This window comes from Thamnophis elegans, chromosome 1, assembly GCF_009769535.1.
Source record: "Thamnophis elegans isolate rThaEle1 chromosome 1, rThaEle1.pri, whole genome shotgun sequence".
In the NCBI taxonomy this organism is placed as follows: domain Eukaryota; kingdom Metazoa; phylum Chordata; class Lepidosauria; order Squamata; family Colubridae; genus Thamnophis; species Thamnophis elegans.
In genome coordinates, this window is record NC_045541.1 from 84565645 (window position 1) to 84709823 (window position 144179).

Consider the following 144179-nt stretch of genomic DNA (forward strand, 5'->3'; position numbering starts at 1 on the left):
ATACTACTAATGCAGCTGGGAAGGAAGGAATCACTGGAGAAGAGCCTAATGCTGGGAAGGATTGAGGGAAAAAGAAGAATGGGACGACAAAGAGTGAGGTGGCTGGATGGAGTCACTGAAGCAGTAGGCATGAGCTTAAATGGACTCCAGAAGATGGTAGAGGACATGAAGGCCTGGAGGAACATTGTCCATGGGTTAGCAATGGGTCAGACACAACTTTGCAACTAACAACAACAGCAAACCTATTTTATTTCTGGAATTTGAAAATAAATAAATTATTTATTTATTATTTATTTGCCATCTATCTCAATAAGGCTATTCTAGATGGTTTACAACAGTAAAAACAGAGGAATGAAAAGAAGTGTAAACATGAAGTAGCAAAATTATGAAACAATAACATAAACAATGAAAATATATGAGATTAAAAGATGGGTAGGGGAAGCAAAAATGCAGGGAGAGTGACATGGAATCTTCCCTCAACCCAGGCAGATCTCACCCTGGGGATAAGATATTCGAGAAGGTAGGTGCTGCAGCAGAAAAGGCTCTTCTGGATCCTAATACATGGAGTTCTCTTACTGATGGGATCCATTGCTAGCACAATGAGGGCAGGCCTGATCTAGGGATGAGAAGATTCATTAGCTAGGCTGGAGCCATGCCATTAAGGGCTTTAAAGATCATAACCAACATCTTGAACAGCATTCAGAAGCAGACCAGCAGCCAGTGAAATTTGAAGAGCAGAGGTGTAATATGGGGGCCATTTTAGGGCCTCCAAAGACTGCCTGCACTGCCACACTTTATACCAGCTGAGGCTTCCAAATGGCTTTCAGGGATAGCCCCATGTAGAGAGCATTGTAGTAGTCTAGAAGAAAGATGACTAGGGCTTGAGTGACTGAGCACAGAGTCCAAATCAAGGAAATTCACAGTTGGTGCACAAACTGAAACTGTGCATAGGTCCACCACTTACTCTTTGAGCAGAAGTCATGAGTCTCGGAAAATGCTCAAGTTGCAAACTGGATGTGGACAGAGTAGTGCAACCCCATCCAGAACTAAGGGTGACAAAAAGTTGGATCTTGAGGTTCCTTGCATCTAAAGCCACTGTCCCTGTTTTTAATATTTAATGAGATTATAGAAATATTAACTATACTATTTATTTATTTATTTACACCTTCCAGACTACTTTCTTTAAAATAAACACATCAACTTTCCTCACATCTATGAAACATCACTTTCAATGCATAAAGTGTTAATCGATGAATTTACTCGGCCATTAATGTTGGCCATGAAATTTAGATTAACAGAGGCATAAAGCCCATTATACACACGTATTTTAGAACTGACATCAGCTTTGCCAGAGAGACTGAGTGACTCCCTGAAAACACAATTATATAGTAAAAGAAGTCTGATTGTATTTGCTATTTCTAGGAAATTACCATGGGCCTAATAGGGTTTGTTGCCTCCTTATTTCACATTTCATTTTGTAAACGTTATTAAAGTAAGCTGGCTAAATGATTAGAAAAGCAGACAGATTTCATTTTTGCTGAGAGCTCAGATTTCTCTAAGTACCTAACAGACAGTGAATGTCAGGTCCCTTCAACAACCCACCTGCAAAAAAGTGAACTCTGTGTCTGTGGAGGACATTCCACCTCCCTCTTAATTTAATTCATTTCTCATAATTTTTATTTGTTTCTTTGCTTCTTATATTTTAAAAAAGTGGTTATAAGAAATGGCTTGAGGTAGTTTGCATAAAAAACATAGCAACAATAAAATCACTAAATACTTTCCCAAGAAATAAAATAAATAGAAATAAATAAATAACCTAAACAACACCTCCACCAATTGATAGTATCTCAGTCAAAACCCTTGTGAAAAAGTATTTAATGACTATAATTGATTCACTAAGCGTCTTTGTCGCTAAGCAACCCGCATTAGAGAAAGAGAGAGAGAGATGCTGCAAAAATCATTGGTTGCTGCCATCGTAATAAATTTCCTTCTGGGTACTGTACTGGACTCATTCTGCCTCCATTTTTTGCCTCCTCACAGGGACAGAGATTATTTAATCAAGCTAACTCTTCCTGAGCTACTTTTCTCTGCAACACATGAATCTTTATTACTGTTTATTAGCCTGATAAGTGCAATTGCTAAACAAGGATTTTCTGTGTTCCTGACAACAGCAAGTCTGTTGATTTAGATCTATGGGAGGAGGCTAAGGAAATGGGACAACTTGCCAAAACCAACTTGCTGCGGCAAACTCACTGCGGCCAACTTGCCCACAGCCAACTCTTCCACAGCCAGCTCACCACAGCCAACTTGCAATGGAAGAACTCACCACCATTGCTGCAAGAAAACTTGTTGAGGAACAATTTAACAATTCTGTTTAATTATTTAAAATAAATAAACATTATTTTCATTTCTGCCATTCACATTTCATTCTGTCCCTCCTTTTGCATCATTTCTTTAATGATTCTATTTCAACATTTCTTCGTGTAACTCAGGGGTAGTCAACCTTTTTATACCTACCGCCCACTTTTGTATCTCTGTTAGTAGTAAAAATTTCTAACCGCCCACTGGTTCCACAGTAATGGTGATGTATACAGTAGGGAAGTAACTTTACTTTATAAAATTTATAAAGCAGAGTTACAGCAAACCCCTACCGCCCACCATGAAAGCTGGAACGCCCACTAGTGGGCGGTAGGGACCAGGTTGACTACCACTGGTGTACCATAGTGAGTTGTCCTGTGGCAAGATGGCCATGGTGACTTGGCTCTGGCAGGTTAGCCATGGTGAACTGACTCCGGTGAATTATCATAGACCCGGAGGCTTTTTCAAAGGGTTGACACCATAATAAATGAAAAGGTCTGCTTCTAAGTCCCGTCTCTCTTGGAGAGAAAGATACTCAGAGCATCTTCTCCTGTGTTGAGCATATAAAGTGAGTAGATTCAATTTGCCAAATGTGGTCTTGAAAATAGCTGAGTGCCCAGATATGTAGTCATGACCATTGTCATGCAGCATGGAATTTTGAACATTATCTTCTTGTATATAGCTATGATAGTCTAAAATAGCTCATGTGGTAAGACGCTGAGCTTGCACTCTGCTGAGGTTGACAGCTCGGCGGCTTGATTCCTGGGAGAAACTAAATCAGGGACAGGAAAGGAACCTCCTCCGATTGCCTACCAGCATTCATGCATCCCATGGGCAAGTTAACACCACCCCAAAAAAAATCCTTTCACAGAGGCAGCCAGCCACTTTGGTGATCCCTGGCTAACATGTGCCATACAAACACAAAAATGCCCTAAAATAATAAAAATGTAACAACTTTGAGAATTGCATGATCCATTTCATGGTACTATGGGAGAATGTACTTGTTGTAAGTGAGCCTTTCCCTTCCCATATTTCTGGATTTTTAGAAGAAGGATAAGTTTGAAGTATTTTAATATAGTATTTCAATATTTCCATATTGATGTTTGCCTCAAAGGAAATGTGTATATGATAGTTTGTGCCTGTGTGTGTGTGTGTATTCTTATTAGTTAATTGTATTTTTAATAACCCCAGAGTAACAGTTCTTTGTCTAGATTATAAAGCTACAAAGAAAATAATATTGTAAAATATTAAGAAAAGTTACATAGTAAAGCAATGAACACTTGTTGACTTTCATAGAATACATTGAAAGGTAAACAATTACGACAAATGAAAATCCCACTGGAATATCATGCTATGTAAGATTAGGTTGGCCCAGACTTTGCAGAAAATATCAAAGATGTTGCTGTGTTTCCAGACATGGATGAATGGAGAATATTTTCCCAATTTTACTGAGTTTTTATAACAAATAAAGAATAAAATATAAAAAAAAATTAGGAAGGGACGAATCAGGGAAGAAGATAAGCAAAACAGTTACTAACATAAAATATATTAACTTCTTGCTCTAAAATTCACAACAGTATACAATATTTGTACAATATAGAAATACAGTTCAATACAGTACAGAAAAGTATAGTACAGTCCTAATCGTCAAATCCCAAAATTAAAGTTTCATTTCTTTTGGTTTCCAACTAAAAGTCCAAAAGTGGTTTCCACATACAAACAAAGCTAGACAAAGTTTTTTCTTTAATTAGGTTGTCAATTTCACCACATCAGCTAACTCCATTAGTTTCCCCATCCTGTCATATATAGAAGCAGAATATGATTTTTTTCAGCATGTTGAGCCATTAAACCTAAAGAAAAGCCTCTAGTTTCAACTGTACCTTTGTTTTAAGAATTATCTGAATTAAAATACATAACCGGTCCCAATATTTTTTTAGCTTTCTTAGATTTCCACCAGAGACGATAAATACCTTAGCATACCCTTATACATCTTTGGCAATTTAGTATATGTTAAATATCAATTATATTTCATCTTATAAAAACATCTCTTTCAAATTGTAATTCATTATGAATTTCAATTTCCTTCACATATTCCCATTGGTCAAGCATTATATTATATCCATTTTTTCCATTTAATCATGAAATCTTGAACACCTTCCATAATTATTGTATAAGTTTATACATCTTAGCAATAACATGCCAAGTTATTTCATAATAAGTAAGTAAGTAAATAAGTAAGTAAATAAGTAAATAAATAAGTAAGTAAATAAAGAAATAAATAAATGCAAACCATTGACAAGTATGACTCTTCTCCAATTCTTATCTTGTTTTAAATTTAGGATGACCTCCAAAATGAGTCAATAAGTCAGCATAGATCAGTCAAGTGTGTGCAACTATCATTTCCCTTCTCAAAATGCTTCTTGAGGTGATAACCAAAGAGAAATTTGGGCAGTCATTCTTGCTTTATAATTGTTCAGATTCTCAATATGGCATACCTAACAAAACATTTTGAAAATCTATATTAATCTTAACTTTGTCATGCCATAAGTAGCTATGCCATCCAAATCTCAAATCATGCTCTTCCAACTCCAATAATCTCTTATTTCTCACAATCACCTACTCTATACAAGACATTTATAACCTTTTTTTTTTCAACTGTTCATTATTTTTTCCTGGAACTTCCTGTCTCTTGTTCACATTTCAGTAGAAGTATTTCTGGATCCAATCAGTTTCACATTATCTGTTAAAATAGTGTCACATTCCTAAAATATTTACAATCATTTTCTTTTCTTTTTCTCAGTTTACACACCAACCATTTTCCTGGTTTATTTGCAAATTCAGAATTTTTCTGTTCCATATATTTTGATCTATTTCTCTCAAAGTTAACATAGATCACATTGTTCATGCAAAATTTTGAGATAAAAGAGTCTGATAGTGCTTCCTGTAAATCTTCCTCTTTTCCTTTAAGTTCCTCTAATATACTCACCATTTTCTTTTCTCTTTTTTAAACTAACACTACCAAATTCTCATATGAAAACATTGGCAATTGATCCATAATTTGTTTTTTTTTTATTGTCTTTGTCATGTGTGGCACATAAAATCTGGGGCCAGGAGAGAATCTAAGCCCATACTGTGGTAAAAGCTAACTTTGGGAGCCACTTTATCTTTTAATTGATTGTGAAATGTACTTTTACTGTATTTACTGTATTTACACTGTATATTTAAGTTGCATTTGTGAGATGGATAGCCATTTTAAATATAATTATTAGATTTCAGATTTAGAGTTTTTTTATCCTGGTATTAATTTTTACCTTTATTAATAACTCAAGGTGATAGATGTTAAATTCCCTAAAAGAATGAGGCTGGAGGCGTCTGGTGTGAGTTAAACACAACCAACTTTATTAATAGGCATTCGCAAGCTATGTACGTAGACCGGCACCCCCACCCTGCTTGACAGCTATTTATACAGAGCTGTCAAGCAGGGAGACCAATAGCTGCGCTTGACAGCCCGGCAACTGCAGGTCGCGCCTGATTGGTTCCGGTGCGCCTGGCTGTTGCCGAGCTGTCATTCGTAAGTCCAAGGACTTAACAATACACAAAACTAATAGTCCTGGAGGCCAACGTTGATGGTCGACTTGTAGTCGGCGCATATCCTGATGGACCCGTCGGCCTTCACGGGGACCACTATGGGGTCTCCCAGCGGGAATGGTCGACAGGTTCCAGGATCCCCTGCACCAACAACTTATCCAGTTCGGCATCAACCTTAGGCCTCAAGGCAAAAGGCACCCTGCGGGCCTTCAGCCGGACGGGGGCAACCTGGGGGTCTAGGTTGAGGGAAATAGGGGTCCCCTTATACCTTCCCAGCTCGCCATTAAAGACATCGGCATAGTCCGCCAGGATGGCCGCGATGTCAGGGGGCGTGTCCGCCACAGAATTCACCCCAGAAAGGGATAAGCCCAGGGGGGTGAACTAATCCAGGCCCAAGAGAGCCGACAGAGGCTTCTGCACCACCAAAACCTGTAGGAAACAGCATTTTCCCCCGTACTGCACCTGCACCCCATAGCAGCCCAGGGTAGGAATATACCGCTTGAAGCGGATGTCCTTCACCCCACAGACAAATTGTTCAACCAGGTTGTCCTCCAGATCGGGGAATTCACATTGAATGGTGGCGACCCGTAGCGACTGGAGGAACTGGCTAATCGATTCGGATTCTTTTTGGACACACCGGTGAAAAGCGTACCGGCATGTGATCTTAGAGGGAGTTGGGGCATAGTGATTCTTTAGCCCCTCCATGAGCTCGTCCCAGCTCAGTTCGTAGATGGGGCATGGGGCCGCGAAGGAGCGGGCCGTCCCGAACATCTCTGAGGAAGAAGCTGCACTTCCAAGCCTGCGAATACCCCTGACGGTTATTAGCGATAAGGAAGCATTCAAAACGCTCCAGGAAGGTGGCCCATGACTTGCCGGTCATCCCGAACGGAGCGAACGGAGGCATTGCAGCTATAGTTAGATGCCATTTAAACGGTAGCGAAACGCGGCGAGAATTGTCCGGCAGTTCGGAGCGCCTAACAACTATGCTTGCTTGCCTTTGTAGGTTGTAGCTCAAGCCAAGATCCCCACCAGTTCGTCGCCAGTGTTAAATTCCCTAGAAGGACGAGTCTGAGGTGAGTTAAACACAACCAACTTTATTAACAGGCATTCACAAGCTATGTACAAGTAGACCGGCACCTCCTCCCTGCCTGACAGCTATTTATACAGAGCTTTCAAGCAGGGAGACCAATAGCTGCACATTTGACAGCCCGGCAACTGCAGGTCGTGCCTGATTGGTTCCTGGCTGTTGCCGAGGTGTCATTCGTAAGTCCGAGGACTTAACAATACACAAAACTAATAGTCCTTCCTTCTCTTATTTTCTCCCCAACAACCACCTTGTGAGGAGAATTGGGCTGATACAGAGTGACTTGTCCAAAGTCAACTAGGCCAGCCTTCATGTTGAAGATGAGCATTCAGACTCCCATATTCTAACCTTAACCACTAGACCAAGTGGCTCTCTATAATTATTATTATATTATAATTTAATAAATAAAATATATTAATATATAAACATCACCATCCATGTATGTTAGGTAACATGCATGGATGGTGATGTATATAATAAATGTATGTTGTAACACATACATTAAGAGTAAGTTATGACATGTCTAACATATATAGAAAAAAATGAATACCCTCCCTTGCTACCAAAGTAGAAAACAACTAAACAATGGCTTTGCTTCAGGGCAACCTTTCATAAATGAAGCTAAGGAAAAAGAGGTGATACTGACTGTCATTTGCATAAGAAGGATAGCGTCTCCCAGTGATTTCACATACATATGTCAGGGTTCCAAATAGCATCCAAAAGTAAATCAGAGTCCAAGGCAAAGTATTGCTCAAAGTTCCAATTTATTAAGAGAGTCAGGTTGGCACATCTGAGAAAACCCAAATCTGAAAGCTTCCCAGTTTTCCCCACCCAGCTGAAAATTCAAGATCTTGCCCGCAAACCCACAAGTCCATCACATGGTCCAATCTTCCACTGCCATGCTGGCAGTTCCGCCCATCCAGTTCCAGTCAGGTGCAGAGGTGCAACGACAAAGGATGACTTTGGTTTTCTAGAAAGAATTTTCTTATGGCTACATAGCATCTAACTCCATACAATCCCTCCTTCCATTTTCCCACAATAGAAAATGCATAGTAGAATAATAGAAAGTTTGGCAGACCAAAGATCCAAAAGAAAAGATAGTTAAACTGAATGAGGGTTAAAAGTGAACTTTGAACAACCCATAGTAAAATTGGCACATATTGTTAGCAGGAATTAAGTTCAGTTCAAAGGAGTCTTTGTCTTTTTAGAACCATAATTCTCCAGCTCTTCCTTTTGGAAATGACCAGCCAAATAGGAATGAAAGTGCAGCAAAACTACCCCAATTCCCCAAAAGACTGCCAGTTGGGGGGAAAAACCCATGGCTGATTATACAGAAAGTCCAATAAAAACAATGTTTTGCTCTCTTGTTCTTTCTTATTACAGAAGTAGTTTTTGTCCAAAAAAGCATCCAAGCCAAAATTTGACTTAAAGCAGACTGAATTGAATCTAAGAAATTAATTTCATCAAACTGTTTCAGGGATTAGTCTTTCCTTTTTCCTTCATGAACACTGAAAACCCATAAATATGGGTTTCCCAAAAAGGCGGCACTTTGTCCTTTGCATTTTAATGGACTTTTGGGCCTTAAACACAATAATGATCTATTCACTCATGTATGCTCTCCTAACTGAAATGCAGCAACTGAACTGGGAGATTCCAACCAGAGTGATCTTGAAATGGTTCTTATTAGAGCCTGTTTAAACATTCACCCAAACCCAAGGAAGCTTCAAATTATGTAGAGAATTGCTCCACCCCTTTTCCATCCTCCTTCAGTGAGCAAAGCTGAAACTGTTTGCTTGAGTGTGATTCTGGGTGAGAATTATAGTGGTGTGTGAGTATGCAAGTATTAATTTCCTTCAGAACCCGGAGAAAAACTATAGGTCTATGTACGCAACCTGTTGTCTAGTTTAACACCGTCTATGAGTGAACATTTTAAAAAGACTACTGCCACTAGGCTTGATTGTGAAATTTCCACTGATCCCAATAGATCTCCATTCTGATGATCTACACATCTCCTATCCAGATGTTTGGGAGAATATCTGTAGGTACTAATCTACAAAGCTTCTTACTTCTTTGGTCTTAGCAAACGCTCTCATATGCTTAGTTGATAAGCTAGTTATACCATTTTCATTTCCACTGTTTGCAGAACAAATTGCCTATACCCAGAGGAGCAACGTATCAGGCCTAGAAGCCATTTTTGCAGTGGGGCCTTCTGGCCTGCCACATTCAATGCGGGGGAAAATGGGACAGGAAATTATATGGAGGATGGGAGATATAATAGTCAGAATAACCTTCCTTTCTCAGAGAGTCAAGGACATCTTGTCCTGCACCTGGAGGATATGACTGGGGATGGTGCCTCATTGGGCCATATGATGGAAATGTGGGTGCTGGGCAGAGACTTGGACTTTCATTTGGGTGGGAAAAACCTGGAAGCTTTCAGATCCAGGTTTTCTCAGATGTGCCAATATGACAATAATAAAATAAATACAATTTAGTTTAATAATAAAATTAAGGTGACCAGGCATCCTGATTTTGGCAGGACAGTCACGATTTTACACAATTTGTCCCGCGTCCCACGACGTTCTTAAAAAGTCCTGATTTTTTTTAAAAAAAAATTATCTTTACCAATGTAAAGAGGCTGCAAGGCCGTGGCAGATACGGGCCACCAGCGAGTCTTACTGACTCTGCAGGTTCATTTTTGATTTTGACAGCTGAGGTGCAGTTCACTCAACATCATTTCCACAACTCTTTGATTATCCTTTTACGGGGGTGGGGTGGGGGTGTGAGAATGCTTTCTTTTCGTGGCACCTCAGTGCAGCTCAGAAAGCATCAAGGATCCCATCCCCCATCTCCTCTTTCTCCCTCTCTTTCTCTTTTTGGGGGGAAGGAGGAGAAAGGACAAAAAAGAGAAAGAAGGATAGTGGGATATTAAAAATTGTCCCAAAGCAACTGACAATTTCCATACTACTGCTAAGAAAATTACGACACATCAATAAAATTATAGGAGCTGAGTTAACTCAAGAGAAACTTTTCTAAAGGTAGACAGTTATATACAATTCCACATTCTGAAAGAACAAGCTTGTTCTATATGAATTTAATGCTACAGCAGAATGAAGTAACACTGAAGATAAGTGCAGGTAGTCCTCAATGCACGACCACAATTGAGCCCAAATGTATGTTGTTAAGTGAAAATTTATTGAATTTTGCCCCATTTTACAATTTTTTCCTGCCACATTTGTTAAGTGGGAAAAAAAATTAAGCAACCCCCCCCACCCACCCCCGTCAATGGGTCCCACTTTACCAATGTTAAAATCTGGTCACCTTAAATAAAATGGAACCTGAAGAACTTCATGCCTCGGAGTCTTCTTTCGTTAGGGTGTTACTTGGAACCCTGACATTAGATTTATAAAATATATCTATAAAGTTCCACCTGAAAAGATTCAATTAAGTTCAAAGCAAGGTCTGTGAAGTAGAAATTCTCTGCAGGTCAGCAAGAAATCAGACATTAGATATTGAAATTTCTTGTGACATGAACAATCTGTGTTAGCTAAGAAAGTAAGTTATATGGGTTGGTGGATAGAAACAAATAGGAAACTGAAGGCACTCAAGGCACACAGTTTATCTGGATTCTATATAGTATGTATGTATCTTCCTTAATTTGAACTAGTTGTCTCTAAACTGATATTGATGCAGTTAGCATACGCAATAGGGGCAAAATGATACGCAGAACAAGGCATAGGAAGCCATTTCTAGCAAGTACCTGTTTGGCCATCAGATTGAGTCTAGATGTAATTCAAAAAGATTTATAGCCAATTGATTTGTACATGTAAAGTGAAATATTTTAAATATCCAGCAGATGTCACCACTTCTCTACTGGTAAAGTAGCTCTATATAATTTAAAGGAAAGAAAGAAAGAAAGCAGTCCTTCCAAATTATATTGTAAGGAGTTTTTAATATATATTTTTAAAAGGTCAGGAAAAGAAAAACATGTTTCTTTGATACACAGATGATCTCTAACTGAAAGCACCATGGAAATAGGCAAGGTGAGGCCATTAAACTGAGACTGAATCCTTATTACTAGAGTACTGTGAATTGAATACTACCATGAGTATAATTGCTCTTCTCTGAAGTTGTTGAAGCACAGAGTTTTTCCTAGATTCATCTTTGAAACTTGAAGATAATTATGAGATAGACTTCTGGAAATTGTTAATTATGCCAAGTAGAAGTAAGCAAATCTAAATCTGACATGTCAACCCTTTTCCACAATTAGTTTCCATTTCAAAAGAGCCTTTATTTGTCATTTTTATTTCTTCTAATATAAGCAACTTGGCAGGCAGTTCTACCAGCTTAACATTTTATATATTGGGCAAAATACATTTTGTCTTAATAAACGCCAACAATCTGGGATCCTGATGGACAATTTGGTGTTATCCTGGCCAAAAGCAATAGGCAAAGAAATGGAGGTCTTGGATTTTTATTAACCCAACTTTACACATTCTATGGAAGCCTGCAATAGTAATGTTGTAATATTGAGTCAACAGATTAAAGATGTTGACATCTAATTATACCTGGCATCCCTTCTCAAGGCCAGCTCATTCACTTTCTTTAAACTCACTATATACTTCAATCAAATTAAAATCATTAAATATAGGAGACCATTTTCATTAGCTTGTTTGGTGTCCTTCTTATTTATGTCCTAGCAGAGAGATACAGTACAAAACTTTCTCATCTGGACTACAGTTTTTCCCATAGGACAAAGAAGTTATCAAAATGTTAAACATGTTTTATTATATTCCCTGTTTTTATGCTGGTGTGTATGATCCGAGTCAATAACTGCAGACTTTAGCAAATTCCTGATCATTCTGGCTAATTTTCCTTACGAAATTTACTTTCAGATATTATCAACTAATTAGTCTATTACTCTAACAGTAGCTATATTCTGCTATCTACTATGTAAAATGTGCAGCTAGTGAACCAATTGAACATAATATATTTATTAATAAATTTAATTTTCTTAAACTAATAGGATTGGTTCTTTCTTGAATATATGTAGCCTAGTTATACGTATTGATTTTATTATATACCATTCAGGGATGGCAGGTTTGTTCCTTCATACAATAAAAAAGTAGGGAGAAAGAAGAAATGCCCTGAATTAACTCCTCCCCATCCTGAAGAAAACTCCTCTTGGTTAGTTCTTGTGAAACAGCAATGACTTTTCCCAGAGTGAATTTTCAGAGCCTTTGAATTAAGATTATTTTCAAAGCCAGGTACAAATGAAAGTTGTCTTCCTCTTGATCTCTCCAAGCAGTTTATTAAAGAAGGATGGTACTGCAAGAAAACAATGCAAGCAATGTAGAGAAAATGAGCTAATTATACCTCAGAGCTTCCAGAAATATGCATGCAATATTGTTTTTTTAATGAAACCCAACAGCAGAAGGAAGACGAAGCAAATGGGAAGGTTTTGTCTAGTAGAAGTTATTTTTTCCTGGATTAATTGTTATATATATATATATATATATATATATATTTTAAAAATATATATATATATATTTAAAAATATATATATAGATATTTTAAAAAACCAAGAACCGTCTATCATGAATAAACTGAAAGCAAAGAGATGCCTCTTACAAAGGTTGAGGACAACAATGGCTCTCAAATGGGCTAGGACAGTAAACCGTGGTGAGGAGCAGCGGTATGCTGAGAAGGTCAAAGTTCTCCAGAAGGCTATGCTCGCAGCTGCCTTGAAGTGGACCAAGAAAAAGCAACCCTTCTCAAGTTCAAGGAGAAAGTTCAGAGGTCTACAGGGCACCTTAGTGAAGACTGTCCAAGAATCCATATGAAAAAAAAATTGCCTACCAAAATAATTCACTTCTCATTAGGTGATATTGTTTGCTCTGGGATTTATATTCACTCCTGAGATCTTGGCTTCTGGAAGACTTTAATTCTGATACTTTAAGTACAGAAAAGTAGGCTGTATTTTGCAAACAACAGCTTTGAGATATGATAAGCTTTGAATCTGGTAAGTTTTGTCTTGAAAATTCATCTCTGATGACGATTAAAGCATCCAGAAAAAGCTAATACTTAGAACTGCAATTTAAAGATTGGTCTGGATTGTATATTTTGTGCAGAATAAATAAAAAGGGCACATCAAGGAAGGTTTTGGAGACTTGATACAGTTCAAGTCACAAATAATACTTAAAACAAAAGAAGAAATGCTGAAAACTACATTAACATTTTACCTTTTTTCCTATAAGAGATATTTGGTCTTCCCAGCAAGCCACAAGACTAGAAGCAATAAATTTACAGCTTGTGGTCATTCAGAAGAAAAATATTGGAATTTCATATGTATAAATATTGACTAGAATAAAAGGAGACAAAGTATACTAACTGCAAGAAAATTGAGCTCTCTCAGTATAAAACCGTGTGAATTTCACTTCATAATTCTTTTGGGTGCAGAGCAAGTTCATTCTAAGTGGATGTGCATGCATATGATATCTGCCAGCCACTTCAGAACAATAGTTTGAATATTGCACTGAAAAAAAAGAGGAGCTGAGGAAGAAAATAAAAATCTAAGCAACAACCCCAACTGCTTGGGTAGTGTATAACAAAGGAGAAGTTTCCGGCTTTTTGCTTGTTAATGTCAGAAAATCAGAACACAACATCTAGCAGAAAAGTGCCTTCTTACTGGTTATACCACTGGAGTGATAGTGATATTGTAAAACTTTCCCCACCTTTCAATGTAGGTGTAGGCTAATGCTCTAAACCTTTTAATTGTAAATAGATTCTTTACCTTCATTCTTTTTGGTAACGGATATTTGTGCCTGAGAAAATTGACAAACTGTGTGAAAGTAAAAGGATTGATTCAGTTCCACAGCACACCTTGACAAAACAAATTTGCAGCACTCCTTTGTGTTACTAAGGATAATTTATTGAAATCTGTTTCCATGCTTTTTTCAAATATTAAGATAAATATGGACAACTTATGTTATTGTTCTTTAATAACATGTTTTGTTTCAATGACATCCCAGAAAGCAATTCTAGTTAAATATCCATAATTTTCAATCTTGAAAATAGCATTTCCGTATTGGTTTAATTGTGATCATTTGTTGCTGGTGGCCAGGCCCATGGCAATTAGTTGGCTGAATCCAAGTTAATTACTTATAAATATCTCATATTTCAGAACAAACTCACCATTTGTTCATTCATTTTATTATTTCATTTTTACATGCAGTCAGTTTTTGTTCTAATAGTTTTCTCATCAATACAACCAAATGCTTTTCCTCTCAAATATTTGCAGCATGATAATTAATTATAGTAGAATTTGAAGAAGTATTTTGATACTCTAAGCCAAATCCAGAGTTAGGAAGACTCGGTGTACTCTGGAAGAGATAACGGAATGCAACATGCAGCACAATTTACCTCCAATTGTGAAAACATTATTCAAAAATCTCAGACTTTAAAAGGTGTCTGGTGCACCAATTCATCTACAAAATATACAGGGATAGGTAGTGAGCAACAAAGAAAATTTCCCTCAATAGTAGCTTCTATGTACATTATTGTGTCCCAAAAAATTCACCTGGCTAATATGACATTAATTCAAAGCAAAGGAAGCTTAATTTTCTTTTCATATACTTGTGTGTTTTCCTCAAAGAATCAGTAAGGGTAGTAGACAAATATTTAAAATAAACAGAGAAGGAGAGGGAGGGATTAATTCACACAAAATGCGGAGATTAGCAATATGTGCAGCCTCTTACATAGAGGAAAATCAGGGCAAATTAGACTTTTGTAGGGAAATTGTGCATAAAAGGAGAAAAATGACCAAACAAATCAATATTGTTATATATTTCAAGTGAAATACATTACACATAATTGGTTATTTATGTTCTATACATTGGGAATTCTGATCACTCCTTGGAAGAATTGGCCACTGGATTGCTCTGAGGATTTTAACCTTTGTTGTGGATATCTTACACCTTTCATAAATCTAAATATTAGCTTTTCCTTCTGTAGCTTGCTTTTTGTAGACTTTGTGACCTGGTTTGACATTTTATTTATTTATTTTGTTTGTTTGTCAAACCATATAAAGATAAACAGGTATAAGTATAAAAATAAAAATGAACACAATAAAAGGGGTGTGATAAATGGAGACAGTAGGAGAGGGAAATTAGGCCATGCTGGTGCGCTTATGCATGCCCCTTACAGACCTCTTAGGATTGGGGTGAGGTCAACAGTAGATAGTCTTAGGTTAAGTTAAAGGGGGTTTGAGGCTGTAACAACCGAGTTCAGGTAGAGCATTCCAGGCATTGACCACTCTGTTGCTGAATTTGTATTTTTGCAATCGAGTTTGGAGAGGTTTACCTTGAGTTTGTATCTTTTGTGTGCACTCAAGTTATTGTGGTTGAAGCTGAAGTAGTGATTGACAGGTAGGATGTTTTAGCAGATAATTTGTGTACTACACTTAGTTAGACATAGCTGGCATAGTTCTAGGTTCTCCAAGGCCAAAATTTCAAGCCTGTGGCATGGGGTATTCTGTTGTGAGTAGAGGAGTTCTTCAGAATTCTAGAACCCTGAGCTATACTCATTTTGACAGGTTAATGCAGAAGTAACAACAGCATCTAAGAAAGTTAACAAATGATCCTATCATTTGGATGGTTTTAAATTATCTTATGTATATAAGGGGATAGCTCTTGTGTAATTCATGCACTGGTTGAAATAGTATTACATTTGTTCTATATGCAACATTTGGCCTTATATATCAAAGTTATATAAATTTCAAAAAATGATGGAATACTTCTTGATATATAGGAATATATGATGCTTATATAAAAAATCAAGCTGACTTAGAAATGGTTCAAATTGCTAATTCCACAAACAAAATTTTCAACTGAAATGCCAAATGATTTGACATATTCACTTGAATCAAGGGCCTTCATAATGAGTGGAAACTTTGGTGTGCTTTTGGTATGTAACTATATATACAAAGACATTTTTATCAACTTGAATATATACTCAAATAAAATCTGCTTGATTTGACAATTGATGAAGTGAATTAGCTCCTTGACTCAGAACTGAATCACAAATTTGAATAGAATTAATTGACTCTGAAATGCAAATGGAAGTAAATCCAGAGGTTTCTTGCAGACATCAGAAAGTGATGCATCAGGAAATGACAAACCACTTAGGTTATCAGCTTTCACTACTGTCTTTTTGGAGTGGGACAATCAAGTTATTGAGTGATTTATGTGGTTATTTGAATATATCTAGGATTCAGTGCAGTTTCTCATAAAGAAGAGAATATAAAAGAATACCCAGAGGACAACTGATGTCTTAACTATCACATCAGCTCTTCTGGCAAGAACTGTACAATCCATTAAAAAGTTGAAGATGTATTTCATAAATGTATTTACCGTATATACTCGAGTATAGGCCGACCCGAATATAAGCCGAGGCACCTAATTTTACCACAAAAAACTGGAAAAGTTATTGACTCGAGTATAAGCCTAGGGTGGGAAATGCAGCAGCTACCGGTAAATTTCAAAAATAAAAATAGATACCAATAATGTTTTTGAATATTTATTTCAAAGAAAAACAGTAAACTAGCGGTGTATTCAATGAAATACTTCACTCACCTCATGATGCTGATGTCCCGCTGTGATGATGATGTCCCGCCTCCTATGACACACGGCACAGTGATTCCTATCATTGGATCACTGTACCAGAGGAGGTGGGACATCGCTATGTGGCTGCTTGCCATAACAAGGAGGAGGTGGGACCATCGTTGCAGAGGCGGCAGGAGGGGGAGGAAGGGGAATCGTAAGACAGCCCTGCATTACATTAGAAGGTGAGGAGGGGGGATGGTGCGGTGCGCGCTGCGCGGCAAACTGACACAGAGGAGGGGGAAACTCACAGGGGCACTGGGCCATTCACGAGTGTCACCCAGTGGCATGGCCCCGCCCCTTTTTCTCCTCCATTTCGGGCAAATTTTTCACTGACTCGAGTATAAGCCGAGGCGGCTTTTTCAGCCCAAAAGTGGGCTGAAAAACTAGGCTTATACTCGAGTATATACAGTATATTTTTTTTAAAAAATGTTGCAAGTGATATGTGATGATAACTGCCATAAATCTTAGAAAATGAGGGCCTTTGGTTTTGAGGTTGTAGTGGTCGACAAAGGTAAATAAGACATTGTCATTCTCCCCATCTCATGAAGAGAATATATCTATAATCAAAATTCTCAACCTTGGCAACTTTAAGATCTGTGGATTTCCAATATGGCTGGCTGGGGAATTCTGGGAGTTGAAGTCCATTAAAGTTATTTAAGTTGCTATGGTTGAAAAACACTTATGTATCTATATGCTTACTAAGAGTTGATGGCATATAATCAATTTATCAATCTCACATCAGCTTATACTATAATGTTAGCCAATATAGAAACTACACTGGGAATCTTAGACCAGTAGTTACAAATAGCAAGGGTTAATGATAAAATCCCTTTTTCATTTTTTTTTTAAAATTAGAAATCATAAAAGTATCTAAGTTTCGTATAAGGGAGACATTGACTTGAAAATTTTTCAAAATGTTTCATGATAATTAGAGACAATTCTGTCATATCCATTATGTTTGTTGCCTTTGCTCTCTGTAGGCAAGTTACTGATAATTAGACCTCTCATTTTTTTCACTACTATCAGTACATGATACATAATCCTGGTTCAGGCTATTCATAAACAAAAGTGAAGCCTTAATTTGGCAAACTTTTATAGAACAAATTTCGATTGCAAGAGACAAAAAAATCCTTTTTTATTCCATATTAGTAATACCACATTTACAGTCAAAAAGCCAGCAATGAATTATAGTTTCAGATTTATGGGCATAAGGTATATGCATAGATATCTCTTTTTGACATCGTACTAAATTCCCCCAAAACAAATGGCTTTCAACAGTTGAAAAGTGCTTTAATGTGGATCAACATTTTTAATGAGAACTTATTCAGTTTTCATTTACAATTCCAGTAGCATACCATTGCCTTGGGATGGGGGGGGCATTATGATGATGTTCATTCTTTCTCATCATCTTTCAAGGCAAATTAAAATTTGGACTGATCCCAGCAGCAGCCTATCTGAGGTATGATCTGCTGACACTAGTTTCCAAGCAGGAGATGTTACAAATGCTTCATGCTTTAATGGAAGCCTTCTCCTAGATACATTGGTTAATAAATAGACCTAACAGCCACATACCTCAAAGTTCTTCCAAGAAAAAGTCTGATTAAATGAGGAGGATAAATGCTATACTGAATGTGTGGTATTAAGATCTTAAATTTGGATCCATTTGAATGATACTCCAGTATCAATTTGACAATATAATTTGCACTGCGGATAGTTTGTGCCTGTAATTCCTGCTTCTAGTTATGTCTGTTAAGAATATCAGCAGCATGTTTCTTTTTTGAGGTAATGAATATGGCAAAGACAGGAAAAAATAAGGAGAAAGTGAATTTATTATCGGGATGTGTTTATTATTGAAATATGGGCACAGTGTAGTTCTTCCCTCTTGATATAGATTATTCATGTTCCATTGTGGACAGAATTTTTAAGCATAAACGGAATAGCATACAATGGGCATTTTTGTTATACTGGCCATTGAATGTTATATAGTACAATATGTTATTGCACACTGAGATAAAATTATATTAAAAAATAATAATGAAACATCTCGTGGCAACTTAAAAAATTGAAAAATGGTCCTGGCATGAGATTTGTATGTGTTTTCTTCTAAATCACACAATTGAAATTCCTTGGCTGATGGGATCTGTAGTAGGTCCCTTTTGCCAGAACAAGCCGGGTAGATTAGTATAAGTATAATTATAACTATATTATTACGTGTCTAAAAGGCATGTTCTTTGTGAATTTATCTAGTTCCAAATATAGTCTTAACTACAGATCTCCACTGTAATTGCAGGACATATTATGAATTCAGTTGGAAGAATTAATGGCTTTCTTCTGATTTCTCTGGCTGCCTCAGGAGCTAAACCTGTATTTCCAGTCCTAGAATACCAATCCCTAAAGCCTTATATTCGGATCTAAGAGTCAAAATTGGAGATTGGGAGAAGTCCTTTTCCATGCTGCAGATCACTTAAAACAATATTAAACCATGGATTTTCAATGCAATGCAATTAATGCAAATTGATTCATGCAATTAATAATACTGGAGACATGGCCAAATATAAATAATACACATAAATCTAAGACAACCCCCCCCCCCCAAAAAAAGGTTTAGTTTTTAACCTTACAATGTGGTGTTTAAATGTTTCCAGGCTTGTTCCACGATTAAATATATATCTAACATGATTCTGATAACCTGACAGGAAATCAGAGATGCAGGACTATTTCTGGCAAAGATGTGCCTCAGAAAACAAGTCAACTAGGAGTTGCCTGGCAATTTGCCACAAGCCTTTGAATCACTGACCTTGAAATGACACTCCTTTTCATGCTTCAGTTCCACTCATCCTCAATGGTGCTGATTATATGAGCACTGGGTTGGCTTTGAGGCCTTTCATTAAAGTTGCCTGGCAATTCCACCAAAGTCAACAAGTCCAGAGGAGATCTTGGAAGAAACTTTGACTTTCATCATGTGCTCCATCATCTTCTGGAAAACTATCGCTTCTGCACATACATAGCTTGGCTTTTCTTTTTTAGATCAACCTTTGCATTTGCAACTATAAAATTAAACTCTGAATATTAAAAACAGTCCAATGATAACCATTAAAGGTTGCCACTGGCTTAAGTAAATGCTGAATTTTGCCCATACAATTTTGGTTTCTCATGGAGATTAAAATACTTGGATAAGCCAACTTGCAATACAATTATATTAAGCTGTTCTTTTCAAAAGCATAAAACATTCTATATTTATATTTTTCTTAAATGTATTAATTTGCTTTAGTTCAACTATCAAATCATGTATAAATACCAAATATGCTGCGATGTGATTGTTTGAAATCAAGCTACAAATAAAAAGCCATTTATATAAATTCATTTTTTTAAAAAAAAAATAAAGGAATCTTATAATGCTGTGGCTCAGAGACTAAGATGCTGAGCTTGTCAATCAGAAAGGTCAGCAGTTCAGCGGTTCGAATCCCTTCTGCCAACCTAGTTAGAAACCATGTAAAAACGCAAATAGAAAAATAGGGACCACCTTGGTGGGAAGGTAACAGCGCTCTATGCACCTTCGGTGTTTAGTCATGCCAGCCACATGACCACAAAAACATCTTTGGATAGTGCTGGCTCTTCGGCTTTGAAACGCAAATAAGCACCGCTCCCTAGAGTCGGGAACAACTAGCACATATATGCTAGACTTTTATCTTTACCTTATAATGCTGAACTCTGTGCCAAGGAATAACATATATGTGTATGTATATAGATACGTATTCTTCTAAAACTTTGTCTACTCCAAATTTCTTTCTTTCAATACATTTGATACTTTCAGGACTATATGCACACGTATCAAATTTCATTAAAGGAAAAGCACCTATGAAGTACCATTATTTTTTGGAGTATAAGAGGCACCTTTTTCTCCCCAAAAAGAGGGTGAAAATCTGGGGGCATCTTATACACTGAATACAGCATTTTTGGCCTACCAAAGCCCCACAACCTTTGCAAAACTGGACATGCAGAAGTTTGAAGTTTGAAGTTTTATTTTATTTATATGCCGCCCTATTCCCTAAAAGGGACTCAGGGCGGAGAACAACTCCAACGGGAAGGGGAACATGTAAATACAAAATAGACATTTAAAATAACCAACAACCACACCTGTCGAGAGGGGAAGGGAGCTCATCAACCCCAGGCCTGCTGGCATAGCCAGGTCTTAACAGCTTTTCGGAAAGCCAGGAGAGAGGTGAGGGTCCGAATCTCCGCGGGGAGTTCGTTCCAAAGGGCTGGAGCTGCGATAGAGAAGGCCCTCCCCCGGGTCGTAGCCAGATGGCATTGGCTAGTAGATGGAACCCGGAGGAGGCCGACCCTGTGCGATCTAATGGGTCTTTGGGAGGTAATTGGCAGCAGGCGGTCTCTCAAGTACCCAGGTCCAATACCATGAAGGGCTTTATAAGTAATAACTAGCACCTTGAAGCATATCGGAGACCGATTGGAAGCCAGTGCAGCTCGCGGAGGATAGGTGTAACGTGGGTGTATCGAGGTACACCCACAATTGCTCGCGCGGCTGCATTCTGGACAAGTTGAAGTCGCCGAATGCTCTTCAAGGGCTGCCCTATGTAGAGTGCATTGCAGTAGTCCAGTCTTGAGGTCACGAGGGCATGAGTGACTGTTGCGAGTGCCTCCCGGTTCAGGTAGGGACGCAACTGGTGCACCAGGCAAACCTGAGCAAATGCCCCCCTGGTCACAGCCGACAAATGGTGTTCTAAAGTCAGCTGTGGGTCCAGGAGGACTCCCAAGTTGCGAGTCCTGTCTGAGGGGCGTAGAATTTCACCCCCCAGCCTGAGTGATGGAATACTAACCAAATTTTTGGGAGGGAAACACAACAGCCACTCAGTCTTGTCTGGATTGAGCACAAGCTTGTTAACCCCCATCCAGACCCTGACAGCCTCCAGGCACTGGCATATCATGTCAACCGCTTCACTGAGTTGGCATGGGGCAGACAGATACAACTGAGTATCGTCCGCATATTGATGGTATTTTATCCCGTGCCGTCGAATGATCTCCCCCAGTGGCTTCATGTAGATGTTAAACAGGAGGGGGGACAGGACCGAACCCTGAGGAATCCCATATTTCAGGGGCCTAGGGGTCGACCTCTGCCCCCTGACCAACACCGACTGCGACCTGTCCGAGAGGTAGGAGGAGAACCACCGAAAAACGGTGCCTCCCACCCCCACCTCTCGCAACCGTCGCAGAAGGATACCATGGTCGATGGTATCGAAGGCTGCTGAGAGGTCAAGGAGCACTAGGATGGAGGGGCGACCTCCATCCCTGGCTCTCCAGAGATCATCGGTCAGCCCGACCAAAGCAGTTTCCGTGCTGTAGCCAGGCCTGAATCCAGACTGAAAGGAGTCCAGATAATCGGCTTCATCCAAGGACCGTCGGAGTTGAGAGGCCACCACTTTCTCGACCACCTTCCCAACAAAGGGGAGGTTGGAGACTGGACAATAGTTGTTCAAAATGGCTGGATCCAGCGATGGCTTCTTCAGGAGGGGTCTCACCACCGCAATCTTCAATGCCGGTGGGAAGAAGCCCTCCCGAAGAGAGGCATTCACCATCGTCTGGATCCAGCTCTGTGTCACCTCCCTGCTGTTCGTGACCAGCCAGGAGGGGCACGGGTCCAGTATACATGTGGCAGCACTCACCGCTCCCATGGCCTTGTCCACTTTATCAGGGGCAACAGGTTGAAAGTCAGTCCAGAGATGATATTCAAGACCTTCCCCCGGTACCCCGGCTGGCTCTGCGCAATTGGAGAAGGTTTGAGAGGCTTGCAAAGTGCTCCTGGGAGCTGGGTATTGCAAAAATGAGCAAAAAACGGTCCAGTTTTGCTTGCTTCCCCCCCCCCCAGCTCCCAGGAGCACTACAAAGTCTCCCAAAGCCTCTGCATGCCCCCTCTGTTTTTGCAAAAAATGGCCTGTTTTTGTAAAAATCAAGCCATTTTTTGCTAGTTTTTGGTTCCACCCTCCCCCCAGGAGCACTCTACAAGCCACCCAAAGCTCTGCATGTCTTTTTCTTTTGCAAAAAAGGCCCATGTTTGCAAAAAAAGGGCCATTGTTTGCTTGTTTTTGTGTGTCCCCCCCCCCCCAGCCTCCAGGATCACTCTATAAGCCTCCCAAAGCTCTGTATACACTTTTTTTTTTTTTGGCAAAAAATGTGACGTGCAGAGGGTTTGGGAGGCATGCAGAGTGCAAAAACTTTTTTTTAAATTTAACTCTTCAAAATAATGGTGCTTCTTATACTCCAGTGTGTCTTATAGTCCAAAAAATACAGTAGTTCAACAGAATATAATTCTCCATTTTTTTGCCCTCATCACTGCCACAAAAGCTTTTGGCCATTCTAGGAGATAGTATGCTGGACTGAATATTTTAGAGTTGTTTTGTCCTATGTGGCAGTTTCTCTACTATTGTATAAAGTGATAGATTTTAGCAAATCTATCCAAATAATTTCAATTATTTTTTCATATCTTCATCTACTAGTTGATTTGGTGCATGACCTAGTTAATTCAACAAAAAAGTAATAATAGTTCCATATGCAATTCTGTACTTTTCCTGATTGTGCATTTTTCTTTATTACAATGTAATTATTATCTAGTATATTATTGATGGGTGCAGAGTGTTCAAGAAGTCAACAGATGCATTTTATATAGATTTTCATAGCTATAAGCCAAATTACAAAATTCTAAAAAATATAGATGTTGGTGCACATGTATATCGGAGGAGTAGAAGAAGTAAGCAACCTGATGTTGTCCACCCTATCAGTCCCAACAGGTATGGCTAATGGCACAAAACTGGGAATTGTACCTTGAAATCCAAAAGCATCTGCCTCGTCAGCTAGTTAAAATGTTGAAAAATCAAATATGTACATAGAAAATCCCTTACATTCATACTTGCCTCCTCCATTTGCTGCAAGCATGTAGCTTGTGGGGTTTGAGTTTGGAGTTCATAATAGAAGCTTTGTTATTCATCCCCCTCTCCCCTCCAAATGTTGTTTACCTCTCTATCAGGCCTGTGTAAAATGTGTTATGTCCCAAAAATGCTTTTTCAAGAGGCAACTCGACTTTCTTGTTTTTTCTTTGAAGACATTGCACTTCTCATCAGAAGCTTCTTTAGCTCTGACTAGATTGTGGGAAATTAATTCACCATCCAGTCAGAGCTGAAGAGGCCTCTTGAATGAGAAGCAAAATGTCTTCAAAGAAGTTCAGTTGCCTCTTGAAAAAGCACCTTTGGGACAACCATGACCTGGATGACTGAAATTCTCCATCGGCAAATGTTGTGGGACTACCTTAAATCTGATTGAAGGAACAGTGTTTCAGCTTGAAAAAGAAAGTGTCTCCACAAGCTCCTATCAAACTATAACTATAACTATTCTTTGGTTTATCAAGACTGGTAATATAAAATCATGGAAAAACCATGGCAAGTTCTGGCCGCATTGCTTCGGTATGGCTTGGGCATGATAAAGCTTTGGTATATACCCGAGGCTACTCAGGTTTATGTAGCAACCTGAAAGGGCATTTTGATTAGCTTTTCATTATCCTAATGTGTCCCCTGCAATCAATTAGCCATTAATTCTAAGAAAATATTCTACTTGAAGAAATTCAAATGAATTCATGGTATAAAATGCCACTTGCACCCTGCTTTGGAAACTACCCTTGTTTATATATTAGTTTTCTATTTCTCTAAAAAGTATTCCACCGATTTTCCACAGTTGTCAAGGTCCCAAAATATATATAAAAAAGAAGTATGAATCTGCTTATAGCCCCACACAGCATGGGTTACCAATCCCTGCCCCTGCTTGCCTTCCATCTCTTAATCCCACTGCTGTTTCCATCCCGAAAGTAAGTCACTGATGCTGACATCAAATCATGAGTGGGGAATGACTGTAGAGTGGACCTGTCTCATTCTGTACAATTATTTATTTATTTAAATATTATATTTATAATGTGCAAACCTAGAAGAGGTAGAGACACATTTTTCAAAGGGATCAGAAATGTGAAGTTGGCATTTTTTTTTCCTGTTAGCTCTTATAGAAATTAATCATAAGCAGTCAAATCAGTTACCCAATCATGAATAACATTAATAATAAAGTTGCATGGGTTTAAACAAAGCTTTCTTCCATATTGTACAAAGCAGAGAAGGAATCCACGAGCCTGGCTTCACCAACTGCGGAAATCTGATCTGAAGACCATCAGGGCTCATCACAGCTAACCGCCGTACAAGCAGCCTACGAGAACAATGTGATGACACTTTAAAATTGTTAATGTTAATTAGAACAATGCTTAGACAATGCTACATAAATCTAATTGAGAACTGACTCTTATTCTGAAGTTCAGTGAAAGTTCCTTGTGCGTTTACCTCCCAGTGAAGGCTAAACTTAGTGCTATGCATATAGTTAGCTCGGTCAGTTGGTTCACTTGCATGAATTAGAACTGGCAGCAATTGTTTACAAGAATACAGAAGGCAGGCAGGAAGAGGCTTATCTCTGAGTTCCTCAACTCTGCCCCACACTGAATGCTGCCCTTCCCTAACAGCATTTGTTTGTTTGTTTTAAATGTCCGTGTGTAATTGCTAATACAAATGTTATTTTCAGGTCTCATGGCTCAAAGTTGATTCAGCCTTCCATCCTTCCAAGTTGGGTAAAATGAGACCCAGATTGTTGAGGCAATATGCTGACTCTGTAAAACCTCTTAGAGAGAGTTGTAATACACTGTGAAGTGGTATATAAGTCTGAGTGCTATTGCTATTTTATTAAATAAATTAAAAGGATTATTTTTTTTCACAAAGAGAACTTTTCAAATCACTTGGGTCATGTGGCTCATAACTTTATACCGTTATTATACTACTAGACTCCATGTATCTAGATCAGAGGTGAAATTCAATTTTTTTACTACCGTTGTCTGTGGGCGTTGGCTTGGTGGCGTGGCAGGGGAATGATACTGCAAAATCTCCCATTCCCAATATGGGCCAGCCAGAGGGTGCATTTGCTCGGTTCTCTAATTACTCAAATTCCACTACCGGTTCTCTGGAACCTATCAGATACCTGCTGGATTTCACCCTGATATAGATCATGTTGAGACCCTCTCTTCATAGAGTTTGAGAGGTAGGATTGATCCAGGATGTCTTTTTTGGTGCACTTAGGCAAGGAAAAGATCCGCAATTACCATAACCAATTACCAAACTTCCAGGTACATCTTACTTCCAAATTAGTAATTTTTCAGCATTTTCCAGTAACTGAGGCTATCAAGCACCTTAATTCAATAGCAATAGCGGTAGCAATGCAATTAGACTTATATACTGCTTCATAGGGCTTTCAGCCTCTCTAAGATGGTTTACAGAGTCAGCATATTGCCCCCATACAACAATCCGGGTCCTCATTTTACCCCACCTCGGAAGGATGGAAGGCCTGAGTCAACCCTGAGCCGGTGAGATTTGAACAGCTGAACTGCAGAACTGCAGTTAGCTGAAGTAGCCTGCAGTGCTGCATTTACCACTGCGCCACTCGGTTCAGACAGGAAGTCAAATGGTGGCATAGTCAAGAGCATTAGTGACCCAGTGGTTAGAATGCAGTATTGCAGGCTAACTCTGTCCACAGCTTGGAGTTTGATCCTGATGGGCTTTAAGGTTGATTCAGCCTTCCATCCTTCCGAGGTCGTTAAAATGGGAACCCAGATTGTGGGGGCAATATGCTGATGTTGTAACTCCTCAGAGAGTGCTGTAAAGCAGTGTAGAGTGGTATTTAAGTCTAAGTACTATTGCTATTGCTATAAATGGTACATTAAGGTTGATCTTCCAGCATTTCCTGACATCCCTACATATTCAGGTGAGGCAACTGTCCAATAGAAGAGCCAGATCTGACAGGCGGACATGCTACTTCGTTTGATTCCTATTCATAATCTCTTTCCCTTTTTTATGCTACTTCCTACAAGGAAGTTAATGAAGGATAGATTTGTATTGGAGCAGGCCAACATAATGCTCAGAATCTGCCTGCTTTCCCTTCTGAACTAAAGTCATCATTGCACCTCCATTCTTTTTACAGCCAATATATTAAGAACACCATTAAGTAACTTCCTTCACTTGGGTTGCATTGATTATGTCCCAGCATTGTCTACAGCAACAATTCTATACTTCAAACTACTTGGCTTAATGATGGAATGGAAAATGGCTTCTTCTCAGTAAACAAACAAGGAAACAAACTGAATCCTTTTAAGAAAGAAATATAATTTCAAAATTTAAACCATTTTATATAAGGTGTTCCATGTCCAAACTCCCAATGCACTTTCTAGTAGAAGGCAGTTTTGTTTCTAGAGACTTTGTGCCAATGAAGGATTCTGAAGTGAATCATGGATTTATAATGCAACTTTAGGCAAGCCTAAAATTTAAGATAAGAAATATTTGTGTGCAATTATTAACATATCACTGCTTCTATTTTGGTGGATTGTCTGCAAAGTTTATGACATTACAAATAATAAATCATCTGATTTCCAGCCATGTGGAGACAAAAAAATTGAATGCAAATCTCTTTTGCAGAAACAAATATTGCTTACTAATCTTCATTAAAATTAAGGCAGCTGTTTACAGAAATTAATTTTACCATATTGAGATAGGAAGTTGCAGAAGGCTAGATATCTCTTGTAGCAATTGATAAAATATATTTTCATTGAAAATAAAATGATCTTAGATACTAAGTTTTAAGATTTTAACTTTGAAAACCTCCATTGCTGATAATCTCCTGAAGACATATTGTCTAAAGTGGATCAGCTTTAAGGACAGAAAAGAAGAACCAGGATCATATGTAAACTTGCAGATCCAACTTATTAATACATAGGATGTCAAATGTGCTCCAAAGGTTAGTACTGATATTATGAAATACCATATTTTCGGAGTATAAGACGTACATTTTTTCCCTCAAAAAAGAGGCTGGGTGCATCTCATACATGAATACAGCATTTTTCTGCTTCCTGAAACCCCGCCCCTTCACCAATAATGGCTGTGAATAGCTTGTAGGAGACTTTCAGAGAGCTTCTGGGGGCTGGGGAGGGCAGAAATAGAGCAAACTATGGGCCATTTTTTGCTCAATTCTGCCCTCCCCAGCCCCCAGGAGCATTCTCTCAGCTTCTAATGCTCCCCCTTTTTTAAAAAAGGGCCTTTTTTGTGAAAAATGGGCCGTTTTGGGAGGTTTGCAGAGTGCAAAAACTTTTTTTTTAATTTGCCTCTTAAAACCTTGGTGCCTCTTATACTTCAGTGCATCTTATACTCTGAAAAATACGATATATGTTTGCTTTATTGGTAACCACAATAAAATGTATTTTCTCTTTTTTTAAATATATATGCCCCTGTGGAACATAACTGAAGAGAAGGGGATCAATAGACAGAGGAATATCTTTTACTGGCAAATACTCTTGCAACAGCTGACAATATGGAATTCTGTCTGTTGAAGATCTGACCTGGATGGCTGAAGGAATCTTCTCAATAGTGAGGGATGTCAATCAGAAAGCTGAAATCTGGCAACATTAGCTCTCCTACACGCCCCGGCAAAAGGGATTTTTGATCATGGATGTCTCACCAGCAGAATAAAATGAAAGAAAAGAGGAAACAAATAGATGTACTTACCAGACAAGCAACAAGAACAGAATCACTGTTATTTCTTTCACCTGGGGACCTGCAAAGTTGTATGAGACGTGGAATACCTAAAAATGATTTGAAAAGAATATTGATCCACAATTTATTCTGTGTGGCATATTTTCTAGATCCATTTCAGTCAAAATGTTGTAATGCCATAAAAAGTGTTGCTTAAAAAAAGCAAGCAAGAAAGAAAAAACATTTATTTTTACATAGCACAAATTATAAACACTAAGAGAATTCATAGTTCTCTTTGCAAAGCCGGTAGATCTTTATCCAGGCATATCATACTTAGTTTATACAATGATGAATGCCATTTTAAGAGATTTATTTTACCTTTATTTAGAAGATCCCATTCACACCTTTGAAACTAGTACTGAGTTTTCTGTGAACAACATTGTATCATTTTGTTGGGCATCTGGGTTGACATGCACATGAGCAACCAAAAAGGTCCATATAGGTCTCCCAACGGCCAGTAAGATCGCACAGATTGGGCCTCCTTCGGACGCCGTCAGCCAGTCAGTGTTGGCTGGCGGAAAGCCTTCTCTGTGGCTGCTCCGACCCTTTGCAATCATCTACCCCCAGAGGTCCGGACCTTGCCCACTCTCATGGCCTTCAGGAAAGCTGTTAAAACCTGGCTATTCTGGCAGGCCTGGGGCTGTTGACCTTATTATCAAGGTCCAGTCCCGAATAGAATGAATGTGTGTTGTGAATTTTAAACTATCCTTTTCTTGCTCTCCTTTTCTTTCTCTTTCCTTTTTTGTAAGCCGCCTGGAGTCCTTCGGGATCGGGCGGCATATAAATTCAATAAATTCAATTCAATTCAATATAAGTAGTCCTCAAAATTACAAGGATCTCCCCAGGACTGTTTACAATGGCTGCCAATATCCCTAACTGTTGTTTTTTTTAAAAAAAAATGGGATTCATTTTCTACAAAATCAGTTCATGGCAAACAATTTGTTCACTTAATGACCATCACAAAAAAGGTTGTAAAATTGGGTTGGTCACAGGACCACTTTATTACTCTTACAACTTACAACCATAATGGGCAAGCTCCATTACAGTCATAAATCAAAGATATATTATTAAGCTGCCAGTTGGGGCAATCATCGGTTGATTCATAAAACAGAAATCTTTTTAAAAATGAATGATCATTACTGGAAAGTGGACTGGTTCTTAGTTGACATGCAATGGAGAAAAGTAGCATTCAGCCAACAAGGGGTAAATAATGTCTCTTTGATGTATCAAATCACTTAAATACGTACAGTTGAGTTTTATGGCTGAATTAGCTACTTCAGGATCACGGCTAAGCCGGGCAAGTGTCACTGCAGCTTTTTGTTGAACTTGTTCACAAGCAGCCGTTTCGGGTGAATTCCCAAATGGTGATTTTTCAGACAGCATTTCCATTAAAATTTGAATACCTACAAAAGTGTAAAATATTGCTGTCAATTATCCAAGAACACGTTAAAAAGAATTGTTGGTTCAAAAGTTATAGTTGAAGATGAAGCAACACATAAACCAAGCCAGCACAATTGTAGGGGATAAAGTTAAATCCCAAATATCCTCAATACTGCTCTTTCAAATTCTGCCTAAAGGTATAATCTCCCATCGTTATTCCAAATATAGAAAGGAGAAGTGGTAACTTTAAGAAAGTAACTTACTTAAGCAGCAGATATTTAGCTGCTTCTATTGCCAATCCTCTGCTATGGGATGGGAGTGGCATCCTCATGTCCCATTTAGGAAAGGATGACTTCCACCACTAATGCCACAAGCCAGAGGTGAGAAACATCCATCAATAGCATGGATGACAATTCTGATAATGGCTAGAATTTCAGTGTAAATATTTGTCAGAAGTCATCCCTTCCTTCACCTGTCACATCTCCTAGACACTAGATCATCTCTTCTAGACTAGTAGAAAAGGCAAGCAAAGGGGAGATACAGTTCTTTCCTGGAGTTGACCCCTGGTTTGGAAACCTGGATAAATCCAACTTGCTGACTGTCCAACAACAGCAAGCTGTTTCTGTCTGTCATTTCATCATGCATCAATTATATAGAGATGGTCAGTTGTCAGAGCAACCTTTGGGTGTAAGAGAGCACTTAAACTTCCAGAAGAATGCCAAGTTATACTCAAAAGCAGCTTGAATGACAGCATATGAGGAATTCTACAGTGAAGCAGTAGAGAGAGATGGCTCCCTCTCTATTTCTTCCCTGGCATATTTCCCAAAATAGGGAGGTATAACAATATCATCATTCCATATCTGAAATAGAAAAAAGCCATGATTTTGAAATAACCTGCAGGTATTTCAGAAAGAAAATGACATAAACTTGAATGCTTAAATTTTTTTGGTCAGTATTCCAAGATTTGGAGAGGTGAAAATGCCCAATTTTGTCTCAAAAACATATACATTTAGAGCTTTAGTAAAGCTGGTGTATAGCGTTGCATTAAATGCTATTTAGCTGAAGGATGCTATTTCATTTTTGTTTTAACATGCATAAATCCTTTGTGTTTTTGTCAAAACATACATACCATTGTGTTGGATTATTTCTGAAGGACACTGGTCCAGCACAGACAGGTTTGCTAATACTGTTACAACCTAAATTAAAAAGAGGCAACGGTTTGAAAATTGACATTATACAATTGAATAACAGTTATAATGACTTATAAATCATTGATCGGCTACTTGGGAAATGACTCCTCCACTTAGACCCATTGTTCTTATTGCCATCGCATGAAAGCTCCTATTTTTATTGTGATTTTCCCATGACCTGTAATTGTCCAAGTATGATGGGCCTCTGTTGGACACATATTCAGGAAATCACTGTGTGAAAACATTTCATGAAGTTACATAATATTTTATTTTAAAGACTGTAGGCAGGGATAGACAACCAGAATCCTGTGCAGTAGTCTTCTCTTCAGGCCCATGTTTTCCCCAGCATTTCACTGAGAAATTTGCAAGCAAAAAAAAATATGGTTGAATCTTAACAAAATCTCGAGCTGGGAAATGTGATGGGCCAATTTTGTGTAAAGACACTTTTAAAAGGACGACAAAATCTATGTTACTTACTGTAACTGTATCATTGCTATACTTTCTGCAGCTCTCAAAGACCAAAAATATTAATAACAGCAGAACAATTGTAAAAATAGTGGCTTTGGCTCCCAAAAATATTCCAATTCTATTTTGGAAGTTGATTTTTGTTTTGTTTTCCTCTCCTTAAATTTTTGTAATACACACACCAGAGATTTCTGCAGGAGAGGTAGGGATATGTCAACATGCCAGTTGCAATTATGCAATCTTCATTTAATATTGCTTATCCCATGCAGGTTACTCCTGGTTCATATAATCCTTTTAGCATGAGCAACATATAAATATGTATCTACCCAACTGAAGAAATCATTGTATTTTAATTTGTTTTGTTTTAGTAGTTGGACAAGAATTCCTGTTGCCTAAGATAGAAGACATTCTTATCAGAAATCTTTATGAATAGAAGGGAAGATATCGTCTTTTGCTGATTTCTCTTCAACTTCTCCCACTTCCCCCTAAACTAGCTTCCTCTTCAGGAGTCTCATAAGGAGACCTTACTTGAAAAACTTTCCAGGAATAGAAGAATACTAACCCAAGAACCAGAGGATGTGGAGTTCTGGATTCTATTTCAATGCCCTCTGCATTGACACATTAAATGAATGAGGAATAGAGTTACAAAGGCATGATTTATACATTCAAAATGGTAAGACCTTATAAATAATCAAATGGAGATAAATACAGATATGCTGCTGTAGGAAAACTGTTCACAAGATGTCTATGGAGATTCTTATACTCATCCAGGTCATGGTTGTTCCAAAATTGCTTTTTCAAGAGGCAACTGGACTTTCTTGTTTTTCTTTGAGACTGTTTTGCTTCTCATCCAAGAATTTCCTTCAGGTCTCACTGGATAGTGGGGAATGGTAGGATTTATATTTATATTACTTTCAGTCGGAGCTGAAGAAGCTTCTTGGATGAGAAGCAAAATGTCTTCAAAGAAAAACAAGAAAGTCCAATTGCCTCTGGAAAAAGCACCTTTGGGATGTTCACAAGATGGAAACACTTGTATAAAGTCAGACTCTATTTTTTTTAGTTCAACCAAACCAACCTAAATAATAAGTACAATACACCAAAGACAAGTTATCTTCCCTTTGCTTACACACACACACACACACACACACACACACACACATATTTCACCAGTGTAACTTGAGATACATGGCAGACCATTGCTCTTATTTTCTTTAGAACAAAAACTGTGTAAGGTAGGTTAGGTAATGAGAAAAGGATTTTCCAAAGTAATCCTGTAATGCCTGAGGATGGACCTGAATACCCGCATTTTTGGAGTATAAAACGCACCTTTTTCCCCTCAAAAAAGAGGCTGAAAATGTGGGTGCGTCTTATACACTGAATACAGCATTTTTCGCCTCCAGAAGCCCCACCCCCTTCACCAAAATGGCTGTGCATAGCCTTTTGGAGGCTTTCAGAGAGCTCCTAGGGGTTGGGAAGGGCAGAAATAAGCAAAAACCGGCCCATTTTTTGCTCACTTTCCCTCTTCCCCACAGCCCCCAGGAGTATACTATAAGCTTCCTAAAGGCTATCATATCCATTTATTTTACGAAAAATGGTCCTGTTTTCATGAAAAACAGGCCATTTTTTGCTTGTTTTTGCCCCCCCCCAAGAGCACTTTGCAAGCCCCCTAAAAGCTATTCATGCCGTTTTGGTGGGGAAATGGGCCCGTTTTCGTGAAAAATGGGCCATTTTGGGGAGGTTTGCAGAGTGCAAAAACTTTATTTTTTTATTTGCCTCTTCAAAACTTTGCTGAGTCTTATACTCCGGTGTGTCTTATACTCCAAAAATACGGTATATGTGGCCCTGGTCCTACTTTAACATGACCATGCTACTTGTCCCAAATTTTCCTTCTTCAGTCTGTGTAAACCTTTGGGGTCAGTTTTTAATGCCTACTATTACCTGGACGGTGTTATCATTCACAAAAAATATTTTTAGGTTCCGTTTTTGCCTGTGATGCCTCCTGCAGCGCTCTGCCAGTGAAAATGGAGCTTGGAAAATGGAGTCCAGGTAATCAGCAACCCTCTCAAGCTTTGTTTTGGCTGACAGAGGCACCACTGGCCAGTCCTTCATAATTTCTGGAGCCAGTCCGCGGACCTTGAGTTTGACACCCCTGGTCTAAGTCTTTCTTTGATTGAAACTATCAACATGAGATATGATAGTCTCCAGTGTCCAACTATTCCCATAATAAATTACTCGGCAATCCTAGACTTGCCTATTGTTCCAATTTCAAAATACCTCAATCTAGGAATCCATTTTACCCTCAATTAATTCCTGAGAATTTATTTTTATCATTTTGTTGGAATGTTTCAGCAGCATTCATTGTGGTTAAGGATCATTGGGGAGGGGGGGGAGGTTTCATCAGTCACAGTACATTGAAAAGCCTCTGATTAATCTACTTTTTGCACTCTGGAAATGTTCTGTTTCATTTGGGGTTGGGCTTTTCTGAGAAACAAATAAGCAATGACAATACAATAGGTCTACAAGAATAATTTTAGTGAACGATAAGCAGAAGTCTAAGCTTTTAGTAACCAGGTCTCTGAGCAACCATATTATAAGTTTTAATGCCCAGAATAAAAGAAAAACACGTGTCTTTAGCAGCAAGAAGACAGAGGCTTGCATTGAGTTTCTTTTGTTTTTAGCTGATACTGCATATACAAAGATTATTTTTCAAAGGGTTTGCAAAGAGAGAAGGAAGCAGCTATGGGAGAAAATTAAGAAAAAGAGCAGAAATAGAGGAGGGATATTAGAAGTACAAGAAAGGGAAGAGATATCAGAAAAGCATTTGAAAATGAGAAAAAATTGCTTTTTTTTTTTCCAAAGAAGCACACCTGCAGAAAACTGAAGAAAAAGACTTAAATGTGGGAAATAACAACTGAGCAGAATTGAAAATAATTATATTTAGGGTCTCTTTGTGACAGATAAATGAGAAAAGCAGAAGACAATTGAGAAAAGCATTTGAAAATTGAAAAAGTAATGGAATTTTTTGTTATCATTACAATCTCATTTTTTAAAGAGCTATCCTAGTTTTCTGGTTGTCAGCAATTTACACTGCAAAGTATTATGTTAATTAATTAATATTCATAAGAAAATAGTTTTTGTGCACTTTTATTATGATTGCTGACATGATTAGAAAAAAAATCAATTCTAAAACAAAGATTATAGCATCATTTCATTAGGTGGCAAAGTACATAAACATGAAAGTGCCAATATTCATTCATGATGATCTAGATATGCTATGAAATACATTCTTTTTTTTCTTTTCTTTTTTTGCTGCGATGTCTTTTATTCCATTTTATGGTAGAGTTTTGCATTGTTGTGGCTTGGTTACCAAAGACTATGAGGTATCATTATTTGCAGCTAGAAATAGCTGAACTTTGCTGCCATAGTTCCATTAGAGAGGGAGGCATTCAATTAACTGCTTTTATCGATGCAATGGATTCTGTCAACAAAGCAGAGAGAGGGGAATTCCCCCTTCCTCTACTGCTCCTCTTGAACTTTGCAAATGCTGTGTGAGTGGTAGAAATTAAGAGAAGGGAAATTCGTACACGACAAAGGCAAAACCTGTCCTGGCATTAGATTTATCTGAAAAAGACAAAGCTTCCTTTTTAAGGATCTTTCCCCACAGCAACTAAAGATAGGGAAAACATGACTTCAGTAAAGATTGTTGTTGTGAAATCATGTCCAACTCTTTGCAACCCCATGGACCATAGCACACTAGACTCCCCTGTCCTCCCTTGTCTCTGAGTCTGCCCAAACTCATGCCCACTGCTTCAATGACCCTATCTAACCACCTCATCCTTTGCCAGCCCCTTCTACTTTTGCCTCCATCTTTCTCAACATCAGGGATTTTTCCAGTCTTTTCTTTTCTCATTTGATGGTTTCTCATTTGAGTTTCAGCTTCAGCATTGGTCCTTCCAAAGAACAGTCATGGTTGATCCAGGAGTGGGCTGCTACAGGTTCGCCCAGGTTTGGGAGAACCTGTAGCTAACATTATGGCTGTTTTGGAGAACCTTCAAATCCCACCCCTGGCTATCCCCGCCTGCCCTGCCCCACCCCTTCCAGGAGTCTACACGCAATCCATTTTAGAGGCGAATAAAGTGCAGGGCCCACATGGAGGCTCAGGGAGAGGGAAAAATGAGCCTCCTGGAAGTTCTGTAAGGCTGGAAGTGGGCCCATTTCCGGCTTCCGGGGGATCTCCGAAACCTGGGAGAAGCAGTTTTCACCCTCCCAGAGGCTCGAGGAAAGCCTCTGGAGCTTGGGGAAGGCGAAGACACCACACACACACACACACACACACACACACACACACACACCATAGTGCAGGAGGTCAACTAGTCCACACCCACCATGGCCACGCCAGCCAGGCAACCTGGCAAAGAACCCATTGCTGAAATTTTTGAAGCCCACCCCTGGGTTGATCTCCTTTATGATTGACTGATTTTTTTATCTCCTTGCAGTCCACGGGACTGTCAATAGTCTTCTCCAAGATCACTAAAGATACCTAAGGGTAAAACAATCAGACTCTACTTAATTATTCCTGGAAGAGTCCTCTGGGAAACTGCATATATGCATTCATGTAAATGAAAATGTGAACAAAGGAAGAACCCATTCTTATGTCTGGAAGCATCTTATGTGTTTGTAAACAAAACAATTGATTGTATATAAAGATACAAACAAGGGACCAATTGATATACCACACTAATTAGGATAAAAAGGTTGATTCTACATTGCTAGGGTTAGTAAAAGCCAAGCTTCCAAACTCTTTCCTGCATTTATTTTTATATCCATTATGAACTAGTGTACCACTTTTTAATTTCTTAAGTATTTTTGAGAAATTTAATTACACAATTCATCATCTTCAGCTTTGTTAACAGAGACAAACTGATTACCTCATTTCTTACTCTGCTTCTGAATTTGTTCTTTAAATGTAAGGCCAGTCACTTTGTAAATGACTGTCACACATGCCAGGATATATTATTATGCAAAGCATTCAAGAGAAATAACAAAAAAAAGAACTTCAGCCATGCAGTGACGTTTGCAAAACTAAACAAAACAAAAAAAGAGTATTATTTCTGGACACAATTCAAGCTCTTAAGTCTCAAATGCCATATATTGATTAAGAGCTGAGATAAATAAGGGATTGTTAATAAAGATGCTGACTCTTATATGAATAAAGATGTTTATGGAGGTTGTACCTCTAAGGCATTCCAATACAGGGAAAGCCCAGAACCATATTCTTTCCTTCAATCTCTCCCTCCCTCTCTCTTCCACTCCCTCCCTCCCTCTCTCTTCCCCCCCCTCTCTCTCTCACACACACCATTATCCAGGAATTCACAACATGATTTAGCATATGAAATAGAAAGTATTTGTTTCCAACCCTACTGCAATTCAACTGACTGAGCAGAGGTGATACTATCCATATTACCAAGTAGAAGAAGCAATATGAAGAAGCAACATGATTGTGACCCAGCACTTCAGCTTATATTAAAGTTTCCATAAAAAAGAAAGGGTTTCCTAATATAGTTCTCTTGGGTAATGGATTGGTTATAAGAGGTGGGGGAAAAAATGCCAGAAAAGGAGTGTTGTTACTTATTTTTACTAGAAATAGGAGGTACACCTTGCTTGAAGAAGAAGCTTGAAAGAATGACTTCATTCACAGCATTGTCCTAATTTCAGGTCTGTATAAGAAGGACCCATAGAAATAAGTTGACTTGACTTCATCCAAGGTTGGGGAACCTGCAAACTTCAGATGTCTTTGAACAATAACTCATCACTATCAAGTTGACTGATATCAAAGGACCTCCATCCTTGTCCTAATCGGTACTTGGATGAAAAATTAAATTAAAGGGTATGTAATGATTCTTTTATACGACCAGAATCAGAAATAGAAAGTTTGTAGCTCAAGTTGTAGGTTTGTTCCCCGAGCTTGCTGCTTGGTTTCCAGATGTTTCATTGTGCCAAACTAGAAAATATCTTCAGTAGGGTTTGGGGGGGGGTGAAGTGTCTTGTTTGTTTATATAGGTCCTGGGTGATTGGTTGGACTGGTCTATTGAATCACATGACTGATTCACAAGACTGGTTGATTTATAAGACTAACTTACAACCAGTGTAAGAACTAATAAGGAAACAGACCATCAGAACGCCCAATTGATGAACAGGCCACACCAGCTGAATTTCACACCTCACAGCAACCAGTCAGAACTCGCAAGACCACAACCAGTCTTGTGAATTAACCAGCTTTGTGATTCAGTCAGTCTTGTGATTTAATCAGCCCTGTGATTCAACCAGTCACGAAACCAACTGGCCACCCAGGACTTATATAAAGAAACAAATCCCTTCACCCCCAAACCCTCCTGCTGAAGATGTAATCTAATTTTGTAATGAAACATCTGGGTGCCAAGCAGCAAGCTTGGAGGACAAACCTCTGCCTATATAGAAAGAGTTTGCTAAGTAAATCTGATCAATAAAAAGACAGGTATATGAAATAGCACTTCTAGGGAACTTTTGTTATAATGGATTTTTTTTCTTTTCTTTAACAGATCAAACATTAGCAGTTTCCCAGAAGTTTAGTAGGTTTTCCTTCTGACTGGCATTTAGAATTATCCTTTATAGAATTGTGACAGAAAGTAAGATTCTTATACAGAATGCTTGAGTTTTAATACCTTGAAGTTTTAATCACTATCATAAATGGGTAAATGAGAGGGTCAGCAGTTTAGAAAGAAAAAGCAAAGAAATATAAGTAAAATTAATTTAAATCCAAACATTTTTTGCTTGTGGATTAAAATGAGAATTTAAATCACCTATCTGATTTAACCATTATAAAGTGCTGCCTGAAATGAAAATGATTTTTTGAATATTTTAACACAGCCAGTGATGATGCAACAAAAGGAGCAAAACCAAAATAGTATATTTTCTTTTAGAAAAATGAATTTATTTAAATTTATCATCTTTGGAGGAGCAGCACTATTTTTAAGAAATACTGAATAACTTCCAATCTCAATTAAATTATTGCCTCTTCCATTTTTGGTATGATGACTCATTGGATAAAAATGTCATTTCTATCTACTTGCTCTTTTAATCATTCCTAATTTACAGTATTTTTGGAGTTTGGCATAGCCAGTCCATCCATTTTACTGAATGGGGCGATTTGGTCAATCAAAGAGAACACTTTCCATTTAAAAATATTTTTTGCAATAAAAGCTATCAGAAATCCTATATACACTCCACTTTCTCATAGAACAGAAGGATACATATATTATATTCTATGTTGTACCACTGTGGACAGGGTTTACATGAGTTTCCACAAAGGGAAATTAGAAGAAAGAGACATTTCTTTATTTTTGTACAGCATATATTCCGTGCTGTATTTTTGGTTACACTGACCACAGATAGGCCCCATGTTATCAGTTTGATCCCTACTGGGAATTGCTACCCATATTTGATGATTCCCAATAAGAATTAAAACTGATATTATTTTAATTATTCTTCAGTTGATTTATTTTCTTTCCTAGGCCATAACCTTTCAAACTAATAGCATCATGGCATTATATAAAGGTGCTTACTTCTAAATAGATTTCCAGAATGGCTACTAAAGCTATTACATCATCATAAGCAAAGTTATGTTACCCCACAAGCTTGCTTCACATGAGAACATCTTAAATAAATGCTACAATAAGAAGAAAAAGCCACGAAAAAGAATTCAAAAACTCTGAGGATATCAGCACTAAACTTATCTTAATCGTTAGTTAATGAACAGGGCAGCAAAATGAAGCTGTTATTTCACATTTTGGGGCCATATTTTGTTCAGAAGATTTTGTCCATTAACTCCAAAGTTGGCTACACCAAGATCAGGGGTATTCTGGACTATTTCTTACATCCATATTTTTTTTTTCTTCTACTATAACAGCCATTCATGTTAAGTTCTCTGGACATACATTAAATATGCTTACCTGATCTCGAGAATAGGGACTATCCACTTTCTGTTTGTCAGAACAAGCTGCAATAAGAATCTTCATCGCATCCAGTTGAAGCAACATCTCACAGGCCTTTGAGTCCAAAAATGTAATATTGGCAAGTGCAGCTGAAGCCAATAGGAAAACTTCCCCAGAGGCAGCCTCTTGGCACAGTTCTAGGCATTAGAAAACCCAATTAAAATATTAAATTAAAACCAGTCCATTTATTTAACAGAATAACAGTCAAAGTTAAAAGGAATCTTGGCGGCAGAGGTGGGTTGTTCCCGGGTCACCCCAGATCGGGTGAACCAGTAATAGTGGCAGCGGGAGGCTCGGCCCACCCACCAGGATGCTTCTGCACATGTGCAGAAGCAGCGCACGCACATGCGCCTGCAAGCACGTGCCCAAACCGGTAGTAGAAAAATTGGCAACCCACCTCTGCTTGGAGGTCTTCTAGTCCAAACCCTGCTCAAACAGGAAATCCTGTACCATTTCAGAAAAATGGTTGTCCGTTCTCTTCCCAAAAGCCTCCAGTGACCCACAATTTCTGGAGGCCAGTCATTCCATTGATTAATTGTTCTGTCAGGACATTTCTCCTTAATCTAGGTTGGTTCTCTCCTTGATTAGTTTCCTTACATATTTTGTTTGTTTGCATGTTTTAGAACATTTTATAGATGGGAGGGAAGATCCTTGAATATCTGTTTATTTCAAATAAAAATGCATGATACAAATGAGGTTGTAGCATAGAGTCTGGTTGTAGATATAGATTTGGTTGCTAGATAAAATGTAACAGTATGCATATATAAATAAAACTAATTTTGTATGCAATTTTACAGAGTATCTTGCTATCATTACAGCTATATATTTAATATAAGGCTGTGCTATACAACTTTTCCCTTCCTGATGAAGACCTCTTAAAATGCTGCAGACAGGGCTGTTATTATAACCTTCTAAGTGTCTTTTAATTTCTGTACATATTTATTTTAACTAAGATCTGACTCATCCAGAAATTTAATTTCTCTGTGATTCTGGGATTAAATAAATAAGTACAGTAATTTAATTACTTAACTATAAATATTATAGAGAAATCAGAGATTTATTAGAGGAAAGATACCCTATTACAGTCTTTTCTGTCTAAATATCCATAGGTATAGCTGGACCTGAATGTCAAAAGTAGACGCTTTAATGCTAACAACAGATAACTCTCTACTTCTTAATCATAATTCTAATAGCAGAACTTCATATTCCAATGTGATAGTAAGTCAGGTGTTTAAACTATGACTGTTTTCCTAGTATGAAATATAAAGACAGATGAACACTTGGGATGCATTGTGGAACTTCTTAAACAACTTCAACACTATTTTCTTCCCTGATTATTTCTATATTTCTGAAGAGTTTTTTCCCCCTCAGGTAATACATATGGAATACATATTGGGGTATGTGAAACTGGAAGGAAGGAAGGAAGGAAGGAAGGAAGGAAGGAAGGAAGGAAGGAAGGAAGGGGCATCATATCACTTTTGTTTTGAATCCAATATCTCTAAGAAAGAGGTATCACAGCAAAAAACACACTGTGTATGTATAGTCTAGTGAAAAGAAGGATTAGGAGCAACATAATAGCAGTGTTCCAATATTTGAGGGGCTGCCACAAAGAAGAGGGGGTCAATCTACTTTCCAAAGCACAAGAAGGCAAGGTAAGAAACAATGGACAGAAACAAATCAAGGAGAGAAACAACCTTGAACTAAGGAGAAATTTCCTAATGGTGAGAACAATTAACCAGTGGAGGGGCTTGCCTTCACTGGACAGCCACTTGTCTGGAATGGTATAAGGTCTCCTGCTGGAGCAGGGAGTTGGACCAGAAGACCTCCAAGGTTATTCTGTTAAGATAGAAGTTAAGGAACAGTGAAATAACGCCTTTGATTAAAAACAGTTCTTCATCCCTTGTTCTGACCGAGGCTTCCCAAGAGCATGAAACAAATTCCTTGTCCCGGCAAAAAAAAAACCTTTTATTAAATTACAGTGAATTCTGCTCATTCACACCTAGCAAAGTCTTTCAAAGGAGGATTTATGGTCACACATCTTATCTGGCTTGGAGAGCTGTCAGGCCGATATCTGCAGAACTTGGCAAGGAGTCTCGGAAAGTCACTAACCAATTAGCAAACAAATTGTCTCCTGCAAACTCCTCCTCCTTTATTTCCTCTGGGAGGGGGCATTCATTGTCTGGCCTTACTCCCAAGTTGACCCCGGCTCTTTAGTTGTTCCCTTCATCTAGCAACTCTACTCACACGCACACTGGGAACAGGCTCCAGCTGTTTGTCTGCCTCACTGATGTCTGACTCTGAAGGCAGCCTGACAGCTGGAATATGGCTCTGGCTCCCTCGCTGCCTCCAACACAGAGCCCTCATCCGAGCCTTTCCCAGACTCCAGTCCTGGCTCATGTTCCTCCCCAACCTCCTCATTGTCTGAATCTGCTGCCAGCTCTGCTGGCCGCTGGCGAGCCACAACACCCCTTTCCTAAGCAATCTGAGATTAGGATATTTGAAAATTTTCCTAATCAGTAAAAATGTTCTTGCCAGGAGTCTGCATGTCAATTGAGACAGGCTCTCTAAAACAAAAATATAGAAAACTAACAGCAGAAAAAGACACTTTGAAGTTTGTTTTTTCTTGTTGCTGTTTTCTTTTCAATTTATTATTTTTAACTTTTTATTTCTATCAGATGATAGACATCTCAAGCATGTTTAAACTCAATTACAGATGTTTGGCTGACCCCGAATAGGAAGGTGAAAAAATGAAAAAGCAAAGAAAAACGACGCGAGTTGAAAGAAAGATTGCACAATTTACATATCTCACACACAGCATGTGGTAATTAGTCTAAATATTCCCAAAGCCTTCTGCACCTTAACAACATTCAAACATGAACTTTTCATGGATATACATACTGAGAAGCGCGGTGACAATTTCTTCCATGTTCTCCAGAAAGCTGTTGAGATGCTGAGTGAAAGTGAGCTGAGGGGATGTGATTTGAGCTATCACTGCAGCTGCTTCAGCATGGGTAGCTTGGGAATGTATTCCATCTGTAAGAATGTCAGCCAAACATAATATTCCATCAACCTAAGGAGAGAAGGTGGAGCGGGGGTTAGGAAATGATGGAGAATATTTTGACAAAGCAACCTTGAGATGACAAATGTTATAAAGAATAATCTATGAGTTGAAGGTAGCAGTCCTATTTCAAAGCTAGTCAAATAACAATGTATAAAGCCCCTAATTTTTATCTATCCCTGTGTAAGATGTACAGAGAATGGAACTGTACAGCCAAACCCCTTTGTTATAGCAGTGGATACATAAGTGTTGTGGCCCAGCAGGAGCTGTTGGAGCTGCCACCAGACTCCGACAGGGATGGGCCCTATGAGTCGGCTCTGGAGGATGTGGAGGACCCTGGACAGGGTTCCGACTCCGAGCAGGGCACAGAGAGGCTGGTTGGCCACCAGGAGGCACCTGACCCTTGGACCAGTGGGGAGGGGACAAGGGAGTGTGAGCCTGAGGTCAGCAGTGAGTTGTTCCTGGATGCTCAGCACCAAAGAGCTAATAGGCGTCAGGAATAGCTACGCAAGTACAGGAGGTAATTGCACTCAGCTGCTGGTCACTAGGCTCCTCTCCAGACTATAAAAAGACTGCTTGTGCACACGCCCCTCTTGCAGAAGTCAACGCAGGAACGAATGTTGGAGAACATTTTTGTGAGCTTGGCAGGCTGGATTGCTGCCAGGGCTTATCTGTGCTGGATTGCTGCCCAAGCTTGTCTGTGCCGGTTTGCTGCCAAGGACCTCTCTGTCTGTTAATAAATTGCGTAAAGTATCTTTGGCTCGGAGTGTGTGTTGGTGTGGAACGAGGGGGGTCAGAATACATAAGTAACAACATTCATGGTATTTTATTCAGAGTTTTTTTCTCAGTGGTAATGAAATTTTGTGAGTGGCAGTAATACATGCTTATTCTATTAACTTTAGCACTATGGGACAAACAGCATGGATTGCCTTTTTGAATGATTTCCATTAGGAGAGAGACAAGGGTAGTACATCTGTCCTTTCTCTTCTGTACTTCTCAGCAGCTTTTGATCTCATCAGCCATGAATGGGCTCAGTAAGTGGGCAGCACTGATTCACTTTCTTTTTATGGGGCCAATATCAGCCGGTGTTGATTGGGAGCCTTCAGCCCTACTATGTGGGCTTCTGCAGGGTTCAATACTATCTGTGTAACATCTATATGGAGTTTCTGGATGAGATCATCCATCAGCATGGAGTGATGTCCGATCAGTGTACTGATGATACCCAGTTATACATCTCTGCCCTTGGCAAATTATTATATCTGGTCATAGTATCTACAAACTATGATGGTCTGGATGAGGAACAGTAGGCTTCAGCTAAATCCTGACAAGACAGAGTAGCCCTGGGTTTTAGGGCCTTCTGGATCTGGAGTTTTAAACATCTTTGACACTACATAGAGTTGCATTTCCCTAGATAGACTGTCCAGAGTTTGCCCCATCCACCCACCCAAATTCATAACTCCTACTTGAGGAGCAGCAAGTAGTGGCTAGGAGGACCTTTGAAGTGCTTCATTTTGTGTGCCCACTGCATCCTTCTTGGACCATGAGGATCTACTCACTGTCAGTCATGCCCTGGTCATCTCCAGATTGTATTTACTGTAGTGCACTCCATAGGTGGCTACTCCTAAAGAGCCTCCAGAAGCTTCAGTGGTGAGAATGCAACTGTACAGACAATTATATGTTTCCTAGAATAGCACACATTACTCAAACTGCATTGGCTGACAGTTCGATTCTGGGTGCAATTCAAGGCACTGGTTTTAAGTTTAAAATCTTACGTGGCTTGGGACTAGATTATTTAAGGGATTGCCTTTTCTCAATTTCATCTCCCCATCCCATTAGGTCAAGTAGAAGGGTTATGCTTTAAATCCTGCCTCTTAAGCAGTACAATCTGATGGGATCCAGGACATGAACTTTTTCTTCTATCCCCCCAACCTCTGGGACATCATTCCCCACTGAGGTGGGGATTAGCCCCATACCTGCTACCCCTACAGAAAACCCTGAAAATGTGGCTTTTCTATCAACCTTGAGCCTGCGAGGATCATTTGTATGAAGTTAAGGGACTATTCTTCTTCTATTATGGGAAAAACATGGGGATTTTCATGCCTCTCATATCTTTATTTTTTATTTCTGCTTTTATTTTTGCTTGATGTGTCCTGAATTGTTATATAGTTTATAAGGAATAAAAATCACATTTTGTGAGATGAGACACTGTATAAATTTGCTAAATAGATAAAATATCCAAGAAGTCAGTATTCTCCCTAAGATTAAATTACAGAGAGCAGTTTTCCTTCCGAGGGTAGCAAAAAAGTATTACCTAATACCTAATATCTATTATCACAATTTTCTATTATCACATTTTTGTTATCAAATGTATTGGGTTGTTCATCATAGAGTATTCAGTTCAAGTGTTCAAATGTCTTCACTTCTTGTTAATACTTAATGCTGATGCCTTAAGTGATCTATTTAAAGCTTTTCTGGCTCTCACTTTTATTATTCATTAATAAGCTATGCCAAATTACTTACCTATCCCTATCTGGATATAAATTAATATATTTGATTTTCTGTTATCCGTAACAGCATTTTATGAAAAGTGCTATCAAGTTTACAAAGATAAATGTTATTATTTTAGAAATAATTATGATTATAGCAAGGATAAATATAACACAGGCCTATTTATTTTATAGAACACAATGTTTGGCGTGTACTATTCGGAAATGAAAGTTATGTTCCCAATCTCCATTTTTTGGGACAAGATGTCATCATCGATCTATATTTCTCTAATCATAAGAAAAGTAACTGTAGGCTGAGCCCGAGGGAAGGGTCAAACACTTCATAAGTCATGAGTCTCTGTGCACTCACAAGAGATCTAAGCCCACCTTCAATTCCATTGACTCTTATCTACTGCCAATTTGCTTTGACTGTTAGTAGCTCAGATTCTTGTAGAGCAAGAGTGTCAAAGTCAATTTTATTGAGGGCCGCATCAGAGTTGTGTCTGACCTCGGGGGGCTGCAGTGGGCATGGCCAGGGTGAGCAGGGCCAGGTTGACATCACTCATGGCGGGGACGCCTGTGGTGACCCAAGTGCTCTACCAGTGAAAATGGGTTCCCAAGCTCCGATTTTTGCTGCCACTGTGTCTACAAACCTCTGCCAGCGAAAAGGAGCTCGAAAGGGTCACCCATGGCTCTCCCAAGCTCCGTTTTTTGCTGGCAGAGGCACTGCAGGTAAGCCCTGTGCTGTTTCCAGGGTGGCCCTCTGGGCCAGATCTAAGCACTCTGCAGGCTGGATCTGGCCCCCAGACCTTGAGTTTAACACTCCTGTTGTAGAGAGTTTAAGCCTGCAATAAATTTTTATACTCATTTGAACTGCTGAAAACTCCTGATTTCCTTGGCACGTGACATTTGCATAACTCACTTTAGTACAGGGAATATATTTCTGCTTGAGCAATAGGATTACAAGTCAATATAAATATTTATATTTAAAGCAGTATTTCAATTTGTATTTTCTGGAAAAAAAACATTCACTATCAAAATACAAGATTTTAAAATATTTTAACATTTTTCTTTTGAAGCTAAACACTGTAGAAATACTTAGGGTGTGAACAAGGCCGCAAATACAAAGTTCAAACTTCATATTAGTTTGATCAACATGGTTGATATCAGAACTTGCTAAGACAGAATTTCTCTAGTGGCTTGCAAACTGCATTTAGTTTGAATGTTTAGCTTGAACAGGTTGACATCTTCATACTTACACTGTGGTTTTGCCCAGTTTTGACTGAACTTACTTTGCTTGTCAGAAGGTTGCAAAAGTTGATCACATGACCCAGGGACACTGCAACCATCATAAATATAAGCCAGTTGACAGGTGTCTGAATTTTGATCGTGTGACTATATGGATGTTCCAATGGTCAAAAGTGTGAAAAATGGTCATAAGTAACTTTTTTCATTGTCGTAATTTCAAATAAATAAATGGTTCTAAGTCAAGGACTACCTGTAATAGGGTCCCTCTTAAATTCCAGAACAGCAATATTGGTATTTTTTATTGAACCAGTTGTCTAAATTGCAGATTGCATGTATTCATAAAGTATTAGCAATGAACCAAAACTCAATAGCAAGAGAAAAGTCCGGAATTCAGCACACAAACCCAAATCAACAAATATTGTGTTCTGTTTATGACCGCAGCTTTGCTGTGAAGCATTCTCATATTCTTAGTTAAGGAAAAAGGAGAAATGGATGCCAAATGATACATAATGGAGTGTCACTGTTAGGGAGATATTGCAAAGGTTGGGCAAGACTTAGTATTGTGAGATAAAGAATGGGGGGGGGGGCATAGAATAGAGTGTCCATGTTTATAAAGTGGGAAAGGCCTGAGTTCTTAGCCAGAATTCCCTCAGATTGAAAAAGTTCTTGAAACTGGTTGAGGAAACAGAAGTAGACCGGTAGAAAAGACACAGTTTTACACTGAAGCAGCCAATTCAATGTATTTGAACTTGAATACAATTCAATGTATTTTGAACCTTTGAACTATGGTGCTGGAGAAGATTCCTGCGGCTCCCTTGGACTGCAAGGCGATCAAACAGGTCAGTCCTAGAGGAAATCAACCCTGACTGCTCTCTAGAAGGCCAGATCCTGAAGAGAAAACTCAAATACTTTGGTCACCTAATGAGAAGGAAGGACTCACTGGAGAAGAGCCTAATGCTGAGAAAGATTGAGGGCAAAAGAAGATGGGGACAACAGAGAATGAGGTGTCTGGATGGAGTCACTAATGCAGTAGGAGCGAGTTTAAATGGACTCCAGAAGATGGTAGAGGACAGGAAGGCCTGGAGGAACATTGTCATGGGGCCGCAATGGGTCAGACATGACTTTGCAACTAACAACAACAAGCCAATTTAGAGCCAAAGCTTAGGATCTGTCTTCAGGGACTTATAATTATTACTACTACAATCATGTGGTGCTGAAGCACTTTCAGGTTGAAAGGATTAAACGGTGACATTACCATCACTCAGGGGACACCCAGTAGGAGGCTTGTTTCATGACCCCGTTAAATAGCCACTGAAGTGGTACCCATTTATCTACTCACGGTCACCTGCTGTCAAACTGCTGGGTTGCCGGAAGCTAGAGCATGTGGTGGGAGCTCACTGCATCCTGCAGCAGCAACTGGATCTCAAATGCGAGCCTGCCGATCATCAGCCCAGAATACTAACCTTGTGATTCCCAAGCTCCTGCTATGATGCAGATCATTTTAGGATTAACAACAAAACAGCCTAGTGGGTTTAACTCTTCTCACGCAAAGATAAGTCATGTCTATGAAGATTGTCAATCATCCAGGTCATGGTTGTCCCAAATGTGTTTTTTTTTTTAAACGCAACTTTCTTTTTTTTCTCTGCAAACATTTCACTTTTTATCCAAGAAGCTTCTTCAGTTCTAATCGAAGAAGTTAGAACTGAACTGAACAGTTAGAACAGAAGAAGCTTCTTGGATGAGAAGTGAAACGTTTTCAAAGAAAAAACTAAGACAGTCCAGTTGCCTTTTGAAAAAAGCACCTTTGGGCCAAAAATTAACCATATCTCCTCTGATCATCTTCAATCTATGTCTTTTATTGTCTTACTGCTTCACAATATAAAACTGGAATATTGTTTACTCTCAGATCTTTTTTACAGTGAATTGCTGCCCTTGATTATGAGTTATTAGAAATAGAAGAATGAAATGAAGGCAAAAGATTTGCTGATACCTTGGATTGGGAGGATAGGATTGAATTTTGAGAATGAAACTACATGAATTTACATGGTTTGTCCAGAAACAAAACACTGCAAGTTTTGGAAGTGGCACAGTGGTTAGAGTTCAGTACAGCAGGCTACTTCTGTTGACTGCTGATTGCCAGGAGTTTGGCAGTTCAAATCCCACCGGCTCAATGTTGACTCAGCCTCCCATCCTTCCAAGGTCGATAAAATGAGGACCCAGCCATGAGTCAGCCATGCTGACTCTGTAAACTGCTTAGAGACGGCTGTAAAAACACTGTGAAGCGGTATATAAGTCTAAGTGTTATGCTATACTACACTAAGGCAAGACCCCTACTCCTCTCACAAACAATTTTCTCTCTCCCTTATCACTGAGGTGCAATAAACCCAGGTGTACTTTACACTTTTTGGGCCTGATGCGGAAGTATGTGCAAGTGTGTGGGTGGGGAAATAAAACATACCAGGTTACACCATTTATAAGTGTCCCATAATAAATTTTAAAAGGACAGGGGAACAATCTAATAAAAGCACTTTAACATCCCAAAAGAAATTGCTGTTCCAAGCATTTATATAATTAGCTTTCACACTGAAAGGAACTTTGGAATGTTGCCCTGCTTTCTGCTTAATTCTGGAGAAGTAATCAGCTAAAATGTCAAACATGCTCAATATCTTGGCAATATAAGAGAATGGGTCAGCTAGATAATACAAACAAAAGAATTCTATGAATACAGCATAATACAAGAGAGATTTTGCATTTGAGGAATATTTGAGTGGTGAAATCATAACTGTAAAGTTTAAGATTTTCCAGTTAAGGAAAATGCTTGATAAAATTTGTAAAGTACAGCCAATTGGAGGACAATCTTCTTAGGCATCAATGCAATTCAATTTTCTAAGCAGTCTCTTGCAGTCTTAGTCCTTTTATCTGAAAAAAAGTACTTGTCATACATTATATTTCATATATGCACAATGCCACACTGGTGATGCTGCACCCACAAAAGGTTCATTTGACTTAATAGTTTCATATTTAATAGGGAGAGGCTTTTGCCCATTGGACTGGCAGATTTGAAATTAGGAGTTTTGAGACTATGTCACATTTCTCATGATAAGGGCATTGAATTGCAAAATTCCTATCCAGAAGAAGAAAACTGTTGAAAATTCCATGTCATTCTTCTATCTATTTCCCAACCTATGTAAACTTCAACTCCCACAATTCTCCAGTGAGCACAATTGTTTTGAGAATTCTGAAGTCCGCATATCATGAAGGCTATCGGGTTAGGAAACCTTGTTCTAGGATTTCTCTACGTCCGTTAATTTATAGATTTTCTTTCAGCAAATGGGTACACCTCCAAAGTAACATCAATAATTACTAATGCCTTGGTAAGACCACACTTGGAATACTGCATCTAGTTTTGTTCACCATGATGTAAAAAAGATGTTACAAAAAAAGACTCTGAAAAAGAGTGCAGAGAAGAGCAACAAAGATGAGTGGGGGACTGGAAGCTCAAACATATAAAGAACAGTTGCTGGAAGTGGGTATGTCTAGTTTAATGAAAAGAAGGACCGGGGTGACATGATAGCAGTGTTCTAATATCTCAGGGGCTGAAGGCTGAAGGTTTGTAAGAAGAGATTGAACATTTGCCTGAATGGTATAGGATTTCCTTCCTGAGCAGGGGATTAGACTAAAAGACTTCCAAGGTCCCTTCCTATTGTTATATTAAACAACAGAACTCTAGATTAGGGATGCAAAATCATATTCATATTGAGTGCTGTTGTTGATGCATGGTGGACTTGCATTACAAGAAGTCAATAGGCAGGACAAAAAAAATCGCCAGTCCTAGAGTGGAATTAAATTTGATTAAATTTTCATTTTATTGAAGACAGTTTACTCTTTGTGTATTTATAAATTTTCCTTTGGTCAATGAATGATTATAATTTTATATCAACCTTTGGAGAGATGTGGGGCTGACTTTATTACATTGTGGGACACATTAATCTTAAGGGCCTGGCCTTCTTGAAGCCATCTCTCATCGTTTAGATGTAGGCATCTGGGGATGGAGGTGGCTGTACTTTCTTGAAACATCAAGAAAGCTTGGGAGATCTTTCAAGCTTTGTGCTAACTGGAGATGCATAGGTTAATGCCAAAGTCAGGAGGACTTTTTTCCTAACTTGGACTGGTAGGCATGTAGCCCTAACTTGAAAGGAAGGGACTGGTCTGAATTATCCATGCACTCAGATGCTTGTGATTTAATTGTATAATAGTATTATAAAAATAAAATAAAGTTAAGACTGCTTTTAGAGATAGCATAGAGGGCATAGCTGACTGAGCATCTATGGGAATGAAATAGTCAGAGCCTACCAGATTTTTGCTCCATTAATAATATCCTAAAATTTCCATAGTGCTTCACAACTTTAATAAATTTTACCCTGCTCTCCTTGTTGTCAGCTTTCCCAGAATACAGCCTAATATGCTCATGCAAACACAGATAAAGCCCTATCAGTAGGACCAGAACCAATCACATACACACACAATATTGCATTATTTACAATTGTACAAGATAAGAAAAAAGATAATCTAATGTATGATGTGCATGAAGGGCAAATGAAGGAGACAGACAGTCTAAACACAAGAGTAATTGAAAGTTACTGCCTTGAAACAAAATAAAGAATTATACTGTAATATGTTGTATAATAATAACATATCATGAAGAAGAGGGGAAAGAGAGGGGAAAGAAATGGAGAGCAGTAGAAAGTTAGATGAATGCACTAACTGAAGAATGGTCATAAATGAATAAATTGGACATCCACAGGAAAGAATGTCCTTAAGAGAACCTGAATAAGGAGGTATGATGATGGGGTTATGGAGCCGTCAAGGTTCCAGACAGAGCTTGGGGTTATTCCTGACACTCTCGCCCACAGTCCGGTGGAGACTCTGGCTGCTGCGTGGCACTCGGCAGCGTCGGAGGCCCTCGACCGGATTGCGCCACTGCGGCTCCTCCGAGGCAGCGGATCCCGGAGACCCCCTTGGTTCACCGAAGAACTCCGGGAGATGAAGCGCCGGAGGAGATGCCTAGAGCACCGTTGGAGGTCCGATAAGTCCGAATTGAACCGAGCAATGGTAACCACCTGCACCAGGGAATACACCAGGGCACTCAGGGCAGCAAAAAGATCCACATAGCCACCCCTGGTTGCATCCGCTGAGTCCCGTCCAGCCGACCTGTTTAGGATAACCCGCTCCCTACTGAACAAAAGGGAGGCGGGGGAACCCTTGCAGGGGCAGAGCTGAAGAGTATGCCCAATTCTTAGCGGACAAAATTGCTCGGTTTCGGTCGGACTTGGACTCCACCCCCGCAGTTCCAGCCGAGGCACAGGGGGACCAAGTAGAACAGCTCTGGGTTGAGTTTCAGGACGTTACCCCCGGGGATGTGGACAAGGCCATGAGAGCTGTAAGTTCCTCCACCTGTGTTCTGGATCCGTGTCCCTCATGGCTGGTCACGAACTGCAGTGAGGTGACACGAGGCTGGATCCAGGCGGTTGTAACCGCCTCCCTTCGGGAGGGGAACTTCCCCGCCGCACTGAAAGCGGCGGTGGTGAGACCCCTCCTGAAGAAATCATCCTTGGATCCAGCTGTTCTTAATAGCTATCGCCCAGTCTCCAACCTTCCCTTCTTGGGGAAGGTTGTTGAGAAGGTGGTGGCCTTCCAGCTCCAACGGTCCTTGGAGGAAGCAAACTACCTAGACCCCTTCCAGTCAGGCTTCAGACCCGGTTACAGCACAGAAACCGCTTTGGTCGCATTGATTGATGATCTCTGGAGAGCCAGAGATGAAGGACATCCCTCCATCCTGGTCCTCCTTGACCTCTCAGCGGCTTTCGATACCATCGACCATGGTATCCTTCTGCGACGACTGCGGGAGGTGGGAGTGGGAGGCACCGTGTTACGGTGGTTCTCCTCCTACCTCTCGGACAGGTCGCAGTCGGTGTTAGTGGGGGGGCAGAGATCGTCCCCTAGACCCCTAAATTATGGGGTGCCTCAGGGTTCGGTCTTATCCCCCCTACTATTCAACATCTACATGAAACCGCTGGGAGAGATCATCCGCAGGCACGGGATTAGATACCATCAATATGCGGACGATACTCAATTGTATCTGTCCGCCCCGTGCCAACTCAATGAAGCGGTAGATGTGATGGGCCGGGGCCTTGAGGCCGTTATGGACTGGATGAGGGTTAACAAGCTTGTGCTCAACCCAGAAAAGACCGAGTGGCTGTTGTGTTTTCCTCCCAAAGATTTGACTAATATTCCACCACTCAGGCTGGGGGGTCAAATTTTACACCCCTCAGAGAGGGTTCGCAACTTGGGAGTCCTCCTGGATCCACAGCTGTCATTTGACCACCACCTAACGGCTGTGACCAGGGGGGCATTCGCCCAGGTTCGCCTGGTGCGCCAGTTGCGACCCTACCTGAATCGGGAGGCTCTCACAACAGTCACTCGGGCCCTTGTGATCTCTAGGCTGGAATACTGCAATGTGCTCTACATGGGGCTGCCCTTGAGGAGCATCCGGCGACTTCAGCTAGTGCAGAACGCAGCCGCGCGAGTGATTGCGGGTGCACCTCGATTCACCCGCATAACACCTATCCTCCGCGAGCTGCGCTGGCTGCCTGTCGATCTCCGGATGCGCTTCAAGGTGCTATTAATCACCCATAAAGCCCTACATGGCAGTGGATCTGGATACTTGAGAGACCGCCTTCTGCCAATTACATCCCTGCGACCAATAAGATCCCATAGACTAGGCCTCCTCCGTATTCCATCGGCCAGCCAGTGTCGGCTGGCAACCACAAGGAGGAGGGCCTTCTCAGCAGTAGCCCCGACCCTTTGGAACGAGCTCCCCGTGGAGATTCGTACCCTCTCCACCGTCCAGGCCTTCCGCATAGCCTTGAAGAACTGGCTCGCCCGTCAGGCCTGGGGATAAGGATAGTTGCCCCTCCCGAATGATGAATGTATGTTGCCTACCATTTTATTATATGTTTCTATCTTGATGTCTGTATTCCCCTTTCCCGGTTTTATGTGAGCCGCCCTGAGTCCCCTTAGGGAAAAGGGCGGCCTACAAATTCTAATAAAACTCTAAAAACTCTAAAACTCTAATCTGTGATTTTATCTATCATCTGTCATCTCTCCCTCACCCTCTCCTTCTCCCCCTCCCCCTCTTCCTCCCTCTCCCTCCCTACCTCCCTACCTATAATTTATCTAGCTAACAACATCTATCCAACAATCCCTCTCCTACACTTTTGCCAAAGGCTGAGAAAGGGGCAAAAACTCTCAATAGTCTTTTGGATATGAGTACATACCAATACCACTCTGTCTCCCCATTTCACCATAGTATTATATAAATGCCAAAAGATATCATTCCATTCACCCATTCACTCCTATTTAGGGGCATACGGATTGAGTTTCAAGCCTTTACTTGAAGGCAAAATTCCATGGAAGAGTTTTAATCACATAGCTGAACTATAGTCAATGACTGGATGAATCAAAAATACCTATCCCATCTCACATGGGGGGGGGGGTTGGTAAGAACCACTAATGATTTATTTTCAACTTCTAACTAGCTTATATAATGTCATTGCTGAAGTGCCTTTTGTCCAACATGCATTAGTATAACATACAAGCGCTCAATAAATGCACCCAATCCTTAATTAAAATTCTCAGATGAGAGAGGCAAGTTGTTACATGTCATGCCCCCAGGCTAATCTTCCCTCCCTTCTTAGGAAGCCATGGAAATGCCACAAGAACACATTTATCAGTGTCACTCAAGGTATTTTCCTTTACCTCCCTCTTCATTTCTTAAGTTTTATTTTAAACTTAGGACAGCTACACAATATTGCCCTTGATCAGTATTTAGATGGAGAAGAAGCAAAATGAATTCTGGTCTTACTTAATGGCAAAACAATCTTTTTTCAATACTGTAATCTGCTTCCCTAATATCGGTAAGGCTTCCTGACTGTGCACACATTCCTTGACAGTTCAGATACTGTCAGACTTGCAAGATAGACCAGACTAAGAAACCAACACCGCATATGTCTAAAACTATTTTCATTAGAACAGCTCTATGAAGAGAATCTTACAAGTCTGGATCTGCTTCCCCCTTCCTCACTTTACCTGTGGGTATACTAGGAAAGGGCTTGCTGAGATGTTTTCTCAAGTTAATTTCATGCATTGGACTTGAGTTCCACTTATCCAACCACTGCCTTGCTAGTGGCTCTTCTTCCTGTTCTTTAAGGTCATTGCATATGTCCTTAACAGATTCCTCTAATGAGAAAATGGCTTAAGTTACCAGGTATGGGACTTGACACCAATTGGGCTAGAATAGTGAGACGGGTGGGGGGAGTGATCGATGGAGCTGCTTCCAGACGGGCGGGGGTGAACGAGCGAGCGACGGGGACGGGGCAGGGTTTCCGGAAGTTACTTACAGGTCCACCGATCGAACTTCCTCTCACCGGATCAGTAAATTTCACCATCTGGTTCTCCCAAGCAAACCGGCAGAAACCCACCACTGCTCTACATCCATTGGCAGATGAGAATTTAAGGACAGAAACTGTCGGGCACTTAAACATCTATGGAGATTCTCAGTCATCCAGATCATGGTTGTTCCAAAGGTGCTTATTTCAAATGCAACTGGACTTTCTTTGTTTTCCCATAAAGATGTTTTTCCTACAGAACTGAAAAAGCTTCTTGGATGAGAAGCAAAACATCTTCAAAGAAAAACAAAGAAAGTCCAGTTGCCTTTTGAAAAAATACCTTTGTAAGGCAACTAGTAATAATGGGTGTTAAGCCCAAGATGAACACAAGCCAATTATTAATCCTATTCACATAACTCTCATTTTTATTGACTCTCAAAATTATTAGTTGGAGTATGTATGTATGTATGTATGTATGTATGTATGTATGTATACCCATGCACACGTAGGTAACTATGCTCCTTAAAATTAGATGTTCACTATAAACATGTCTTTTAATCTTTCAGTTTTAGATAAAACTGTTGATCATTGTTTAATACCCAATACTTAGAAGTTAGACAAAATATTCCACTAGCTAATTATAAGGTTTTACTTATGAACATTCATGTTTTATGCAAACAGAAAAAAGTGTGTGTCACATCAAGAGATTTACTTATCTGTGCATCTAAAGGACTTTTTTTACAAAAGGTGGTATTTCATGATGTGGAAGAAACAAGCTGCAGGACTCAATACTAACTTTAATTTAACTTGGAAATCATTTAGGGATTATGACTCTGCATATAAGCCTCTTCCATAAACAAAGATTGAGTTGAATCTTAAAACTCCAAATTTAAAGTAATTTAAGGATGGACTATTTCACATTTCCTAAATTGTATTGTTTTTATTGGTTGTTTTTATTTTGGGGATTTGTTGTTACTGTTATACCTGACTTAATTATAACAATAGCTTTTAAAGTGCCAAACTGATATATTCTTATCTTTATATACTTAATTCAATCTTACTGATAGAATAATGAGCATTTTTTTATTTTTTCTTAACATTTTGAAAATTCTCATCTAATCTTTAACAGTTTGTAAATCTCTGGATTTTTTTTCTCTCCTGTGGTTGTATTCTTAAGTATATTTAAAATTAAATAATGTCTAAAAAATTCAGAAGAGAAAAAAGGGGGGAAATGCAATGATCAGTATGGAACAAGTTAGTAGCAATATTCCTGTGTATCTTGTTTTCAATTGTCACTGTCATTGCTTGCTTCTCCATTTAATTCTACCTTGGAAAAAAAGTAATTTCCTCTGTCACTTTTTTTTTGGGGGGGATAAATCTTTGTCTTCTCTTTGTCCTAGGACCACCCCCTTCCCCCAGAGCATGCAAGTGAGAGTGATGTTCTTGATGTTCCATGAGCCTTGTTGTTTACTCGCAGATGTTTCATTACCCTACTAGATAACATCATCAGTGTGACTCAGTCTGAGTTTTATATGCAGAAACTTAACCTGACAGTTTTTTTTTTGGGGGGGGGGGCTTTCTTCTTGGTAGTCCTTGGTTAGTTCCTTGCTATACATCCTATTCATTGTTGGAACAGACAATCCTAGACTGTTTTTACAGTATCCTGATAATGTTATTAGCACAAATCTCTATTAACTAGCTGTATATTAAGAGCAATTGTTGCAGCTCTCATAACCACTGGGTGTCACTATTACACAGCCCTATAATTTTGTATGCATTTTACTGAGTTTTGAGATTGTTCTCTCTGAAGCCTTAATCACTGCTCTGAGAGTATATTAAGTAGAATTAATGAACTGAAAAGATCTTTCATGAAGACTTCAATGATGCTATAGGTTGTATTATTTGTACACTTCAGCTCTTCCTTCATGTTTATATCAAGATGGATATAAAGTTTTCCTCCTATTCGTAATTGCCAGAGATCATATCATAATAAGAATTACATTTTGCATAATGTAGGAGGTAATGGAAAACACTGATAAATATAATGTAGCCCCTTATTTTATTTGGAGCAGTGCACTATAATAAGCTTTCCTGCTGATTTAGGTCAAATAAATATATTTAAATGTTTTGACCACACTAGGGGAAAAATAAAGGATTTAGTACAGAAAATACTCTTTTTGGTTATTCTTTAGTCTGAAAAAAGTTTTTATTGTTCTACACAGGATACCCATACTAATAATTTTAAAACCACGTTAAAGATAAAGACAATTATGTAATAATTTCAAACTAATACAAACGTGATTGATTGCAGTTGTCATGGGCTATTAATTGCGTGTTTTATTGCCTATAATTCATCACAGACATGAATTACCCACCAGACATAGTGATTTAACTGCACTAGTATAAAAACAAAATAAATTGGTATGTTTTAAAACATTAAAACTACCAAAATTATAAAAATAAAGCAGAAAAACAGTGCGATATAGTGATTAAGATGTTGGACAAGCAGTGGAAAGACTCATTCAAATCCACCAGTGATAGTTTATTGTTAATTTTTATTACGTGCATATAACCATCATATTATTACCTTTCAGGGTAAGCAAAGTTATTCAAAAAACAGAAAAAGAATAAGTAGTAGGAAGCAAAAGAATTTAGAAGCAGGAAGCAAGAGAAAATGATAGCTATTAAATCTAGTTCAGAAAAACATAATTCACTCTACCACTTCATAATTTCTATCACTAGAATAGAATAGAATAATTTCTTTCATACTGCTTAATCCACATTTATTCATCAGCTTTTCAGTCTCGTCTTTATTATTCTTTGTAAATTACACTAACTTTCTTTGGAAAAGAGTAGTATAGCAATAAATAGAAACAACAGCCTATCAAGGGCATTGGTGGCACAGTGTTTAGAATGTAGTATTGCAGGCTAACTCTGCCCACAGACGGTAGTTCGATCCTGATGGTGCTCAAGGTTCACTCAGCCTTCTATCCTCTGTAGTCAATAAAATGAAGACCAGATTGTTGGAGCAATATGCTTAGTTGTAAATGCCCATAATGTGTGATGGAGTAGTATTATATACAGTAAGTATAAGTATAAGTGCTATTGACATCTGACTCCAAAGACAAACAAGGGGAGTGTTCATTGTTGATATTAAAATAATGCTGCTACTTATATCTGCAGGCAATCTTTCAAAGATCTTGGGACAAACTTACAATTTAAAAAAAAAAATCAGGAGAAGAATGTTAACTTGAGGTTGCTTGTATATATACAACTAGAACCTAGCTGACCTTGACTCACTTAAAAAAAATATAGCTTGGAACTTGGAACATAAAACACAAGAATTTTCAGGACTATAGATTAAACTAAGAAGTAATACGTATCTTGAAAGAATATGCCAAACTAATTTGATATTTTTATTTATTAAATTTAAATGCCGCACACCTTACTCTGGAAATGTAGGAATTCATGTAGCCAGAATCACTGTTTAGTGTACCATTAACAATTTGTCATTCTTTTCGTAGCATACCTGGAATTTTTGGGGAAGAAGAAACCAGCAGCCAGATGCCTTTAGCTGCTGGTAGATGCTTTGGTGCTAGCAGTTCACAACCACTATTGATTGCAGTAACTTGAATTCGGGATCTTTTCCAGATCTACAGACATATATTGAGTAATTTCAAGACTTGCACTTTCCTTCTGCATCCCATTTTTTTTTTTAAAGTAATTGATAAATCACTAAGTCAGCAGCAAGGTTTGTAACAGGAGACAAAGCCAGTGTGTCAGCAAGTCTACTTCATTATAGTAGTGTGTTTGGCTCCCATACAGAATACACTTCAACAAAGAGATTTTGTGCCAATTACCCTGCTTTTTTCTTTATGAACCATTTCAATCAGCCCTGAAACATATTGGATGCTGCTGGCCAATGCCTGTAAAGATCTGTGATATGTGAGCTCAGGGAGAGCTATACAAGTCTACTCTGTGAAACAATTATAAATCTGTGGGTATGTATGCACCACTGTAGTTTAAACTATTAGAATAGCCTTAAATGTACATTTGCTGCAGCTTAGTCCACACATCACTGAGATCAGTCATACATTGAATCAGCATGCATATGGCGGGAGGGTGGTCTTTCCTGCCACAATACCTGTGTTCCATCTCATATCTGCAATATGTAAACCTTTAGGTATCAACATAAATTTCTTTACAAAATTGGGATACCTTGTGCAGCTGGAGAACTAGGTTATATAAGTGTGTGTGGCATGCAATGCACAAGGGGCAGTGTGTATCATGATACAGTCCACCACACATAGGAAATTTAAAGGGTGACAGACAATGTCTGTTTGGGTTTAACGTTTTAGGAATACATCTTTAGTGGAACATGAATTTAAGGCATAAACTGAGCTCATTGGAGCCAAATACCAAGGAAATTATGTTAAGGCAATTTTCTATATATAAATAGATGAATTGGCATGTGCTGGTTATATCTGGTTATATAGCTTTGCTTTTTTAAAAAAAATATTATTTTGATTTTATAAATATTTCAATTCATGGATAAGTGACTTCAAGCAGTTTAGAAACTTTCAACACACAAATAAGCAATTCCAAAATCCTGTTGCGCTTTTGGGTAAGAAAATCTACAGGTAAGAAAATGAAAGCATTGATACAAAGCAATCTATTCTCTTAATTATCCTTATCTCTTTCAGTTTCCCCTTCTAGTTACTAAAGGAGTGATATAGATGTAACTATCTCTGTATTGATTTTCATTAAACACTGCCCTAACTTTGAAAGCTGAGCAAGCTTTTCTTTTCTCTTCAGAAAAACATCTATTTGCTTCACAGGTGGATTGTCTAGAGCTGCAATAAAACAACATTATCATTAGTCTCGCTGGAGATGATTTCTCATGTACTGATTTTGAATCATTTGTCATATGGGTTCCTGCCCTTCCCTTTGTCCATTATTATAAATCCTTAAATAAAACCCAAAGCATTGTCAAGGGATGATAAGCAGGGGTGGGATTCAGCAGGTGTTCACGTGGAACCGAATGCTAATTTTACATCTGGTTTGCCAAACCGGTAGTTGCAAGTAGTGGCTGGCCTCGCCCACCTTGCCCCCCCCCCCTCCTAGGAGTCTCCATATGGACTGTTTTGCATGCCAGGTAAGTGCAGGGTCCGCATGGAGGCTCTGGGATGGCGAAAACAGGCTTCATGGAAATTTCAGAAGTTGAGAAACGGGCCTGTTTCCAGCCTCCAAAGGGCCTCGGGAGCCAAGGGGAGGCTGTTTTCACCCTCCTGGAGGCCCGAGGAAAGCCTCTGGAGCCTGGGGAGAGTAAAAACGCCCCCGCCCACCACCATGATGCAGGAGGTTGAGTAGGCCAGGTCCACCATGGCCATGCCCACCCAGCAGCCGGGCAAAGAACTGGTTGCTAAACTTTTTGAATCCCACTCCTGATGGACACATCACAATGAGATGTGTCATTCCATAGTAGTGAACATCTGACCATACCTTTAATGCCAGATATATATATAGTTTTCCTGATGTTAAATATTAGATAGATAGATAGATAGATAGATAGATAGATAGATAGATATTGATATTGATATTGATATTGATATAATCTTTAGCATCAGGAAAACTTAACCTCTAGTATTAAAAGGAAATAGAACAACACTAATGAAGTTGGGGTTCTTTCTTCATATCTCACAATCTTTTCAGATATAGTTCCCCAAAATGGGATTTAGGGAAAAGAAAGTTTTATAACAGCCTGCCCAAGGATGTACCCCTTTTTAGGGAGTGGGGGCTACACTTGGGTCTTCAAATGGAGAAATGTAGGTGGTATCAAAATTTATTTAAAGTAACCTTTAAATTGAATTTAAATAAGCACTTCCAATAAATTGATTTTTCTCTTCCACCTACATTAAATATTGCAATGCAGTGGAGCGGTTCTAGAAGCTATACCAAAATTTTCAGAAAGTGGAATATAAAAAGTCAAACTGGCTCCCACAATCACTGTCATGGCTACCATGGGGTTTCAGAATGTATATTCCATCTTTAGATAAGTAGAACTAAAATAATAGAGTTGAAAGGGACCTTGGAGGTCTTCTAGTCCAACCAACTGCTCAGGCAAGAAACCCTATACCATTTCAGACAAATGGTTGCCCAGTCTCTTTTTGAAAGCCTCCAGTGACAGAGCACCCACAGCTTCTGAAGGCAAGTTATTTCATTGGTTGATTGCTGTAGAGCATTAGGCATTTCTCCTTAGTTCTAGGTTGCTTCTCTTCTTGGTAAGTTTCCACCCATTGTTTCTTGTCTTGCCTTTTGGTCCTTTGGAAAATAGTTTGACTCTCCCCCCTCATCTTTTTTTTTATCAAAACAGAACTTTTTTATTTTATTTTTCTTTAAAAAAAAAAACAAATATGTCATCATTTGTCAATCATTAAGACATTGAAGTACAATTTTTTTTTGTGTGTGTGCCCCTCCCTCCCTCCACCCCCCACCCCCCCTCCTCCTTCCCCCCCCCCGACTTCCCAGAACCCGTACACGGTATGGATTTTTAACTAACACAGTCTAAAATCTATTGAGAAAAAAGAAGTAAAGAAATTAATGACATTCTAGATTGACCTTAGCTTCTTCTTACTGAACTAACGTTTAACAGTTTAAATCATTTCTGATCTTAAGCATAGGCTAACTGGAATTTCTTAGTCCCGTATTTATTTTGTATATAGTCAATCCATTTTTTCCAGTCTCGTTTATATATCTCATTTGAATGATCTTTGAGATATGCCGATATTTTAGCCATCTCGGCTAAGTTTGTTACTTTCAATGTCCATTCTTGGATTGTAGGCAAGTCTTCCTTCTTCCAATATTGCGCCACCAACAGTCTTGCTGCAGTTATCAGGTGCAGAATCAAATTAGTCTCTACCACTGTAAAGTCAGTACATATACCTAGTAAAAATAACTGAGGAATAAACTTTATCCTTCTTTTAAAAACATTTTGCATGACCCACCATATTTTTATCCAAAATGCCTTAACCTTTTGGCAGGTCCACCATATATGATAATATGTAGCATCGAGAGAACCACACCTCCAAGATTTAGGCTGTACATTCGGATACATAGAAGCCAACTTTTTAGGATCTAAATGCCATCTATAGAACATCTTGTAAAAATTTTCTCTCAGATTTTGAGCTTGTGTAAATTTCACATTTCTTACCCAGATTCTTTCCCATGTATCCAACATTATTGGTTCCTCAATATTTTGAGCCCATTTTATCATACAATCTTTAACTAATTCTGTTTCCGAATCCATCTGTATTAATACATTATATATCCTCTTTATATGCATTAAGCTTTGATCTCTTATTTGTTTAAACAGATTATCCTCAACTTGGATAAAACCAATTTTTTGATCTATTTTCCACCTAGCCTGTAATTGCCCATACTGGAACCATGTTTGAACTACCTTCTCCTCTTTTAATACCTCTAAAGATTTTAATTGTAATACCCCCCTTTCCGAGGTAAGAAGCTGTCTGTAAGTAATTCTGTCCTGTTTTTGTGCTGTATTCATATTTTCAATTGCGTGTCTAGGAATTGCACACATGGGTATCTTGTCATTTAATTTATATTGGTATTTCTTCCAAACCCGCAATAAAGCATATCTTAAAATATGACTTTTAAAATTCTTATCCAATTTTTTGTTGAATAACAGGTAAGCATGCCAACCAAATACCAGATCGTGTCCCTCAATATTCAATATTCTATCATTGGTTAAATGAGTCAAATCACTAATTACAGATAATGCCACTGCATCATAATATAGTTTTAAATTAGGTAGTTTCAATCCTCCTCTCTCACGTACATCTTGCATTATTTTCATCTTTACCCTCGGCTTCTTTCCTACCCACACAAATTTGTTGATACCCTTCTGCCATTCTAAAAGGTTCGCATCTTTTTTAAGTATAGGTAACATTTGGAAAAGAAATAAAAATTTTGGTAAAATGTTCATTTTCACTGCCGCTATCCTACCCAGCAAAGATAAGTGCAATTTCTCCCATTTTTTCATCTCTGTCTGTATGCTATGCCAAAGTGGTTCATAATTATGCTTATATAATTTCCCATTTGAAGTTAAAATGTTAACTCCAAGATATTTGACTTTTTTAACTACCTCACATCCTAGCATCACTCCTAATTCTTCCTTTTGTTTAATATTCATATTTATAGCTAATATTTTGGTTTTTCCTAAGTTTATTTTAAAGCCAGACACTTGACCATATTGATTAATCGTATTCATTAAAACCATACTGGATTCCTGCGGTTGTTCCAATATTATGACCAAATCATCCGCAAAAGCGCGGACTCTATATTCTTGCTGCCTAATCTTGATCCCTTTTAAACCATCCAAGCCCCGTATTTTATTCAACAATACTTCCAAAGTTATAATAAACAATAATGGGGACAAAGGACAGCCCTGTCTTGTACCTTTTCCAATTTGAAAAGAGTCTGTTAAACTTCCATTGACTATGATTTGTGCTGTTTGCTGTTGGTATATTGCTTTAATTGACTGTAAAAAATTATCTCCTATCTGCATTTTTTGCAGTATCTTCAGCAGAAATTGCCAGTTAACTCGATCAAAGGCCTTCTCAGCATCCAAAAATATAAACGCAGCAGGGATCTGGTTGTTCTTTCCCAAATATTCTAATGCATTAATAATTAATCTGACATTACTTTTCATCTGTCTCCCTTGTATAAAACCTGTTTGGTCCGTATGTATCAATTGTTGAATGACCAACATTAACCAATTTGCTAATATTTTAGTAAAAATTTTATAATCTACATTCAGTAATGAAATAGGTCTATAATTTTTGGGTTGAGTAGTATCTTGATCTTCTTTGGGTATCAAAGATATAAACGCTGTCTTCCAAGATGGAGGGACTTTACCTTCCGTTTGAATCATATTAAATAATTCTCTAAGAGGTTCTACCATTTCTAACTGTAAGTTTTTATAGTAAACCGCTGTCAAGCCATCTGTACCTGGTGCTTTCCCTGACTTTAATTGCTTAATTACCTGCAGGATTTCCCCCGAGGTTATTGGTTGATTCAATTTTTGCCTGTGTTCTTCTCTAACTGAAGGTATTTTCTCTTTGTCTAAATATTTGTCTATATCTAAACCATTAATTTTATCCCCTTTATACAGTTCTGTAAAAAATTCCCAGAAAGCCTTTTGAATCTCTTCCTGTTGAAACACCTCCTTCCCTCTGTAAATCAGTTTAGATATATTTCGAGTTTTCCTTTTTTTCCTAATCTGATAAGCTAACCATCTGCCAGGTTTGTTTGCATTACAAAAAGTATTGTGTTTTGCATATAATAAATTAGTAGCTACCTGGTCAGAGATCAACATGTCAAATTGAGATTTTAATATGTTAATAGCTTCCTTAACCTTTGTATCGTCTGGGTTCATTGTTAACTCCAGCTCTTTTCTCTTAATTTCCTCTTCCAGTTCTGTTCGTTTTAACCCTTGCTTATTTCTATGTGTTTTATTTATATTCATCAAAACTCCTCTCATATACGCTTTGCTTGCGTCCCATACAAATTCCATAGATGTACCCTTATTCATATTCAAAACAAAATATTCAGATAGTAATTTTTTACAATCATTAATATACTTTTCATATCTAAATAAGTTTTCATTCAATCTCCAAGACCTTCTTGCCTGCACTACCCTTCCCAACTCCATCCAAACTGGGTTATGGTCCGAAAGGACCCTAGCTGCAATCTTTGTTTTCTTGACCCTAGCAAGAAGCAAATCATTAGTGGTTAGAATAAAATCAATCCTTGAAAGGGATTGATGCCTGTCCGAGAAGAAAGTGAAGTCATATTCCTCTGCATTTCTTTCTCGCCAAATATCTCTCAATTCAAAATCATCCATAATGTCAAAGAAAGATTTGGGTAACTTTGCTCGCATCTTGGTATTTAGGCGGGAAATCTTCTTATCTCTCTTAGTGTCTATCACTCCATTCCAGTCACCCAATAGTATACAGGAACTATAGTCCCACTGTACTAATTTAGCATGAAGATTTCTATAGAATCTGTTTGTGCATTAAGAGCCTCGCTTAGATTACTCAGGAAAAATTCTTTCGTTAACACATCCCCAGCAGGGGGCGTAGGAAGCGGAGGCTGCAGCTTTGTGCCAGGCACTGAGGATGTGCCCCTGGAAGTAGAGGGTGACGACTTCAAGTTAATATTTGGTTTTGAGGCCATTTCAAAATTTATCTGCCTGCAGTTAATAAAACTCTATTGCCTGAATATGCAGCTTTAAGAGGCTTTTATTTTGAAGTTTAAGGCTTGGCAAAACTTTCAGTGAGTAAACATTGTAACAAGACCGTTCAGCAGATTCATCACCATTTAACTTCCAGATAAGCAAGGTTAATGAAGGAGTAAAATTCTTCTATTGTGAAACCAAAACATATGATAAGCAATCTCTTTTGTTTTGAATTCTTGTGAGGATTAACAAAAAGTGTTCGTTATTACCGGAGAAACCAGCCTGCTCGGCGCCATTTTAAAAGCCTCTAAGTAAATAATTTTTCGGAGGAGAAAAAGAAAAGAAGCTAAAATGTTGATAAACAATTATTGTCCACGCAAACGGATTCAGCTCGTGATAAGATTAAATCAAACAAAACTTTGAACAGAGTGGGGGAGACCTACTTTGTCCTGCACAAGGCAGTTTGAAGTTCCCAGCACGGACAGCCGTTCTGCCTTGGGCTAGCCCCCCTTTCCTTGCAAGCACAAAAGCTGCAAAAATCGAAGAGCATTTGCCAGCAAAACAGTTTCTTCTTTCCTTCTTGCCTGAAGGATAAGAAAACCTGATAAGACGTCAGATGGAAGATCCTCTAAACAGGTACGTAGCCAGGAATTCGGAGGCAGCTGATTTTTTGCTGCCACCACCAGCAGGCTCCTCCCAGGAAGTCCTCTCCCCCCTCATCTTTGTAGGAGCCCATCAAATATCGGAACACTGCAATCATGTTTCCCTTAGTCCTTCTCTTCATTAGACTAGATATACCCAATGGTTCTTGCTATATTTTAGCTTCAAACCCCCTAATCATCCTTGTTGCTCTTCTCAGCACCCTTTCCAAGTCTTCCAAGTCTTTAACTTTAACTAATAACTTTAACTAACGTTTAACTGATTGTATCTATTCTATAGGTTTAGTTCTTCCCTCATGTTCTTAGATTTTTTTCAAAATGTAATTGCCAAAAACAGAAAAATCTACATCACAGAATCAGTCAGTTGATTAATTTTCCTTTTCTTCAAAGATCAACGGATTAATTTTCCAAGAAACTTCTAATTCAGATAAGAAATAATTTTTGAATGGCTATAGGTCAATCAAGAATAAACTATACTAAATTGTCTGATTAAGATTGCACAAGAATTTAAACAGTTTGAATTAAAAAAAGATTTTTAAGTGGCCCACAGCTACAAAGTAATTATGAAATGCATATTTTGTGCCTTCAAAAGAGTTTTGATACTGGGCAACCGACAAGTTTTCTTAAGAAAGTTTTTGGAAGCAGTTTGCTGCATCTTTTTTCTAGGTTTAAGAAAGTGGCCCAAAATCATCCAATTGTCTTTGTGCCTAAGGCAGACTAGAACTCACAGCCTTCCGTTCTTATCCCTTTAAAGGTAAAGGTTCCCCTCACACATATGTGCTAATCTTTCCCGACTTTAGGAGGTGATGCTCATCTCCATTTCAAAGCCAAAAAGCCAGCGCTGTCCAAAGACATCTCCATGGTCATGAGGCCGGCATGACTAAACGCCAAAGGCACATGGAACGCTGTTACCTTCCCACCAAAGGTGGTTCCTATTTTTCTACTTGCATTTTTATGTGCTTTCAAACTGCTAGATTGGCAGAAGCTGGGACAAGTAACAGGAGCCCACTCCATTACACAATGCTGGGGATTTGAACCGCTGAACTGCCAACCTTTCTGACTGACAAGCTCAGCATCTTAGCTACTGCGTCCCTTTTTTATCCCTGATTACTATGCAAACTAGAAATCACTCTAGGAGGAAGCTTAAAATCCTAGGGTATATTGTTCATTAATGGTAAAACTATTATTGAGAAGTTCAGAAGCTTTTCAACAAACTTAACAGCAAATTAGAAAACCACATGCATTAAAATTTGGAAGTTATAAGAAGGGTTCTGATATCATCAAAGGTGGGGGGGGGAAATCACCAGAGTGACGTTAAGTACAAAGTTTATAAACAGTACAGAATCAAAATAAGGAAGCAGTGAAGTACTCCTCCTCTTTTTCCTCCTTCCTCCATGTAAAGGTTCAATGTGTCTAATGATTGCCACACTGTATCACACTGATACCCACAAATATAGTGGGTATCTCTATACCCACTTTGCAGAGTTGTTGGTTTTGCTTTGCAGAGCCTGGTGGGTGTCTTTTTAAGGGGCCCAAAGATGAATCTGTCTGCCTATTGAACATGATGCTGTGTACCATGAGGAACTCAAGTTCAAATGTTCAAGAAGCAGGATCTCAGAGACATTTAACTTTTCGGTCAAGGGCAATACTCTGGATGAACATTTCCCTCACAAGATTTCTCCTTTGTGTGCTCGCTCAGTTTCTCCATGGATGAAATATAGTATGAAGGAAATGACAATATCAAGTCAGAATGCAATGCATAACTTTGCATGCTGGAAAATTGAGGGAGTGGAACCTGGATACTTACTCCTGCACAAACAAAAACATGGTAAGTAGATCAGAACTGTGTGCCAAAAACCACAGGTATGCAAAGCTGTCTATTGAAGATGACTTCTGGTTTATAATTATCAACCGTAGATATATGAACCTGGATAATGGGACCACCTGTGGTCTTTTTTTTAACTAATTATAACAAATATTACATTGTAGTAATGAACTGCTTCAGGCATTCGTTCTTCAGATGGTGCATTTTTAACTGAAATTCACCAGTCATAAAATAAAAAAAATACTCTCATTTTGGATACACTGTAATTCCGAACATTTCATTTCATAAAGTTGTCCAAGTTCTTTGTGCAGTGCCTGTTTTTCCAGTTACCAACATCTATGCATCTAATAAACGTATTTTTCATTGTATCATATTTCTGTCTAGTAGAATCATTACACAGGTCTGCAAAAAAAAAATTTCGAGAGCTGTTTTGGTTATTCCACGTAATCTTTATGTTTTTTGGTGCGCCGAATCCGAAAATGACCTCCATTTTGTCATAGGACATCATGTTTCCTGATGTTAAATAAGGCAATACCTCAAAATAAATGGAAATAGCTTGAAATGCTTTCAGCATTCTTCCGACGATCTTTTTGTAGTGAGGATCTTTGTTATTGCCTAAAAATTTCTGTACGACTTCTTTAAATGCAATCCACCCTTCTTTTTGAGGATCCATCATGGTATTGACAAACTCTTGATCAACTACAAGCCTTCTAATGATCTCAGAGACATTTAACTTTTCGGTCAAGGGCAATACTCTGGATGATCATTTCCCTCTCAAGATTTCTCCTTTGTGCGCTCACTTAGTTTCTCCATGGATGAAATACAGTATGAAGGGGATGACAGTATCAAGTCAGAATGCAATGCATAACTTTGCATGCTGGGAAATTGAGGGAGTGGAGGCTGGATACTTACTCCCGCACAAACAAAAACATGGTAAATAGATCAGAACTGCATGCCAAAAACCACAGGTATGCAAAGCTGTCTATTGAAGATGACTTCTGGTTTATAATTATCAACTTTAGATACATGAAACTGGATAATGAAACCACTTGTGGTCTTTTTTTAACTAATTATAACAAATATTACATTATAGCAATGAACTGCTTCAGGCATTCGTTCTTCAGATGGTGCATATTTAACTGAAATTCACCAGTCATGAAATATAAAATACTCTCAATTTGGATATACTGTAATTCCAAACATTTCATTTCATAAAGTTGTCCACGTTATTTGCGCAATGCCTGTTTTTCCAGTTACCAACATCTGTGCATGTAATAAATGTATTGTATCATATTTATGTACCAAAAATGTCTGTTAAAATATTTTAAGACGAATTCACCAAATTCTTTCAACTTTCTTCCACGTTAGAAGAATAAAATCTAAAATCCATAGGACCAATGTCTAGTGCCAACCAGTTGTGAAAATGCAAAAATGAACTTCCAGACTATTTAAAGTTAAATAAATCAGCCCACTATCTGTCAGTGCTAATTCATTGAACAGCTTTGGGGAAAGCAGCAGTAGGTAAAGCCATGACGCTGGGATTTTCACATCATCTCTTTATACCACACATACTCATTCAGTTCTTAAATAGAGTTGTTCCATTCTTTTCGTGAAATGTGATCATTTTAAATCTGTCAGTCTCTTCATTTGCAATTATAATCTATTATTGAATAAAAGAAATGGTGTGATTCATTAACCAGATGTAGATAGTTATCAGAATGGATGGTTATCGGTCTGGGATGTTCCAGGCTTCATGAAAATGATCATGGCAAAATGAAAGAAAGACTTCATTGTACGGTAATATAGCTGGCTATTATGTCAGCCCCGACCATCCTTTGTAATATTCTCAGCTTCAAAAGAGAGCAGAGGTGATCCTCAGCCATTCCTCATAAAGTGATATGTGATGATGCAAGGTCAACAGAAGCAATTTGTCAAACTCAGGATATGACATTGCTTTATTTTTAAAAGGGGCTTAGCAAAAGTATATGCTTGCTCATCAACATGTGTTCTGCAGGCAGCCTGAATTAAATGCAACAATATAATATATAAAAATAGCAATACGATGTTGCTAAAAAGCTTTCCTTTTTAATTAATTGGAAAATAAAGCCAACTATAGATCAGTCTTTAAGAGATTTTTCTCAGAACAAATATCCAAGTTTGTTGGCCTTTTTGAATAAAAAGTTCCAGCCTTGAAGACAATGAAAAATAAATTTCTAGGGAGCTATAATGCTCAGGAGACTCTTTCAGAGTCAAGGGGCCACCACTGAGAAAGTTCTGTCTTTTAGAGCAACTGAGTTTGCTTCAGCTAAGGATCTTAAGAAATAACAGCATCTCAAGGATCAAATGGATATCCTTGTCCAAAGGCAATCTTTTAAACATACTGATTTTAGACTATTAAGAGCTTTATTGGCAGCAAAAAACTACATGTAAACCACACAAAGGAAGGCGAATATATGTGTACCAAGCTACAGAGATGTTCCCTGACGATGGGCTCCAGCATGCTTCCAAAAGCTCGGAAGACAAAACTTCAGATCCAGACTGGATCCTGTTTCATGTAAACTAGATCTAAAAACTGATAGTACAGGAGGGCTTATGCTCTTTCAATTAAGCTGCTAGTTAAATCAGTACTCCTGTTGACTGACGGCCTTTTTCCCAGGCTTCAATCACTTCCCTGGCTGTTTTTGTGCCTGCTCGTCCAACAATCTTAATAGCTGCAAAATTGAACGTGTGTCCTTGTTTATTGCAATGTGAGGCTACTAATGAGTTTGGGTCTCCTTGTCTGACTACTCACTTGAGCTCTTGCAGTGTGAATTACATTGCAAATATCTTCCACCCCAAGCGATCTTTACAATGCATAATTTGTCCTTTCTCTAGTCTTAGTTGTGGTCATATAAAGGTTTACTTTACATTGCTATAAAGATGTGATACGTAGCTTTATTTGAGCTGAATTTCCTGGGAGCCTAATCCATATTCTTCATCATATTTTAAGCAAATAGACCTTGTCCAATCTTAATATTGGGAGAGTTATTTACAAAAATGTTCACAATGGTAAAATACTGCTTCTTCCTTGCTCTTATAAGTTCCAGAGAAGTAGTTTTATTTAATGCATTGTCTGCTATGACGCAAAGCATAGGTGTTAATTTATATTGCTGCAACTGATATTCAGTGCTGGCATGGTGCTGCATTCCTCTCACTCTAATTAAACATTATCCCTGAGTAAGAAATTTTCAGTTGAACCCTTCTGGCAACATCCAGCATTTGCTGTGGCTCTCTAATGCTCTGGACAGATGCCCTCATTTTAATAACAGAGCAATCTGCTTGTCTGCATCCCATCTGTCTGAAAGCATTATAGTCAGAGTACCACATCCTTCAGACCAATTTTGCTAACTTCCATTATAGCTGCTTTCTCAGAATATGAAAAGAGGTTAGGGATGCAAGCTACTTTAGCTCTTTTTGCCTTCTTCTTTTGTATTCCAATCTTACCATTGCAAAGGCGTTTCATACATATTGAAAGCTATGAATCTTAAGGCATTTTCTTAAGCCTGTGTCTTACAGCTGAAGCCCCTAATCACAAAGTGCAGTGGTCAGAACATTAAATGGGCAAGTGTAATGTTAAAATGCACCAAACACGAAAGATTGGGGAGGGGGAGTGTTTTAACTATTATGAACCTGATATTCCTGGGTCCAGCATTTTACTGCTAATCTAGACTGTGACTTGCATTAATCACAATCAGACCAAGGTAACAGATAGTAGACTTACATGGACAGTACAAAATTATCTGTTTATTGTGCTTCCCCTTCCTCCAGAATTCAAGGTAAGTATACATCCCAATTTTAGTCTCACAACTATCTTGTAAGGTAAATTGGTAAAGACCTCCCTTCAGGTCAGCTTTTTCTTGATTAAGGAGACAAATCACGAGGAAATATTGTGATTATTATAATATTAACACCTGTACATCAAACCAGTGATGGGATTCATAACATTTTACTACTGGTTCTGTGGGTGTGGTTTGGTGGGCATGACTTGATGGGCGTGGCAGGTTACTGTACAATCTCCATTCCCTCCCGACCAGCTGGGACTCGGGAGGCAGAGAATAGATGGGGGCAGGGCCAGTCAGAGGTGGTATTTACCGGTTCTCCAAACTACTCAAAATTTACGCTACTGGTTCTCCAAAACTGGTCACAACCTGCTGAATACCACCTCTGCATCAAACATGAAGAAACATTTTTTTCTACTATTCTCCAAAGTATTTTGAGGTATTAAATAAGAAATAGGCAGCTTGCACCTGAAATTTTTGAAACTTTAACCATATCCCCATAACTTTCACATAGATATATAGGTAATCCTCAGCTTACAACCCACAATTGAGCCCAAAATTTATGTTGAGTGAGAAATTTGTTAAGCGAGTTTTGCCTCATTTTACAACTTTTCTCACCACATTTGTTAACTAAATCACTGCAGTTCTTAAATTAGTAACACGGTTGAAAATTTTCCCTATTGATTTTGCTTGTCAGAAGGTCGCAAAAGGGGATCACATGACCCTGGGAGACTGCAATCGTCATAAATGTGAGTCATAAATTTTGATCATGTGACCATGGGGATGATGCAATGATCGTAAGTGTGAAAAATGGTCGTAAGTTACTTTTCAGTGCCATTATAACTTTGAACGGTCACGCAACGAACTGTTGCAAGTCGAGGATTACCTGTGTTCTTAGAATTGTACTAGAAAGTACAATTCAATTTTTGATTTTTTCCCCCATCACCAGAATATGATTTGATAATAGCCATATCTCGCAACCGTAGAATCTGTTGATCTTGCTGGACATTCAGCTGTGCCTTTAATTGAAGTTACTTGACAAGTAGAAATTCGAAAAAATAGGTTTCATTTCTCAAAGGTACAGCCACACATGTTAGATTTCCACGGATCTCTTTCATTTCTTCTAAGTAGTTTGAAAGCACTGTAATTACGATGAGAAATAACGAAGCAAGAGTTTTTCGTTATTTCAACACTGTTATTGACTCAGAGAGACTTGCTTTTATCATGTGAGAAACGTGTGCAATATGTTGCTATTATCTTCTGCAACAAAGTGCCATAATCTTTTTGGTGAGGGTGAGTCCCAATTACCGCAATCCAGCATTAAATATCCCATTAGGGAATATTGGCTGCCTTATCCAATGAAATGATGTTGGTTTAAATATTCTTAACTTAAACAACCAATTGATAACAAAATCATTTTGATGGGCTGATAATTGCATTATTTTGCCACCAAACAACAACTTTCATGATGTTATCTGTCCTTTAAAACAACAGTTTTTTAAAAAATAAAATATCTAATGTACTGCTGGTAGTCCTCAACTTAAGACAGCAATTGAGCCTAGAATTATTGTTGCTATGTGAGAAATTTGTTAAGTGAGTTTTGTCCCATTTTATAACTTTTCTTGCCACATTTGTTAAGCAAATCACTGCAGTTGTTAAATGAGTCAAATGTTTGTTAAGTGAAACTGACTTCCCCATTGACTTTGCTATTCAGAAAGTTACCAAAGGGATCATAAGACTCAGTGGCAACCGTCATAAATGTGAGTCAACTGCCAAGCATCTGAATTTTGATCATGTGACCATGGGGATGATGCAATGGTCGTAAATGTGAAAAATGGTCATGTGACTTTTTTCATGTGGGTGGGGCACATGCGTGGGGGGCACTCACATTACATTTTGGGGATTGAGGCACATGCGGGTGCATTCATGGCGCACACTTCAGGCACTCAGCACCAAAAAGATTAACCCTCACTGGTCTAGATGAACCAATGATTGAAACTGGATCTATCAGCGCACAAAATATACGTATATTCTACTGAAATAGTGGTGGTGTTTATTAATATCCCATAACCAATATTTTTTCTCTTCACTGCTAATGTGCTTGATTTATTTTATATGCCTCAAAAAATATTTATGAGCATTGTAATGATAATTTAAAATATATTAAATATACAGAATAACCATGCCAGCAAAGCAAAAATTAATATAAAACACAAAAAACAAAGCAACAGTCAAATAGAAAAACTAAAACCGCATGACTAGGAGTAAATGATTGCATTTGAAAACACTAAAGCTAAGCATCTAAAAATAAACCCTAGCATCTAAAAATAAACCCTAGTCTATCAATTACTGTATGCCACTGTCAGATTATCTTTACTTGGAAGAACATTTCGCCAAAATAAGTCCTCTCTCTTATTTCCACCCTCTGTGTACACTTGTAAATAACCATAAAGCAGAATTTATATTAACTACAAACCATAGAAACAGAAACTAAAACCAAGGGGTAAAAAATAGCATCTGAATACTCTCCTAGGGTACCTCAACAACTATCTGTAAACAACTATCTGTAAACTCCCAAAGGTGCTTCTTCAGAGCTGGAGAAGCTTCTTTGATGAGAAACGAAATATCTTCAAAGAAAAAACAGAAAGTCCAGTTGCCTCTTGAAAAAGCACCTTTGGGACAATCATGACTTGGATGACTGAGAATCTCCATAGATATCTGTAAACTCCCGTCACCAGGTAAACAGTAAGGTCTTGAGGGCCTTCCACAAGGCTAATAAAGGGGGGGGGGTGTTGCTGTCAGATCACCAGGGGGATTATCAGGAACACAAATGTAAATGATTGTTTCTCTCTAGTATTTTTTCCCTCAGAAACAGCAATGAGGGTGGAGCAGGAAGTGGGGCAATTGGAAACCAGAGAGTGCCCAAATCAAGTTTTCATTACAAATGGTTACCAAAGAATTGCAAGAATTACAGGTACTCCTCAACTTACAAAGAGTTCATTTAGTGACCATTCAACGTTGTGGGAATCTACCCCATAATTGGCTGGGTGAAATTAGCTGGGATCAATAGGATAGGATAGAATATCTATCTGGATCAAAGAATCCCAGTGAACATTTTACCAAAGCCATGACAGCCCTGGGAAGATCAAGATAACAAGGTGTTGGAAATTCATCTTGAATGTTTATGTGAAAAGTATCTAAACATAAGCAACACAGAGATGAATTAGCCTTGCAAAGTTTAAACATCCTTTTGCCTGATAATTAAAAGCCGCCTCATGTAACAAGACTCCATATGCCTAGGCTGAAATGTAGCACTCTATGTGATTTACAATTTTATACCTCCTCATTTCCCCTTATCAAAGAGTACCTTTTGTCCCTCCTCCCTGCCTTTTCTGTCAGGATGTGATACTGTGAGAACCTTTAATCAAGAAGTGATTTGTAACATACTGTGAGATCCTTTGTTTGTACTAACTGCCGAAGATTTTGCTTCTTTGAACTTTCCTAATAAAAAGTGTTCTGGTTAAGCCAAAAACCACCATTTTCACCCAGCCTGCAGTGTGTGTGTGTCTCATTGCCAAAGCAGCCTAGGAATTAGAAATTCGTGGAGTGGTCCATCGGATTGGGAGAATGCTTGCATCCTCAATGCAAGCTCATTCTTTCAAGTGGTGACCCCGACGTGATCCATTTCACAACGCCAGGAATCAGTCGAGGTGCGACGCAGGGAGGCCCGGACAGGTCGGACGGACCTACAGCGTGCCCAATATCCTCATCTCTTACTCAGCGCATTTCGTAAGTATGGGGACAGGTTTGTCTAAGGGGCGGGAGGCCCACCTTAAGGGAACAGGACCCCTGTCCAGAGAGCAGAAGGCTCACCTTAAGGAAATTGGACAGATAATTGGAGCTCACAAAATTATATTAAAGGATAAAAGTGAACTTCCTACAAAGAAAGAGATTAGAGAATTAATGAGATACATTTGGCAATACTGTCCGTGTTATCCAGCATTCGGATCTCTTAATATAGACACATGGACGAAAATAGGCTCCTATTTACACGAGGAGCCCAGAGCACCCACAATAATATTAATCAGCTGGAAGGCTGTTTTAACCGCTCTCTGTCTTCATCACGGAGACACATTCACGCTTTCCAAAAAGCAGGCAGATGAATTAGCATCTTTAAACCCCACCACCCCTCCCAAGTATGAGGAAATAACAACAAAGGCTGTAGGGGGAGAGAAAAGGGAAAGCAAAGAGGAGATTTTAAAGCAAACTCCTCAAGAAGAAAAATCCAACACCCCAGAAAAATCTGATATCCCTCCTAAATATGAAAAAGTAACAACAGAAATTGCAGAGGAAATTAAGGAAACAGAGATCAAACAACAAGTTCCTCAGGCAGAAAAATCTAATATTTATCCAGTTTTAAAAAGTACTGAGTGCTCACTCGGTCCCCTCACTGCAGGAATGCAAAAAAAAAGAAGTGGGGAGGACGTGAAACTGGAGGACCTAAAATTAATGGCTGCTTTTCCTGTTGATTTTACAGGACAAAACCCTGTGTTCACTCCCTTGCCATCTAGTGTTTTAAAAGATTTAAAATCAGCCATAGTAACTTATGGATTATTGTCTCCATATGTGCAAGGTTTATTGCAGAGTTTGTCTGAAAATTATGTTTTATTGCCAAATGAATGGTACTCAGCAGCGAAAATACTTTCCACTTGGCAGATCATCACGGAATGTTTAAAAACTCATGAACAAGCCGTGATGGGGGGACCAGACACCCCCCCGCTATATTTGAAAACCTCTTTGCTAAATTCACACCCTGAATTCAAGGCTTTCTTTTCCCTTGTATGTATGCCTTTGAAGATTCTCAACGTTACGCTTCTGCCTGTTTCACAGTCGGGAGATTAATTTTGGGGCATTCAGCTAGCCCCACACAAAAGGCTGCCTTTTATTTTCCTTCTCATTTCAATCTCTTGGCAAGTGAATCTGCCAGGCTTTTCCTATTTTCCTCCGGTGATTCCGGCTATTTCTATTTCATTATGCCACTTTTAGTCTTTCCTCATTGTAATTTCATGTCTCAAGGAGTTCTTGCTTACTGATTCTTCTGATTTCTCTTCTGATTGCTTTGAGCACATTTTTATGCCTGAGCACCTGAAACTTTTTCACAGATGTTTCATTTCTCAGAAACCTGCACCTTTTGCAGCTCTAATTACAAAAGCCCGTGTCAGATCTGAATTGGAATGGAAAAAAATGTTTTTGTGAGTGCATGAATGTGTGCCTAAGTTTTTGTGCACCCTCAAGGTAATTGTAGATAAGATATTTTCAATCCAAAAGACAGGGATTTTAAAGTGTTCAATTTTATAACAAATTTGCTGACTTTCTGGCCACCATCAGATGAAAATTGTTGCAGCTGTAATAGTTGTCTTTTAAAAGAAAAGTAAGAAATTTAGTAAGTAATGAGGTAAAGCCTGACTGAATGGGAAGACCTAGGTAATTGGACTTGATTACTTTGACGTAATGCCTGTTAAAAAAATTCTTAGGTGTCCATCCCAGGTTCAATAATTAAGGCACGTATTCGACCGGTCGTTTTAAAATTGCATGTTAACTTGTGGGGGAGAGATTTGTTGTCTCAGTTTGGGGCAACCTTAACTTTGGAATAAGAAATAAGGTAAAGAAAGAGTGATAAAAGAGTGAGAGAGAGGTAGAGAGAAAAAGAAAGTGAACAGAGGTAAAGAGAAAGAGGAGAATTGAATTAAATTGATGTTTGAAGTTTGTAAATGGGCTTTGGCTTGAAGCCGTGAGGGTGAGAAAAGTAGTTAGGATTTAAACTGCTCTCTGAAATTCCCCGCTGTTTGAAGAATGCATGACAAAGGATTTTGCATGTGAAGTTAATTTACACAAGCAGTTTGATTGCAGTGTTAATATATGTTAAATGGTAAAAGTTGGTATGCACGTACTTTGATTTCTTTTATATAAAGAAACAGTAAGTTGCAAAGTTGTTAATGGTATGTGTGTGTACGCTTGTGTGTTATCATTTCCAAGCTTGTTGAGAGAAGGCAGAGTGAGAACAAAGGAGAGATTGTGAAAGGTTAGCACCCAGCCATTTTCCCCCCCCTCCTTTCCCCCTGAGTCATTCCTTGGAAGGAAACAGGAGAAGAGGGGGATGTGTGTGTGTGTAACTGCTTTCAGACCTAGAGGGACAGTAAGAAAATAGAGCTCATGGGCTTATGCACAGCTCTTTGAACTGATGGTAATGAATGTTTTGTATTAAGAATACATGAAATGGACCCCTTAATGAAGCTTACGCTAAAAAATGATACTCCCATATGGATTGATCAATGGCCCCTCCCTATTGTTAAATTAGAAGCCTTAAAAGAAATTGTGCAACAGTTGTTATTAGATAAAAAAATAGAATTGTCAAATAGCCCTTATAATACTCCTGTATTTTTAATTAAGAAAAAATCAGGGAAGTGGAGAATGCTTCAAGATTTAAGAAAGATAAATGAAGCGATTCGTCCCATGGGACCCTTGCAATGTGGGTTACCCAACCCTAACATAATTCCTCAAAATTATGCTTTAACAGTTATTGATTTAAAAGATGCCTTCTTCTCAATACCTTTGCATAAAAAGGACAGAGTATTATTTGCATTTACAATTCCTGTACTAAACTATAGTGAGCCAACAGTAAGGTATCAGTGGAAAGTTTTACCCCAGGGAATGCTAAATAGCCCAACACTTTGTCAATATTACATTAATAATATTTTAAAACATTTTAGAGCCAAGTATAGAGGTATCCTATTTTACCACTACATGGATGATATCTTGCTAGCAATAGAAAAGAATGCACAGGATGCACATTCACAAGTTATAAAAGAGATCATACAAGGATTTAATGATAAAGGATTTAAAATTGCTTCAGAAAAAATTCAAACCATGCCACCATATTTATATTTAGGGCATAAAATCATGACATCTCATGCCTCACCAGTAATTCCAAAACTACCTGAAATGGATAAATGTAGTTTGGTGCAGTTACAACAATATTTGGGTTCAATTAACTGGGCACGCCCTTACATGGGATTAACTATGAGTCAATTACAACCTTTATTTGCATTGCTGGCAGGAGGAAAGGAGCCTGCTGCTATACTAACCATAGGGGACAAAGAGAAACAGTGTATTCAGGTCATTGAAGCGGCCCTAGCAAAGAACTGGGTAGACAGGATGATTTTACACGTTCCTATTTCAGCAGCTATTTTCAATACCAAAAACTTGCCCACAGGGTGTTTGTTGCAAACACAACAGAAAAAAGTGTTCGTGATTGAATGGATACACTTACCAAACACCCCGGGGAGAACAGTTTCAACAAAACCTCTATTGTTATCCCAGATAATTATAAAGTTAAGAGAGAGAGCCCGAGCTGTACTGGGAACGGATCCAGAAACTATTTACGTTCCTTACCCGCTACCTAGATGGGAGAAATATTTTCAAATATCAGATGCACTTCAATTAGCTCTGAGTGACTATTTGGGGACAATTAAATACCACTATCCCACAGATTATAGGTTTTTGTTACTGAATCTACAACATTTACAATTGACTTCCTTACAAAGTAAACTGCCAATTAAAAATGCAGTTACAGTTTTCGCTGACGGAACTAAGAACAGGGGTGCATGTGTGTATCAAATCTCAGGACAGTGGGTGACTTACCACACACACCCTCAGAGTTCAGCTCAGCGTTCTGAGTTGGCTGCCTCCATATTAGCATTTGAGAAATTAAAAGATCAAGCATTTAATTTAATTGTGGATTCATTGTATGTTTACCAAGTGATTAATAATTTGTTTGATGCCTATCTTTCACCAGCCCTAGATAAGCAATTGTTAGATATGTTTTTACAGTTACAGCAATTAATTGTGGATAGAAAATTTCAATATTTTGTGGCTCATATTAGGAGTCACCAGTCACTTCCTGGTATGCTAACAGAGGGAAATGATTATGCAGACAAAGCCGCTAGAGAAAGTTTTATTGGATTTGCAACTCCATGGGAAAGCCATGAGTATTTTCTTTCTTTTTTTTTTTGTATGTCTTTTATAAAATATATTTTATTCATTTTCACATTCCATTTTGCAATCACTTATATACAGGGTATTTGCTATAAGAAAAGAAAAAGATAAAAAAGGAAAACACAACTCATCATTCACAACCCCACCTGACACTTCCATCCTCCATACACCCCATCTACCCCCTCCAACTTTCCTTTCTCCCTCTAACACTCCCCTCCTACTTCCCTTTCCCCTCAAACCTTCCTTCTCCCCTTACTCCCAACACGCCCTCCTTACATTCCCCTTACTCCTTCCTTACTCCTCCCTCTTCTTTCCCTCTACCTCCCTCCTTGGTGTATGCCTTTATTCAAGTGTTGTTTAATCTGATAAAAAGTAAAATAAACCAAGGAAAAAAAATATAAAGAAAGAAAAGAGAAAGAAAAAAAAAAGGAAAAAGGAAAAAAAAACAACCGTATATAAGTACATTCTTGTTCTTATTGAGACTATGTTAACACCCACCCACCCACCCCCCATAAATCCCCATCCCTAATCCCCCCGACTTCCCAGGGCCCACACCTGGCACTGCCTTCTGTCTAAAGTATCTTGTATACGTATGGATTAAAAATAAAAGTAATATATTAAAGGAAAGAGAAACAAGAAAAAAGAAAGGAAAAAAAAGAGAAAAGAGAAAAAAGAAAAAAGAAAAAAAAAAGGAAAATAGCAATAGCAATAGCAGTAGACTTATATACCGCTTCATAGGCCTTTCAGGCCTCTCTAAGCGGTTTACAGAGAGTCAACATATTGCCCCCAACAATCTGGGTCCTCATTTTACCCACCTCGGAAGGATGGAAGGCTGAGTCAACCCTGAGCCGGTGAGATTTGAACCGCTGACCTGCTGATCTAGCAGTAGCCTGCAGTGCTGCATTTAACCACTGCGCCACCTTGGCTCTTTGTGTTGAACTCAGCCCCCCATCTTTATCTATGCCTAAATAGTATAAGTCATTCTATCTATATTTTATTCTCGTCTCTTACTTCTTTGTTATTTACCCCAACCTCCTATAGACTCTCCCGTTCCTCTTCCTTAGCCTTGTATTCAGATAAACATTTATACAGATTTGTGTAGGCATCAATATACAGTCTAACCAAAAATAGTCCCTTCCGGTAAAGTTTAAGCAACGTGGATCATGCCACATATTCAAATATTACTTTACAGAGGAATAATCAAACTTTCCCTTCTAATAGAATTTAAACAGCGTAGATAATCTTTCTTAACCTCATTTTCAAACAGTAATTCAAAATAATCTAACCAAACTTTCCCTTCTTAGTAAAGTTTAAGCAGCGTGGATCAAGTATTACTTTACACAAAAATCAGTTTACAATCTATTTTAAAATAATCCCAACCGGCTTTCTCTTCTAATAGGATTTAAACAACGTAAATCATTCTGCATGCATTTTACCCTCATCCCTTGCTTGTCTGATATTTACCACTATCAAATTTATACAGACATTAGTTTAAGATCTAGCTCAAAGTAATTTCAGCCAACTTTCCCTTCTAATAAGAATTAAATAGCATGGATCATTCCACATATTCAAATAAAACTTTCAACAAAAGTCAGTTAACCTTCTGTTTTAAAGTGATCCCTTCTAATAGAATTTGAACAACATAAATCATCCACATTCATTTTACATATATAATCAAACTTTCCCTTCTAATAAAATTTAAACAGCGTAAATAATCTTTCTTAACCTCATTTTCAAACAGTAATTCAGAATAATCTAACCAAACTTTCCCTTCTTAGTAGAGTTTAAGCAGCGTGGATCAAGTATTACTTTACACAAAAATCAGTTTACATTCTATCTTAAGATAATCCCAACCGACTTTCTCTTCTAATAGGATTTAAACAACGTAAATCATTCCGCATGCATTTTACCCTCATCCCTTGCTTGTCTGATATTTACCACTATCAAATTTATGCAAACATTAGTTTAGGATCTAGTTCAAAGTAATTTCATCCAACTTTCCCTTCTAATAAGAATTAAATAGCATGGATCAATCCACATATTCAAATAATACTTTCAACAAAAATCAGTTAACCTTCTGTTTTAAAGTAATCCCTTCTAACAGAATTTAAACAACATAAATCATTCCGCATTCATTTTACATATATACAATCAATATCACCCCACCAATAAGTTCCGCTTTTTCTACCGGAGAAAGGTCGCAAACCCCCATTCAGTCCACAACTTTGGCAAATATTTTAAAATGTCTAAATCCTCGATCTCCGCTTTTCTGCTTCTCCGAGGGAGGAAAGGCTACCCCCTCCATCTTGCAACCACGCGGCCTGCCGCTTGCCTTCTCCTTCAGCTTGTCTCTCCTCTTTTCCGAGTGAATCAGGAAGTCCCGCCTTCAAAGTCTTGTAATAGAAATCTCGAGCCTCCGAAACAGAGTTAAGACGGAATCTTTGATTCTCAAATGTGACCGTAATGCTGGCTGGGGCCTCCCATCTGTATTGGATCTGTTGATTTCTAAGCTCTTTAGTTAAAAAGGCATAGTCTCTTCTTGCTCTCAACATCTGGAAAGGTATTTCTTTGAAGACAATCAGGTCCTGGTCATCAACTCGCAGACTGTTATTATGAAACTTTTGCATAATCGCGTTTCTGGATTCTTTTGTGGAAAAATATATAATTATGTCCCTCGGGAGCTGTTGCTGTTCCGCTACCAACGAGTTCTGGCGATAGATTTTCCGAATCTGCCAATCAAAGTTAAGTCCCGGGCTTCCCACCGCATGGCTGAAGGCTTCAACAAAGGTCTGTTTCAAATTCTCTCGCTCCTTTTCGCGGAGTCCTCTGACTCTTATTGCAAATGCCTTCCTATTAAAATTTATCATCACGAGCTGTTCTTCAGTGTCTCTAATTTTTTGTTGTAATATTTGAATATTAGTAGTCAAATTAGAATTAGCCTCCTCCAAGCTTTCCAATTTATTCTCTATTTCAGCAGAGTAATCTGACAGGACAGACACGGCTGCAAACGTATTCACCTTCATTTGGTCAATTTTAAACTTTAAATCATCATATAGCTCCAATACGAATTCCTTGATTTCTTGTTTAAAATCATTAAGCATTTGAAAGAAAAATTCCTGTGTTAAAAATTCTCCAGTAGAGGGCATAGGAGACAAGGGCTGTGATTCCAGTATAAATTCTTTAGATTCTTTAGGCACATTTGTAGAGAGACGCTTCGATTTTGACCTGGGTGCCATAATAAATAAACAAATAAACAGCGCTTTCGCTCCCCTCTATTTCCAAAAAAAAAAAGAGTTTATTTTGTTAAGGAGCGGGGAAAGCCATGAGTATTTTCATCAAAATGCAAAAGCCTTAATGAAGATGTTTGGAATTTCAAAAACAGAGGCTGTAGCAATTATCCAGCAGTGCTCAACCTGTAGCAGGCAAGGTAACGCAATTCCTATGGGAGTTAACCCCCGAGGAATTAAGCGTTGTGAGATATGGCAAATGGATGTCACTCAATATTCTTCTTTTGCACCCTGGAAATATATTCATGTCACAGTGGATACCTTTTCAGGTTTTATTTTTGCAAGCCCACAGCGGGGGGAGACAACCAAACAAGTGATCAATCATTGTATGCGCTCTTTTTCAGTTTTAGGAAGTCCCCTGGAGATTAAAACAGACAATGGACCTGCATACAGTAGCGCTGCATTCGCTACCTTTTGTGATCAATGGAAAATTGTCCATAAATTTGGCATCCCTTACAATTCCCAAGGACAAGGAATTGTAGAAAGAGCAAATTTAACACTAAAAATGATGCTTGATAAGCAGCAAGGCCCCTTTAAGATAGGGCTGCCTGAAATCCAAAACCGTTTGAGTAAAGCCTTGTATACACAGAATTTTTTGAATCTTACAGGCTCACCCATAGCTTCCACAGCTGGGGAAAGACATTTTCAGCATAGCGTAGTTTCTCCCCGCCCTCTTGTTTATTACAGACAATTACCAGACCCTCAGTGGAAGGGCCCAGTGGAGCTCGTTACCTGGGGACGTGGATACGCTGCCGTGCAACTCCCGGACAGAGTGTTGTGGGTTCCTGGAAGATGCATACGACCGTTTCATGAGAGACCGGTAAAAACAGATGATAAAAAGGATCCCGAAGCAAGCCTATCCCTTTTGTTTCAAGCAACAGACGACTAGAATTGCTGCTGCTCCCACTGTTATTCCTGTGAACTTTGCACTCATTGCAAAATCCCGTGTGACATTGTGATAATTGAACAATATCTTCAGGAATATTTTAAGTACACCGATCCCTCCCGTATCACTACTGAACTTCGTATTACACCCACAGTTCAACAAGCTATTGACAATCCTTTTTCTAACGATTATCACGTAAGATCTATTGATCCCTCTTTTGACATCTAGTGCTAAGAATGAAAATCCGTCCGGAACAAGTCATTGGCCGTCCTTATGTCCCAAGAGCACGACAACCATGGTGTCCATTTTTCAGAGGACCGTTACATGGACAGGAAATGGGATTTTGGGATCTTTGGGCTCTCCCGATGTCCTGCAAACATTTTCTGCTGCATCTTCTGGTAATGATGTTGGGGGTGGGAATTGTGCTTTTAATCATATGAGGGGCATGTGAATATGAACGCAAAAATAAGAAGGGAATAGTGGAGGATATTCAAGAAATTCCTTTCACACACAACCGCTCAAAAAGAGCGATCATTCCATACTCCAATGGGGAAAACTGCAATTCTCAAGGGATATGCATCTACCCTCACAATACATATGGAGAAGCCAATACACAAGTTACTCTAACTTGTTATTTGAAAGATCCGGAAACAGCGTGTTTAATTACATGGCAATTTTTGCCTGCAAAATACAAAAAGGCATTCCAGTATGTGAGAGGTATTTCACACCCGAAAGAGAACAGCTGTTTATCACACATTAAAGTAAAAATTACAGAGAATTCTATAGGTTGGTATCAATGCATACAATATCAAAAAGGGTTACCTAATAAAATGATAAAAACAGAAGTAACTTCAAGAGCAAGCATAAAATTTCCCCCAGTTAGTGAGTGGTTCTTAACATTACTGAGTTATCAACAAGAGATGGGAGGAGACGGCTTTCACCACCTTACAAAAAGAGAGATAAAAGAGGACATTTGCACAGCCTGTTTACAAAAAACCAAGCAAGGCACAAGAATCTCTATGCTTAATATATTATACTATGAAACCTGAATGCAATGGAACTTTAATACCACCATGCACACATAATAATACACAATACAATCAGTGCTATACACCAAATGGGATACAATGTTATGAACCAAAAGCGGTAGGACCTATAACAAGTAGCATCTATGTTTATGGCTATAAAGGAGGATCTAGTTTAAAACATCAATTTCTTACAGCACAAAGATTATCAGGGTACATAGCCCATAATGTTTCAAAGGGAATAGCACCCATTATTGTTTGTTTTGATACATGTTTAGCAATTGATATAGGGCAAGGAACAGGATCCGCGGGGGTAACCTGTGGAGGACAGTCGTGGGAACAATCATATATCCAAAACCATAGATATTTATTCACTCGCTCGACACTTTCAGCACATGGAGGCTATACCCAACCGAGTGTATATTGGTATACAAGTGGCTATGGACCTAATAATTTTGATCTTTCTATTACTCCAGTCACTACTGATTGTCAATCCCATCACTGCACGCCACTCTGCCTTTCTGCGCAGGTAGCAGGTACTTTAGGTACCCGATACTATCATTATGGTATTGGTATAGATAAAACAGGGAAGGATCCTTATGGATATATTATTGTAAAGACTGAAGCAACAAAATTAACAAATCAACCTGTAAAGTTTTTTTGGAGTTATGAGCAGGAGATTGCTAAACTTAACGATCTACCTACACCTCCAAAAGCAAAAAATATGTTTATTAATTTGGCTCAAGAAGTTGCTACAGAACTTATGTTAAAAAATTGTTTTGTATGTGGAGGAACCACTATGGGAGATCGCTGGCCATGGCATGTACAAGAAGCAAACTATACTGAAATAGCACAATGGAAAGGGAATTTCACCTTTAATAACAACTTCAATGAAACCTGGCAAGTTACCTCTCATATAATAGGTCACATATGTTATACTAGAAATAAAAATAATCAAAAACACAGAAATAAACCTATGGGATTTTTAAAATGTTCTAATGAATGGGAAAATAACACTTGGGTTTCACAAACTAATATGACCCAACCTGAAAACTCATTGCTAAAAGTAACTAAGTTAAAAGGACTTTCAGACCCTGAAAATGATACTATTGTGTGGAATTCACCTGATGGGTTATATTGGATATGTGGTAATTTTGCCTATAATATGTTACCCGCAGGTTGGTATGGGTCATGCATTTTGGGGGCAATTCAACCTTCTTTCTTCCTAATGCCTATAGAGAAAAAACAGAAATTGGGAGTCCCTGTATATGATACTCTTTTTATTCTCAACTTTTTTATTTTTCTTTAAAAAAAACAAACACAAATATGTCATCATTTGTCAATCATTAAGACATTGAAGTACAATTTTTTTTTTGTTGTGTGTATCCCTCCCTCCCTCCACCCCCCCACCCCCCCTCCTCCTTCCCCCCCCGACTTCCCAGAACCCGTACACGGTATGGATTTTTAACTAACACAGTCTAAAATCTATTGAGAAAAAAGAAATAAAGAAATTAATGACATTCTAGATTGACCTTAGCTTCTTCTTACTGAACTGACTTTTAACAGTTTAAATCATTTCTGATCTTAAGCATAGGCTAACTGGAATTTCTTAGTCCCGTATTTATTTTGTATATAGTCAATCCATTTTTTCCAGTCTCGTTTATATCTCTCATTTGAATGATCTTTGAGATATGCCGATATTTTAGCCATTTCAGCTAAGTTTGTTACTTTCAATGTCCATTCTTGGATTGTAGGCAAGTCTTCCTTCTTCCAATATTGCGCCACCAACAGTCTTGCTGCAGTTATCAGGTGCAGAGTCAAATTGGTCTCTACCACTGTAAAATCAGTACATATACCTAGTAAAAATAACTGAGGACTAAACTTTATCCTTCTTTTAAAAACATTTTGCATGACCCACCATATTTTTATCCAAAATGCCTTAACCTTTTGGCAGGTCCACCATATATGATAATATGTAGCATCGAGAGAACCACACCTCCAACATTTAGGCTGTACATTCGGATACATAGAAGCCAACTTTTTAGGATCTAAATGCCATCTATAGAACATCTTGTAAAAATTTTCTCTCAGATTTTGAGCTTGTGTAAATTTCACATTTCTTACCCAGATTCTTTCCCATGTATCCAACATTATTGGTTCCTCAATATTTTGAGCCCATTTTATCATACAATCTTTAACTAATTCTGTTTCCGAATCCATCTGTATTAATACATTATATATCCTCTTTATATGCATTAAGCTTTGATCTCTTATTTGTTTAAACAGATTATCCTCAACTTGAATAAAACCAATTTTTTGATCTATTTTCCACCTAGCCTGTAATTGCCCATACTGGAACCATGTTTGAACTACCTTCTCCTCTTTTAATACCTCTAAACATTTTAATTGTAATACCCCCCTTTCCGAGGTAAGAAGCTGTCTGTAAGTAATTCTGTCCTGTTTTTGTGCTGTATTCATATTTTCAATTGCGTGTCTAGGAATTGCCCACATGGGTATCTTGTCATTTAATTTATATTGATATTTCTTCCAGACCCGCAATAAAGCATTTCTTAAAATATGACTTTTAAAGGTCTTATCCAATTTTTTGTTGAATAACAGGTAAGCATGCCAACCAAATACCAGATCGTGTCCCTCAATGTTCAATATTCTATCATTAGTTAAATGAATCCAATCACTAATTACAGATAATGCCACTGCATCATAATATAGTTTTAAATTAGGTAGTTTCAATCCTCCTCTCTCACGTACATCTTGCATTATTTTCATCTTTACCCTCGGCTTCTTTCCTGCCCACACAAATTTGTTGATACCCTTCTGCCATTCTAAAAGGTTCGCATCTTTTTTAAGTATAGGTAACATTTGGAAGAGAAATAAAAATTTTGGTAAAATGTTCATTTTCACTGCCGCTATCCTACCCAGCAAAGATAAGTGCAATTTCTCCCATTTTTTCATCTCTGTCTGTATGCTATACCAAAGTGGTTCATAATTATGCTTATATAATTTCCCATTTGAAGTTAAAATGTTAACTCCAAGATATTTGACTTTTTTAACTACCTCACATCCTAGCATCACTCCTAATTCTTCCTTTTGTTTAATATTCATATTTATAGCTAATATTTTCGTTTTTCCTAAGTTTATTTTAAAGCCCGACACTTGACCATATTGATTAATCATATTCATTAAAACCATACTGGATTCCTGCGGTTGTTCCAATATTATGACCAAATCATCCGCAAAAGCGCGGACTCTATATTCTTGCTGCCTAATCTTGATCCCTTTTAAACCATCCAAGCCCCGTATTTTATTCAACAATACTTCCAAAGTTATAATAAACAATAATGGGGACAAAGGACAGCCCTGTCTTGTACCTTTTCCAATTTGAAAAGAGTCTGTCAGACTTCCATTGACTATGATTTGTGCTGTTTGCTGTTGGTATATTGCTTTAATTGACTGTAAAAAATTATCTCCTATCTGCATTTTTTGCAGTATCTTCAACAGAAATTGCCAATTAACTCGATCAAAGGCCTTCTCAGCATCCAAAAATATAAACGCAGCAGGGATCTGGTTGTTCTTTCCCAAATATTCTAATGCATTAATAATTAATCTAACATTACTTTTCATCTGTCTCCCTTGTATAAAACCTGTTTGGTCCGTATGTATCAATTGTTGAATGACCAACATTAACCTATTTGCTAATATTTTAGTAAAAATTTTATAATCTACATTCAGTAATGAAATGGGTCTATAATTTTTGGGTTGAGTAGTATCTTGATCTTCTTTGGGTATCAAAGATATAAACGCTGTCTTCCAAGATGGAGGGACTTTACCTTCCGTTTGAATCATATTAAATAATTCTCTAAGAGGTTCTACCATTTCTAACTGTAAGTTTTTGTAGTAAACCGCTGTCAAGCCATCTGTACCTGGTGCTTTCCCTGGCTTTAATTGCTTAATTACCTGCAGGATTTCCCCCGAGGTTATTGGTTGATTCAATTTTTGCCTGTGTTCTTCTCTAACTGAAGGTATTTTCTCCTTGTCTAAATATTTGTCTATGTCTAAACCATTAATTTTATCCCCTTTATACAGTTCTGTAAAAAATTCCCAGAAAGCCTTTTGAATCTCTTCCTGTTGGAACACCTCCTTCCCTCTGTAAATCAGTTTAGATATATTTCGAGTTTTCCTTTTTTTCCTAATCTGATAAGCTAACCATCTGCCAGGTTTGTTTGCATTACAAAAAGTATTGTGTTTTGCATATAATAAATTAGTAGCTACCTGGTCAGAGATCAACATGTCGAATTGAGATTTTAATATGTTAATAGCTTCCTTAACCTTTGTATCGTCTGGTTTCCTTGTTAACTCCAGCTCTTTTCTCTTAATTTCCTCTTCCAGTTCTGTTCGTTTTAACCCTTGCTTATTTCTATGTGTTTTATTTATATTCATCAAAACTCCTCTCATATACGCTTTGCTTGCATCCCATACAAATTCCATAGATGTACCCTTATTCATATTCAAAACAAAATATTCAGATAGTAATTTTTTACAATCATTAATATAGTTTTCATATCTAAATAAATTTTCATTCAGTTTCCAAAACCTTCTTGCCTGCACTACCCTTCCCAACTCCATCCAAACTGGGTTATGGTCCGAAAGGACTCTAGCTGCAATCTTTGTTTTCTTGACCCTAGAAAGCAAATCATTAGTGGTTAGAATAAAATCAATCCTTGAAAGGGATTGATGCCTGTCCGAGAAGAAAGTGAAGTCATATTCCTCTGCATTTCTTTCTCGCCAGATATCTCTCAATTCGAAATCATCCATAATGTCAAAGAAAGATTTGGGTAACTTTGCTCGCATCTTGGTATTTAGGCGGGAAATCTTCTTATCTCTCTTAGTGTCTATCACTCCATTCCAGTCACCCAATAGTATACAGGAACTATAGTCCCACTGTACTAATTTAGCATGAAGATTTCTATAGAATCTATCTTGCTGTTGATTGGGAGCATAAATTCCCAAAAGTAATGTCTTTTTCCCTTCTAAGATTAAGTCTAAAGCAATATATCTTCCGAAGGGATCTGCTTCTATTAATTCAGCTTTCATATCTTTTCTTAAGTATACAACTATACCATTCTTCTTTTCCATAGCAGAAGCTGCAAAATGTTGACCAAGTTTTGAGTTGATCAAATATTTATGATCAGTTGACTTGATATGAGTTTCTTGCAAACAAATTACATCGTTCTTAAACTGTTTAAGATAATGAAATATTTTCTTCCTCTTCTGTGGAGAGTTCAGTCCGTTGACATTCCATGTTAAAATCTTAGTTGTCATCTTTGGTTGGTTGAAGCATTTTTAGAGCTTCCTGCACGGCCTGTTTAACCTTAGGTCTAGCTCCTCCCACTGCTTCCAGATTTGTTGTTGTAGTTCCTTGATCGATGGCCGATGATTGTTGATGCTGTTGCTTCTTAGCTTGTTTCTCCATACGTCTAGTAGTCATGCGGCTAGGTCTTGGTTCCATAGCACCTTGCACTTCTAGAGAAGAGAGATGCTCCATCTTGTCTGGTGGTTGTATAGTTTGCTGTCTATCCTGTCCTTCTTGTGGTCTTTCTCTAGGTCCAGATGGTGCAGGGTGTCCGGCCTTCAATATATTATAATAAAAATCTCGGGCTTTCCATACAGAGTTGAGGCGGTACCTTTGCTTATCAAATGTAAATATGATGCCGAATGGTGCATCCCATCTATACTGTATCTGACGATTTCTGAGTTCTTCGACCAAAAAAGCGTAGTCTCTTCTGGCTCTTAACATTTGAGGTGGTATCTCTTTCAAAACAGCCAGGTCTTCACCGCCAATTTGAAGCTTAGTGTTATAAGACGCTTGCAGTACCATATTTCTGAACTCTCTTGTAGTAAAATATATAACGATGTCTCGAGGAAGCTGCTTCTGCTTTGCCAGCCAGGAGTTAACGCGGTAAGCTTTGTCAATTTGCCAGCCTTGGTTGGTCCCTGGTCTTCCCATCAGGCGGTCAAAAGCTTCCGATAGGATCTGTTTCAGGTTCTCCTGTTTCTCCTCACGCAGCCCCCTTACTCTTAATGTGAACTCCATTTGTCGGTACTGTATCATAATAATTTCTTTTTCAGCATTTTCCACTTTTTGTTCCACCACCTCTGTTTTCAATGTCAAGTTAGCATTGGCATCATTAAGAACCTCTAGAGTATCTTCCACTCCAGAAATATGTTCTGTTAATACAGTTACAAGACTCAGCATGTCATCTCTAATTTTATCAACCTTAGCCTCAAATTTCTCATACAACTCCTGTTTAAGTCCTTTTATTTCACTTTTAATTTCACTTTTAATTTCTTCTTTCATTTCTTTTATTTCCTCTTTTCCCTCCTCTCTATTATCTCTAAATTTATCTTCCATTTTAATTGTCTGTGCATTAAGAGCCTCGCTTAGATTACTCAGAAAAAATTCTTTCGTTAACACATCCCCAGCAGGGGGCGTAGGAAGCGGAGGCTGCAGCTTTGTGCCAGACACTGAGGATGTGCCCCTGGAAGTGGAGGGTGACGACTTCAAGTTAATATTTGGTTTTGAGGCCATTTCAAAATTTGTCTGCCTGCAGTTAATAAAACTCTATTGCCTAAATATGCAGCTTTAAGTAAAGAGGCTTTTATTTTGAAGTTTAAGGCTTGGCAAAAGTTTCAGTGAGTAAACATTGTAACAAGACCGTTCAACAGATTCGTCACCATTTAACTTCCAAATAAGCAAAGTTAATGAAGGAGTAAAATTCTTCTATTGTGAAACCAAAACATATGATAAGCTATCTCTTTTGTTTTGAATTCTTTTGAAGTCTTGTGAGAATTAGCAAAAAGTGTTCGTTATTACCGGAGAAACCAGCCTGCTCGGCGCCATTTTAAAAGCCTCTGAGTAAATAATTTTTCGGAGGAGAAAAAGAGAAGAAGCTAAAATGTTGATAAGCAATTATTGTCCTCGCAGTAAACGGATTCAGCTCGTGATAAGATTAAATCAAACAAAACTTAGAGCAGAGTGGGAGAGACCTACTTTGTCCTGCACAAGGCAGTTTGAAGTTCCCAGCACGGACAGCCGTTCTGCCTTGGGCTAGCCCCCCTTTCCTTGCAAGCACAAAAGCTGCAAAAATCGAAGAGCATTTGCCAGCAAAACAGTTTCTTCTTTCCCTCTTGCCTGAAGGATAAGAAAACCTGATAAGACGTCAGATGGAAGATCCTCTAAACAGGTACGTAGCCAGGAATTCGGAGGCAGCTGATTTTTTGCTGCCTTCACCAGTAGGCTCCTCCCAGGAAGTCCCCTGTATATGATACTCTTGAAAGACGAAAACGATCAATAGATCTCTCTAAAGGGATAAAAATAGGTAACTGGAAGGATGATGAGTGGCCCCCTGAGAGAATTATTGCATATTATGATCCTGCGACGTGGGCACAAGACGGGTCGTGGGGATATAGAACGCCAATATACATGATAAATCGCATTATTAGATTACAAGCTGTATTGGAGATAATTACAAATGAAACTGCATTGGCATTAACTAAGCTTGCAAAAGAAAGTGTATTGTCAAGAACTTATATTATGCAAAATCGTTTAGCCTTAGACTATTTGCTTGCTGCTGAAGGCGGAGTGTGTGGTAAATTTAATCTTAGTAATTGTTGTATACAAATTGATGATTCTGGAATTGTAATAGAAAAAATAACTCGAACTATGATACAAACTGCACATGTTCCTGTACAAACTTGGAAAGGCATATTGGACACTGATGGTTGGCTTGGAGGTATTTTTAACAATTGGAAGCAAGGATTATTTTTTATCGGAATGATATTTTTGGGATTAACTATGTTGCCATGCATAATACCATTATTGAGATCCACTATGCAAAGTATTGCGGACGCTGCTATCCAGAAGCATCACGCATTATTAATAAGTGTCAACACATCAGAATTAATAATTCCCGGATATCCAATGGAAGGGGGATTTGTGAGAAAGAAACAACCCATGGCAATTGCCTCCATTTAAAAAAAAATAAAAAAGGAGGAGATGTGGGAATCTACCCCATAATTGGCTGGGTGAAATTAGCTGGGATCAATAGGATAGGATAGAATATCTATCTGGATCAAAGAATCCCAGTGAACATTTTACCAAAGCCATGACAGCCCTGGGAAGATCAAGATAACAAGGTGTTGGAAATTCATCTTGAATGTTTATGTGAAAAGTATCTAAACATAAGCAACACAGAGATGAATTAGCCTTGCAAAGTTTAAACATCCTTTTGCCTGATAATTAAAAGCCGCCTCATGTAACAAGACTCCATATGCCTAGGCTGAAATGTAGCACTCTATGTGATTTACAATTTTATACCTCCTCATTTCCCCTTATCAAAGAGTACCTTTTGTCCCTCCTCCCTGCCTTTTCTGTCAGGATGTGATACTGTGAGAACCTTTAATCAAGAAGTGATTTGTAACATACTGTGAGATCCTTTGTTTGTACTAACTGCCGAAGATTTTGCTTCTTTGAACTTTCCTAATAAAAAGTGTTCTGGTTAAGCCAGAAACCACCATTTTCACCCAGCCTGCAGTGTGTGTGTGTCTCATTGCCAAAGCAGCCTAGGAATTAGAAATTCGTGGAGTGGTCCATCGGATTGGGAGAATGCTTGCATCCTCAATGCAAGCTCATTCTTTCACAACGTTACAACAAAAAATGATTTATGACCATTTTTCACAGTTGCAACCTTTGTTGCATCCCCATGATGCTGTGATCAAAATTCAGATGTTTGGCAACTAACATGAATTTATGACAGTTGCAGTGTCCTGAGGTCATGTGATCTCTTTTGTGACCTTCTGACAAGCAAAATCAATGGGGAAGCCAGATTCACCAGGTTACTAACTTATCAACTGCAGTGATTCACTTAACAATCGTGGCAAGAAAGGTCGTAAAATGGAGCAAAACTCACTTAACAAATATTTCACTTAACACCAGAAATTTTGGGCTCAATTGTGTTCATAAGTCAAGGACTTCCTGTCTAGTAGAATCATTATTGTTTTCTGGCTGGGGAATTCTGGGAGTTGAAGTCCACGCATCTTCAGGTGACCAAGGTTGAGAAACACTGATTCACATAATTCACACATTTCTTTATTTACTTTCCATTCTATTAGTTACTCCTGCTGCAGCTCAGATTCTTAAAATATTACCAACACATCTTTATAAATCTTTCATAAGTTAAAAATATAGACAAGAAGAAAAAAAAACTGAGAAATCTAATCCAGTGTGTTTCTAAATGTGTGTAAATGTGGGAAAGAGAAGGAATTTCCTTTGAAAATTGGCTTGTACTTTGGCTAAAGATGTTCTGTCCCTGGTCTTTTCTTCCATCCTAACCATTTTATTACAAAGCATATCATTGTAAAGTATAAAGTATAAAGTAATATTGTTTTGTAGAAAAGACACATTGTTCAAATACAAGATGTGAAGAGTACCATTATTTAGTAAGTAATTGGTAGCTTTTGTTTTCCTTTGTTCAACAATGTATTTCTGAAGAATTGAACCCTATCAACAACTCAAATGAAAAATGGAGATAACGGCATGCTTCAGAGTTTGTCAAGTATGAACCACTCAGAGTTAAAATTAGCTTTTGTAAAAAAAAAAAAATTAAACACCTTTTTCTGATACTTGGTTGTATAGTTGTCTCACAATGAGTATAAATCTACATATATGGTAAATCGTATGGTGATGAGGTGATGTGCCATCTCATTACCATACAAGGTGACATTTCAAAAATGACCAGAAAAGGACCTGAATCCATATAAAACACTCAACATTTCAGTGATTTTTTTCTGAATGAATAAATTTCTGCACAAAATAATCTAACAATTCATATATTGTAATTTCATATACTTCTTTTCAGATCCTCTACATTTACTTTATGGCAATGCATGGTTAACAACTGGCAACTCAAGGATACCATTCTAACAGGAAGTTATAAATTATGAAAGTGTTGGGTAAATAAAATGGAATTTATTTTCTTCACTTAAACTAAACATGGGAGACCAAAAACTGGTAATTCATAATTTCAATTTTGAAGGTAACCCAGATAGTTGAGAGTATTTGAACTGTTGTTACCTCAATGCCAAGTTCCATCAGTAGACAGGGAAAGCTTCCAGATGCTTCATGTTTAAAGTCTTCAGAATTGCTTATTACAATTCATATGCCATTGGCAATGGATACCTCTTAAGCAAATGTATGTACTTGTGCAAAAGGCAAGGGCATGCAGATATGTTCAATGAGTACTTACATATACATGAAATGCTTACTAGGCTCTTAACTTTTTAGTTAAAGGTTAAGGTTCCCCCACATGTGCATGCTAGTCATTTCTGGCTCTAGGGGCAGTGCTCATCTCCGTTTCTAAGCCAAAGAGCCAGTGCTGTCTGAAGACGTCTCCATGGTCATGTGGCTGGCATGACTAAACACCGAAGGCATACAGAGCACTGTTACCTTCCCATCAAAGTGGTCCCTATTTTTCTACTTGATTTTTTAACGTGCTAGGTTGGCAGAAGCTGGGACAACTAACAGGAGCTAACTCTGTTACTCAGCACTAGGGATTCAAACCGCTGAACTGGCGACCTTCTGATTGACAAGCTCAGCATCTTAGTCACTGAGCCACCATATCCCTATCTTTTAGCTACTTTTGCTTAAAAATAATTTGATATTGAAATGCTGCTAAACTACCGTATTTTTCAGACTATAAATGCACCTTTTCCCCCCTAAAAGAGGGTGAAAATTTGGGTGCGCCTTATGCACTGAATGTAGCCCCACCCACCCAACAGCCCCAATCTTTTGGACTCTGCCTCCCAGCAATTTACCTCTTTGCAGCAAATGGGGGCTTGCAAGACTTCAATAGGCTATAGCAATCCCTGCAGCCTAAAACAGCTGATGATCGGGAGAAATTGAAGTGAAATTTGCTGTTTGCTCCACAAGGCAAATTTCTGGGAGGCAGAAGCAGATTTTTTTTCTTGTGCTAATAAGGTTGTTTGCTGCAAGGAGATAAGTCAACAACTATAAATGCCTATAGAATGTTCAAATTATTAGACTTATTTTTTTAAAGACTGCTTTATTATTCTAGACAATTTAACAAAATGAAGAAGCTTTTTTAAAAAAATGTTTGATCTGAAGAGGCCCAGTGCTATTGTTTTAAAAAGTGCTATTCTTTTAAATAGCACAGAATAACTATACTTCCAGAAAGCACATAAATTTTAACAGCATCTGTACAAGTATAGTCTGAAATATAACACTACAAACAGTGTATATTGTCTATGCTGTTTGTTGCAAGGAGGCAAATTGCTGGGAGGCAGAGGCAGAGGCAGATATTTTTCCCTTGTTTTCCTCCTTTGGAGCTTCTTATACTCCGAAAAAATATGGTATATATCTTTAATATCATATTTATTTTCAAAATAATGTATCCACAGTATACTTCATAGCTTCTTCTAAATGTAGGTTGGTTGCAGTTCATGTTTGAGTATGCACCCATTTGCTCAGGAAATAAAGGAGAAAAAGAAAGTTGGTTAAGTGGTGACTAACTGGAGGGATTTAACTATAGAGTAGGAACGAGATGTTCATGCAACTTTGTATTTCTGGGAGGAAAGCTGGGCCAGAAATAAGGTGGAAATAATCTCAGGAATACGTATGACCACATATAAACTATGACAGGAACAATTAATCTAATACCACAGATAGTATAGGCAAAATTTTGTTGCTGCATCCTCTCTCTTGGATCTTATGCATAGCATCACATTCTTTTATGACCAAAATGAAGGGAAACTTTATAAAGGAATCATCCTACACAGCAGGATTATATGTGGTCTTTAGAATCTGCAGGTACAAACTTGCATCCCAATGAACGAGCTATTCCCAGCTATTAAACTAAATGGCAAGTTTCATATTGATTTCCCTGGAGTAATATTTGCAACATTAACCCAGCCCATCTGCTGAAAAATAAACCTGAAGAATTGTTTTAAAATCTATCATCAGCGCTAACATATTTGTGAAAAACTCCACTGGATAATCAATGCCAGCCATTAACACACCCCAAACGACATCTAAAAAGCCACATACAACAGGCCCTATAAATATCACACACAGAACAACACACACTCTGCTAGGGAGAAGTACCCTGAAGATGGGCTCCAGCACGACTCCAAAAGCTCATAAATCAAAACCTCTGGTCCCAGTGACCAGCCCAGACTGGATCCTGCAATCAATATTTGCCATTGGTGAACTTTTAGGTTGCATGACACGTGTGTTAGTAATCTGCTAAGGACAGCACATTGTTTTTACAGACTCAAGAGATGGAGGTGATACCTTTTCCAGCTGTTGGATTCCTTCTTCCACACAACATACTGAGGCCACCGTCCGGAGTATTTGAGGATATAGGCATCTGAAGCAATCTTGACGGCAGATTTTAAGCAAGGCAACAATACCTCCTTCCTACAAGAAAAAAAATATCAGTAAATAAGCTGCAATAAGACTACAAGTTAAGAAGAAGAAAAATAGTTCAATAGAAGAAGCCATGTTCTAGAATCAGGTCCCAGTATAGTCCCTGTGTGCTCCAGCATCTCTACCAAAATGCCCCAACAGGCTTTCTAATTGCCTTTTTTTAAAAGCATTTTAATTAAAAATAAAGGTCACGGTATTCTGCGAAACAAAGAAACATCCTCATGCATAATTTTTATTTCCAGGAATGTTGCTGGACTCCAGGTAAACCCCAGAGGCATTTTTAGAAAATAAAATGGTGGTTGGCTCTGACTCAGTACTTGTTTGGCAGTGTGCCTCAAGTTCAGGGGGAAAAAATAGTAATAGAAAGCAACTAAGAGATTATATGAAGTGATGGAGAATAACTTCACTGCTTTGCTAAATAAGTATTTTGTTATTGGTTGCGTCTATTACAGTAGCCATAGAATGGTCTCCAAATTCCAAATGTATGGATTAATCAAAAAGAAAAGGTTGCTGAAGGAGAAACTAGACAACCATTTATCACAAATGTTTTAAGGGGGGATTGATGCAGTGTTTTAAATGGTTCCTTCCAATGGGGGGTTCCGGATCCCGTCGCAAGCGATACGCTGTGCACTGGGCTGGGCGTCCTAGTTGGGCATGCGCGCTGTGCACACATGCACACACCACTGCCCTGTGACACCCAGCTGCTCGGCGGAGGATGTGCAGGAGCCACACGCTGTGTGTATGTACGCGATTGGCCTGTCGCATTATAAACAGCTATGGAATGTGGGCAGGTGGGCCAAATGAGCCACTGTACCAGTACGGTGACTGCTGCTCCCGGCTACTACCGGTACAGCTGTACCGGGCTGTACTGCCCAGAACCCACTGCTAGTTCCTTCCAACTCTATCATTTTATAATTGTCCTTTTAGTAGTTCCTGGTAAACACCTATTACAATCACAGGAAGTAAACCATGAAAGCTAGCCATGCAGGCAAACTGCTTAACATTGCCCAGGCTAATTCTTTATATAGTGACTACCTACATAGACCCAGTTCACAATTTGTTCAGCAATTAGATTTACATTTGTTAAAAAATATGTGCTCCTTAAAGTTTGCATCTTGCTGCAGTGGAAACATAGCTGCTTATCTCATCATAATCTCAAAATAAAATTAAACAGTTTGTAGTAGCTTGAATGTCTCTAAATTGATGCTAAAACTGAATGCTCTCTAGAGGACATTGTTTTATTAGTTCTCAAGAAAAGGAAACAACAGAGAGAGAGGAGAGAGGGGGTAGGGGGAGGAGTTTCCCAGCTGGGTTTGTGCCTAAGGCAGGACTAGAATTTACTGCCTCCAGGTTTCTAATCTGGTGTTTTAACCATTAAACCAATTGGTTGTCTTCATTCCTTTATTCCACCAATGAAATCTTTGTGCCTCCTTGCCAAATGGTGGCACATTTATCCATTCCAAACTCCATTGCAATATTTTGGCTGTGCATACAGCACTGAGCAGTGATTCCATTTTAGGTGTTTTGCCATATAGCTTCAGGTCATTCATGTAAAGGAAGTGTTTTTTCCTTGCAGATGGTTTTGATGTTAGGTAGTCAGTGGCTAAGATGCTAAGCTTGTAAATCAGAAAGGTCGGCAGTTCAGCGGTTTGAATCCCTAGTGCCATATAACTGAGTAAATTCCTATTGCTTATCCCAGCTTCTGCCAACCTAGCAGTTCGAAAGCATGTAAAAATGCAAGTAGAAAAATAGGAACCATCTTTGGTGGGAAGGTAACAGTGTTTCGTGCACCTTCGGCATTTAGTCATGCCAGTCACATGACCATAGAGACATCTTTGGACAGCACTGGCTCTTTGGCTTTGAAACTACCCCCTAGAATCAGAAACAACTAGCACATATGTGTGAGGGGAACCTTTACCGTTACCTTTTAGTCATGGCCTAACTTGGTCAGTATTGCTGATAGAGGAATCAATGCAGTGACAGACAGCAGTGGTGAGAGTGGGTGTCCTTGAAAGATTCCTCTCTTGATATTAACTGCTCCCAGTTTATCATCATTGACCAACACCTATGGTTTTCATTCAAACCAAACTTCTGATGTTTCTATTGATTCCTGTTATTTATAGGCACTTGATTATCTAATCATGTAAAAGGGAGTTGACTGGATTCTTATAATCAATGCAAACTACATTCAGGTTGGTCTTCTTTTTCTTGCAGTTTTCCAAAATCACCTTTTTAATTAGAAACTGGGCTTTTGCTTCTCTGCTGATCTGATCCTTTATTTCATTATTATTTTACAATCTAGTTTATAACACTGATGTTTCCAGATAGTCTCTCATTCAAAAACTAATTAGATCCGATCCATTCTAAGCTCCAAGCCAATCTCTGGCAATATATAATTCTGAAGGTTCAATATAAGAACTGGCTAGTGTAGAAATAATCTTAAATCTGCTTAGCCCTACAGAAAGTTTATTACCGACTAGATGGGAATTATTTGCAGATAAATGTAATTAGGATTTTGACCTAAATGGTTTTCAGTTTTGTAAAATAATCCTCTTTCATTTGTAGCATATGGCTACAAAGGAATTCAGAAAGCTTTATTGGCACAGATACAACCAAAAATGTGAATGAAATTCTATTGATTTCTGGAATTAATACCACAAGCAAAGACTTTATTTTCAAATCACTCACTCACTGCAGTTGGGCGCTATATGCAACAGCAAAAGAACATCGATTGCTATGAACATTGTCACATATAAAAATAGCTTGATGCTTCTTTTTATGCCACTTTTAATCTTGAAAAATGGAAACAATAGATTATTTATTCAGAGCCTTCAGTCAACCGCTATTCCTGATGACTATGTAGACAAATGATTTGGAGATTTTTCAGAAGTGCCACTGCCTTCTTCCTAGGTCTGAGGGAGAGTCACTGGCCTCCAGCTGGCTTTGTGCCTACAAACTTAAGTCTTTTGGTTTCTGGCCTGGGGCCTTTAACCAAACTGCTTCTCTATTATTTATTAGGATAATTTATAACTTGCCCTTTTAGAATAAAAATCTTCCCAAAGGAGCTTTAAAACAATGAGCATTGAAGACTCCATTTGCCAGGAGAGACATTATTTTTAATAACTTTCTATTCTGGGAGAAAGTAAATATCTGAGTAACCAGCTCATCATCTTTGGAAAGTGAGAGGGCACCATACTGCATTGGCACTGCAAACCATGCTCTAGGCCATAGTAGAACTGCACTTATTTACTTACTTACTTACTTACTTACTTACTTACTTACTTACTTACTTACTTACTTACTTACTTACTTCTGATCTTCCTCCACCAAGAAAAAGTCTGAAGATTTCAAACAAACATTTGTTTGGCAAATAAAGAGGCTTGAATAACTATATTTGTGATAATTTTGAGAGTAGAAGCCCTTTCAGATTTACTACATACAGCCAAGTTCATAATTTTAATTTTGTTCCATCATGCTTAAAAGAGATAAACTCTTCATTCATGAGTAGGAAGTAAGGATAAACATAATTGCTTTATCCCTCTCCATCAGCATCCTCACTGTTTTTTACATGTAGAAAATAACTTAAGTGCATAATCCTCTTACAATCATCATAATGTTGGAAAGCTGGCATAAACCACTAAAGGGTTGTCATCCCTGCTGTTTTTACTTCTTTTTGCAAAATAAAAAAATGAAACAGTTGCTGGTGTTTTAATACTTCTCTATTATAGCCTAAGGATATATTTTTCCCCCCTTTCAATTTCAAAGTAGCTCAAGTTAAATTCAGTCTGAAATCTTGACCTTGGTATTTGCTAATTATGGTAGATTAGATTTTTGTTACAGAAATTGGCTAGTATTTACTAAGTATGTAAAAAGTTGAGATTGCAATTTTTGTATTTTACTGTGCTGAAAAAAGTTGGAAGTCAATGCTTTTGTTTTCCTTGTCCCCTTCTTTCTACACTCCTTTTTTACCTTCCCATTTCCTTACCACCTTAATTTTCTCGAGAGAAGGCAAATATACGTGTCCCAGGATAATGTTGCAGAATCCAATCTGGGTCAGTCACTGGGAGGAAAGGTTTTTTCTTCTGAGCTTTCAGACTCATGCTGAAGAGAAGCACACACTCTGCTAAGGAGAATTTCCCTGAAGATGAGCTTCAGCACAAGTCCGAAAGCTCGAAACACAAAACTTCTGCTCCCGGTGACCAACCCTTTATTGCAACCTTTATTTTCATTTATATTTTATTTATTTATTATTAGTTTGTCAAACATGTACAGGATAGCAGGCATAAGTCTGAACATGGACATAAACAAAGGACATGAATACAAGTAAATGGGGACAGTAGGACAGGGACGGTAGGCACGCTGGTGCGCTTTATGCACGCCCCCCCCCCCCTTACAGACCTCTTAGGAATGGGGTGAGGTCCACGGTAGAAAGTTTAAGGTTGAAGCTGTGGGGTTTGAGGATGTAATAATGGAGTCAGGTAGAGCATTCTAGGCATTGACCACTCTGTTGCTGAAGTCGTATTTTCTGCAATCGAGTTTGGAGCGGTTTACCTTGAGATTGCATCAATTGTTTGCCCATGTATTATGGTGGTTGAAGCTGAAGTAATCGTTAACAGGTAGGACATTATAGCAGACAATTTGGTGTACTATGCTTAGGTCCGACCACAGGAGGCATAGTTCCAGGTTGTCCAAGCCCAAAATTTTGAGCCTGGTAGCATAAGGGATTCTATTGTGAGCAGAGGAGGTAGTGGAGTATTCTTCTCGTGAAATACCTCTGGGCCTGTTCGATCATATTAATGTTTGATATACGGTGTGGATTCCAGGCAGATGAGCTGTATTCGAGAATTGGTCTGGCAAAGGTTTTGTATGCCCTAGTTAGCAGTACAATGTTGCCAGAGAAGACACTTCGGACTTCTTTTCTGGCAGCCCGGGCACATTGTAGTATTTTAAATTATTATCTTAATTAAAAAATTTAAAAAATATCAAATTTAATCTGAGTTTACAAACTGCCACGCTCTTCTGAATCTCACATTTCCAATACTGTATAAATCAAATGACAAATTTAAGGGCAGTAGGTTATGTGGACATACAGTTTAAAGATGAGAAGAAGCTGAACCTTTTCATAAACCTAAGACAAAATTTATTGGGAAAAATAAATTGCTTAACATTTTAAAGACTTTTTGTTCTCAGATTTTAAATGGTTTTGCTGGAAAAGCAGGCATAATAAAAAGGATTTCTAACTAGCAGACTAAGAAGGATTTTGATGGTGACCTATTCAATTTCTTTTATTAAATGCCATTGATTTTCACACTATTACCTGTAATAATAGACAAATAAATTTATTTGTGACTCTCTGAGAAATAAAATAAGTAAATTTCATTTATTTAAAATCTATATTTGATCAGACATGTTTGGTGAGGAAAATGTCTAGATATATAGGCATTCATAAGGCCAGTTTTGACTTTAAAAAATCAATGATTTTGGGAAAAGAATTGTTGGTGATATAAATCATATCCTAAATGTTAGATCGGTGGAAGAATCAAGCAGAGGCGTCTGAGGTAACTGTAAGTCAAACTGCTTTATTACAGGCAAGAATGAATACAGATGGTAGACCGGCACCTCTCCTCCGTCTGACAGCTTTTTATATGGAGCTGTCAGACGGATGAGCCAATAGCCTCACATATGACAGCCCGGCAACTCGCAGGTGCGCCTGATTGGTTAAGGCATGCCTGGCTGCTGCCGAGCTATCATTCGTAAGTCCGAGGACTTACTAGGCTATAACACACCTTCCCCCCCCCCCAGCGATGTGCATGCGTCAGAGATGGCGCAGGCGTAGTCGCGTAAGTAGGCGGGGGATAGGATGGGAGGGGTCGGCCTATCACCGGCCAGAAGCCCAAGGAGAGGCTTGTGGTCAGTGTAGAGTGTAAAGTGCCGACCATAGAGATAGTCGTGGAACTTTTTAACCCCGGACACCGCAGCCAGAGCCTCCTTGTCAATCTGGCTGTAGTTCCTCTCGGCAGAGGAAAGTGTCTGGGAGTAAAAAGCTATGGGGGCTTCTGAGCCGTTGGGAAGGACATGGCTCAGAACCGCCCCCAAACCCACGAGGGAGGCGTCACACGCCAAAGTCAGGGGCAGCTTGTCACGCCTGATTGGTTAAGGCGCGCCTGGCTGCTGCCGAGCTGTCATTCGTAAGTCCGAGGACTTACTAGGTATAACACTAAAAAAAACATTGTGAGTATTAGAGAGTACTTTGATCTTACCTGAAATAAAAGCTAAATAAATTTAACAAAGAATTTAGAAGATAAGAATCCATTCTTAACTTTTATCATTTGTGATCTCAAAGTTTTTGCCCATTTTGTTATATTATATTGTTTCCTTAAAATGAGCTAATATGTAAAGAATTAGTAAAGAATGAGTACTTCTATAATGCAGTACAAGTGCTAAGGAACAAAACAGCAGTGACTTTTAGCAGGTCTTTGAGTCAACAACTTTAAATTCTCTTCTTTCTTTGGGGAGCTAACTTCTTTTTTCAGTTCAGCTTTTCCACTAGAACTTCTCTCATTTTAGACTGTTTTTATTGAACACATGCTTCTATCATGCCTGATTCATATAAAATAAGAGAGAAATCTTAGATATGCAATGCAAAGTCACATTAAAAATATTACAACTTCTGTACCCTGAATGAGCTTTGATCCTTCCACTCAGACAGAATTGTTTTTTCAATGTTTTCCACAAGTCTACAAAAAGGAGTAATAGCATTAGCCTACATTATGTTGAGTGTCAATTTGGTGTAGTAGTGAAAGGGACCGGGCGAAAAACTAGGAGACTATGAATTCTAGTCCTGTCTTAGACATGAAATAAAATAGGTGTCTATGAGCCAGTCAGTCTTTCTCGGCCCCAAGAAGTAAATGGCAATCTAGGTGTTGCTAAGCAAACTGTACGGACAAGTCCACATGGTCACTAGGATTCAAAACTGACTTAAAGGCACACATATACATACAAAGGTAGTGAGAATTATGGAGAAATAGTGCTAAAATCTGAAATGCTAAGCATCGTTATGGAGATGATGCTTCTTGCATTATAATTGTCAGTACACTCAAATCTATTCACCATTAACTGTTTGTCCTGCCAGGAAGGGAACATGTAGTAAAATTAGAGCTATGTTTGGGTGCAATATTTCTCCTTTTATCTAGTCTACATGTTCCCTACAACAGTGGTGGATTTCTACTGGTTCTGATCAGTTCTGCCGAACCGGTAGCTCTGATTGCAAGCCAAGAGCGAATCGATTCTCTGTTTCCATGAAAGTGGGCCCGTCCTCCTGCCCCCGGGTTACACTGACTGTTATTTCTGCTTCCGAAGCCCAGCTGAACAGTGGCAGCAGATTGAATTGCCACTCCTCAGCTAGTAACCTTGCTCCTTTCCTTGTTTGCATTGCGGAAGTTCAATTTTTGCTAAAGTGCAAAGTGCGCATGAAGCGAACCAGTTGTTCAGCTGGTACCCACCCCTGCCCTATAAATATGAGGGGAGGTGTATTTTGTCCCACAGTCTCATAATCACTGCTGGAGAATGAAAGTATGGAGAGATGGGGAATGTACATGTTGAGATAAAATGACACCCAATGCGGTAATACTGTATTTTTCGGAGTATAAGATACACCTTTTTCCCTCAAAAAAGAGGCTGAAAATCTGGATGCGTCTTATACACTGAATACAGCATTTTTTGTCTCCCAAAACTCCACCCTCTTCACCAAAATGGCCGTGGATAGCCTTTAGAAGGCTTTCAGAGAGCTCCTAGGGGCTGAAATGAGCGAAAAACGGTCCTTTTTTTGCCAACCCCCAGCCTCCAGCAGCACTCTATAAGCTTCCTAAAGGCTATCCATGCCCTCTTTTTTTTGACAAAAATGGGCTCGTTTTCATGAAAAACAGGACATTTATTGCTCGTCCCCTGCAGGAGCACTCTACAAGCCTCCTAAGGGCTATTCTTGCCCTTTGGGGGGTGGGGGGTGGTGGACCCATTTTCACAAAAAACTTGGCATTATTGGGAGGTTTGCAGAGCACAAAAACTTTTTTTTATTTTCCTCTTCAAAACCTTGCTGCGTCTTATAATCTGGTGCATCTTATACTCCGAAAAATATGGTAATTCTTAAATTTTAAGAACAATAGCCTATGATGTTGCTTATTTTCTCTGGAAAGAAACATCTACATTTTAATGTTTGGAGGAGAGAGACAAAACATTACAATAGGAGGCCACCCACATCTGGAGCTCAACACAAATAGTTCTTCTAGAATCATCCCAAGGGTAACTTGCCTTTGCAATGATGCGACACAAATGGGATCCTTCTTGAGTAAGGCTGAATAAGTTGCTTACAGCTGATTCTACAGAGTAGAGGTTATCTGATGAATGTATTTCTTTCACCAAGTTCTGTGTAACAAACCAAGAACAGAAAGAAATAATTGTAAAAAGTTGCTCTTTGGGTATTTGGAGAACTGACATTCCGACTGGAAAGAAAAATACTACTGTTCCTCAGGTACTATATTCAGAGTACGACCTTTCATAGAAAAATAACTTTATTAGGACACAAATATCTGAAAAGGCATGGAGTATATTCCAGAATTCAAAATAATTTGGATAATGTCAAAGGTATTTATCATTAAATATTCCTTAGCTCTGTAAATGTGCCAGACCCATTACATAGCTCTATTGAAGTGAATCTTTACTATTCTTTTTCTTCTCTTGTCCTTCCTTCTCCCCCAATATTCCAAGGTTACTCATCATTGGTGTTCTTAGTAATCATTAGGTTAGCTTCTCAGGACAAAGGTAAGTAGCACTTTTCTCCGTTAATCAAAGCTGGGGAGTTTTCTGCTCTAGCCCCAGACTGTGAAACTGGAAAACTCCTTTGGGTGGGAAAACAGAAGAAAATATTCTCCTTTTTCTGTGTTCTCCTTTTCTTCTTCTCTAAGAGGGACCCCTTATTAGAAAATATTGCTGAGCTTCCTCATCCTCTATGGTTCCCCATCAATGCTCTCTGTACTGGTTCCCAAGACAATTCAATGCCTGGGATATTTCAAAGGACAGTCTGGGATAAAACTACTTGTTGCCTCACTATCTTATAACTTTGTGTTTCTTCTTTCTCCTTTTGTTTCTTTCTTGCTTTCTTCTAACAGACTTTTCCTTCCTCTCTCACAACCGTCACTTTTTTTTCTAAACAGCCATTACTATTATGCCTTTTGAGTTACAAGTGTCAGGTCCCTTCTTTTTTCTAACTACCTGAAGACTGTGTAAGACCTGAAGAAGAGACCTTTGTGGCCCCAACCAGACTCCAACAAAGTCAGAACAAAAAGAAGGGGGGAGAAAATCATTTTGGAATTGTTCAGCATGTGAGGAGTGAACAAACCTCACTCCTTACTAGCACTGATTATGTGTTACCTCCTTTGGATAATGAAACATTGGGGGGGGGGGAATCTCAACCAAGCTCAGAGAGCACCAAGTATCCCTCCATGTTAAAAGATTGTACAGTATAATAAAATATCTGCAAGAGAATAATCAAGCGCAAAGAGCACCAAGAACCCTTCATTTAAACCCTGAGTTGCAAATATTATCCTCTAAGAGCTATGGTGGTGTAGTGGTTAGGATGCAGTATTACAGGTTGACTCTGCCCGCAGCCAGGAGTTCAATCCTGACCAGCTCAAGGTTGACTCGACCTTCCATTCTTTCAAGGTTGGTAAAATGAGGAGCTAGATTGTTGGGGGCAATATCCTGACACTCCGCTAAGCGATATATAAGTGCTATTGCTAAGAGCTATTATTATTATTCAGAATTATTGCCAAGAAAATAGCATGGCTGTATCACTAGGAGTTAACCTGCATGAAAAGGAGATTTTACTTTTATGTGACAGTTTAACGAAAGCATTTTCTATGCTCCTGTATTTACTCTAACATTTGACTTACAGAACAGTTTTCTATTGATACTGTAGAGTAGGCTTCTGTTAGAAAGACAAGCATGGCATGATTGCGATTGATGCCCCAGAATGTTTATATTCCCAGTCTTAGCATTCTCCTAGTATGAAAGACATTAGCTACATCTCTAGAGACAACAAAATACTTCAGGATATCTTAAGAGATATAAATAGAAGTACTGCCAAAATATGTTTTTACTACCGAAAAGAAAAACTTACTAACCTTTATTTCATGTGTTAGAGCTAGTTCTATCAATTGGGCAAAATACTGTGCCACTGTGGTTAGCGCATCATTAATACAAGATTTCATTGATTTTAATATTTGTTCATCTTCAATCTGTATGCACCTAGAAGGAAATGTTTAAAACAAGATGCCAAAGTATCAGTCCAGTGGCCCTGTAATTTATAATCCAAGATCTATTCAAGATGCAACATCCAAGAGCAGCTCTATAGCATCAATATAAATGCAAATTAAAACTCATAATTGATATGATTGCTTCAGTTTGTGAATCACCAATATATCAATCTGTAGCCTAGGGATTCCCCAGTCTTTTCTATTAAATACACACTTTTCTGCAAAATAGATATTGAATCCCTACCACAACATTAGCTATTAATCCAAAGAGGAGACTTATGTTAATTAGACCTGGTAGAAGTCAGGTTTTCTCTGCAAGTGGAAGAGGCTTACTGGTTTCAAATCTATCATAATAATATAGCTCTTAGACCCTTTAAGGATGTCCACAATTTTTAATATAGGTTTGCTAAGGTAAAAGTACAAGAATTAATAATGTTTAATATTACCTTTCAGTAACTGTTGTAAGCTCTGAGCATTTTTCGACTAGCATTTTTTCATACTGAAAAAGATAGGAATAGAACTGCATTAACTTATTTGAAAAAGAATCAAAGTATGAGCTTTATTTTCAGGTACACATGATTAACTCAACCCCAGATCATGGGAGTAACATGGATAAGCAAAATATAAATCTTAAGAAATATGGACAATGGCAGGATGGGTTCAGAATGGAGGATAGTCCTTTTATTCTGGGAGGGGGGACGGAGATATCAAAGGCTCTGAAGAAACATAAATGCCTTCCAGGTTCATTCTATGTGAGGTTCTATTTTTCCTTTCCCTTTTGATATCAAATAACGATGAGGAATGAACTGTGTGGGCTGTCTTTCATTCTCCCACATCTAATCCTGTTTTAGAATATTGATTGGGGTGAGGAGGAGGGGTTAACTTGTTTGTGGTCTCTAAAATCAAAGTTCCGATATTCAGAAGCATCAACTGCACCTAGAAATTATGCCTACAGACAACTGAGAGGAATTTTTTTTCTTTTTCTTTCTTTCTTTTCTTGTCTTTTTTTTTGCAGGTAGTTAGAGAGGAATTACCTGATTGATAAATTCATGAAATACCCATTCTTCTGAAAAGTACTCAGAGCAGCTAATTAAAATAAACAAAACCAAAATTCCATTAAAAACAAGTTTTAAGATACTCATTTGAAATCCAGAATAGTTTAGCATCTCCAGCCTGATGTTCTGGATCACAGTACCCACAACTCCTCTGTCAATATTAGAATCACATTGCTATGTAAATACAAGATGTTATTTTTTCTAGTATTCCTGATATCCATCCTGTTCATAAACATATAGGAGATTGATCTGGATTGGGATCACAGCTAATCCTATTTCTTTTTTTAAAAAACCATACACTCAATGGCCTGCACTTTTTCATTCTGAAATTCTACTGAGTAATCCTATTGAAATGAGCAGGTAAGTGGAAAGATAGCAAAGACTGAATTGGGGTTTCCTGTTCTTATATTTGGCAATCTTACTTTAGAACAGAAAGGATTAGCAACCATGTAAGAAAAGTAGGATGTGTTATGGCAGAATAACACATTTTATACTTTGCAAACTTTGCATCCAGAGTTAAAGCAAAAAGGAATTGTAGCATAAAAAGGAAGGCTGTAGACCCAATATAAAAGACTATGATTTACTGTACATATAGAAAATTCCAGGTTTATTTCTTGGCATCTCCAGCTGAATGGTTCAAGCAACAGATTATGGTAAAGTCCTTTGAACCAAGTTCCTGATGAGTAGATGACGATCAAAGCATGCAAACTGAGCTAGCTTTTTAAAAAAAATCTAATTTGATTTCATTTCTAAGACCTCACCCTCACCAACTTACTCTGAGTGATTTACAAGAAGATTAAGGTCATCAGTATAAGGAAAAAACTCAAAATTCTCTAGCAATAAAAGTACCATGTCAGACACAAATGGCAATAGTTATTATGTTCATAGAATCTGACCTGGTAGAAAGCTGCTTCAGAAGCTTCCTACCAAAATAATGGTTCTGACATTATTATATATTGAACATTATGCACCCAATAAACACCAACACATTATTTCCAGTTCCATGGAGTTCTAGACTTCCTTGTTTTTAAAAGTAGTTTTTTTATGTTTATCTAGACTGTTAAGTAATAGTTTCATAATACTACTAGTTCCTACATTGCCTTTACCTGGTGCATTTCTTCCCAAGAATTCCTTGTGAGTATATTATATTCATTGATCATTGATCGGACATGACAATTGACTCGTACTGTCATGCTGTGCACCCTCTGCCATCTATTCTTTTCCAGCTTTTGAACAATCCTGGTCAGCTCAGTACTTATAATCCAAGCTCTTTTCAGCAACAACTGCAAGTTGTCACCAGCACTATGTTGTGCTGATGAAATAGGAAATTCACCGTGTGCATCTTCTTCTAAACTGATTGGCTTAGACTGAAGAATACACATGCATTCACTATCAGTCATGAGCTTCAAGTCTTCCATCCAGCGTTGGACTGAGTCCATCTGAATTAAATGCATACTAAAAGGGGGGAAAAAAGAAAAGAAAAACTTTTAGCAAAATAATATTTAGCAAATATTATTTGAACAATTATATTTCTATTATACTGTATTTGAGGGAAAGAGCAGCATGGTATGGTTCTTCTTACTAAATCTACTGTATTTGTGTTTCAGATAAGACATACGGTTACCTACCTATAGAAATAAATTAGGTGGATATTTGGTACAATCTATTCCATCAATAATTATGAAAGCATGTGCAGAAAGCCTTGATCTGATTTTTATATGCATGGATACGAAGTTCCAGAAAGTTCCAGGGCAACTCTCTTTTGAGGACATAACTCTGGAATTTCAACCAAACTTGGTACAAGATAACTTACCTTCTGGGAACAAATAGTGTGGGGCTAAGACACCTCTAAAACCCCTTGGAGTGTCTGTTCTGTTAAGATACACCCTGTTGTGTCTTAAAATGGCTTCTACTGTACTGCCGTAAAATGGCTTCTACTGTGCAGCGCAATGGAGTGCTACGGTAATGGCTTCACAGTACTCTACAAGGGAGCTCCCTCTGATAAAGGGGGAAAATCCAACATTAGAAATTGTGGCAATGTTCATGGAAGGAGGGTTGGGATAAATAAATACCTGGGCAGCACCGGATTATCAGCTAGTAGGACATAAATACAGTAGTGAGTGAATCTCACAGATTCATTCCAGATCATTTAGTCCCCAAATATTTGAGGACTGTTCTATTCAATTTGCTGAACAGAAGTGAGTATATATTACAATGAGTTAACATGTAGAATTTTTTTATTTTTTATTCTATTTTTGTTTGTATTCATTTATAAAATTATATTTATATAATCCTTCATTTCTGCTTCATCGTAGCATTCACCCTCATCTGTCACTACCCCCAGAGTAATAGGAATAGATCCACTGGATTTTGAAATCCTGATAACCTATTTTAAGGAGAAAAAACTATTTTCTTATCCTTCAACGTAAAGCTTAAGATAAACAAATAACAAAAAGTTGTATTTCTGCCCAGCCAATCTACTGATTTATTTAGAGCAGCACAGAAAATTGAATTCAGCCATAGTCCAGTTTATTATTAGCTAACATGATTAAAGGTCATTTAATGCTGTGATTCTATAAACTGACTGAAGACATTAGTCATGTTACTGCGAGGGAGGGAGAGAATAATTTTGCAAGACCATTTCTTCCCCTGTTAAAAAAAGGAAGCTATTGAAATATTTCTTGCATGCTGCTATGAAATGCAAGGAATGAAATGATTATAAATGGAAATTAGGACTTTTTCCAGTTTGGAGATGACGAAACTATCTGCTAAAAAAAGAATTAGACTTTTGCTGAACTATAACCACATATGACATTGCAGATGACTATAGATGCAATAAATTCTATGGATATAATTTGACATTTGTCTGAATCAAATGAGACAATGTGATCAAAAACATCCACAAAATTCCCAATTCCCCTCCCACCCAGCATATTCTAAGTAGCCTCTGCTAAAACACAAATGCTACTCCTGAATAGGGGGATTGGTTCCCCTCTCCCAGGAATTTTGAAAGCAGAATCTTTTCCAGAATTTATATCAAATCTTTCACCAGCAGGGGGAACTCTATGGAGCTATATCCTTTCCTTTCCTTTCTCCAGGGATATCAAATAAGGGGGGAAAATACCTCCCCAATTGTAATCTTTTTACAGCTTTAACTTATATCATTAGGAAATGATATACAGATATAGTATGGATAATATAACAAAGGTAGAATGATATCATCAGATGTGTGAAGCTATTGATCTCAAGGGGGGTGATTCCCTCAGTATCTTGTTTAAACAATCCCACTCTCCCTTATCCCTTGTCAAATACCCTCACTGTAATTTGCTTTGACATAAAGATTAATATAGCAGTCCAACCAACACTTGAGGTTTTTAAGAAGAGATTGGATAACCATTTTTCTGATATTGTATAGCGTTTCCTGCCTGAGCAGAGGGTTGGGCTAGAAGACCTCCAAGATCCCTTCCAACTCTGTTATTCCCTCCCTCTCTTCCAGGCTCCTTCCTTTTAGATAGGTCTCTAGTCAATTTCTCTCAGCATCTCTTCCTCTTGGCCCTTCCCAGCCAAATCCTCTGGCCTATTCTCTCAGAAGTGAAATTCCCAACCTCTTAGGTTCTACCTGAGCTGAACAGACTACCAATGGTCCAGAGAATCCTTTGCAGAAAGTTTTGTGCCTTCTCTCTTTACCTTTTCCTCAGGAGTAGTCTTTCTGCCAACGGATCCTGCATCCAAACCTCTGTCTTCTTTTCCTCTCTCCCTTGCCACACCCATATTTGGAGCCTTATGACCTAGTACCCTGTATCCTCGCTGAGCTACCTTTGTTTTGCTCAGTTCAGTCCCCCACTATCTTTAAGGACCAGTTAAACTATAACCAGAAGGCTGCAGGTCTAAGTAAAGATTCCACACTCTCTCTCCTCAAATTCTGTTTGTCTATTTACTTGTCATCTCCATAGACCCCATTTTCTTCATCCTTCAGTTTAACTAATCTTTTTTTTTTTAATCCTTTCCTGCCCTGCACCGGCTACACAGCAACCATAGGGTTGTACATGCAATTTTCCTACTTGCTGTATAGCTTTTACAACACACTTGAAAGGTTTACCTCTATTCTTGCTCTGTCAAAATATTAGTGGGTTTGTTTTACTTTTATAAAATGCTCTTGTTTGGCCTCCAAATGAGTTGACCTAGGAATGCATCGCTATCAATTTGGGGGATTATGTTTCTAAGTATTCTAGATACTTAGAATTTAAATAAGATAAGTTGTACACAAATACTGAGACATGGTTTAAGGCAGTGTTTTTCAACCACTGTGCCGCGGCACACTAGTGTGCCGTGACATAGTGTAAGGTGTGCCGTGGGAGAATTACTTTATATATAGTCAATATAGGCACAGAGTTAAAAAATTTTAACATTTTCTAATGGTGGTGTGCCTCGTGATTTTTTTCATGAAAAAAGTGTGCCTTTGCACAAAAAAGGTTGAAAAACACTGGTTTAAGGTGCATTCAAATACTCCTTAACACATGTACATCATATATTTGAATCCAGATTTGGTGATGGAAAGGCTCATGTTTGCTGAGGCAAGAAGATCCAATAGAGCTCTAGCTGGGAGAAGCTGATGGACAGTCATATTTCTTAAATCCTACAACCCCAATAATTTGTTTTATCAAATCCCCAGAGCAGATTTGAGGAATGAACAAGGGCTTACAAGGGAAAGGAGTTGGTGAATAATGCCTTCCCAGCTCTTCTAATAGGTTAGTGTTTCACCCACATTTAGCTTGAATTTTGGGTGTATGTTTGTGTAAGAGAGGGAGGAAGAACACAGATGCCCAAAATAAAGGCTGAAATTCAAAAGTAAACTTATATTACCCATGTGTAATTCAGCTTCCCTAGATGTAATTCATACTTCCAGTTGGAATCTTAAGCACTTTTAGAATTATGCTATTCAGAGCACACACCATTAAAAAAAGTCTTTTTTTAAAAAAAAAAAGCTACAAGTTCATAGCTTAAGGCCTAAGTATATTTTATATTACCTCCTTAAAATTAAAATCAATATGTGAACTAGCAGTCAGAAAGCTTACAACGGTACAATAGCTATGATTGTTAGAAGTGTTATGCTGGCAATCATTCTGAGCCCAATCTGACAGCAGTAAAAAGAGCACTGACATTATTGTTCCCCTCAGTAATGCTCTAGACTGAGAACCTAATTAGGTTTCATTAAGCAAAGCTAAAAGTATTTAAAAACAGCATGGGAAGAAAAGGAGGGAGGGAGGGAAGGAAGGAGAGAAAGTGAGAGAGAAAGAGAGAGAGATTCAATCTTCAAACTAAATATTGCTGGTACATTATTGATGGATTTACACCTTAAATTTTAAAAATTGATTATGATTTTCTTGTCATTTTACATGACCACAACATATGAGGCAGTGAATCGTCACATTTTTTATCTCTTCAATATAGAAAAGCTGATGTCCATCCTTTCAAATGCATTATTTGCGTGGCACGACAAAACCGCGGTCCACTAAAGCGCGCCCGATTAAAGCGCGTACCTGACGTCATCAGAAGCGCGACAAATACGACCGTGGAGAAAAAAGGGCGCTTTAAAAAGCGCTTTTAAAGCAAGCCGATTCACGTAAAGGTAAGGGTTAGGTTTAGGGTTAGGGTTAGGTTAAGGGTTAGGGTTAGGTTTAGGTTTAGGGTTACGTTAAGCGTTAGGGTTAGGTTTAGGGTTAGGTTAAGGGTTAGCGTTAGGTTTAGCGTTAGGTTAAGGGTTAGGTTTAGGGTTAGGTTTGGGGGGGTAGGGTAAGGTTTTCGCATTAATTTTAACTTTACCGCTCACAGCGTGATGTTTTCATCGCGCTGTGATGACGTCAGGTACGCGCTTTCGTCGAGCGCGCTTTAGTCTACCGCGGTTTTGTGGTGGAACAATTATTTGAAGAGTCGAATACACCCTAAATACAACTTTTGATAAACCACCTTTAACTTGGTTAATCTCAGATCTTTAGATATAGGAAGGGTACATTTTAATAATAAAACAATGTAATAACAATGTAATGACAACAGCAGCAGCAGCAACAATAACAATAATAATATTCAATCTTCCCTTTCATTTATAACAAAGCTGATATTTTGAGGTAAGCTTGATTTGGATGTAATTCCAAAGTGCATATAAGCAAGAATATGTTCAGTTTCCATTGACAGATGCCGAGATACATTTAAAATATAACTTTCCTAGCCAATCTTCAGATCCATATGTATTATGCTGTTGAACAGTCTTCAAAAATTTAACATTTCTATTGTGTGCTAAGCAATTCATTCCAAAACATTTAAGTTAACAAAGTAAATTATATGTCTAAACAAAGGGAGTCACATTTCTAGTTGAATTAAAGTATTATTGCTTTAGGCTGTAAAGAGTTCCTATGTATTGTCCTTCCATAATGATTTAGATTACCACTCTGAAGATAAAAATATAAATATCTTTTAAAATATATAGCATGAAATTCAAATTAAGTTAAAGAAATGGATTGAAATAAATTATCTAAAGACTTCTTTTATTTAAATATGAGGAGACTACTAGACTAATTTTCTAGTTGTTCATTTTAAGAATATAATGCAATTTATTTATTTGTTTGTTTTAAAAATAGCTGTAGTTTTAAAGTAAAGATAAAATTGGTCGGTCTTAAGCCCAATTTTAGGTTTCCACCTTTAATCCAGTTATATCACATGAAAGAATGATATGTGTACAAGGGGTGGGTTCCAGTCGGCACTACAGCTGGTTCACTCATCAGCGCGCTTTGGCTGCAGGCATGCGCAATGCAATTAAAATTGTTCTGCATATGTGCAGAATTGAAAAACAAGATGGCGGTGCCGATGGCGCCAACCAGGGAACCAGTTCAGAGGTATGGCAGGCCTAGGTCACTGCCAGTGCCAGCGACCCAAGCCACCAAACCACTAATGGTTCAGCTAAACCTGTCTGAACCAGTAGGAATGCACCACTGATATGTACGTATATAATAGTTGGACTGCTGAAAACATAACCTATTATCTTATTAATTAAACCTGAACTTTTCATTAAAGCAGCACTAAATTGGGTTATGAGTAATGGCTCGGTTTTAACTGGTGTTTAGTTTATGCCTTAAATCACATGGACTGCAATGCTACATTGACTTTTCTGGGAGCAAAATTCAATGGAATTTACTGATTAAACATATAAAAAGTGCAGAGTCAGAGAAATAGGCAGATATATGAGGCAGTAATAATATCTTTTCTCCCTGATATAATGCTATTGCTTCCTCTAACTCTTATTCCCATTATTTTTAATGGATCGCTAACAGATCCTGCCAATTAAATGGTCAGAGGGTTTTTTTCCCCTGTGGTCATACAATTTGTGCTGTGAGCTTTTATTTGCACAAATCCAAGACGCACTGTATCTTAGTTGATCTAATTTTTTTCTTTAAAAGATGTTAGAACATCACTTCCTAGTTATTCATTTATTCAGCTTTTTCATTTATGTTTTGATATGCTTGACAGTTTTAAACTCACAAATATTTAAGTGACAAAGTCTCATGCTTTCACGGAAACTTCCTGCAATGCTTACGGCGCACAAGTGAAGCCAATGAAAAAGATTTTTCAAAGCTGCAGTAAATATTAAAAGCTTGAAACTACACTCATTTACAAAACATGCCAACTCTACATGTGCCATTTTTTCATATATATGTGTGCACCAGGGGTGGGTTTCTCGCCCCGTTCCAACCAGTTTGGTTGGATGGGGCCGGCGGCGTCCTCGTGCACACACGCGCTGCACGCATGCGTACTAGCGTCTGTGCGATGCTCCAGCTGCTCCTGGAGGATCGCGCAGGCACTGTATGCGTCCTGCGCATGCGTGGAAGCGCAGAACTCGTCAAAACTGGGTAAGGAGCGCGGGCGGGTGGGTGGGCCTTTGCCATTCCTGGAAGTTACTTACTTCCGGGTTCGCCGACCAACCGGTTCCCAGGGACCGCCGCGAACCGGTTGAAACCCACCCCTGGTGTGCACCTTAAGAAATAGAAAAAGTAAAAAAGCATTTCCATTACGGTGTGCGAGTGATAGAAAGAGAGAATGATCATCTTCCCTTCAAGGAATTCAATGTCATATCCAGCTCTAATTCTTTCTTCATAATAACTCCATGTGATGTGTTGAAAAATTGTGGCTGTTTCAAGGTCACCAAGAGAGCTCATGGTTGCATGTAAATCTGAATTCAAGTATTTCAATCCAAATCCACTACTTAAATTAATATGGCCAGTTTAAACAATTAACAAAATTACCTTACATTTGTTAACCATGATTTATGCAATACTTTGTGTTTTGACAGCCATAATATTTTTAATATCCATGTAATTCTACAAAGCATTTGACCCATATTGATCCACTAGAACATGCTTATGTTGGAGATGCCTCTAGCATTTCAAACTGGGAAGACCAAGTTCAACTGGAAATCAGGAAAATCTTCACTTGATTAATTAGTTTCAGTACAGTCACATAGATTCTTGAGATTATATAGGACTTAAAGAGAAATAAGTAAATAAATCAATAAATCAATAAAGTGTAAAAATTAATCCAACCCTGCCTACTTCACCTTCAGGAGAGAACACATGGCTGTTTTCCCACTGAACACAGAATAACAGAGTTGGAAGGGACCTTGGAGGTCTTCTAGTCCAACCTCCTGCTAAAGCAGGAGACCCTATACTGGGATGTCAAATTCAAGGCTTGTGGGCTGGATCCAGCCTGCGGGGTACTTAGATCTGGCCTGGAAACAGAGAAGGAACGGCCTGTGGTGCTTCTTCCAGCAAAAGCAGGCTCCAGAACTCCATTTTCAGCTGCCATGGCCTCCTGCAACCCTCTGCGAATTGAAAGGGAGCTCGGGAGAACTCTCTTTTCACTTGTAGAGGGTTGCAGGAGGCCGTGGAAACTGAAAACGGAGCTTGGGAGCCTGTTTTCGCTGGCAGAGCGCTCGGGCCACCACAGGCACCCCCGAAAGGAATGACATCGAGCTGGCCATGCCCACCCTGGCCATACCCACCCCACCCCATCCCCCCCAAGGTCAAACACAACTCTGATATGGTACTTAATGAAATTGAGTTTGACACCCCTACCATATACCATTTCAGACAAATGACCGCCCAACCTCTTCTGATGAATGGTGCTGACTGGGAGGGAAAGAAAGACAATTTCCAATTGTTACCCTGAAACCAGCCCTCATGACATTTCGGGAATATATCTGGAATGTATACCATTTATCACGTGGTGGTCTATGGCTTTTCAGAATCCTTTTTTCTTATCTGAGCTAGAGACAACACGGGTAATTTGGTTAAAGTACTTAAACTGCTCCAAAATCTTGTTTTTAACAGACATTTATCCTTTAATCTACTGTAATTCCCATACAGTATTAATTTCCTTACATCAAGAGTGGAAAAGCTGGATCAAAGTTCAAATACAGCTAATGACATTTTCTCGATCTGATCTACTAGCAGTAAATTTACTCATGAGACAACGGGATGAGTTTTTAAATGACTACATACAGTCTTTCACTTGGGATATGACCATTTTAGGAGGAAATTTTAAAAAGTTATTATATAATTATCTATAATTACTATACATGCCTAGCCACCTAACCCTGATTTTTTTAAAAAATCAGAAGAAAATAATGCTGCAGTCATCTATTCTGCATGCCAACTATCTCAAGTCAGATGAGATCCTAATGCTGATCATGTTCCTGATGCTTGTTTACAGGTCATTTGAATATTTTGGTTGATAGACTCCTGGATTTTTGCTGCAATTAGCTAGTGTTTTGTTTGCCTTTGTTTCTGTCTCTCCTTGCAAATCCCGTCTCTTATTCTTGGCTGCTCTTCCTTAAGATTTACCCCCCCCCCCAACACCAAAGATGCTTCCTTACTTAGTGCTAATGGGCTCTCCTTCTAGAGGTAAAATTATTTCCTGGTCAACTACTGATCAGAGATAACAAGCACAGAACTCAAACTCTTTCTATAGGAATGCTGAGTGGGAGCCCATTTTTCCCCTGAAGAAAAGAGGGAACAATTATTCCCAGGTTTTTTTCATGAAGACAAGCAAACATTGAAGCAAGCAAGATGCACTTCAGTGGTGGGATTCAAAAAATTTTACTACTGGTTCTGTGGGCATGGTTTGGTGAGCATGGCATAGCTTGGTGGGCATGGATTGGTGGGCGTGGCAGGGGAAGGATACTGTAAAATCTCCATTCCCTCTCCACTCCAGGGGAAGGTTACTGCAAAATCAAGTACCTAGGCATGCAGACTGTTTTTACAAACATTTGTGAAAGAATGGGTCGCTCTCAGGAGCTCAGTGAATTCCAGTGTGGAACTGTGATAGGATGCCACCTCTGCAACAAATCCAGTCATGAAATTTCCTCACTCCTAAATATTCCACAGTCAACTGTCAGCTGTATTTTAAGAACGTGGAAGTGTTTGGGAACAACAGCAACTCAGCCACGAAATGGTAGGCCACGTAAACTCGTCCAACATCAGTGTGTGGCCTCACAAATGCGCTTCTGGAAGAATGGTCAGAAAATCCCATAAACACACTACTGAACCTTGTGGACAGCCTTCCCAGAAGAGTTGAAGCTGTTATAGCTGCAAAGGGTGGACCAACGTCATATTGAACCCTATGGATTAGGAATGGGATGTTACTTACAGTAAGTGCATATGCCAGTAAAGGCAGGTGAGCGAATACTTTTGGTAATATAGTGTATTTGCAGCCTATTTCTCATTTTTTTTAAAAAAACAGATTAATGGTTGACAATATATTTGTGCATTGAGACCAGAGTCCTCATGGGCAGGGAGTATCCAAATCTGCAAGAGAACAGGCATAGCATCCCCATATAATTCTGCTTGTTATGTGCCCACCATTTTTTCATATTTTTACCCTCTCTGTGGACTTTGCTGAATGAGAGCTCCATTTCTTCAAGGTTAATTTATTCAGGGCCATGTGGTAGGAAGAGAATAGATGGTTTTAGAGTCTAGAATGAATGGAAATGGTTATTTTTGCTAATGCCCCCTTTTTCCTTCTCCTGCAAGAGATAAAACACACTCAATGTATCCTGCTAGCTTTGGAAATAGAAAAAGCTGAGCCGAGGTGGCGCAGTGGTTAGGGTGCAGTACTGCAGGCCACTTCAGCTGACTGCTATCTGAAGTTCAGCGGTTCAAATCTCACCGGCTCAAGGTTGACTCAGCCTTCCATCCTTCCAAGGTGGGTGAAATGAGGACCCAGACTGTGGGGGCAATATGCTGACTCTGTAAACTGCTTAGAATGTTGAATGTTTATTTTATTTATATGCTGCCCTTTTCCCCCGAAGGGGACTCAGGCGGCTCACAACTCAACCAAGGTAGGGGGATACAGACAAAAAATTAAAACAACGTGCAACAATACATAATTTAAAACACACAACAGTCATACCATTCAAGAAGGGGGTAGAAGCTTTTTAGCCCCAGGCCTGTCGGAATAGCCAGGTTTTAAGGGCTTTGCGGAAGGTCTGGAGGGTGGTGAGGGTTCGAATCTCCACGGGGAGTTCGTTCCAGAGGGTCGGAGCGGCCACAGAGAAGGCTCTCCTCCGGGTAGTCGCCAGTCGACACTGGCCGGCGGATGGAATTCGGAGGAGGCCTAATCTGTGGGATCTAATCGGTCTAGAGAGGGCTGAAAGCACTATGAAGCGGTATATAAGTCTAACTGCTATTGCTATTGCTAAAATTATGTTGGATTTTCTCTATTTGTCGGCATTTCTTGAGTAAGTTATTTCCACCACATTATTATGGTGGAGTTCAACCTCAAAAGATCTTTACACTTACAATATAAGAAGGCAATAAAACATAACCGGCAGATATCTTAAATTATTGCCATTATCTTTGTTTGATCATTGTAAAATTGTCCTTTAGTTTTAACCGAGTACTGCAAAATTTCTCCCAGATATCCAGTATGACTTTGGCACTATTGCAATTGTGATTTCAGACCAAGGAAAGAGGCATCTCCACAGCCATTAATGGATCTTTCGGATACACTATCCCATTTGTCTTTCAGTGTCACCATACTCAAAGCTCCTGGATGCACATTATTTATTTGGAGTTATTGGAGAAGACACTTAAGTATTCCAGATAAGAAAACAAACAAATGGGTCATCAAACAAATCAAACCAGAGTAACCAGGCTCAAATTATCCTACTTCAAATATATTATATAAACATGTAGCTCTCTTGAGAGGAGTCAATTGCTAAGAAAGGGGAGAAGAGAATGACCAGCAGCAATAGTCGGCTGGCGACTCCCCGGGGGAGGGCCTTCTCTGTAGCTGCTCTAGCCCTATGGAACGATCTCCCCGTTGAGATCTGGAGCCTTACTACCCTTCCGACCTTCCGCAAAGCGACCAAGACCTGGCTGTTCCGGCAGGCCTGGGGCTGTTGATTTATCCAGCCCCATCCTAAGTTATGAATGTTGTGGAATTTTTAATGTTTTTTTTTTTTGTATGTCCCTCCTTCCTTTTTTACCTCTTAAGCCGCCCTGAGTCTCTCGAGAGTGGGCGGCATACAAACCAATTAAACAAATAAATAAATAGCAATAGCACTTAGACTTATATACCACTTCACAGTGCTTTGCAGCCCTCTCTAAGCAGTTTACAGAGTCAGCATATTGCCCCTAACAATCTGGATCCTCATTTACCAACCTTAGAAGGATGGAAAGCTGAGTCAACCTTGAGCTTGGTGAGAAATGAACTGCCAAATTGCAGGCAGCTGGCAGTCAGCAGAAGTAGCCTGCAGTACTGCATTCTAACCACTGCGCCACCGCAAGATGGATAGACTCTTTTTCCGTAGTGATGAGTGTATCATTGGAAGACCTGTAGGACCAGGTTAGGAACAGATTGTCACAGAGAGAAAAACCTAGCTACATGGTTGTGAGTCAGCATTGACCCTGATGGCACATAATTCATCTAAATTGATTTACATTATCTATATTAAGTAGTATCAAGTCCATTGGGGTTGGGTGGCTATAATGAATGAAATTAAATTAACAAACAATACTGCAGAGTTGGCTTATTGATTAAACATTTTTCCTTTTCTAATCATTGAATGCTTCATCCTGCACCCAAGGATGCCCATACAGTAGAATCAATTCAATCAAAACTCCTGTAAGCAAATTTCCCAAAAAGTCATTTGCATGTGACTATTTTCTTTTGCATGTTTATATTTATAAATTGGTTTTTGTGTGAACCAGCTACTGCAGGTATGAGTCAAAGGATAAATTACTAATATGTGCTATTTGCCTTTATCTAAAGTGCTTCAAAATACTGTATGTGGCTAAGATTTTCTGGAGAGCATATTTGATTTGATTTGATTTATTGCATTTCTATGCCGCCCTATTCCCAGAGGGACTCAGGGCAGCTCACAAACCAAAGTAAGGGGGGGGGGAATACACACAGGAGGAAAAACAATGGACAAACAACTACAACAATTTAAAAACACTCAACAACCACACAATTCGAGCCCCAGGCCTGTCGGAACAACCAGGTTTTAAGGGCTTTGTGGAAAGCCTGAAGGGTGGTGAGGGTCCGAATCTCCACGGGGAGCTCGTTCCAGATATATAGTAAGTCCATATATAGTAACATTGCTGCTCCATCAGTCTCACCTGGCTCCTCTGGTTTGTTTAGCATTGTGTGCAAATGGGGAGATTTATTTCTTTCCAAAGTTCATTTAGATTCCTCCCAACATTACCCTGACAGGATAAACCAAGAAGGAAAACTTGAGCTTGTTCATAACAAACCAGCATTCTTTAGAACTCTGGCTTAACATGAGATGAGACCAGGTGTAGCCAACCTCAATTTATCCCTGCTGTGTAGGAATGTGAAGATCAGTAAAAATCCAGTGTATTTTAATATGTGCTCTGTGGAACAGATTTCTGTTCCTGGAAGCTTTTTCATTATTTTTCTTGAAAAGTGAACATACATTTGCCAACTCAGAGTGGTGTTTCATTCCAGAAAGTGTGGTGGAGGGGAAAAAAAAAAAGATCGGCCCTTACAAAAGCATGTAGCATGCTTTTGCTGTGAAAAGAAAAACCAAGAGGCCCAAGTGTCCAATATATTTTCAAAAGTAAATTAGATTTATTTTAATGGAAAGACAAACACGAGCAAGAGTTTATTACTGCAAGCCTTCATCTTCCACTGGGACTGGGAAATCTAAGCCTACTCACTACAACATCAGTAGAGACATTCTATTACAACCTGGATATCTTCTTTTCTGTTTTTTTGCTATGCTCATTTGTCAATTAGGACTGTCTTCTTAAAGCCGTTTGCTGTGTTTCTCTCTCTTACCTTTTATCCCCACAACCAGGCCTCTCCGTGTCTCAAATCCCTCTATTTGATTATCATCTGTCCTGTGCAAATTTATCTACAATTTATTTTATTGTTCAACTTCTTTGCTGTGCCTATTCCTGCCTATTTAGCCAGGAAGAAAAGTGTCCAGAGTGTACAAAACTATAAACTTCATAAATTTATAGATTCCTGCTGTATGCTTAATATGTGCCATACATGCATTTTGCAATTCGAAAAATCTTTAGAGGGACAGCAGCATAAACAAACTGCTTTTTATTAGTTCATGAAGCTGCCCTGTGCTATGCTCATTTTTAAAAGTCCTCCTGTCAAAAGAGAGGTGGCTTCAAATCACAAAAGAAAATAATTTCATATTCATTTTTCTACTATGGGAAGGGACCATAAAATGTCCAGGTCTGGTCTAACCTGATGATCACTACAATACAATACAACAGCAGAGTTGGAAGGGACCTTGGAGGTCTTCTAGTCCAATCCCCTGCCTAGACAGAAAACCCTATACCATTTCAGACAAATGGCTATCCAACATCTTCTTAAAGATTTCCAGTGTTGGGGCATTCACAACTTCTGGAGGCAAGTTGTTCCACTGATTAATTGTTCTAACTGTCAGTTTTCTTTATATATTTATATATATATATATATATATATATATATATATATATATATATATATATATATATATATATATATATATATATATATATATATATATATATATATATATATATATGAATTTTTCATTTTTGAATAAACACAGAGAAACAAAACACAAAAAACACCACAAAACCATCTTCCATTACAGATTGTAGAAAGTGTGTCAATTGGTTACAAAAAACTTTTGTGCATCCCTTCCACAGTCATCACCTACAATTCATATCAAGTTATATTTTAAATCAAATATATTTATATATATTTTACTATCATTATACCTCAACCTTCATTTGACTATTTTTTTACGTCCCTTTATATAAAATATTCCAAAATTTAAAGAAAAACCACATAATGGCATTCCATTAACTGTTTCCATTATCATCCGGTAACATTACATCTTTATGACATGTTCTAAATAAAAAATTGATTATATTTAATAACAAAGTTTCTAGACCTCCTTTCTTAATCACTGTTTACAATTTATATCCAATTTCCTTTTATCAAACCAGTGCATATATATACATTATTTTTAACTAAATTTGACTTAATTGTTTATTATAAGCTTTCATACCTAACAGAATTTCTAAACTTCCTTTCGTAGTCACCATTTCAATTTATATTAAATTTCCTCTTATCAAACCAATACATATGTATACACTGTTATCATTATCAATTATTTATCTAACCATATCCATTATCACTTCATTTTTTACATAATGCTCTAAATTTAACTAAATTTGACTAATTTTTTATTATAAGCTTTTATATATCCTGTGTCTTTCCACTAATAGTGCAGTCTTATATCTTTTGCCATTTGTGGGATTAGTCTTCTGGTTGTTTCCTTAATAAGATTTGTATGGACTTCTCTTTGCAACTTGTTGCTTGTTGCATATCTTATATAATCTTGAAACCCTCCGTCTGCTTCTTTAATCAGCTTGTCTTTGGTTATCAATAGTGCTTCTGACAAACTTTCTCTCATTAGATCCATCAATCCTTCTCTTTTTTCTTCTTCTATACCTTGAACTCTGGGGTAGAGCTCCTGTCCATCTATCTCCCCTTTCCATATTCCACTCTTTCCTTTTCCCAACCATGCTCAGTTCACTGTTGGTATCAACAAATATCTTATCTCTTTGTTCATTTTTCCCTTCAGTTTTTAGGACTCTAACCTCAACTTTTTCCATTTGATGAACATCTTCAATTTTTCCATCACATTTTACTGTTTTACAATCTATGTTTTCCAATCTCTTCTCAATTTTCTCTAATAATTTTTGAATTTCAAACATTTTGCAATGTTAAGATTTCTTTTTGATGTTGTGCCATTCTTCCAACTGGTAAACACTGCCACTCTAGCATTCAAAACTTTTTATTAGATTTGACGCAAGTTCATTTATAATCTTTCAAAACAAGGCTTTGTTTTCACTTCTCTCCAGCTGCCAATGAAGCTCCCAAAGAGCACCTGTATAAACAACCCATGCTCTACTCCTTATCACTCTCTATAAACAAGCTGAAGAACCTTGAAGTGCAAAGTCAAAATGATCAAAGCAAAAAAAGAAAGGGCAATGTTTCCAGCCTCCAGCCTCCAAGTGGAGGGTTATTCATGCCGTTTTTTGAGGGAAAAATGGGCCCATTTTTGCAAAAAACGGGGCATTTTTGGGAGGTTTGCAGAGTGCAAAATTTTTTTTTTAATTTGCCTCTTTAAAACTTTAGTGCATCTTATACTCCAGTACGTCTTGTACTCCAAAAAATATGTTAGTTTATTGAGATACAATAGTGCTAGAAATCAATCTGAATTGTCAGACTGCCCCATCTTCAACATTTAGTCTCATTCTGCACCATAGGAATTAGCGGAACAAAATACATGGAGGAAATGCAGCACAGGTTAAGCCAGCTGATATGTGAATCAACCCAGCAATATCTCACAAGTTAAGAAGAAAAGAGCAAATGAAGTCAATCAGTCTACTTGAATGAAAGAAGCATGAATCGGAAAGTTAGCTCATTTGGATGTCAGGACTGTATAAATATAATGATGGCTTAACTAGCTCTTTCTACCTCATTACCTGCCTGCATCTCTATCAGTATGCTGCTTTTGATTGATTGATTTATGAAATTTATATGCTGCACATCTCACTGTCAAGCAATTCTGGATGGTTTCCAACATTGTAAAAACAAGTACAAAATGTTAAAATATTAAAAGATTTAAGTATTAAAATTAGCAGATTAAATAAGTAAAAACTCAAAATATAAAAGGGAGGAGGTGGGATCTTCCTCCTAGATAACTAGTTCCAGCATGGAAAGGTAAAGGTTCTCCTTGCACATATGTGTTAGTCATTCCTGACTCTAGGGGATGGTGCTTATCTCTGTTTCAAAGCCAAAGAGCCAGCACTGTCCGAAGATGTCTCCATGGTCATGTGGCCGGCATGACTAAATGCCAAAGGCACACAATTCTATTACCTTCCCAGCAAAGGTGGTTGGAAAATTGGAAATTGGAATTAGAAAAGTTTATTTATAAGCCGCCCTTTTCCCTGGGGGGACTCAGGGCGGCTTACAACTCATAGGGAAAGGGGATACAAACAATGTCACATAGGCACAATACCTAATTTTTTTTTAAAAAAAAATTTTTCCTATTTTTCTACTTGCATTTTTATGTGCTTTCAAACTGCTAAGTTGGCAGAAGCTGGGACAAGTAATGGGAGCTAATCTGTTACGTGGCGCTAGGGATTTGAATCGCCAAACCTTTTGATCGACAAGCTCAGTGTCTTAGCCACTGAGCTACTGCATCCCTTATTCCAGCATGGAACTTCCCCCCCCCCAAAAAAAAAATCCCAGGCCAAATGAAGGAGCCAGGTTTTGGGGCTCTTTCAGAAGGCCGAGAGCATCTCACCTTTTGTGTATCTCACTTTGTGTGGCACGATAGTCTAGAAGGTGAGAGGCACGTGCTCTTCTCCTGCACCCTGCCAAAATGCCTTGATCAATGGGGACTGATGTCCCTTCTCCTGGAATGAGAGGGGAGGGTCAATCCCATTGCGGTTCTTCAGGCAGCCTAGACCCATGCCATGCAGGGGTTTAAAGGTGATAATCAACACCTTGAATTTCTTAGAGTACTTGGCTGAGCCTGAAATCTGACCACTCTTGGATCATTTTTCTCTAAAGTATCTGAAAAATAAGCTTGCATATGCTAATTCTCTAAATGAAAGTTTGCAGCTGGCAATACGTTTGTTACTCCAGTTCAAGATTTATGACTGTAACAAATTCCTAGAGTTAGCATCAGAAGTTGGCTCTGTTAATTGTACGAATGAATTAGCACAACAAGCCTATTGTGGAACCACCCCTTCAGTCTGATACCTGGGCTTGTTGCCTGCTCTTCAGTGCTATTGCCGCTGCCAGAAAGCCTGCTAGAAACTACAACCATTTTCTCTCTCCCTCCTCCCCCACCTTTTTTAATGGGGGGAAATCCCAATTTAAACCTAGAAGCTATGGCACCTTCACTTAATTCATATTAAGATTAAGATTAAGATTAAGATTTAGTTTATTTGTATGCCGCCCTTCTCTGGGAGGGACTCAGAGCAGCGAACAACTCAAAGGGGGGAAAAGGGAACATAAAACACAATACACGTGATTAAAATAAACAAGAATCATACAACCATACAAGTCAAGAGGGGAGGGGAACTCATCAACCCCAGGCCTGCCAGCACAGCCAGGTTTTGACGGCTTTCCGGAAGGCCTGGAGAGAGGTGAGGGTCCGAATCTCCGCGGGGAGTTCGTTCCAAAGGGCCGGAACTGCCACAGAGAAGGCCCTCATATAATATTCTTTTAAAGTTCAAGGTCCATAGAATGTAACCTGGTAAATATATGGCTTCACAATGCAGCCCCATTTTTCCTCTCCTTTCCATTTGTATAGTCAGAGGTATAGGATTTCTATAATCTGACATACAAATCACACACAAATGCAATTTCTCAAGACTACAGGTAGTGGGTGTTGATAGCTAAAGCATCTGGAAGAATTTATGTTAAAGGAAGTGCTTTCACAAACCCAGAGGGGTATGAATTATGTTATATTCTATTTATGGCAGATCAGAATCAGAGCAAATTGGAAAAGGGATTTCCCTTCAGCATTGTCACACCATTTCTCCTGCCCCAGGTATACATTTGCCCAACATACATGAAGCACCTAAATAATTACTGAAATCAATAGACACAAGATGATTTTCTTATTTCTCAAGAGAAGGCAAGCTTTTGTTTCTCCCCACTTCCTTCTGTAGAAGTTCCATTAAAAGCTAAGCTTAATAAAATGATTAAGCTGATATAATATACAACACAATTAATATGACTTCTCTCCATATCTCTCAATCAGCAATTGTTCATTATTGGCATGCCAGTATCTTGCTTCAGACATCGTGGGTTCAATATCAAAACAACAAGACAATATAATATTATAGGGATGTTCTAAGGGACATTGATGCCTTTGTGAATTCCATATTGGATGGGTGGAAAGAATTCACTGCCCCCATTATATTAAAAACAGCGCTCCCTGGCCATTTTAGTGCCTGTTTCACCTTTTCGCTTTGCCTGCCTCTGACGGTGAGATTGTGGGAACTCCCTGGGGTGGTTTTACCCCCAGAAAGAAGACCCTTGGGCTGGGCTACCATTGAGACTGCGGGTGGACAGATGATGGCGGCATTGGGCGTCCTCATTGAATCCCCGCAGCATTTTTTAACTAACAGTGCCCAGCTGACTGAACTTCCGGTTTCTTCCCCAAACGGACAAACAAACCGACATTACTTTAGAGGACGTGGATTGGGGTTGGGTGCCTGTAGAGGCTGCCCAAATTATGGGACTGACTGTGACTGCCATCATCACAACTCTCACAGACGCCCTCCCCTCTTCCCTGCTTTGCCCCGTGGCTTAGCCTTCGTTTTTAACATCATTATTGTCCTGGTTCTAACATCATTATTGCTGACTGTGAAGCCATCTGTGGAGAACTATTTGGCCTCCCCCGGAACTCGCAACTTTAATAGAACTTTCGCGCATTTTATAACTTTTTTTCCTCTCTTTCTCCTTCTTAACAAATCCCCTTCTCTTCCCTTTCCCCTCTTTCTTTCTCCACTTCTAAATCTTAATTTCTAAACAGGTATGCTGAGTATATGGGATTGTATGTGAGTGTGTGTGTGACCCACTTTTATTGTTGTTACTGCTGTATTTGTGTTTTTTAATAATTATGTGGGGACTGGTTGTGTGAGTGTTCGAGTATGTCTGATTCGGAGGACCTGCTGGGGAAAGCGGGGGGTACCGGGGTGGTTGGGGGGACCATGGCCATGGGAGTGGGTCGGAGCATTGCGGTCATGACAGGGAGGGGCAGATATGGCGGGGACTTTAGGGCTAGCCATTACCGGGGAAGGAGGGTTCGCTACATTACAGAGATCCCTCCTTCCGGCCCTATGAGTCCCACTCCAAGACCAGATGGCACGAGTAGCCAGGACCCTGGTCTCAGGCTGCTGTTGCTAAATGCCAGGTCTGTTATTCACAAGGCTCCTCTCGTCCGGGACTTAATTGTTGACGAGAGGGCAGACCTGGCATGTATTACTGAAACCTGGCTGGGCACAGAAGGAGGAGTCCCCCTTGTAGAGATGTGCCCAGAGGGTTTTCAGGTGCTTCATCAGCCGAGAGCCCAGGGAAGGGGTGGCAGTGTGGCTATTGTTATCCGGGAGTCTTTGTTACCTCTTAGGGTCCCTGCTCCGGAGCTTGTCGGGAGTGAGTCCCTGCTGATAAAGTTGGACCTCAAGGGTCAAGTGGGTGTGCTGCTAACGTACCTGCCTCCCAACTGCGTTGCAGCATCCCTCCCCTCGCTCCTTGAGTCAGTAGCCGAGCTGGCAGTTGAGCTCCCCAGGCTTATTGTTCTGGGGGACTTTAACTTGCCATCGCTCGGTGAACGCTCTGATGGGGCGCAGGAGTTCATGGCCTCCATGACAGCCATGGGCTTGACCCAGGTAATTCGGGGCCCAACCCATACAGCGGGTCACATGCTCGACCTCGTATTCTTCTCGGGGCAGTGGATGTGTGATCTTGGTCTGAGGGGTAATGAGATCATACCCCTGTCGTGGTCAGACCACTGCCTACTGAGGCTTGACTTCCGGAGGCCAAACCCCCACCGTAGGGAGGAGGAACCGACCAGGTGGTTCCGCCCCAGGCGACTTATGGACCCTTTGAGGTTCCAGACGGAGCTTGGGGTAATTCCTGACACTCTCGCCCACAGTTCGGCGGAGGCTCTGGTTGCCGCCTGGCATTCGGCGGCATCGGAGTCTCTTGACCGGATTGCGCCACTATGGCCCCTCCAGGTCAGTGTATCCCGGAGACCTCCTTGGTTCACCGAGGAACTCCGGGAGAAGAAGCGCCGGAGGAGACGCCTAGAGCACCTGTGGAGGTCCGATAAGTCCGAGGCGAACCGAGCACTTCTGACCACCTGCACCAAGGATTACATCCGGGCACTGAGAGCTGCCAAAAGAACGCATATCTCTGCCTTGGTTGCGTCCGCCGAGTCACGCCCAGCCGCCCTGTTTAGGATCACCCGCTCCCTCCTTAATAAGAGGGATGTGGGAGACCCCTTGCAGGGTAGGGCTGAGGACTATGCCCAGTTCTTGGCGGACAAAGTTGCTCGGTTTCGGTCGGACTTGGACTCCACCGCAGTAGATTCAGCCGAGACACAGGGAGATTGCTTGGCAAACCATCTCTGGGTTGAGTTCCAGGATGTTGCCTCCGGGGATGTGGACAAGGCCATTCGAGCTGTAAGTGCCTCCACCTGTATTTTGGACCCGTGTCCCTCCTGGCTGGTTGCCAACAGCAGGAAGGTGACACATGGCTGGATCCAGGCGGTTGTGACCGCCTCCCTTCGGGAGGGGCACTTCCCCGCCGTACTTAAAACGGCGGTGGTGAGACCCCTCCTGAAGAAACCATCCTTGGATCCAGCCATTTTAAACAACTATCGTCCTGTCTCCAACCTCCCCTTTATCGGGAAGGTTGTTGAGAAGGTGGTGGCCTTCCAGCTTCAACGGGCCTTGGAGGAAGCTAGTTATCTTGACCCCTTCCAGTCCGGCTTCAGACCTGGTTACAGCACAGAAACCGCTTTGGTCGCATTGACCGATGATCTCTGGAGGGCCAGAGATGGAGGCCATGCGTCCATCCTGGTTCTCCTTGACCTCTCAGCGGCTTTCGATACCATTGACCATGGTATCCTTCTGCGACGACTGCGGGAGGTGGGGGTGGGAGGCACTGTTTTGCAGTGGTTCTCCTCTTACCTCTCGGACAGGTCGCAGTCGGTGTTGGTCGGGGGGCAGAGATCGTCCCTGAGGCCCCTAACATATGGGGTGCCGCAGGGCTCGGTCTTATCCCCCCTACTATTTAACATATACATGAAACCGCTGGGCGAGATCATTCGGAGGCACGGGATAAAATACCACCAATACGCGGACGATACACAATTGTATCTGTCCGCCCCGTGCCAACTCAATGAAGCGGTGGACGTGATGAACCAAGGTCTTGAGGCCGTTAAGAGCTGGATGAGCGCTAACAAACTGGTACTCAACCCGGACAAGACCGAGTGGCTGTTGTGCTTTCCTCCCAATAATTTGGCCGACATTCCAACACTCAGGCTGGGGGGTCAAATTTTATACCCCTCAGATAGGGTCCGTAACTTAGGAGTCCTCCTGGATCCACAGCTGACTCTCGACCACCAGTTGTCGGCTGTGACCAGGGGGGCATTTGCCCAGGTTCGCCTGGTCCGCCAGTTACGGCCCTACCTGAACCGGGAGGCTCTCGCAACAGTCACTCGAGCCCTTGTGATCTCTAGGCTGGAATACTGCAATGGGCTCTACATGGGGTTGCCCTTGAAGAGCACCCGGCGACTGCAGTTAGTCCAGAATGTGGCCGCGCGAGTGATAGTGGGCGCACCACGGTTCGCCCACATTACACCCATCCTCCGCGAGCTGCACTGGCTACCTGTTGGTCTCCGGGTGCGCTTCAGGGTATTGATGACCACCTTTAAAGCACTCCATGGTAGTGGATCTGGATACTTGAGAGACCGCCTTCTGCCGATTACCTCCCTCCGACCGATTAGATCACACAGGCTGGGCCTCCTCCGGATTCCATCCGCCAGTCAATGCCGACTGGCGACTACACGGAGGAGAGCCTTTTCTGTTGCAGCTCCGACCCTGTGGAACGATCTCCCCGTTGAGATTCGTACCCTCACCACCATCCAGACCTTCCGCACAGCCCTCAAGACCTGGCTCTCCCAGCAGGCCTGGGGATAGGTTTTCAATTTACCCGCCCGAATGTTGATTGTTGAATGTATGTTGTGGTTTACTATTTTATTATCGGTCACTTATTGTTGGCCTTGTTACTGCACACCCTTCCCTTTGTGATTGTAAGCCGCCCTGAGTCCCCTCAGGGAGAAGGGCGGCCTATAAGTCTTATTAAAAAAAAAAAAACAACCACATGTTAAATTGCTTCTTCCTCCAGAGCCCATGGCTACAACCAGACGGATGGAGTAGCAAGCAGAAGTTGCTCTTCCATTGCCTTATCCTATGAAGGTTTGTTCAACATCAAGTTAGAACTGGACACCAGCATAGGCAGACAGTTTAGATCCTGTATTAATTAGCTTACAGATTTGTGCATGCCTGTTGATGGCCAAGCTTATTATTTTTAATTTCAATTTTTAATGCTGCCCACTTGCCTGGCAGATTCCTGGCAGATTTTTTTTAATAGCATCTATTGTGGAAGGAATTACCTATTTTTAAAGTAAAAAACAATAAAATAATATAAATAACTGAAGAAGAATAAGAAGGAGGAGTCCTGTTGCTGGTATATAAGCTCCCTTGGACTCAATATACCCATGGCACCATATAGTATGGACTGTCGATGCTACCTCTGATGCCTTCATGGTCAGCTCAACTGGAAGACATTTTTACTATTGCTTCATCACCTATATGAGCCGCGGTGGCACAGTGGTTAGAGTGTAGTACTGTAGACTACGTCTGCTGACTGCCGGCTGACTGCAATTTGGCAGTTCAAATCTCACCAGGCTCAAATCTTACCAGGCTCAAGGTTGACTCAGCCTTCCATCGTTTCAAGGTGGGTAAAATGAAGACCCAAATTGTTGAGGGCAATATGCTGACTATGTAAACTACTTAGAGAGGGTTGTAGAGCACTGTAAAGTGGTATATAAGTCTGTGCTATTGCTAAGTGCTATTGTTATTGTTTCCCAAGAGATTAATGGTAGGATTTTGAGCAATATTTTCAGTCTCGCAAAACTGAGCTTCAGCCTCGCAATTCTGCAATAGCATTATTTTAAAAATATAACAGCAGTTGTCAAGATCCTGAAATGACAGCATAGTGATCTTTTGCTATCTCTGGATTCTGCTTTTACATAAAATGAAAAGTCTTCTGGAAATTGAGGTTCCAACTGAAAAGTTTAAAATACTATAAATAAGGGTTTTAAAAATTAAATGATTTCATTACTGCTATCTCATAGAGATATAATGTAGGTCCAGTGGTGGGTTTCAATTTTTTTAGAACCTATTCTGTAGGTGTGACCTGTTTTGTGGGAGTGGCTTGGTGATCATGTGACCATGTGGGAGTGGCTTGGTGATCATGTGATCGGGTGGGAATAGCTTGGCAGTCATGTGACTGAGTGGGAGTGGCTTGGCAGTTATATGACTGGGTAGGAGTAGCTTGGCAGTCATATGACTGGGTGGGAGTGACCAAGTCAATATCACTGAATTCTTTGCCCCAAAGAATGATCTACAAAAAGAAGATATAAAAAAAGGAAATTTATTATTTTGTGCACTTATTACTTAAATAAGAATACAATAAGTACACAAAACAATAAAACAGCTGCTTACAGAAGAAATATGGCTGTCCTTGCCGGTCTTCAACATTACTGACCACCTTACACACACACTTCCAGCCCTTCTCCCTCTTCCCTCTTCCTGGATTCACTCAGATGTTTTTAAAACCCATAGCCTGTGCACACACACACACTCTTCTTCTAGCAGCCCCTCTGCCTCTTCCCTCTTCCCCAACATCCCCCACCCCTACCCCAGTCACTCACCAGTTATTTCTTCTTCTGGTTCTTCTTCTGAGAACAGAAGAAGCATGGTGAGGATTGGCATGGCGAGTGAAAGAGCGAATGAGGGGAGGGGGCGTTCCCATATGGGGCCTCCTGACCAACGAGTACAGGAAGGAACGCTAAATTTCACTATCCAGTATGGCTGTACCAGTTGAAACCCACCCCGTGTAGGTTCCATTGGCAATCCTCTGAATGCAAAATAGGTCTTCTTAATAAATATTTTTCTTAATTATGCTAAAACAATTCCTTAAATACTTTCCAAGACTCACAACTTTGAATCCCTTACATTTACAGCAGGGTGTCAAACTCGATTTTATTGAGGGGCACATCAGGGTTGTGTTTGACCTTGGGGGGCCAGGGTGGATGTGGCTGGGTGACCAGCTTCACATCACTCGTGGCCAGCTTGACCACTTGTGTCAGGGGTCCCTGTAGTGGCCCGAGTGCCCTGCCAGTGAAAACAGGCTCCCAAGCTCCATTTCTGCTGCGACGGCCTCCTGCAACCCTCTGCCAGTGAAAACGGAGCTCAGGAGGGCCACACACAGCCCTCCCAAGATCCATTTTCAATGGCAGAAGGCCGGTTGTAGGCCGGTTGTAGGCCGGTTCTTCGCTGTTTGCAGGGCTGCCCCGTGAGCCAGACTAAGCACTCCTCAGGCAGGACCCGGCTCCCTGGTCTTGAGTTTGACACCCCTGATCTACAGCCTACTATATTAACTGATCCACTTAGATGTCACACAAATATGCACATCCTTCAGTACAGTGATGCATTAATCAAAAAAAATGGAAGCCATTCTAAGACAGTGTTCTTAGTGCCAGAGGTCAAACAGATACTAATGTATGGGACAATAGATTTAAACAGCTTTCTTATAAATTATCTTTCAAGCAAACTGGAAAACTATTTGAGGCTATAAATATGCATGAGCTGACCTAAAGCAGATTGTTCTTTTTCACAGCTTTGTCCAAACTTTGAAACTAACAAAGGAAGGGAAAACAGCAGGACAAAGGGAGGAAAGATTATAGTAAGTCTAGTGCGCTATATAGAGAAAGAGGAAATTTGAATGCATTTCTTACTTGCCCTATATTTCCCTCCAGGTTTTTTCAGCTCACAAAGAACTGGAGTAACACCACTCCATTACACAAATCAAATAATGAGTCACATCTCTTGGTTCCTTCCTGATGTTTTCAGTGATAGTACACTTCTTACTGCATCTTTTATGTTACTCTGGTGTCAATTTAAGAATTTCACTTTTCCCAAATTTCTCATTTAATTTCTACGGTGAGTTTTTTCTTTTTTACTCAGTCTTACCTAGACCTGTCTCTGTTGCATGTATAATCTATTGAATGTCCAAATATTGCCTTCTAAATCATAAAGATTCAGAGTGTTCTATATAGCATAAGGAGAGAATTCATGATTCCTCTTCAGATCCTCAGGAAATACTATGTGTCAATTCGTTTTGCAAAAAGAAAAAAAAGAATTGCCAAAAATAGTACAAAAAGGTCAGCCTGCAATCTTAACCCACTCATTAAACATCAAACATTACGACTTTTTAAAGCAAATTCCTAGTACTATACACAATCTATTGGGATATGTTTGTTTACAAGACTTGTATAGCAGCCCATCTTAAAACCACAACACAACCCTACAATTATATAAAACTGACATCATACAGAAAATAAAAGCCAAAGATAAAATGGAAACAAAGAAACTGGCACCACAATCCAACTTCTTGTCTCTGTCAAGAGTTTTGTCTTCCAATTCCAACTTCATCTTATCACAGCACTTAGGGAAAGCGTTATCCCTTTACAGCAGTGGTTTCCAAACTTTTTCAGCCCACTGCCCCCTTGGTGCTACGAACTAATCCTCAGTGCCCCCCACCCAGTGGTGGAATTATTATTTTTTTTACTACCGGTTATGTGGGCGTGGCTTGGTGGGCGTGGCTGGGGGTCATGTGACTGGGCGGTTTGCACGATGGAAGGAAGATAGTAACAGTAAAATTCAAAACTGTAACAATTAATTGCACATTTATTCAAAACCCAATTTAAAAACCTTTTTAGTTAATATTAATTCAACAAAATTGTTGAACATGATCCAGTGATACCAGGTTTTCAAAGTCTGATAGTCATTTAGCAAGAACCTTAGTAAATAGTAACTTAGTAAACTCAGTAAAATTTAGTAACTACTTCACTGTTCAGTAAATTCTGTGTAATACAGTACATGCCTGATCATTCACACACACACTGCTGCCTTTTGTTTTTCAAAATAACAGGGTGGGGTGGGGCTAGAGAAAGAAGAAGACTTTGTTCTGTGGTATCTGTCATTTCAGAAATGCTCATTAGACTGCTCCATGTGATCAGTCTTTCCCTATTCCTCAATATATTAGTGCCCAGCAGCTGGTCAAAACCCTAGAAGTACTTATGGAGCTGTAGATGATACTATGGCAAAATACAAGCCTTGCAGCTCATGTATACTCATACAACATAAGAGTGATGCCATTATCCAGATTTATCTGTGACAAAGGTCTCACTATGCATAAATATCAAGATAGGAAGGGCACTTTATTTTTTTAAAAATGCAGTGTTTTGACTCTATTTGGTTATAAAACATCTTGTTTGGCATACTGGGAACATTTAGACCGCATTTTCTTCTAATATGGGACGTTGTTCTATCATAATTTTGTTTTGCTTTTTCCTGTATGTGACAATATCCAACTTTAGACAGTAATTAGACCACTTTTTATTTATTTTTTTAAAACAGTATATGTTGGAAATGCTTATCCCTTTTCCACAACTTCCCCTATATTTCAGCCTTCAATGAGATTACTTTGCAACTCAAAGTTTGAGAAACCACCCCCGCTCCTTGCTTTTTAAGGCCATCTCTACGAATGGAGCGAGGAGGCAGAGGGGGTCTCTCTTCCCCCCGCCGCATGTTTACCTGGGTTGCATTTCTAAGGAGGGAGGGGTAAAGGCAGGTGAGAGTGGCATGTCCATGTGGAGCGGGTGCAAGAGGGATTGGGGGGGTGGCTCCGTTGCACAGGTGCAATCCTCGCGGAGGCAGCTCACAGCACAGCCCCGGAAAGGGAGTCAGAAGTAAAGCCATTTATAAAAGCGCGAGAGGCAGGCAAGCAGGCAGGCGAGTGCTCTTGTGCAGTGACATCAGACTCGCTATGTAATGCAGCACCAATTCCCAATCCCTGAAATGCAGGCCAAAGGACAGCCCCGTTCAGTCCCGTATCTCTTCTCCATGCACAGCACACACAGAGTCGTATCAGAGGAGAAATACAGGCAAAAGGCTCTTCTTTCTCTGCCCCCCCTTTGCCCCCCCCTGCCTGATATGCTTGTATGCCTCCTGAATGAGCAAGCGAGCGAGCGAAAAATCCTTCCAGTCTTTGGGACGTTAGACTGAATTTCACCCCTGCCAGAAGTGCTCAGCTGACTGGAGGCCAACAGAGCCCCAGGCAGAATTGCGCCCTGCGAGGGGGCCACCTCCAGTACTCCTCTGCCACCTCCCTTGCCTCTTAGCACCCCCTGCCGCCCCTTTGCCTCTAGCGCCCCTGCCACCCCCCTTGCCTCTTAGCGTCCCCCTAAGTCATCCCACCGCCCCCCCCAGGAACCACTGCTTTGGGAACCATTGCTTTACAGCTTTCCATAAAGAAATGCACATTTTTATAAAACATACATACAGATCTATTCAATAACTAAATAAAAATAAGCACCGTCACATAGATTAAACATTTGCTTTTTTAAAAAATTCACTTCCAGCCAATATGATTTAACTTTTAAAAAATTAAAGTTCAGAGGAAGAAATAATTGCACTCCATCACTAAGATATATTATCTGTTTATTTAATAGGCAACTCATCTTTTCCCTGGTGACTGACACAAAAAGCACTCAAAAATACAAGTAACATTTTATAAAATGCATTAAAACAATGAAATGTATCTGTGAAACAAAACATGGCCACTGAACGAACTAGCCCATCCATCAAAAGCCTGATTGAATAACGACTGATTAAATGGCTGAACAAGTGACAGAATAATTTTGAAATAATTTTTATATTGCTCTTCAGAAAAGGAGCCCAGGGAGGTGTCTAAAGAGATAGTAGCCTGACCTAAACAGAAAGTTCAAAACATAAGAAACAGCCACTTCATCAGATAAAATTTCTACAAGAGAAGGAAATCTTGGCATTCCACTTGTGCTCAACTCCTATTATATAGAAATGTTTTTTTCATCAAACCACTGATTTGATATTAAGTGGTTTCACTATCATAGTGGAATAATCAGACTTTTCTTTTTCATTTTCTTTCTTATCTTTTCTTTGTCCATACCAAGGAATTTCAAAAGTAAATGAGATTTTACAAGAGAGCTTGGTGATCTCATTGTTCCTTGCAATCAGGTTGTAGGTCTAAACATTGGAAGCATAATGAAATTATGTGTTCATAAGCTCAGCATACATAATGGAATTCCTATTATTCAAACGGCTGTTACCAAGATTTTTTAATATACAGAATGCATCTCTTTCCCCGTGTAGCCCAATTTTGATGCTGCTCATACATTTCATTCATTTTCCTTCACCCAACTAGCAAATAATGCCTTTGTTTTCCTAATTATACCACTTACACAAAAGGTTTAGGTTTAAGTTTAGGTTTATTAGATTGATATGCCGCCCTTCTCCCAAGGACTCAGGGCAGCGTACAACATAAAAGAAAACACATATTACAAAAGTTAAAAGGGACATTAAATAAAGTATCCAAAAAAAACCAATTGATATTTACAATAAAAATTAAAAAATTAAATTAAAATTAACAACCAAATTAATACTATATTTTATTTTATTCAGGCCAGGCTGGCTTGCTGGAAAAGCCAACGTTTTAGGGCGCATCGGAAGGACCAGAGGTCGGGGATTATGCGAAGCTCCAGGGGCAGCTCATTCCAGAGGGAAGGCGCTCCCACAGAGAAGGCTCTCCCCCTGGGGGTCGCTAGCTGACACTGTCTGGCCGACGGCACCCTGGCGAGTCCAATTCTGTGGGATCACACTGGATGGTGGGAGGCTACTGGTGGCAGTAGGTGGTCTCGCAGGTACTCTGGGCCTAAACCATGGAGTGCTTTAAAGGTCATAATTAGTACCTTGAATCACACCCGGAAGACAATCGGCAACCAGTGCAGGCCGCCTAAAAGGGGTGTAACATGGGAACACCTAAGTACTCCATGATAACCTGCACAGCCGCATTCTGGACCAGTTGAAACCTCTGGGTGCTCTTCAAGGGCAGCCCCATCTAGGGAGTGTTACAGTAGTCCAGGTGAGAAAGGACGAGGGCATGAGTGACTTTGCACAGAGCATCCTGATCCAGAAAGGAGCACAACTGACGTATCAGGCGAACCTGGTAAAAGGCTCCCCTGGTCACGGCCGTCAGGTGTTCTTCTAAACTGAGCCGCATATCCAGGAGGACTCCCAGATTGTGGGCCCTCTCTGAGGGCGAAGGGTAGCAGTATGGAAGTCAAGCCTGATGAGGAAATGATCAGACCATGACAAGGGTTGGATAGAAATATCCCCTAAATCTAGATCATTCATCCACTGCCCAGAGACGAAAATCAGGTCGAGCGTGTGTCCCCTGTTATGGGTGGGGTCTTGAATTAACTGAGTTAGGTCCATAGCTTTCATGGAAGCCAAGAACTCCCAAACTGACTCGGATGTCTCGCCAATGGAAGGCAGATTGAAATCCCACAGGATCATAAGCCTGGGGAAATCAACCGCCAATCCGGGTAAAACATGCAGCAGCTCTGGCAGGGCTGATAAAACATAGCAAGGAGACAGGTATATAACAAAAAGGCCCACCTGAACTCCAAGGCCCTATTTCACAAAAAGGGACTCACACCCGCCTATCTGAGGCACAGTGACCTCCTGAGGTCTGAGACTTTCCCTAATAACCACCGCCACATACACACCCCGCCCCTGTCCTGGGGGCAGGGGTCGTGTGTGATGCTTGTGAGTGATCAATATAGACACCAACAGCTTTGTTCTACTTTCTAACTATAACCTTTCACAGAGTTTTTTTTTCCCTTCTGGAAAAATACATTTTTTTCATTCTGAAAATCATATGCAATTAGTCCAGTGTTTTCTTTTTTTTTAAAGGCATTCATCTACACTTTCATTTCCAAACAATTTATTGTCTGGTCATATTATCACTGTATTTTATTACAAGAGGTTGGTTTCGTCTGTTTGTTTGTTTGTTAGATCCAATTATATTTTGTAGTTTTGGCAACAAAGGCATTAGACACAATAATTATTTGAGCCAAGAGTGAACAGATTACAGTGGGATTTATTACTATACCTGCAATAAATGAATCGTTATACTTTGAATGAGAAACATAAGGAATTAAGAATGACCCACAGCCTATAAAGCAAGAATTGAGAATTAGTAGCTAGTGCTTTATTTGAAGAAAATGCATCAAACTTTGGAAGAGGATCATTTCAGGAGCAGAGAGGATGTTTCCTATAAAGAATGCCAAGTAGGTGCAATTCAGGAAAGATTCTATCTGAATCCCAGGAAGACATTCTCATCAGGGTATAAAAACCTAAAATAGGCAGAATGGATGGACTATCAGCTCAATTTTCCTTTTGGTCAATTTCTCCTTTAACTGAGCAGGAGTTTGATTTCCAATTTCTGCAACAGGGTTTTTAATTCAGCAAAGAACATTCTATATGAAAATCCATTCATATGTTTATGTTGATTTATCCTACTTGATTGCCTTTCTAATTGCAGTTTTGTAACAGTAACCAATTTGAGCAGACAGTTTTTCCTTAATGCATATTTTGTCCATATTTCTTCCATCATCTGCACTTTGTATAGGTTCACTGTTGTGCATTTTAAGATTATGAATAAACATACATCTCAGAAATGGGGAATGCAGGGTATTTATCTATAACACTTACCGTTGAACTGCCAAAGCAAGGAAAGCCATGATTATCTCAGCTTTTTTGCATGCATCCTCACAGTCCAAAGCCTAAAAAGCAAAGAAACTATTAAAATTATAATTCTGAAATGTTGACTAGAGGATGGTTTTATTTTGCTTGTTTTTTAAGGAATGAACTTGACAAGGCAAGAACCAGAGTTCCTAGGTGACAGAGAATTATAGAACAGTATAGACCAGGTGTCTTCGAAGACCATCAAAAAAGTACCCATTGACTAGGTAGGAAGAAATTCCCTAAAATTTAAACCTGCATGACAAGCCTATATAAGGGCTTTGATTTCTGTAGACAGTCTTCTGTATATGGCATCATTCTTGTCTGCAATAAAAAGATGAATCATACTGAGTTGTATCTAAGGGCCTTTTGCCCAATAAGCCTATTCCTAACGAAGGGATTAAAATATCTGGAGAGGCAAGATTTGACTGACAAGTAGATTAGAACCAACAAACACTTGATGGAAGTATTCCATAAATTCTTTGGTTTATTTTTCATAAGGAAAAATATATTCTAACCTGATATTCAAGTGATATTACTTCTATCATTGTCCAGCCATTCATCAGGGGTGAGTAATGTCTGCTTACTAGAAGAAACTTATAGATCTAGTTTTTGGTGGCAAATGAACTTTGCAATGAATAAACAATATCATGTCCAGGCTTTGCAATATGCCTCCATTGTTTCTGGAGGTAGCAAAAGTCTATTTCAAAGCTGTTTCTCTCTTTAAAATTGAGAAAAGGAAGGAAGGAAGGAAGGGAAGAAAGAAAGGAAGGAAGGAAGGAAGAAAGAAAGAAAGAAAGAAAGAAGAAAGAAAGAAAGAAAGAAAGAAAGAAAAGGAGGGGAGGATAGAAGGAAGGAAGGTGGGTGCTTTTTTGCATTTTGGTAAATTTGCAGCCAGAGTTTTTCTTCTTATATTATTTGGAAGAAACCAGCTCCAGAATTCTGATCAGGATGGGGAGATGGGAAATAGATCTACTAGCAGTTGTAACAGCCTGGATTAATTTCAGGCACCTTTTATACTAGAATGAGAAGAATAGGAAGACAGAAAGATTGGTCACCTGGAAGTGTCTTAATAAATCTGGAAGGGACCAAGCTGGGAAAGGCTACCTTAAGAAACCAAGTGATTGTCTTGTTTTTGCTCCAATAGACTAGATATCTACGATAGTGGTAGGTATGGGGTCTGGCTGTGTTTTTAAAATTGGACTTGAAATGCTTCCAATGTCATGAAAATCACCTCCACTTTGAAACTTGATCCGAGAAAGGACAGATAGAGCTGCTGTAGAGGTCAAAATAGAAAATACTAGTTTTATATTTGGAAAAATAAAAAATGACAAGTGCTAAAAAATTAGAAATGTATTTATTTGTTTATTTTTTCATTTGACACATTTATATAGCTTTCCACCTTATAACCTAGTTACAACAAATATATATTAACATGTAAAAAAGTGTCCTAACAGAAATCTTGGGAGAGAGTTCTTACAAACATTTTCCTTGCTTTGTTCCAAAATCTACAGGTAAGACGCTAAAAGTGTTGTCCAAGCTACTTAGTCATTTCTCTTATAACTCACAAAATAACATTTGTTTAGAAATGTGCTTTCCTGGAAGTAAATCCATTACTTCCAGAAAAGAGCATTTCCAAATAAATATTATTTTGTGAGTTACAAGTGAAATGACTAAGTAGTTTGGACAACACTTTTGGCTTCTTTATTAAGATATTTATTTCTAACAACAACAACAACAACAACAACAGGAATATTAGGAATTGAATGTAATGGTGCCACCTGAACCTAAGCGGCTCTTGTGGTTTAAATTCACATTAGTAAACACTTTGCCAGTCCCATTTCATAATGCAGCTGGACATTTTTATAAAATGTAATTAAGATTTACCAGATAAACCATTTTGATAAAGTAATACTTTGAATAGGAAAACAAAAACATTTTTTTCACATTTATAGCTTTGCTTTTCTCCTGAAGAAAACGTAATACTTGGATTTTGTTTTTAAAACCAATCACAAATCACATACAAAAAAAATCATTTTTTTTTTCAAATAATTAGTTTTTCAAAATACTGTTTTCATATACTTTGTATTTGTAGATGTAGACCCTCTTTAAAATGATCAAATGTAACAAAAATATTCTGGAAAGACTCTTACATATACAAGAAGATGCTGCACAGATATAAAACCAGCTTGTATATGCTGGATAAGAGACCACGCAGAAACAAGAATCCTGATAATGTTCTGGAAATCTCTCAAGAAGTGGTTATGTCATTGGTTATGAATTCCCTAAAAGTTTCCAGTCTTTATCCTCTTTCTCTTGTACATGCTATCTAAGCTGTGTTGTCTCTTGCTCCTCTGGCACTACTAGAAGTTTGTTCTGATTTAAAGAGATCCTTTAAATCTGAAAAAGGGACAGGGTGGCTCAGTGGCTAAGATGCTGAGTGTTAAATATGTTGAGGGAAAGATGCAGGAGCCATGGAATCAGAGAGTAAGATGTTTATTGCAAGATGACAGCGATTCAGAATCTGTTACAACTGTCACTGTATTTATACCCTCAGGTACCAACTGTTATTTAACTGTCACTAGAACCTCCAATCACAGGCTGTGCTTTGACCCGACCAATTAGAGCGCAGCACAGGCTGTTGCTGGGTATACAATACTCCTTCCCCCTGTGCTGGGTATACAATACTGAGCTTGTTGATCAGAAAGGTCAGCAGTTCAGTGGTTTGAATCCCTAGTGCCACATAACGGAATGAGCTCCTGTTACTTGTCCCAGCTACTATCAACCCAGCAGTTCGAAAGGACGTAAAAAATGCAAGTAGAAAAACAGGGACCACCTTTGGTGGGAAGGTAACAGCATTCTGTGCACCTTTGGCGTTTAGTCATGCCAGTCACATGACCAAGGAAATGTCTTCGGACAGCGCTGGCTCTTTGGCTTTGAAACGGAGATGAGCACCACCCTCTAGAGTCGGGAACAACTAGCATATATTGTGAGGGTAACTTTTATCTTAAATCTGAAAGGTGTAAGTTTTATGTAGAGAGAAACCCACATTTTGGATGTAATAATCTAGAACTGCAATCTAGAAATAATTTTGAAATTGAATGTAAAAAATAAATCTGACATAAAATTTAAGAAAGGAACAAGAATCCTTATGCATCTTATTATGCAAACAATATCCTCACAACACTTAGCAAACAGGACAAGGCAGGGAAAAGTTACAATCACTGGATGATTCTTTAATAACTAAAATAAATGTTCTCTTAATTCTGCACTACAATACTGAACCACTACATGATAATATAAAATTAAATAGAGTTTTGGGTACCATGAACACAGGAGAATGAGGTACATGCCAATCTTGCAAATCTTCTGGTGGAACCATCCGAATTATGGTTATGGAATGCATTAGCAGATTATAATCAATCAATACACTATTGTCTTTTCAAGTTTCAAATGAATGTGCTCAATAATATGATGCCTTGGATTACAGGCAGCATTTTCTAAGTAACCAGTAGCCAATTTTGTCTAGTGGTTAAAGCACTAGACTTGAAAGCAAGAGAGTATGAGTCCCAGCCTTGGCTTAGTCATGAAAGCCAGCTGGGTGACTTTGTGCCACTTACACTCTCTCAGTCTAACCTACCTCACATAGCTGTTCTTGTGGAAAAAATAGGAGAAAGTTGCCGGAGTTTGTTGCAAAAACCCAATCCAGAAAGCACACACAGGTAACTG

General features: G+C 39.0%; 1 protein-coding gene across 1 annotated transcript; it reads right to left on the bottom strand.

Moving 5' to 3' along the window:
* Positions 1–24819: 24819 nt before the first annotated feature.
* On the bottom strand, positions 24820–110506 carry INSC (INSC spindle orientation adaptor protein). The gene is given in 13 exon segments (XM_032212882.1): positions 24820–24872; positions 24875–24937; positions 28325–28408; positions 29606–29761; positions 30868–30934; positions 39382–39560; positions 42322–42493; positions 96858–96983; positions 105300–105413; positions 107171–107294; positions 107749–107801; positions 109464–109812; positions 110430–110506. Coding segments are annotated over 13 exon segments (1617 nt in total).
* Between the last annotated feature and the right edge of the window lie 33673 nt (positions 110507–144179).